The sequence below is a fragment of the Ammospiza nelsoni genome, chromosome 8 (genome assembly GCF_027579445.1).
Source record: "Ammospiza nelsoni isolate bAmmNel1 chromosome 8, bAmmNel1.pri, whole genome shotgun sequence".
In the NCBI taxonomy this organism is placed as follows: domain Eukaryota; kingdom Metazoa; phylum Chordata; class Aves; order Passeriformes; family Passerellidae; genus Ammospiza; species Ammospiza nelsoni.
In genome coordinates, this window is record NC_080640.1 from 32,289,658 (window position 1) to 32,394,975 (window position 105,318).

The following is a 105,318-nucleotide window of genomic DNA, read 5'->3' on the forward strand; positions in this document are numbered from 1 at the left end:
GTTCTGAAAATTGTAATACAATTAGAGTAATAATAATTTGCATGATTTGAATTAGGACGATATGAGACAATAGAAACAAAGAGTTACGGACATCCGGGTACCTTTTTCTGGGCAAAATAAGCCTGTAAAAGGACCCACGTTAACAGAGGATTAATCCTTAAAAGCAACAGCCTGTTGCATATTCATACACCTCATCCATGATGCATAAATTCCATTCAAACACAAGATTCTGTCCGGGCAGTGTCAGCTTCTTCCTCGGAATCCTGACAGCTCCTTCGAAGCAGGAAGAAGTTCGTCTCTCCTGATAATGGAGCAAAAAATTATTTTTCTCTGAAAGATTCAGGTGTCCTGTAGCTGCTATCTTGCTGCCAGTCCTTTCTTTAAAAAAGTATCCTACACAGCATAATTTCTATTTTAACATTTTGTTACAACCTAAAACTATATTTACCACACTACTTAAGAGAATTAATACAGCATTGCTTTCTAACACAACACATATAAGAATCATTTTAATATTTGCAAAAAGCCAATCATAAAATACACATTTTTCACAAAGGTAAAAGAGACTTTTTAATTTCTGACTCTAACATTTATAGATTTCTAAAAGTGACAGTGGATTGGAGGGTGACAGTGTCACCTCTCCAATGACACTGGACGAACTGACAGTTTATTAAATTTTTCTCTTCCATAAAATAATGCAAAATAATAAGTTATTTACATGAAGTGTGTCAGAAAGTTTGTTACAAAGGCTTAGAAAATCTTAAAAAATCAGGGTGACAGTGTTGTTTAATAGGCTTTTCCTGGAGAGAGGTGGGAGCCCCTGTCTCCCCTCCCCATGTGTTATGGGGCCTTCATGGAGGAGATGTGCTCAGTTTGGCACTTCTTTAAAGAAAAATAAATAAAATATTGTATAACTGAGCATCCAACCTGTGAGAGTTTACAGGTGTGCGTTCCCATTTGTAGGAGGTTTTCTCTTCTCCACACTGTTACCTCCCAAAAAGAAGCCTCAGGATTTGTGTCCCCTCCTCAGCACCTCCTGCAGGGTTGGCACCTTGTCCTGTTCCCTCCCTCCAGATTCTCAGTTTAGTTTCCATTTCTTCTCTACTAAATGTGAGACATTTATGTGTCACATGTCACTTCAATATAAGAACTTGTTTACTAACGCTTCCTTTACTAAATGGTCTACAACATCTCTGCTTGCAGGCCCAGGAAGGGCTGTTTTATTGGTTGAAATTTGGTTATGTCTTTCATCGTTATGGATTGTTTTCTTTAAAGAGGTTCTCTCACTGAAATACACTTTATAACTGAAGCCTGACTTTTTGATGTGGAAGCTATAAAGGTGAAAGGAGGAGCAGATTTAGTAATTTAAAGATATTTTTAATTATACTTTTTTTTGTTTGCTAATTCTACATGTTAATTAAATGTACATATCATTCAGAATGCTGTTTCTCCTCAGAGGACCCGTGGGGTTGCACTTCTGCCTGGCTGGGCAGGGGATTGCCACCACCATTTGTCACCACAGAGATTTCTCAAACCTCATAAATACCTGGCCCACTGGCCACGGGATGGTTCTGTGTGGGAGATGTGCTTGGGAATGGTTGGTGGCTCTGAGGGGTCACCTGGATTGTCCCTGCCAGCTCAGCAGAGTCTCTCAGACGTGGAAGCAGGCAGGAAAGCAGTCACAGAGTCACAGAACCATGGAATATCCCGAGCTGGAAGGGACCCACAGGGCTCAGCGGTCCAGCTCCTGGTCACCCCAACAATCCCACCCTCCTGGAGCCCTGGCAGCCTCAGGGCTGTGCCCATTCCCTGGGGAGCCTGGGCAGTGCCCAGCATCTCTAGGGGAAGAACCTTGCCCTGAAATCCAACCTAAACATCCCCTGGCCCAGCTCCAGCCTTTCCCTGGTCCTGTCCCTGTCCCAGAGAGAAGAAGCTGCAGCCCTCGGTGAGGCCTGATCTCAGCGTGTTCTGCTTCAGCTGAACAAACCAAATTACCTCAGCCAGCCCCTGTGTGACCCTCCAAACCCTTCCCCATCATCTCCTTTAAATCCTAACACCTGTTAGACTCAGAACAGTATTAAGACATTATTACACTAAAAAGAGGAACACCAAGAATTCAGACAGAATCCCTGGCAGTAATTTTGTAGAAAACTCCATGATTTAAACTTGAGCATGATGGGTAGTGCTGAAGTTTCCACTGCAATGGAAAAAGCTCCGTGCTCACCTGATGATCAGGTGGGGACTGGCAGCAAGGAAAGCAGGGGTGGTGCAAGAGAGGGCTGCAGGAGCTGGGTGAGAACCCCTGGATGTGTGACACGTTCCTGCTCTCGGGCCAAACACCCACCTCAAGTATGTGCTGGTGGCAGGTGGCCCTGGATGAGGACACAGATTAGGAGCTGTGGCACAACAGCCTTACTGGAAAGGAGCTGGGCAGGGTGGCAGGCACCACCCTGGGCACGAGCCAGCAGTGTGCTCTCCCTGCAAGGATGGAGAACCCCAGCCTGGGCCACAGGAGAGGGCAAGGGGCACCAGGCTGGTGTCAGCCCTGCCAGGGGAGGTGACATCTGGATGCTGTGTCCGGTGTGGAATGCCTGGTGAGAGGGATGTGAGGATGGTGAGCTCCACAGAGGCTGAGGAGCTGTCGGTGACCTGCAGCAGGAGGTGGATGGAGCTGAGTTTGCTGGGTCTGGCCATGCAGGGAAGTTTGAGGGGCTCTCCTTGATCCTTATATCTTGTGAAGGCTGAGCTAGAACAGAGGCCAGACAGTTAAAGAATAAAGTAGGGATTTATTAAAAGGATATCCTCCATGGATCCACCTTGGGCAGCACAAGAGCCCAGCCAGGGCTGCACACAAGGTGAACCAAAATGGGCACAAAATGGACACCTGGTCATGGGGTCTCTCACTTTGATCAGTTCTGGTCCATTTGCATATTGGAGTTAATTGTCCAATTATAACTTCACGTTATGCAGTCCCATCCTTGTTTTTCTCTCTTCATTCCACTGTTGTTTGTGCTCTTGGGCCTGAGATTTGGATCATTTGTCCTTGGTTCCCAGCTAGAGAAGGAATTGTTTTTTCTCCCTGCTCTGCGCACAGAGCTCACCATCCCTCAATGTGAAGCCTGGACTTACTCTCTAAAGCAGCACAGAATTTAAAAACTATACAAGCTAAACCTGAGGCATCAATCCCATCCAGTCTCTGCAGTGGTGGTGCTTCAGCAGGAGCTGCACATGACTCTCAAGAGGCTGGAACATCTTATAAGAGCTGTGGCAATGTCCTGCTCTCCAAGTGCTGCAGGACTGTTTTGGGTACAGCCTTCATCTTGCCCCTTCCAGTGCCTCCAGATGAGTGTGGCCAGAGCTGCTCTGCCCTTTCCCTGTAGTGCAGATTTCCAAGTTCTGTTTTCTCAGGAGGTGGAAGCCAGAGATGTCTTACTCAGCTTCAGTACCCCAAAACCAAAGTCACCCTTTGTGACGGTGTTCACAGGAGTCTTAGGATGTGGGAAGAGATGAGGATCTGACTCCATGTTTCAGAAGGCTTGATTTATTATTTTATGATATATATTACATTAACTATTCTAAAAGAATAGAAGAAAGGATTTCATCAGAAGGCTAGCTAAGAATAGAATAGGAAGGAATGAAAGCAAAGGCTTGTGGCTCAGAATCTCTGTCTGAGCCAGCTTGGCTGTGATTGGTCATTAATTAGAAATAACCAACATGGGCCAATCACAGATGCACCTGTTGCATTCCACAGCAGCAGATAATCAATGTTTACATTTTGTTCCTGAGGCCTCACAGCTTCTCAGGAGGAAAAATCCTAAGGAAAGGATTTTTCATAAAAGATGTCTGCGACAACCCTTCACCTCCAAACCTCTAAATGACAAACCCCTGCTCTAGTGTGTGTTTATAGAAGTGGGACAAACTGACAGACCTAGTTGGACACCTCTCAGGCCCGTTCCAGGCTGACAGACAGGAGACACCTTCCCCTACTGACCTTTCACCGCGATTCCCACAGCAAAACAATCTAGGAAAGAAGGGCAGGAGGCAGCCCCAGCCCTGGGAGAACTCTCCCTGTTGGCAGGACCGGGCACTCAGGTGCTCCTCATACCTTCCTGCAAGGGTGTGAGGAGCAGGGATGTTGTGGTGGGCTGGCACAGCTCCATCCCCAGCCCAAAGTGGGGCAGGTGGAGGGAACTGGGAGAGCAGAAGTGGAAAACTGGGTCGGGATAGACAAGGTATGGAGTGTTGCTATGGCAGCTGGGCAGGGGCCCATCCCTGAGCAAAGGGAGCTCCATCCCAGCCCGACCCAGAACAGATGTTTTCAGTCTGTTGCCTGGGATTTAATCTCCATCTCACATGTGGCACCTTTGTATAACAAGAAGCATCATCATTTCATTTCTACACCACAGCCACAGGAAATCAATAACCTAATTATGTCTCTTGTAACAAATAAATAAAACCACCATTGAAATGGGGTGCTGGAAACTTTCTTCAGCAACACCAATTAAGCCACTCAATGGAAATCACCTCCAAACTCTGCCTAAACAATATTTAACTGGCCTCCACAAACAAATTCTGGGAAATTGCACTTTCTAAACTGTGCTGTTACCTAATGATGAATATGCCCTGCATCCCAGGGTGTTTACACTTGCCACCCCACCCTGCAGCCAGTTCAAATAGGGCTGTCTCTATGCCCCAGCCAGGGGACAGAACCCATCCTGTGGCACTGCCACATCTCCATCTCCTCCAGGCTGGGCATCTCTCCCTGCACTGCCCATCCTCTCCAGGGGCTGACACATCCCTGTCACCTCCTGCAGGAGCTGTGCCACCTCTCAGCTGGGCTGGCTGCCTTCACTTCTGGACAGGTGAGTGTGGGGAAAGCATGGCTAGAGCCTGGACAGGGGAAAGGACAGTGGACAGGTCCCCTGGACAGGGAAAAGCATTCTAAACTTGCCTGTGAACAGCACTTACCACTCATGGCACTTCCAGCCCTCAGGACAGGGCACCTAAATCTCATTTGCTGGCTCAGTTCTAGAGGCTGCTCCAGCCCAATTTTTCTTGTGGTGTCCAGTGTTGTGGTTGTTGGAGGGAGCAATGCTGGCCAGAGCTTTCAGTGCCTGTCTGTGATGCCTCCTGCCCATAACTGCGTGCAAAGCCTGCTCCTGTGGCAGCTGCACTCTCCAGCACATTGGATGAGGGGTTTTTTAAGCTGTGTTAAATCCAGTATCACTAAGGGATGTCTAGATCTGCTGGAAGATGCAACTCTCCCCATTTTGCATACAGATTTGCACTCCAAAATGTCCTTCTCTGAATTAGATGTAATCCATTCTTGTATCACTAAGGGAATGTCTAGATCTGCTGGAAGATACAACTCTCCCCATGTTGCATATAGATTTGCACTCCAAAATGTCCTTCTCTGAACGAAATGTAACCAATTCTTGTCTTTTACACCGTGCTCAAGGAGAAGGGCAAGCAGTTAGAGATTTTCTTCTCATTATTTTATTTCTTTTTAAGGAGGGAAGGAAGTGCTGAAATTTATTCATCCTCTCTGTCCCTCCTGGGGTTTGGAGTGTTAACAGGTGATGCAGACAGCAGGGTGATGGGACAGAGCTGTCCCTTTTCTGGAAGGGAGACTGGAGCAGTGGCACTGCATGGTCACTGACAGGACATACAACACCCGACATCCTCTGTGTATTGGAATGGCTCAATTTTATTGAGGTTTGAGCAACTTCAGGGGGCTGGAATGAGCCCAAACCATTCTGTGATTCTGTGATTTTAACCCTTTGCAGTTCCCAGTGGTGCATACAGCACCACAAGGTTTGCTGCCTCACCTCTTACAGGAATTCCTGAAAGTCTGTCCCACCTCCCTGGAATTATCCCTGCTGAGATGTGCTCCCTGAGCCACCCCATGTTCATTAATGCTTTTGATGGTCACCCAGGGCACCAGGCTGAGGCTGGGTCCCACCTGGGGTGTTTCCCTGCCCTGCTCCCCCTGGCACTGAGTGTGTGGCTGTGTTGTTCCAGGCACAGCGAGGATGTGGCTGGCTCTGGCTCTGCTCTCCGTGCTCCACGGGATGGCAGCCGGGGAATGCTTGTTGAATTCCCCATATCCCAAGAATCCAGAGGCAAGGATGAACATTGTGAGTATGATGGCGTTGGAGAGGAGGTGGGAAGCGTCCAGGAAACAGCCACCATTTAAAAAATTACAATGAAATATCACATTCAGGGATTTCCTCGCAGGAGCCTTGAAAACATTATTACTTATAGGAATAAATCATATATGACTCCATTTTCCTCATGGTGGGAAAAAGGCTATTCTTTATGGATATAATTCCTTTTTATACAGTTTTACAGACCTTGTGTGGGACACCAATTGGTCAGGAGCTTTCTTGCCAATTATTGCTTTTATTGGTTATTAACAAATTGTTATTCTGTATTGACTGGTCACTCAAACTCTCAGTGTCTAAGTGCAGGGAAGTTTGTGAGTGATAGTTTTAATTTTTCTATCTAGCAGTGTAAAAATAGTTTTTACAGGTGGAATTTGTTTTTTACGTAAGAATAGCTTGTTATGTTCATTAACTGCTCACACCAGGATTGCTTTCCCATGGGCACTTGCACAATGCTGGCTTTGACCAGGCCAGCCACTGATTCCAGGAGAGCAGGCTTGATTTCATGGAGCCTTTCTCTATGATTTTTCTACATTACTGCAACAATTATTTCTCAGGGCCTCTTGCTGGTCACAGTGACCCTGAGATGTGTTAGAAAGTCTCTTTTCCCAGCCTGGCACTTGAAGAAGGAATCAGAACTCTTCAGTTCTCGGTCCAAAGGTTGTTTATTGTTTCGTATCTATAAAATATTTTCTGCTGTCCAGCTGAGGTCTGCTCAGCAAGACAGTCAGAGACACTCTGCCTACCCCTGGGGTGGTGTTATCTTTTTATACTAAAAGCTACATATACAAGGTTTGCAATTACTTCCCAATACCTATCACCTATGTTAGACTGTGAGCTTCCACTCTAAACCAATCTAAAAGTGCCACCATCACAGCAGAAGATGGAGGCCAAGAAGAAGAAGGAGAAAGGCTGGACACACCCAGATCCCTCCATCTTGCCCCCCTGAACCTCCATTCTAGAAACCCCAAAATCTGCTTTTTCACCCCGTGATAAATTCACTGTCATTCTACTTAATTTGTGTGGCTTGCAGATCTTCATCTATGGTTGGGAACTTGCTCCGTGGGTGATAATCAAAACCACACAGGCATTTTGGGCTCTGTTCCAGGGTCTCTGAGCCCCCTGCTCAGGACAGCCAGAGGGATGTCCTGGGTTCTGGCAATTATTGGCTTTCTTCTTGTTGCAGAGTGAAATGATCTCCTTCTGGGGGTACCCCAGCGAGGAGTATGACGTGGTGACAGAAGATGGCTACATCCTTCAGCTGAACAGAATTCCTCATGGCAGAGGAAATTCTGGGTGCCAAGGTAAAACTGGTGCCACACAGGACACACACACACACCTTGAGCACTCACTGGGATAGCAGGGCTTGTGCAAGAGGGTTTTCAGGGCTCCCTGTGGCTCGGCATCGGTTTTGATGGATCAGAATTTGCCAGGAAGGCTGATGCCTTGCCAGGGATGTTTCCTCACCCCTCATGGACCCCTGAGCATTGAATATCAGTCTGCAATCCCTGGTGGCACACCTGGGGCTCTCAAATGTGCTCCTGGCTCCCAAAATGTGCTCCTGCTGCCATTTGATGGATGAACAGACTGGTTTGGTTCTCCCGGGGGATCCTCTTGTCCTGTGGGGGGTTAGATCCTATTTAGATCATTCTATCTAAATGAAAATTGCATTTTTCCTGTCACATCCCCAGGCTCCTCCATGTTTGCCCGCAGAGCTGCCTGGGCAGCCCAAGTTCTGCCAACACCAAGTTCTGCCAACACCCCCAGAGATTCTGGGGATAAAGTCCAAGATAATGGTGAATTTTAAAATGAAATCTAGAGGAACACCAACACAAACCTCCACGGATTTTGGCTGTCATGGGGATAACACTTTATAAACTGTTTCAAAAGGTGACAAACATCATTAAAAATGAGGAGAGTCATGATGCTGCCTGTCTTGCAGGTGTGAGGCCCGTGGCACTCCTGCAGCATGGTCTCCTTGCAGAAGGCAGCATCTGGCTCGCCAACTTGGCCAACAACAGCCTGGGCTTCATCCTGGCAGATGCTGGCTACGATGTCTGGATAGGAAACAGCAGAGGGAACACCTGGTCCAGGAGGCACCAGGTGCTGACCACCACACAGGATGAGTTCTGGGCTTTCAGGTAAATGGGCAGGGTTTAGGGTCTCATAAACAGCTGAATTCTGTCAGGGTCACGCTGCTCCAGCTGGGGGATGAGTGAACCAGGCTGGAGTGAAGCTCATTCAATTATTCTGAGTGAAAACTCAGTAGGATGAAGAGTTTTGTGGGGCGGCCCTGTCCTCCTGCTGGTTTTGTGGTTTGCTGATGCTGCCCCTCTCAGCAGGACATCTCCTCTTCTTTCTGCAGCTTTGATGAGATGGCTAAATATGATCTCCCAGCCATGATCAGCTTCATTGAGCAGAAAACAGGACAGAAACAGCTCTATTACATTGGCCATTCCCAAGGCACCACCATAGGTGAGTGTGTCCTGCTGATGGCAGCACGAGAAGTCAACATCCCCTCTCAGATTAGTAAAATTACTCACTGAAATTAAACTATGTGCATGAGTGCCTTGAAAGACTAAAAAAGTCTAAACCTTTTTTTTTTCTACTTTTTTCCCCCCCCCACCAGGTTTTATAGCTTTTTCCACTATGCCTGAGCTGGCTCAGAAAATCAAGGTGTTCATTGCTCTTTCGCCTGTGACCACAGTGATATTTTCTCAGAGCCCATTTAGAAAACTCTCAGTCTTTTCTGACTCTGGGCTTAAGGTTGGTCTGCACTATGTCCTGCACAGCCAAAATGGTTTTTCTGGGGGGGGATTGTGAGATTATCTATGGAGTATTTCAAGTCATTTAGAAAGAGGAGAGCTCTGCGCTCTGTTTTATTATGAAGGAAAACACATCTCACTGCAGAACCTTTCAGTGCTGTCCTGAATTCACTCCCTAAAATGAATTATTCTGGTGAATAAAACTGATGCAGAGGCTGTGAATTGAGCCCTAGCATTTAACACAAGAGCATTAATGGATGTAGGAGATCATGCCCATAAGAAACAAGGAGCTGAATCATTTAATGGGGTGCGAGGGAGGTTTCACTATGGGCAACCTTAATGGGGGGATAAAATAGAGGTTGTAAAGTAGTGCTTTGGGGAAAAGCATGACCAGACTTCCTATTTGATAGCAGATTTGGGATTTTACAGGAGCTCTTTGGCACGAGGGAGTTCCTGCCCCACACTGCCCTGGGGGAGGTGGTCCTCTCCAGGTTCTGCTCCTGCTCCAAGGTCTGCAAGCACATCCTGACTTCAATTTTCGGGTTCAACTGGAAGAACACAAACATGGTACGTGGGAATGGACCTGTAGAGGGTCCTTCTGAGGGCCAAAGCCTTGGCCATGCCCTGTTCTGCAGGGCCAGGTGAAATGTGGGATGTGCTGGTGTCCTTGCAGAGCCGGTTCGATGTGTACATGGGGCACAACCCGGCGGGCTCCTCCGTGCAGAACATCATCCACTGGCTGCAGGTAAACCTCCCCAGCCACCCTCCATGCCCCACAGAATGTCCCTGGTCCCTTGTGGGCAGCCTGCTGTGCTGCTGGCTGCAAGACACACCTTGGCCAGGTCTTTGGTGGGTTTTGTTTCCACCCCTCCATAAAACACTCAGAGGGTTTTGGAGCCAGAGTGGTGGATCTGTCATGGAGCTGAGGGCCCTGCAGCCACAGCAGGCACATCCCAGGGCTCTTGTTTCAAACCAGCTCCAGCCCTGCAGCCCAAGTGCCATTAGTGGTCAGACTGGACCAGACTGCCACCATTAGTGGCATCTGGACAGCAGCCAATTAAGCTCATTACTGATAAAGCTGATTATTTCTCCTTCTTCCCTTTGTGAGCATGAGAACAGTCACCACCAGAGCCCTTTGACACTGCAGTTGTGCTCTGCTGCACTCCTTTTCTCTTCCCCAAGCTAAAAATTTGCACATTTTTGGTAGATTGTCTGTTTGCCTTCTCTGAGGTGTGTGCCACGGGCTGTGCTCAGGGCACAGCTCCTTCTCTGTGTGGGATTCCTGCTCAGGGACCCCAAAAGGACTTTGGGGGGTTTGCAGCAAGAGCACACACCCCATTTTCTGAAGTGCTGCTGCCCAGTGAGGGATGAGGCCACCTTGACCTTGTATTGCTGTTGGTCCTGTTCCAATTAGACAAGAGATGCTCAGAGGCTCCTTCCATCTCTGACCGTGCCATTTCAGGCCCACTCTCCAGCCCACAAGGAATACTTAGAGTTCTAAACCCATTTTCCAGACCATTTTCATTTCTTCCCATCCTGGTGTTATCCACAAGCATTAGAAACATAATCTCTGCCCATTTGTCCAAATTCATGACAATAATTACTTGTGCTGGGCCTAGGGCCAGGCCTGTGAGACACTGCCAGTTCAGTGATGAAAGCTAACTTTTGAGGGTAGACTTTTGAGGGTTGAGTGCACCCCCAGAGAGCTGTGACTTCACTCAGAGCACTGCACGTCTGAATTTGCTGCAGGGAGTCCACGGTGGGGCACTGAGAGCTTTTGATGGGGGGCACATGTACAACAGCCTTCACTACAGACAGGTGAGGCGCTTCCTGTGGCCTTCCCTTTCCTTGTTCTCTTCCCATCCATGCCTGCTGTGTCTCCCCTTAATGTATTCCTCCCTTCACAAACTGGAAGTCAGGATGTCTGCTTGGAACAACAGCATTTTCCATTCTCAACTCTATTTTGCAAATATATTTTAGATGGAATAAAACACTTTAAATTAGACTTTCCACTTTCCATAGGATAAGGGGAAATGGTCGCAAGTTATACTGGGCTAAATATTAGGAAAAATTTCTTCTCTGAAATAGTGGTTAAGCCTTGGAACAGGAAAAAAAAAGAAAAAGAAAAAGAAAAAACTTTTTTTATTTCTTAAACAAAATGTGTCATTCAGAAAGCAGTATGCTTCTTAACTGGATTAATTACACTGCAGGTAACGAGAGATGCTGCTGGCAAATCACCTCATGGCAAATCCTCAGGGTGTGGAGCCGACACAAACCCTCCAGAAATGTTTTAATTTCAAAAAACTTGCTTCCAAACACCTCCCTGGTGTCGCTGAAGGAAGTGCTGGGGAAGTGTCACCACAAAGAACTTTGGGAGGGACCTGTGGAGGTCAGGATGATCCAACAGCACTAAACCAGAGCAGCCAAAGTTCTGCCTTCTTATCCAAACCATCTGTAGAATCAGAACTAGAATTTCTAGCCCAGCAGAACCAATTCTCTAATTAATTTTAATTAAATTGCCTCACTAAATCATAGCATGTAAGGTTATGCTGCATCTCTACTGTAGTTCCTCTCCTTTCTAGAAGAAAGGCGTTCCAGTTTTCATTCCCCCCTCTTCCCAAAAAGTAGCAACGGTGCACAGTTTGTTGCACTCCAGCAACATCTCCTCTTCGGGAAGTCCCTCTTCACTCTCCTCTTGTGAAGCCCCTTTTCCCTCTCCTCTTTATGAAGCCCTTTTTCCATCTCCACTTTGTGAAGCCCCTTTTCCATCTATCTTCTCCTTGTGAAGCCACTTTTCCATCTAACAGCTCTTTTTGAAGCCGCTTTTCCCTCTCCTCCTTGTCAAGCCCTTTTCCATCTGGTCCTTTTGAAGCCCCTTCTCCATCTCCTCTTTTTTAAGCCCTTTTACCCTCTGCTCCTTGTGAAGCCCCTTTTCCATCCATCTCCTCTTATGAAGCCCCTTCTCCATCTTCTCCTTGTGAAGCCCCTTTTCCCTCTCCACTTTGTGAATCCCCTTTTCCCTCTCCTCCTTTTGCAGCCCCTTTTCCCTCTCCATTTTGTGAAGCCCTTTTCCATCTCCTCCTTATGACACTGCTTTTCCATCTCCTCCTTGTGAAGCCCCTTTTCCCTCTCCACTTTGTGAAGCCCCTTTTTCTTCTCCTCCTTCTGAAGCCCCTTCTCCATCTTCCCCTTGGGAAGCCACTTGTCCATCTTCCACCTATCTTCTCCTTATCAAGCCACTTTTCCATCCATCCCCTCCTTCTGAAGCCCCTTTTCCATCTCCTCTTTGTGAAGCCTCTTTTCCATCTGCTCCTTGTGAAGCCCCTTTTCCCTCTCCTTTGTGAAGCTACTTTTCCATTGATCTTATTGTTGTCAAGTCCCTTTTCCATCTATCTGCTCCTCATGAGGCCACTTTTCTTTCTCCTCTTTGTGAAGCCCCTTTTCCACCTCCACTTTGTGAAGCCCCTTTTTCATCACCATTTTGTGAAGCCCCTCTTCCATCTCCTCCTTGTGAAGCCCCTTTTCCCTCTCCTGTTTATCAAGCCCCTTTTCCACCTCCACTTTGTGAAGCCACTTTTCCACTTATCTTCTTGTTGTCAAGTCCCTTTTCCATCTATCTTCTCCTTGTGAAGCCCCTTTTCCATCTGTCTCCTCCTTTTAAAGCCCCTTTTCCATCTCCTCATTCTGAAGCCATTTTTCCATCTATCTCCTCTTTGTGAAGCCCCTTTTCCATCTCCACTTTTTGAAGCCCCTTTTCTCTTTCCTCTTTGTGAAGCCCCTTTTCCCTCTCAATTTTCTGAAGCCCCTTTTCCATCTCCTACATGTTAAGCCACATTTCCATCTCCCTCTTGTGAATCCACTCTTCCCTCTGCACTTTGTGAAGCCCCTTTTCCCTCTCCACTTTGTGAAGCCGATTTTCCCTCTCCTCCTTGTGAAGCCCCTTTTCCATCTGCTCCTTTTGAAGCCCCTTTTCCATCTCCTCATTGTGAATCCCCTTCTCCATCTCCTCCTTGTCAAATCCCTTTTCCTCTGCTCCTTGTGAAGCCCCTTTTCCATCTGCTCCTTGTGAAATCCCTTTTCCCTCTCCATTTTGTGAAGCCCCTTTTGCATCTCTTCCTTGTGAAGCTCCTTTTCCATCTCCACTTTGTGAAGCCCCTTTTCCCACTCCTCCTTGTCAAACCACTTTTTCATCTGCTCCTTTTGAAGCCCCTTCACCACCTCCTCCTTCTGAAGCCCCTTTTCCATCTGCTCTTTGTGAAGCCACTTTTCCATCTCCTCTTTTTGAATCCACTGTTCCCTCTGCTCTTTTTGAAGCCCCTTTTCCCTCCCCTCCTTCTGCAGCCCCTTTTCCCTCTCCATTTTGTGAAGCCCCTTTTCTACCTCCTCCTTATGACACTGCTTTTCCATCTCCTCCTTGTGAAGCCACTTTTCCATCTTTCTCCTCGTGAAGCCGCTTTTCCATCTATCTCCTCTTTGTGAAGCCCGTTTTCCAGCTCCTCCTTGTGAAGCTCCCTTTCCATCTGCTCCTTGTGACACCACTTTTCCCTTTGCTCTTTGTGAAGCCCCTTTTCCGTCTCCTCTTTGCGAATCCCTTTTCCCTGTGCTCCCAGACCGGGGCCCCGTTCTACGACGTGCAGGACATGGAGGTGCCCACGGCCATCTGGAACGCGGGCCGGGACTGCCTGGCCGACCCGCGGGACACGGCGCTGCTGCTGCCCCAGGTCAGGAACCTGGTGCACCACAAGCTCATCCCCCACTGGAACCACATGGACTTCGTGCTGGGCCTCGACGCCAACGAGGTTCTGTACCGCGAAATCCTGGACATCATGAAGAAGCACCCCTAAAGGTGCTGGTTCTACCTGATACATTTTTTATTTTTAGCGTTGTCTCTGCAGGATTTTGAAATTTCTTTTCAATCTTTTGAATTTTTTGAATCTTTTGAAAATTTTTTTTTAATCTCTGTTTGGACCACCTGAATACAGTTGATTAAAATGTTCAGCTTTTAACTGGAGTAGTGACAGGGTGGGGAGAGGAGCCTTCATGCCACTCCTGACTGGCACTGCATTGCCTTTTCTTATTTTCCTTCTTTTCCCTTCTTTTCCCTTCTTTTTCCCCCTTCTTTTTCCCCTTCTTTCCCCCTTTTTCCCCATTTTTCCCTTTTTTTCCTTTTTTTCCTTTTTTGTTTGGTTTGGTTTCGGAGGAGGTGTTTTTTTTGTTTGTTTGGTTTTGTTTTGTTTTGAGGTTTTGTTTTTTGGGGGTTTTTTTTGTGCCTTCATCAGTGACACAAAGCTCATTGTGGCTGTCTCAGGTCTGCCACTCTTATGCCTAAAACCATGAAGGTGGATCAGAAAGACACCCAACAGATCTGTGGTGAAAAACACCAGAATTAGGACCCCAGATTGTTTTGGGTGGGAAGGGACCTCAAAGCCCATCCACCTTCCCCTGTCCCAGGCTGCTCCAACCCCCAAAATCCAGCCTGGCCTTGGGCACTGCCAGGGATCCAGGGGCAGTCACAGCTGCTCTGGGCACCCTGTGCCAGGGCCTGCCCACCCTCACAGGGAACAATTCCTAATTCCCAATATCCCATCCAGCCCTGCCCTCTGGCACTGGGAACCCATTCCCTGTGTCCTGTCCCTCCACCCCTTGTAAATAGTTTCTTTCCATCTTTCTCCCTTCAGGTACTAGAAGGACATGTCCCTAGAAAAAAAGCAGTTCTAGTGGTTTTGAATTCAATAAAATTGTAATTAATCACATTTTTAATGTTGCTGGGTTTGGGCATTATTTTTTTTTCCTTTCCGTGACTGAGGGGTGAGAAATTAATAAATCCTGAAGAGAAATTTCCAGTCAGACAGCCCAGTGTGTGATTCTGGTGGTGAATGTGTAAAATCCAAATAAAAAGGGGCTTAAGGGTTTTCATAAAGTGCTTATCTTAGGGTTTATCTGAGAGGTTGTGGTAATAAGACTGATCAGTGATCTCAGAGGTGCTGTGATGCATTGATGGTTGTTTTATTTAGCCTGAAGGAAGGGCAGTCATTTTATAGCAATAAAAAATTTGGGTGCTTCTATCAGCCAAAATCCTGAGGCCCATCAGAAAACCTCAATAAATATGTCAATGTTGCAAGCACCAGAAGAATCAGCTTCTTTCAGGGAGGGAGAATCCAGCTGTGAGGCAAAGCAATATTTCATGGAGGAACTGCTCAAAATCATGCACTGGAGCACAGTCAGATTTTCAGTCTGTCAAGTTTTCTTTAAAATTCCCTGGAAGATATCCATCACCCTGAAAAGCAGAGTAGATCAGTCAGAGTCTTGTGGGAGGCGAGGAAGTAATTTTGGGGGAGAGCAGCCATTCCAAGTGTTGCTGTGGGTTATTTATATTATATTATATTATATTATATTATATTATATTATATTATATTATATTATATTATATTATATTATATATATATATATAAAATTATAATACATTGTATTATAGATTATATATACTATCATATAATAAAACAATATATAATTATTTATTATAATAATATATTTTATAATAGTATCTATTATAATATAATATAATATATAGTACCTATATTAATATATATTATATAATTATATATGTAGCATTATATTTATGTATATTATACAGAATGTATATAATATATTAAGATAATATATTATAATATATGATCATATTATACATATCATATTATGTACATTATATAATTATCTATTATATTCTAATATTGTATTATATATTATAAAATACATTAAATTATATTATTATATTATTATATTATATCATATAATATAATATTTTAAATATAATATATTGTATCATATATATTATTATATTATAGTTTAATATAATATATAATTTAATATAGTTAAGATATAATATCTTATAATATATAGTACATATATTAATAGATATGCACTATATTATATAATGTATATAACTAATGCATATTAATATATAATATATAAAGATAAAATATATTATATTATATATTATCATATTATATATAGTATATTATACACATCATATTAATATATATTATATTGTCATATATTATATAATACAATAAATTATAATCAATCACATAATACACAACATATAATATATAATATATCATATATATCATATACATTGAATATAATATAATATAATATAATATAATATAATATAATATAATATAATATAATATAATATAATATAATATAATATAATATAATATAATATAATATTTCTATTGTTGGTGTATTACTATATAAAATAATTCCTGGCTAAAATTTGGCAGAAGTGCAGGACAGAGCTCCCTCCCTGCTGCTGGGTGTCCCTGTGCTGTCCTTGCTGTCCCCTGCAGTGGCTTTGGGGCTTCCCAGGGTGACTCTCACCCACGACGTGTTTGTGCCCCTGCTGCTTCCCTCATTGTCCTGTCTAAGCCTTTCTCCTCTGAAGGGCAAAGCCTGCAAGCAAAATGAAAATCTAATGGCATTTACTTATGAAAAGAAGCTTGCATTCTTTACAGTTTCCTGGAGTATTACGCAGCCACAATGGTTGGAGTAAATAACTCGGGATTTATTTCTTTTTTCACCCCTTTTTTCCCTATGTCTGTAGTTTCTGCCTCATTCCAAGAAGCTTTCTGTAAAATGGTCTTTTTAGGTAATGCTCTTCACCTAATCTGTTTATTCAGTTTGCTCAAGTCCATCCATTTCCAGTAAATACTTTTCTCTCTGCTAAGAAAATTGCTCGTGAATTTTATCGGGTGATCAGATTATTGGATTTGGATATTGTTTGCTTTTCTGCCTTTAGGAGATTCTCTAAGCATCTTTCTGTAGTGCAAATTCTTGCTTAAGTTAAGCCTGTTTAAACACATCTTTTTTCTTTTTTTTTTTAAGTCTCTTGCCAGTTCTGCAGAAACAATTTGCCCAAAGCCAAAAAAAAAAAAATTTAAAATGTGGCTTCACTTGGTATTTTGCCATGGGGACAAAAGGGCTTTTCCTTGATTGCTTTGTTTTTTTCCCCTGTGCCTAAATATTTTCTTTCCCTTTCAAAACCCTGAAACAAAGCTGTGACCCAAATCCTGGCTGAAATGAAAATAAACCAGCTGCCAGCAGCGGGAGACATTTGCAGATGAGACTCGTGGCACATGGCAGCACCCAGAAGGTGCAGAAATAAACGAGTCAAGAACACCCAAATTGTGTCCTGGGGTCAGGAAGGTACAGAGGGGTGACACAGCCTTCCCTGCCCCTGCTCCCAGCTGGGACACACCAAAATTCCCAAATTCCCAGACAGGGTTTTCCTGTGTGCTGTTTTCCAGCAGTGCCTGGCATCCCGATGGTCCTATCCCAGCTGGACGGGGGGACCAGGACCTGTCCCCACCACTGCTCCTGGGACAGGTCCTGTGCCACTGCCACCACGGGCTGCCACCCTGCTCCTGCCCAGCTGCCCCGTCTGGCCCGTTGTCCCTTGCTGGGAGCACTGGGAGGGCACCAGGGACCTCAGGGGACATTGGCACTGCCCCGAGGCCATCGCCACCCTGCATGGGGAGAGGACATTCCATTGTCCCCTGACATTCCACTGTCCCCTGTCATCCCATGAGGACATTCTATGTCCCCTGACATTCCATGAGGACATTCCATTGCCCTCTGTCATTCCACTGTCCTCTGTCATTCCATTGTCCCCTGTCATCCCATGTCCTCTGTCATTCCATGAGGACATTCCATTGTCCCCTGTCATCCCATATCCCCTGTCATCCCATTGTCCCCTGTCATTCCATTGTCCCTTGTCATCCCATGTCCCCTGTCATCCCATTGTCCCTTGTCATCCCATGTCCCCTGCCATCCCATGAGGACATCCCATGTCCCCTGTCATTCCATGTCCCCTGCCATCCCATGAGGACATCCCATGTTCCCTGTCATTCCATTGTCCCCTGCCATCCCATGAGGACATCCCATGTCCCCTGTCATTCCATGTCCCCTGCCATCCCATGAGGACATCCCATGTTCCCTGTCATTCCATTGTCCCCTGCCATCCCATGAGGACATCCCATGTCCCCTCTCATTCTGTTGTCCTCTATCATCCCATGAGGACATCCCATGTCCCCTGTCATTCCGTTGTCCTCTATCATCCCATGAGGACATTCCACTGTCCCCCTGTCATTCCATGTCCCGCTGTCATTCCCTGCTGTCCTGGTGGGAAAGGCTGTGCCATGCCAGACTCCCCAGCCTGCTGAGCCAGCACGTTTGTCCCTTGGCTGGCAGGCAAACACGTCCCCAAATTAAAAGCTTAATAAACAAACAAATAAAGAACCATTTGCCACTAGGCTCGTGAGCTCCTGAGACAGTGAGCCGGGTTTGATGTGGCACCAGTGACACCCAGGCCTGCTGGCCCTTGGCTGCTGAGCTCCTCTGATTCTTTTGTGAAAGAAATTGGAAACAGTGGCCAGGGCTCCAGGTCCTCAGAGTTTTGTGGGTGGAATAACAGGAGCCTGGCGCTATTTCACCTGGAGCAGGCGCTGGAGGTGTTGTCTGAAGGCGCAGCCCGGATCGTGGGTGTGACCCACCCTCATCAGCCCCAGCATTGTGTTGCAAATCGCTGGCAGCAGCCTCCAGCCCCTGTGCCAACTCCTCACCTCTGCCAACCTGTTATTAGGCAATCCACTGACAGATTGGCTTCAATCCTTCTCCTTTCCCTCTCCAGATGCAGGTCAGGTGTTGGGATATCTCTGCAGAGCCCTGGTGGGCTCGGTGTTGTGCAGAGACCCTGGTGGGGCTGGTGCTGGTGCTGGTGGCACCACCAGATGCCTCCTTAGGAGGATGGATGCCCTGAGCCCAGCTTTGCAGCCCCACAAGCTGCTCAGCTGACGTCAGTTTGGGTTAGAGAGCAGTGCTTTATCCTTTAAACATATTTATCTCTCTATTAAAAGGCGGGGGATGCAGAGGCTGCAAATTAATCCCGCTGAGGTTTAATCTGCCCGGACCGTCAGCATTTTTATTTTCTTTGGATTGGAGGTCCTAAAACCTTCTGCTGTGGGTGTCTTCTGCCACGTGCAGGGACTTGCAGGCAGAATCCTGCACAACCCCACACACAGCTGCTGGCCAGCACATGCAACACAGAGGTGGCTCTGTCATAAATAATTTGCAGTAAACATAATAAGTGAATCCCGTGTAATAAATAGATGGGGCTGCTATAATGAGCATGTCTGTTAGAGTAGCCTCTTTGAGCTAGGTCTCATAGACTCTTGGAGGTCTACAACACACCTAAGATAGCTCAGCTACCTTTGGAGACATAAAAATCAGCAGTATAGCTTCTGTGGTAGTGTTGGGAACAAAAAGGCTTAATAAAAGGCAAAATAACAAGCAGAGAAAAACCGAGGCAGGTACCAGAGGTTCTTGCTCCTCATAAAACACCTCACAAAACCAATTAGCTTCTTTATTCACTTCTTTTTCTAGGAAATTGCCCAAACAAGACTTTTTACCTTCTGTCCAATTAGCTATCCTTAAGTTTGAGGTGAAGTCCCCTGAGCCTGTGAAGCAGCTTTTTCACTAATCAAAAAGAGAAACTTCTAAGCTTCTTTCCTTTTTGAAGAGACAAAAGACAGTTTTGTCACTGCATCAACAAAAACCACGTTCCTACACGTGCCCACCACAGCTGATGGGTGACTCTGCTGGCTGGGCAGTCATTGGGGAGGTGGGGAGATGCTGGTGCCTGTTCCTTGGAAAAACTTGAGCTGCTGTTTCACATCATCCACCTGGTCAGGTTTTCACACTGAGGTTTTTCTCCAGAGTGACAAGGTAGAAATAGCTCCGTCCTGGTCACTGGGCCACACCAAGGATGCCCTGGTGATGCAGATGAAATTTCTGGTGTCAACTCTGGCAATACTCTGCCATTCCCATCCCTGGCAAGGTGAGAGGCACCTGCAGAGGGCTCATCCATCCTGGTGCTGGGCTGCTCTGCTCCTACAAGCTGGCATTTGGGTGTTGCAGGGGTTTTCTCTGAGTAGTCCTGCTGGTAAGGTGGAACCCAGAAAGTGAGATGCTCGGCTTTGCCAGATGTCCCCCGAACCTGAAACTCAGTCATGGCACTACCAATTCCTGCCCTGTTTAATGCAGCACAAGTGTAGGGAAAAAAGATTGTAGCTTTGATTCCAGAGAGTCAGTAGCGAGTCAACCCCTCCAGGGTAAATAGAGTGGCTGAAATTCACTCCTCTAGTCATGACTTTCTTTTTAATTTCAACAGTAAGGAGCTAAACAGGACGAGCAAGAAAAGCTTGGCAAGAAGCCGTGTGATTGGAGAGGGATAGTTGGGTGGATTTGTGAGGTGAGAAAGGGCTCAGCCTTTCCTTGCACATTTCATCACCAGCAAATCACCAGGTTTCAACTCCACTCTGCACAGTGAGGAGGATCTGGTGAGGAGAATCTCCTGCTCCTGTGCCCAGCTCAGAGCCCCCTGGGCCAGATGTGCCCTCTCTCGACCAGTGGCTGTCACAAGGTCACTTCCCTCCCCTCCTGTGCCTGAACGCACAAACCATAGCACGTGCTCGATTCCTGGAGTAAAATTTCACTCCTGGATTGCTGTGAGCTGGAAAGAAAAGCTGGAAAGAAAACCCCAACACAGCAGATCTCTTGCAAGCCATGGGCTGGAGCTTGGCTGTGATGCAAGACTTTATTGCAATAATCTCTACAGACACAGGGGCGGGCAGAAATCACAGCAGTGCATTTAAAAGCCATGCAGTGTGGGACACGGGGACAGGGGAACAGGGGACATTTTTAAGCAGAGCATCCCTCACACAAACCCCGTGCCCCAAGGCACATGGGAACAGGCAGCTCCTCCATCCTGGGGCAGCACAGGGATGGATGGATGGATGGATGGATGGATGGATGGATGGATGGATGGATGGATGGACTCATGGATTCATGGATTAGATTAATGGATGGATTCATGGCTGGGTGGATTCATGGATGGATTTATGGATGGATTCATGGATGTATGGGTTCATTGATGGGTTGATGGATGCATTGATGGATGGATGGATTGATGAATGGATGGATGGATGCATTGATGGATGGATGGATGGATTGATGAATGGATGGATGGATGGATGGATGGATGGATGGATGGATGGATGGATGGATTCATGGATGGATTGATGGACGAATTCATGGAGGGACTGATGGAGGGATCGATGGATGGATTCGTGGATGGATGGATTCATGGATGAATTCATGGAGGGGTTGATTGATGGTTGGATTCATGGATGGACTGATGGATGGATTCGTGGATGGATTCATGAATGGGTTCATTGATGGATTCATGGATGGGTTAATGGATGGATTTATAGATGGGTTCATCAATGGATTGATGGATGCATTTGTGGATGGATCCATGGATGGATTGACAAATGGATCTGTGGATGGATTGATGGATGGATGGATTCATGGACGGATCCATGGATGGATCCAGGAATGGGTTCAGGGATGGATTCATGGATGGGTTCATCAATGGATTCATGGATGGGTTAATGGATGGATTCATGGACGGGTTCATCAACAGATTGATGGATGGACTGATGGATGGAACCATGGATGGATGCATAGATGGGTTCATGGATTCTCCTCCATCATGGCCACCATCCGCTGGTACATGCGCTGGGGGGCATTCAGGCCCCAGTGGTGGTCGAAGTGGTTCCAGTCGGGGAAGTGCTCGTGGTGCACAACGTGGGTGAGGCGGGACAGCAAGCGCTTGGTCTCCTTATGGGGGGTCACCCAGTCGTGCCCCCCGCTCCACACGGCCACTGGCACCAGCATGCCCTCAATCTCGTAAGAGGGAGGCCTCAGCTGGCAGGGGGAAAGCACTCCTGTTACCTGGGGCTCTGGTGGGTGGGGTGTGCTCCCCCATCCCCATCCCAGCCAGCCCCTTCACCTGGTTGTACTTCTCTATGTTTTTCAGCCCGTAGTCAAACTGCTTGAACTCGGCAGTTTTTGCAGTCTGGAAGGCAGAGGCAAAGGGTTAATCCAGGTAACATCCTGGACCAGCCTCCCCAGACAGACACACCTTTTGGGACACCTTGGTTAAAAAGCAGCAGCTTAAAAATCCCTTTTATCTCTTTGATTCCACCTCCTTTACCTGTTTCCAGAAGCATTTGAAAATACCACGTTCACAGATTAAAAGAAAGTTAAAATACTTATAAAATCAGAATCTCTACCTGTCCCCAGTGCACAAGATTTTTTACTGATGTATAGTCTGGAAAATGAGATAGGTACACGTCCAGTCGGCTCTACAGGAAAAAGAAAGTATTTTCTAAGTCAGTTGGGAAGGATGAAAATCCATCTGGGCAAAAAACCTCAAGCATTCTGTCTTATAACTGCAATATAATTGTTATACACTCTTTATTCTTCAGCAGCTTTATTCTGCTCAGAGCTAGAAGCAGCTTCCAAAGGTAAGCCACTTAATCAACGGAAATACACTTAAAATGGAAATGCAACTGATCTAGTCATTCTTTGGTTATTTTCTTCTGTAAACCTGTTGTGTGCCAGCCAAAAATGAGGCAGGAGTTTCCTTTCCTAAGAGCAAAGACCACAAGCGATTTTCTCTTACCGAAGACTCCATTGGGTTTAACACCCCCACACCACTGCAGGGAATCTCCAAATAACCACTGCCTCTCACACCTTATTTTGGAGGTTTATACTCATTGTTGTGCCTCATTAGATATCTCCAGGTGTATAGGAAAACCAGAGAGGGCTGTGACCTGGAGAGCCTGGTGCACCCACCATGTTCAAGTTGTTCCTGTCAAAGCCTCCGACCAGGAAGATGCTGTTGGCACACACTTCAGCTTCCAGTGGCCTGCTGCACTTGTGAACCAGGAACAGCTTCTCCTTCCTTGGCACCAGAACCAGCTCTCTGGTTCCAAATATCTCCTGCAGGAGCACGAGGGAATGTCAGGAATGGTGCTAGGAGCTCCAAGGCCTGCCGCAGGTGCAGGAGCAGCACACAGTGGTAATGCAGGGGACAGGAATTGCCAGAAATCCCTGGATTTTGGCAGTAACCACCCAGAAACACCTCCTGTACCTTGAGCAGCAGGTCTGGTAGGAAGGCCAGCTTTAACACAGGGCCCCGGACGTGGTGGAAGGTGTACACAGGAGCCAAGGCAAAGAAGAGTTTGATCTTCTTGGCCAGGTGTGGCAAGCTGGAAAACGCTATGAAACCTGAAAAGCAGCATGAGAGAACAACACAACCCCAGCTTACCCTAGGCCTTGTGTTTGAGGGTTTTTTTTAACAAAAAACACTCCTGGATGCCAGCACAGCCCAGGATGGATGGGGAGGATGTGGCAAACCCCTCCCATTGCAGAAGGCTGGGAAGGCAGGAGGGGACAGCAGCTCCCAGCAGAGTCCATTTTGGGATGGTGTTGAAAGTTGCAATGCAAGTTGTTTTCCATTGCCATCTGTATGGCAGATTACCTTTGTCAAGTGGGCAGTTTGCCTTATCTCTCTCTTTGAGTGACCACATTCACACCTCCCTCAGGAGGGGACACCTGCTAATAACAGACTATTGAATGTCACTGCATGGCTGATAAGAACTAGAACATCCCATTGTGAGATGCTCTGCCCAGAGGGAGGAGCCAAGCATTGCTACCCAGATATAATCCAGAGGTTTTTGAGACACCAGCACAGCTTTCTCCACTGGATTTCCCAGAGGAACAGCAGCTGTGTCTCCTTCCACTGCATCTTCAGAGGGAGAATACATCCTTCTCTACAGATTCCCCTTGCTCCAACAGAACCTCCCTGACACTGCAGGAGGGCTGCAGCCACAATTCCAATGGGACTGCCACCAACAGCCCACAGGGTGTCAGGTTGGGTTCTGACTCTGTCAGTGTTGTTCTGGTGTACTGCATTGTTTATTTTATCCTTTATTTTTTTCCTTTTCCTTATTAAAGAACTGTTATTTTCTGCTCCCATATTTTTTTTTGCCTGAGAGCCCCTTAATTTAAAATTTATAGCAATTTGGAGGGGTGGGGAGGGTTTACATTCTCCATTTCAGGGGAGGCTCCTGCCTTCCTTAGCAGACTCCTGTCTTTCCAAACCAAGACAGATGGACATTGGTATCACTCACCCAGGGAGCTGCCCTGAGCGTGGCCAATGTAGAACAGCTGCTTCTGCTCCGTTTGCATCAGGATGAAGCCCACCATGGCCGGCAGGTCGTACACGGCCATCTCGTGGAAGCTGCGCGGCAAAGGGAGAGCCTGGAGGAGATTCCCACCTCCCATTCACCCACCCCGCCAGGGTCTCAGTGCTGGCAGCCCTGCAGCCCAGCTGCCCTTGGTGGCCCTGACCTGAAGTCCCAGAACTCCTCGGAGGCCGTGGAGAGGCTGCGGTGCCGGCGGGACCAGCTGCTGCCGCGGTTGTTCCCGATCCAAACGTCATATCCCGCGTCCGCCAGGATGAAGGCCAGGCTGTTCTCAGGTAAGTTGTCCACCCAGTCACCACCATCCAGGCAAAACCCATGCACTATCAGCACGGGGGTCCTGGCTCCTGAAGGAGGAGATGGGAGGTAGTGGGCAGAAGAAGGAATGTGCTTCTTGTTGATGGAGTGACAAAATCGTCCTTTGTCCCCTCAAAAAGGAAATAAGGCCAGAAATTTCTCTCCTCAGTTAGGTGAAAAAACACCTCATAGGATCTGGGGGGCTTCAGCTCAAACTTAAGGATAGCCAATTGGACAGGAGCCAAAAGTCTCACCTGAGCAATTCACTAGAAAAAGAAGAGAGCAAAGAAACAAATCGCTTTTGTGAGGTGTTTTACCAGTAACAAGAACCTTGGGCACCTGGCTCGGTTTTTCTCTGTAAAGACTTTTGTTATTTTGTCTTTTATTAAGACCTTCTTGTTTCCAACACTGCAACAGAAGCCATCCTGATGATTTTATGCCTTCTAAGGTAGCTGAGCTATCTTGGGTGTGAAATAGATCTCCAAGAGCTTATGAGAACTAGCTCAAGGAGACTCATACTTCAGAGACACCTTTCCCACATAGAAATAAAACACCACTGTAACACCTTGGTACTGTTTCATGCAAGCTGCACATTAAAAATTCCCTTCTCCCCTTATTTCCCTGGTTATGCTGGTGCTTTTTTGTGTTTGGGGAGCTTTTGCCACCCCAGGCCCTGAGCCTGGGCCTTGGAGCAGGGTTTTGCTGCAGGGAAAGACCCACTTTGGGGGCTTTGCTGGGTCACAGCACAATGCTGAGCTCCTGAAGGCAGCCAGGAGGAAGCTCCTCATCCCTCTCCCAGCTGCCCAAGCCATGCCTGGAGGCACAGGCATTCCTTTTGTTGTCAGGAGGGCCAGGGTCACAGCTGGTGCCCCCTGGGTGAGGCTGAGCCCACCTGAGAGCCTGGTGCCCTCCTTGCCATGGGGAATCCTGTTGAGGCTCAGGAAGTAGCCATCCTCTGTCATCACCTCGTACTCCTCGCTGGGATAGCCATGGAAAAGGATCTTCTCGCTCTGCAGGGACAGGGGTGTGAGGGCAGAGGGTGACCCAGAGCCCTGGGCCTGCCTCAGCTTCCCTCACTGCTGCCGCCCACGTGGTGTCCCTGGTGTCACCTGCGCCCAAAGGAATCACAGGGAGAGCAGAGAGAGGCCAAGCTCAAGCTGAGGGCATGGGGTGAGTGCCAGCAATGAAAATATGGGAGATTATTGATGCCCCAAACCCCCCAGAGAGGCCAGGTGCAGATGCAGGGAAGGGGTGAGCCCAGCTGGTCCCAGCTGGAAGGATTTTGGGCATGCCCATGGAGAAGTGAGGTGCTCCCCCAGCACTTACAATGTTCATGAACGTCTCTGGGTTGCGGAAGAATTCATCATCTGGGATGGCATCTTCCAGCCCCTGGGCCAGGCACAGGGCCACCAGCAGCAGCCACATCTCACCCACCTGCAGCACCTGGGGGATAATAAGGCTGTGAGTGCTCCAGGAACCCTTTGGGACAGCCAAAGCCTGATTCTGCCACAGGGAGCGGGTGTCTGCAACCCCTTGTGCAGTTTGGAGCCCACCCCAAGCCCCTCTTGCTGGCCATAGTCATCTAGTGCAGCTGTAAGTGTGGGACAAGCAGCCTCCCACCACCCCCTGCCTGGGAAAAGCATCAAGGAAATCCTTGAGCTTTCAGGAAAAGCATTCAGGAGAAGAATGCTTCCCCAAGCAGGAGGGGTCATGCCAGAGCTCCATCCCTGCCTTGGATGCTTTACAGCCCCTTGCCAGGTGCTCCTGGAGTGCCCAGCCCGAGGCATTCCAGACTCAGGGCACATCCAGCAAAGCCCAGTTCCCTGCTGATCCTGCTGCAGGAGCTAAAGGTGGCTCTCTGCCTCCCAGAGTGTGTTTTCCCGGCAGCCTTACTGCATGGAAAGCTTTCCTGGGCTGCTCAGGAAAACAGCAGAGATCTGTGTGGGCCACTGTCACAGACATCTTTTATGAAAAATCCTTTCTTTAGGATTTTTCCTCCTGAGAAGCTGAGAGGCCTCAGGAACAAAATGTAAACATTGATTGTCTGCTGCTGTGGAATGCAACAGGTGCATCTGTGATTGGCCCATGTTGGCTGTTTGTAATTAATGGCCAATCACAGCCCAGCTGGCTCAGACCGAGAGTCCGAGACAGCTGCCTTTGTTATCATTCTTTTCTATTCTTAGCTTAGCTAGTCTTCTGAGATGAAACCTTTTCTTCTATTCTTTTAGAATAGTTTTAATGTAATATATATCATAAAATAATAAATCAAGCCTCCTGAAACATGGAGTCAGATCTCCATCTCTTCCCTCATCCAAAAACCCCTGTGAACACCATCACAGGCCACAGCAAAAACTCCCTCTCACTCAAACACAAAGTGCCAACTCAAGCCCACCAGCAGCACCTCAGTGCCTCCATCTCCACATGCAAGTGAGAAGGGATGTCCTGGGTTTAAATTGCTGAGATGGCTGAGGGAAGGAGAGGTTGGATATTGCTCTTTGATCCCCCAGGCAAACCACATCACTAAACCTGATCTCCCTTTGTCCTGCCCAGCTGCCCAACACCACAACTTCAGGCTGGACTCAGTGCAAATCACCTCTTTTAGGTGATATTAGTCCTGTAGCCCCTCAGCCTGAATGTGGAATGAAGATGGAAAGGAGAGCAGGAAAGCAGGAGCTGCAGCGGCCAGCTCCTCTCCCAGCTTAGTTGCCCACAGACATCAGAGCCTGGCCAATTGCTGAAATCACCACTTCAGTGAGCACTGAGGTTTATAGGAGATGGAGAAGCCAGGCCTGCTCAGGAATCAGGAACCCAGGTAGAACAATGTGATCCTCAGTGCTGTTTGCTTGTTGCTAAACCCACAGGAGTTTCACACCAATTGCATCCCCTGGCTGAGCTGGTCACTTAGGAAAGAGCTTCTTTCCCTTGGGGCTGTCCAGAGAGGTGGCAAATCCCTGCCAGATTCTGTCCCCATTCTGTCTGTGGAAACCCAGAGCACTGGGAATATTTCTCTGTCTGCTCTGGGGTGCCCTGACCCCCAGGGGAGCACTGACTTTGACCCTCATTCATGGAGAAAGTTTCCTGGACTTCAAGATAGACTGGAACCCACAAAAGTGTGAAACAGATTATAGAGAGTAAGAAATAAGAAACTGAAGAATTGGTAGGAAATTTAGGGTTTGGGATTTTTAGTGTGTTGTGGATGGAAGCAAGATGGAGGGCACAGGGTGTCATCCTGGGTTTCTTCTTCATGGTGCTTCTTCCTCCTTCTCCATGGGTTTGGGTGGCATTTTGTAATTGGGCAGAAAAGTCCCCATGGCAGCTCTTTGGGATCAGTTATTGGGTTAAAAGGGAAAATAATCCAGGGGTCAGCTCTTAATTGGACAGTTTAGTCTTAAAAGCCCTTGGAACAAGAGATTGTTGGCCATTTGGTGCCTTCTAATGAAAAGCTGCTGAACTCACAGTAGTGAGACTGTTTTACTGATAAGAAATGATAAACACCTGAGTCTGAACATGAACTACTGTCTCAAGTGCCTTCAGTCCAGACCCAGAGAAACCAACAGCTGGGACCCCCACAATTATCCATCTCCCTTAGATCTGCCCTTCACCATGTGCAAAGGAACCTTCCCCTGCTCCATGGCCAGCAGAGCCCTCACATATTTTTACTGATGTACAGTCTGGAAAATGAGATATCTACACATCCAGTCAGCTCTACAGGAAAAAGAAAGGACTTTCTAAGTGAGGTGGGAAGGATGAAAATCCATCTGGGCAAAAAACCTCAAGCATTCTGTCTTATAACTGCAATATAAATGTTACACACTCTATTATTTAGCAGCTTTGTTCTGCTGAGAGGTAGAAGCAGCTTTCAAAGGTAAGGTATTGATTTCATCAATATCTTAAAATGGAAATACAGTGACAGCAGAGACAGAAGGAACTCCTCCTGGTATCCCAAGATGTGGCAGAGAGGGAAGGACAAGTCCTTGGGCATGGGGAGCCAGGGTGGAGGAGAGCAGAGCTCATCCTCAAAGCTGCTGCTCCTCAAGCACCAGCCCTGGGTAATGCAACCCAGCCCCTTCCCCATCCCTTTCACAGAGCCAAAATGGATGGATACCCAGGAAAATGCCTAACCACCAAGTTCTCCATGCATCAAAAGCTCAGCTGGAGTGGCAATAACTAAGTTATTAGCTAGAAGTTATTAGTTATAATAAGTGGCCTCTCAACTCAGCTGGGATCCTTCCTTTCAGCAATAGCCTGGGCTAGAAGGAGAACAGGAGAACAGGAGAATGGGACAACAGGAGAGCAGGAGAACAGGAGGAGAACACCAACCTGACCCTCTGCTTCCGGCTCTCCGTGCAGTCAGTGGGGTTGGTGGCACTGAGGGAACCAGTCCTTGGCTTATAAAAACACCCAGAGAGGCTGGGACTTGTCCATCAACACCTGCCTGTCCCTGCCCAGCCACACAGCTCAGGGGTTCAGACACTGCACCCCAAAAGCCACATCCCAAAGTTTGGGATGTGTCCCCACCGCTGGGAACACACAGGTCCTGTGGTGTCCTCTCCAGCTGGGACAGCATTTTTGGCATTCCTTGGCAGAGGGGTTCCAGCTGCTTTGTCTCTGCTCTGGGGGTGCCAGGCAGGCTGCTCATCCTGGATTTCCAGGTGTAGGTAAAGGGTCAGCTCTGCATGTCAGCACCAGGGCTGGGTTGAAAAGAAAGGGACAAATCTCAGGAGAGGAGGAAGAAATGCCACTTGCCTGAGACACTGGCTGGATTTTGTCAGTGTGGATATCCCAAGAGGGGAAATCCAAAGGGTGCACAGCAAATCTCCCATGGCAGGGGGACAATCAGCCCCCCAGGAGTCCATGAGCCCCTTTAAGCAGATTTTCCAGCCCCTCCACCTCTCCTTCTGCCAGGAGAGCAGTGGTGGTGGCAAGGGACCTTTGGGGTCTCCATCTCCACCCCAGCCTCCTGCTCACCCTGGTTTGGGGTGGTTTGAGCAAAATATTTCCTCTGTCAGTTGAAAATAGACACACATCTGTTGTTGTTTTCACCAGCAGAATCATTCTTTGGGATTTTTCCTGGGTTTAAATGCTGGCATAAAGAGCAGGATGAGGCACTTTGCAAGGGCTCTATTTAATTATGGAGCTTTTGGCTGCTGTTCCCCACACCCAGCCCAGGTCCTGGAGGAAGGAGGGGGTCTGGTGACAGCTACAGAGAGGCGGCAAAATGCTGGGTGAGGAGTTCCCTGCCCTGGCTGACCCTTCAGGCAGCACCAGACCAGGCAAAGTTGGGCATTCCTTTGAGAAAAGAGAACAAAAACCCTGCTGAGAAGTGCCAGAGAGCAAAGAGGGCTTAATCTTCAAGCTGACCTAGGAAGAAAATGAGGACCCAGCAGAAATTATGAGAGAGATGAGCAGAAATGAGAATTTTCTCCCTCAGCTTCCCTGCTACTACAGCCTGGGCATTTAACATTGTTCCAGTGACCTTCTGAGGGTCCTGGAATAGTGTTATAGAATATTCCAGTGACTCTCTGAGGTCACCTGCTCCTTCCCACCACCCTGAAGGATGATGATGGGGGGTATCTCCCCAAAATCCCTCCCTAGCCCAGCTCAGGACCTTCAGACCGTGGCTCCCTGCAGTGCTCACCCTGTCCCCAGCGTCCCCTGCTGCCACCAGAGCAGGGACAGGCTGTGAGGTGCACAGAGTTTCTCCTTGTCCCCAGAATGCCCCAAAGCCAGACCCCACAAGGGTTGTGGGCAGGAATGCCCACAGGGAACAGGGGCTAGGCCAGGTCTGGGGTCCCCATATTCCCACAAGCAGCTTCTGGCCTCCAGGCTCACCTTCATCTCCCTCCTGGGCTTGCAGGAAGCCTGAAGAGCCTTTCCTGGTCCTTCAGAGGTCCTTCCTCTCCCAGAATGCCCGTTCCCCTTCGAGCCTCTCTGAACAAGCTGTGGGCTCTTGCCCCCTTATTTCCCCAGCCCCTGCCCCACCTCCTGAACCTCTCCTCTCCTCCTGGGCAGGCTGGGCCACTTTTGGGAAGGGTGACTCCACACCTGGCCCTCGGGCTGCACTCAGGACACAGGAGATGTGTTGCACATGCAAGGGCTGGGAGAGGGGATAATCCCCTCTGCTTGGCACTGGGGAGGCTGTACCCCTATGCAGAACCCAGATTTGGGCTCCCAGGGACTACTGGGACACCCCCACATGGGATAATCCCCTCTGTTTAGCACTGGGGAGGCTGCAGCCCCATGCAGAACCCAGATTTGGATTTCCAGGAACTACTGGGACACCCCCACATGGGATAATCCTCTCTGCTTAGCACTGGGGAGGCTGCAGCCCCATGCAGAACCCAGATTTGGGTTTCCAGGGACTACTGGGACACCCCCACATCGGGATGATCCCAGAGATGGTGGGTGGAGGCCAAGGCCAAGGTGCAAGGAGAGGCTGGGCTGGCTCAACCAGAGCCAGTGGCTGATTCCCCCTGCCCAAGGGGCTCCCAGAGGCACAGGGAGAGCCCCAGAGGCACAGAGAGAGGCCCAGAGGTACAGAGAGAGCCACAGAGCAGCACAGAAAGCCTGGCTGTCCTCAAAGAAACAGCCTGAAAATGTGAGCAGGGCAGCCCTGGAGCCAGGCTGGGATCCCCCAGCTCCACATGTCCACTGACAGATCCAGAAAACATCAAGGCCTTTGCTTTTCCCCTCAGCCAGGGCAGCACAAATTTTGTTGGCACAAATCCCTCTGAGCACAAATCCCACTTGTGAGCTCCTCACCAGCAGCCAGGACAGCCACAGCTGGAGCCAGGACAGGCTTTTCCTCACTAAAAGGAGCTGAGGGGACACAGGGAGCCTGGGCAGATCCATGTCCAGGCATGGCAGCAGCAATGGCACGGCCACCCCTCCTTGCTTTGCCACCCTGTGAAATACAAAGCTGTGTTTCGTGTCAGGTACATACAGACAATGTGTGTATTTGTGATTGCGATATGTGTGGAGATTGACCGTGGGACAGTTGCGAATTCTAATAATAACTGAGGAAAGTAAAGCATGGAAAAAGGCCTTTGAACCTCTCTTTTGTTTGCAATTAACCCTGCTTGATTTAGGAGCATTGGAATTAAAGCTTTAAGGATGTTGCTTTTTGCTTGCATTTAATCCATAAAGGGCTCTGCAATAATAACCTTTTGAAGTATAATTTTAGAATATTACTTGTATCCTTGAAACTATAGCTTTGGAATATATATAAAGGAAACATGCTTATCTCACACCTTAATAAAGCAGAGAAAAACAGCTTGAGAAAGGAAGATGAACTTCACCTCAAGGATTTATGGTTTCAACCAAGAGAAGCTGGACATCACTGTTATGAGATTTATAGTCTCTGCAATTAAAAGGTGGATCCACATCTGGGGAGCTGGACTCCACCAGATGGGATTTGTCTTTCTTCTTTCAGAAACTGGACTGTCACCATCTGGGGATACTCCTTTTGAGATACATCCTGAGAAAAACTAAATCACAATAGTGTATAGAATTGTGACGTAAAAATTGGGAAATAGAAACTGCTGATGAGTAAAAATTGGAATAGAAACTGCTGAGAAAGCTGATAAGTACCCCTATAAATACCTGTAACCATCAATTATCGGTGTGCAGTTGGAGGGAAAACTTCCCCCACTGTACCCAGCGCTGTATTGCTCATACTTTACCATATTAAATAATAAATTGATTGCTGCTTGAATATTGGCCTAGTCAAGCTTCTCATTCATAATAACCCTCAGCCCAGCAGCCAAGGGACAAGTGCCTGTCCTTGAAGCCCACGAGGTGTTTCCAGCCCTGAGCTGGGGTGGTTTGCACAATAGCTCCAGATGGAGGGTGGGGAGGGGTTTAGGGACAGGAGCAGTAAAAAAATCAGGTAGGGAGGGAGCTCAGCACTCAGAGTCCTGCTTGGCCCTCTGGTGACAAAGGAGGAAAGTGATGCCTCAGGTTTAGCTTTTATATTTTTCAGATTCTGAGCTGCTTTAGTGTGTGGGTCTGAGCTTCACATTAAGGGATGGTGAGCTCTGTGCACAGAGCAGGGAGACAAAACAATTCCTGCTCTAGCTGGGGACCAAGGACAAATGATCCAAATCTCAGGTCCAAGAGCACAAACAACGTGGGCTGGAGAGAGAAAAACAAGCAGGATGGCACTGGATGGGCTAAAGCTGGAATTGGACAATGAACTGCAGTTTGCAAATGAACCAGAACTTATAAAAGTGTGAGACCTTGTGACCAGTTGGGCATTTTGTGACCATTTTGGGTTCATTTTGTGCCCATTTTGGTTCATCTTGGGTGCAGCCCTGGCTGGACTCTTGTGCTGCCCAAGGTGGATTCATGGAGGAGATCCTTTTAATAAATCCCTTCTTTATTCTTTAACTCTGTCCAGCCTCTGTTCTAGGTCAGCCTTCTCAAGGCACCAAAAGCAAACCAGAGGCAGGGGTGGCCTGGGGTTTTGGAGTTGGGTGGGATTTTTTCACCAGCAGATTTTACATTCTGTTACTGACAAAGCAAGGAAGCCCAAGTTTTTTCTAAATTAAACTTAGCAGCACTGATGGCACACACAGAAAGGAACATCCCACAGAAGGAACACCAAAAACCTTTATAAATCAGCTGAAAGTGATTCCCATCCTCTCCCAGGAGAGAGCTCCATCCCCACAGAGCCCTGGGTGGCCAGGGCCAGGCCACACAACCACCTCATGCTCTGGGACATGTGGGGTTTGTTGGGTTTGGGGATTCTCATACACCAAACCTCCCCACTTTCCGCGAGGGGTTGGGCAGGAGCTCCTTCCCCTCACCAGCACTTTCACAGCACCCTCTGCTGCCCAGACTGTCCTGTTTCCTTTGTAGTGCACCGTCCCATGGACAGGGAGAGCTCCAACACTGCCAAGTCTCAACTTCTTTCTGCCAAGGTCAGGATTAAATGTGTGAGATGGTGTTTCTTGATGGGACTCAGATGTTTATTAGTTCTTATCTCTGTCACAGTCTCACAAACCCTGAGTTCTACAGCACTTCACTCTAACAAACTAAAATGGAGCTCCATCTCTCTCTCTCTACAAGGCCTTTTAAGGATAAACTGTCCAATTAAGAAATGACACCTGAATTATTTTTACTTTTAACCCAATAACCAACCACCCATGGCCCACAATGTGGAGTTTTTTATCCAGTTACACAAAACCACCCAAATCCATGGAGAAGAAAGTGAAGGAGAAGAAGGTGAAGAAGAAGGTGAAGAAGAAGGTGAAGAAGAAGGCCCAGCCTGTGCCCTAAAACCTCCATCTTGTTTATATATATTGCTGTATTCTAAACCCTTTAACTCTTAGTTTCCCACCCTGTGATATCACACATTTATGTTCAAACTGCACACCCACAATCCCAGTTCTACCATTCCATTTTGGAAGCTTCTCCATGGCCTCAGGTCAATGCAGTGTTCTCTTGGGGGTCAGGGTTTGTCTAAACCCTTAAACTCTGAATTTCCCACCATGTGATATTACACATTTCTATTCAAACTCCACACCCACAATCCCAGATTATGGCAAGACTTGAATTCTACCATTCATTCAGATAGAACTGAATTCTATTATTCCATTTTGGAAGATTTTCCATGGCCTCAGGTCAAATGCAGTGTTCTCTTGGGGGTCAGTGCCTGGCAGCACAGAAAGTCCAAAATTCTCAGTAACCAACACAATTGTCTCTCCAACACAAGACCTCAGTGCCCCCATGACCAGCCAGCAGCAAGCTGAAGAGCAAGGAAATTTAGGAAAAACCTAATTTTTTCCCCAGCACAGGGCAGAGGGTCTCAGGTGCCTCTCTGCCCACGTGTGGGGGATGCTCCTTCCCAAGGCTCCCACCATGGTCACACCAGTCCTGTCCTGGCAGCAGCACTGGTGGGAAGCAGCCCAGTGTTCACCCTCTGGCTGCTTTGCAGTAATCCCCTTCCCTCCAATGGAGGGAAATAAAATAACTGTTCAAACCTATGGAATGAGCTTGGCTCAGAACTCTTAATTTTTATCCCGATTTTAATTTTTTCTGATTTTCTCATGTCTTAGCAGGCTGTGCAGTGATTCACCCTCGGGGGCTGCCCACTGATGTGGCCCTGAACTTGATGCCAGGACCAGGAGTGTCCATATGAACCTTTCTGACGTCCTGTGCCCAAAAGAAAGGCAAACTCTGTCGGTGCTGGGAGGAAGAGGGAGTGGCTTTTTTCTCATCTAGGCATACCTGATCCTGTTCTTCCACCTTTCCTCCTCTCCCTGCAGGGGAAAAATCAGATTCTTCTCAGAGCCAGTGCTTATTTGAGGGTGAGGCAGCTGGGAGGGCTCCTGGCACTGCCTGCAGCTAGTCCTTGGTGAAGAGCAGCCATCGGAGATCCAGCTAGAGGTGGAGACATCGAGGATTTCCAAAGCCTGTCTGCATTTGAGCAAGCGTGGCTGGGCCAGACCTGGAGGTGCTGGCTGCAGGAGGGATGCAGGATCCCACACTCAGCACCAGGGCCCTGTAGCAAGGAGTGGAGAGGTGGCCACCAAGGCAGAGGTGACAAAAATGACACCCAGTGTCGCAGACATCTTTTATGAAAAATCCTTTCCTTGGGATTTTTCCTCCTGAGAAGCTGGGAGGCCTCAGGAACAAAATGTAAACATTGATTATCTGCTGCTGTGGAATGCAACAAGTGGATCTGTGATTGACCCATCTTGGATGTTTGTAATTAATGGCCAATCACAGTCAGCTGGCTCGGACAGAGCCCGAGCCACAAACTTTTGTTATCATTCCTTCCTATTCTATTCTTAGCTAGCCTTCTGATGAAATCCTTTCTTCTATTCTTTTAGTATAGTTTTAATGTAATATATATAATAAAATAATAAATTAAGCCTTCTGAAACATGGAGTCAGATCCTCGTCTCTTGCCTCATCTTGAGACCCCTGTGAACACCGTCACAACCCAGAGCTCCTGTGACCTGTCACCATCCCTGCAGGCCCCTCCTCAGGCAGCTCCTGGCCAAAGGCATCACCAGCTGGCAAGAGGGGAAGCCTGGCAAGATGTGAAATCTCCATCCACAGCTCCTTCCCTCCCTGGGGATGGATTTAGTTTCCTTTTTTTTTTTTTTTTTTTTTTTAATAGAGCACCCCTTGAAGTCACTGTTTGTCAGAGCCCAGGAAATTCCTCTGCCCAAGACCCCGTGCCTTTGATTTAGCCCTTGCAAAAAAATAATTGCCAACTTTTATATGAAGAATTACAAGCCATGAAAGTTTAAGTAGAATGACAGTAAATTTATCACAGGGTGGAAAAATAGATTTTTTGGGGGGGTTTTAGAATGGGGGTTCAGGGGGCAAGATGGAGGAATCTGGGTGTGTCCAGCCTTTCTCTTTCTTCTTCTTGGCCTCCATCTTCTGGGTGATGTTGGCACTTTTGGATTGGTTTAGAGTAGAAACTCACTGTCTAACATAGGTGATAGGTATTGGGAAGTTATTGTAAATATTGTACATGTAGTTTTTAGTAACAAATGATGACACCACCCTGAGGGTGGCCAGTGTGCCTCTGTCTGAGCAGACCCAGCTGGACAGAGAAAGAATTTTATAGATAAGAAACAATAAACAACCTTGAGAATGAGAACTGAAGAGTCCCGACTCCTTCTTTGACAGCCAGGCTGGGAAAAGAGATTTTCTAACGCATCCCATGTTGGGAGTTTAGTTCAAGCATGGCTTAAAGAAAAAGGCCATGAAGCCATGCAATTGAGAGAAAAGTAAAAGGTAGTTGCGAAGCAGTTCCAAAAGCAGTTCCCAGCCTGATTACTATAAACAATTAGACTCTCTCAGGCATCACTCTATAAACAATAAGGTTCTCAGACAGTCTTCCCATAACAAGCAAAACACCCTCTCTGGGAAAAGATGGCACCCTGGGAACAGATGTGGAAGTTTTGGGAACCTTTCATATCACAGTGGGAACGCTGGTTTTGTTTTGTGTAAACAATTATCGGTATTGTAAAACAAAAGGAGTGGTTAGAGTTTTCTCTGTTAGCCTATCGTAAACCTGGATTTTGGAATATGCATGAAGTTAATTAACACTGTTATTTAAAGTGACTGATCAATCAATAAATCGGAGTTCAATGCATTATAGGATGGTCGTCTCCCCCTCACTTCAACAATCCCAGGGTCACTGTGACCAGCGGAAATCCTGAGAACCGCTGGGACTGGGATGTTCTGCATTTTCAGGCTCATTCTGTGCCAGGAGGCAGCAGGAAGACACAAAAGGGGCTTTCCCAGTGGAGTTTGGTGGGATGAGCTGGTCCCACTCATCCCCTTGCACCAAACCAGCCCCGGCGCAGGTGAGAACCCTCAGTGCCCACCCTGGGCTCCACAGGGGCCACAGCCACGCCAGGTGACTCCACCGGCTGGAACCAACCCGTTTGTCACAGCTCTGGGTGGAAACACTGCCAGGGCAGCCCGGCAGCCCGGGGGTGAATTCCAGCTCGGCAGGAGGAGGGACCAGAGGGAGTGGCGGCTCCCAAATCTCCCGAATCGGGAGCAGAGGCAGCTCCAGCCCCATGGGAGCGGCGTGAGCAGCCAGCAGCACCTTCTGCTCGGGGCACAGCGGGGACAAGGGCTCTTCTGGACACTACGGGTAATCCCTGTGCTCGGTGCCACCCTGGGGACAGCGGGACAGGGCACCTGGACAGCCCCAGGGAATATCCTCCAAAGGAATGTCCTGCTCAGGGAAGGGGTGGGAGCGTTTGGAGAGGGGTCAGGACATCGATGCTGTTCCTATTTACCCTGCTGCACCTCTGGGATGTCACAAGGTGTGCTGGGATGAGGGACATGTCGCAAAGGGAAATTTTGGGAGTTTTCCCAAGCTGGCTGCTGGGAGGAAAGGGCCATCCATCCCAAGCAAGGCTCTGCCCTGGAATTTGCATGCCCTTCTCCTGACGCTACGTCACAAAAAATGTGCTCTGCTGGCTTTGCTAAAGGCTCGCCCTAAAAATACCAACTCCAGAGCCTGGTGGAGACCAGCGACAGGCGACAGCGTCCCCAGATCGCACCTGGCGGGCTCCGGGGGATGGTGGGGTGGGAGATGGGGTCCCTGGGGCCGGGCACGGCCGCCCCTTGGCGGATCTGAGAGCGGGAGGAGCCGCAGGGCCGTGCCCAGGTGAGCGCTGCAGGTGCGCCCATCCTCCGCTGCCACCGCTCCGGGAGGGACCGGCTGGCTTCTGTCACCTCCCGCAGCACGGGCAGCCCGCGGCAGGATCGGGGACAGCCGCGAAGGGACAGAAATCTGCTCCCAGATCTCCTCAGTTTCGCTTGGGTGGGTGCAAGATACCTGGCGCTGGCAGTCAGTGGCACTTGGTGCCATGATCTAGTTGAGGTGTCAGAACATGGGTTGGACTCGATGATCTTAAAGGTCTCTTCCAACCTAGAAATTCTGTGATTCTGTAATTTGGGAATCCCTGCTAAGTTCTTCCACAGAATTAAACTCCTCTAAGTAGCTGAGGGAACTTCTCTAGGTAGCAGAAATACTGCTGCAAATTTGTCACCTCCAATAAATTTACCCATTCCTATGTGGCAGAGATCTGCCCACAGCAGAGGGATTGGAACAAAATTATCTTTAAGGTCCTTTTCCAGCCAGAGCATTCTGTGATTCTGTTTCTGTCAGATAAAGTAGCACAGTGAGATGTTTTGTGGTAGGAACAAGCTGAAGCAGACACCAAAATCCTTCCCAGGAAGAACAGGGGTGTCCTGAGATGGCATCTCACTCAGGTCTGCAAAAACAAGCCCAGGGTGTCCCAGGGTTTCTCCCAGCCATAAGGAGAACCCAAGCAGACCACATTGTTTGATTTCTTCTTAAGAACGTGGCCCTGAAACTTAAAACTGGGTGGTTTACTCCTCATTAGGTCAGCTGTCGGTGGAACAAAATAACATATTCTTCCAACTATCCAAGAAATTATTTTAAATGGATGATTTATAATCACCTCCTCGAAATCCAGGTTTGCCCAGGCACATACAGATGTACCTGTACCTCTGTGTGTTTCTGAATATGAGAGCCTATGGAGAATGTGGGATTAAAATGGGATGGAATTTGGACTCTGGCTTTGTTCAAGATTAGCAAAACGAGCCATTTTCAGAATTGGAGGACTTCTGCTTTAGAATAATTTAACCCATGGAGGGGTGAGGTTGGTATCCTGGTGGAAGTGCAGGGCAGATCAAGAGAACTCCCCACAGCTTCTGTGCCAGCAAAGTCTCTCAAGGTTTTGACAGCATTTTGCAGAGCACCATGACGTGGCTGTTTCTCACCATTTCTTGTTTCTGTGCCTGTGCCAGTGCCAGCAAAGTCCCTCAATGTTCTGACAATGGTTTGCAGAGCACCATGATGTGGCTGTTCCTCACCATCTCTTGTTTCTGTGCTAGTGCCAGCAAAGTCCCTCAGTGTTCTGACAATGGTTTGCAGAGCACCATGATGTGGCTGTTCCTCACCATCTCTTGTTTCTGTGCTAGTGCCAGCAAAGTCTCTCAAAGTTCTGGCAATGTTTTGCAGAGCACCATGATGTGGCTGTTCCTCACCATCTCTTGTTTCGTGCTCGTCGCTGCAAAGTCAGAGGAGAACCCCGAGGTGTCCATGGATGTTGTAAGTCCCTTCTTTTGCTGCTGGGTTGAGCAAGTTACCCACATGGTCTGTGCAAGACTCACGGGCTCTGTTTGCCTTCACTGAGGGTTGACACCACGATTTTATGAGATATTTGTCTCCCCGCTCTTACATGCACAGAGATTTATGGCAGGAATTTATGGGGGGATGTCACAGACATCTTTTATGAAAAATCCCTGCTGAGAAGCAGAGAGGCCTCAGGAACAAAATGTAAACAATGGTTATCTGCTGCTGTGGAATGCAACAGGTGGATCTGTGATTGGTCCATGTTGGTTGTTTCTAATTAATGGCCAATCACAGTCAGCTGTCCAGACAGTCTGGTCAGTCACAAGCCTTTGGTATCATTCTTTTTTTATTCTTAGCCAGCCTTCTGATGAAATCTTTTCTTCTATTCTTCTATTAGTATAGTTTTAATAATAGTATAGTTTTAATTTTATATATATCTATATCATCTATATCTGTATCTATATCATCTATATCTATATCTAAAATAAAATAATAAATCAAGCCTTCTGGAACATGGAGTCACATTCTCATCTGTTCCCTCATCCTGAGACCCCTGTGAACACCATCACAGGGGGAGAGCTTTGTTCCAAGTCAGCAGGTTTGGTCAGGACAGCCCTCACAGCCCTCTCAGGCTCAGAGCTGGGCTGTCTGTGCTGCCCTGCTCTTGATTGCAACACAGAAAATTACAATTCTTCACCAGGCCTGCCAAAAACTCTGGCTGGAGTCATGACATCACCATGGGGACATTGGGAGAGACTGAGCCCAGCTTCCCCCTGGTGTCACCATCACCAGCACAGATGGCTCTGCCCAGCCAAGCCCTGCCACCCCTGAGGACAGAGACTCTCCTTAGGGACTGTCCCTTGCTCTCCTTCCCTTCCCACAGGGCGAAATTGTGCGGTACCACGGGTACCCCTACGAGGAGCACGAGGTGCTGACAGAGGACGGATATTTCCTCACCCTGCAGAGGATCCCCCACGGCAGAGGCAGCCCAGGGAGCTTCAGCCTCTCCCACAAGGCAGGGGCGCCGCCATCCAACATGTTCTGTCCCCGTAAGTGCCACAGGGAGCTCTGCCTGCCCCTGCCACCCTGAGGGCTTGGCTGGGCTGCAATAACCCACAGCCAAGGCAACCTCACCGTGGGATGGGTGCTTGTATTTGTTTTGGTTGTGGGCAAATTTGGGAGAGAACTTTTAAAGGAGCTTTTTTTGAAAAGCAGATTTAATTGTGGGGGTTTTTTTGTTTTTTGTTTTTTTTTTATTGGTCTTGGAGAAATTTTTTATTTTGGAGAAAAGTGGAAAAAACTTGTTTAAACAAAAACTTTATTAAACAATAGAACTAATACTATATTAAACAATACTCTTTTTTTTTTGCTGTTTTAAAAGAGATGACAAGCTCAGAAAGTCTCTTTTCTGGGTTGCAGTTTAGTTTACTTAGTCTCTTATTAGTCTTTTTGGTGCTGGAAATGCTGCAGCTCAGGTTTGGTCTGGGGGGTTACAGGTGTGAGCTATTGGTGGTTTTTTGGGTGTCCAGTTTAGAGTAGGTTTAAAGAAAAGGAAAAAAAAATTAGAGTAGGTTTAGAGTAGGTTTAAAGAAAAGGGAAAAAATTACACTTTAGGGAAATTTTTTGCTAACTAAACTAACTAAAATAAAGGAGAGCTTTTTGTTGTTTGTTTATTTGCAGACAACACAGTTTAGGACAAGGAATATGGAGGAGTGAGTGTAGTGTTTGAAAATAAACTGCACAGTTTGGGGGTTTTTTTCTTTATTCTTTGGAATAAGTCTTAAAGGTGCAAAACTTATTATTCAGCATAAACAGAACAGATGGTTGGGGATAAAAGCATCATATAGTCAGCCCAGGACAGTGCTCCAGGAGGAAGCTGTCCCTGTAGGAAAAAGCAGACAAATAGCCTCAGGAGCAGAAGAAATGCAGGTGCCCACCATGCTGACCTTGTTCTGAGAGGATTTGCCCCAAAAAGGAAGGAGGATGAATGGGGCAGAGAAATCTCGCCCCAGGTTTTAAAAAACAGAAGTGGAGCAGCAAAAAGCCATTAGTGAGGAAAGGAAAACAAACCAGGCAGCCAACCCAGTGCCATCTCAGTATTTTGCATCTTTCCTGTGTCCAGGAAGGAAGATTTGGGGATCTCCCTGTTCTGCACTGAAACCCCAGCTTCAGAGCAGTGGTGGGGTCATGCCCAGTTCTTGTCGTGTACATGGCAAATAAGTGAGAAAAAAACCCAGATTTCCAGTGTCTGCCCTGGCCTTCTTCCAAAACAGCTCCACAGAGAGGCTGAGGACAGAGGACAGAGGACAGTGTCCCTGCCCTGGTGTCACTTCCCAGGGCTGCTGTCAGAGCATGAATGTGAATGTGAGTCAATCATGTGAATGTTCGATTTTGCTCATGGTCACAGAAAATGATTCCTTCTCTTCCTTCCTCCAGCTCCAAAGGCTGTGGTACTCCTGCAGCATGGCCTGGTGTTGGAGGGAAGCAACTGGGTCACCAACTTGCCCAACACCAGCCTGGGCTTCATCCTGGCCGACGCTGGCTACGACGTCTGGATCGGGAACAGCCGGGGCAACAGCTGGTCACGGAAACACCAGGAGTTTGAGTTCCACCAGCAGGAATACTCAGCTTACAGGTATTTTCCATGAAACTGGAGGCTTAGCAGGTCCCTGGTACCCTCAGCAGTGCGTGCAGGCCGGAGGAGAGGTGCTCCTGGCAGTCACACCCTCTGCCATTGGGCAGAAATTGGGTTGTCAGCTCCTGCCAAAGCGCTTGCCCGCACCCAAGCAACCATGGCAAGGTCAGAAAAGGTGATTTTGTCACATGCCTGTCTCCCCTGCAGCTTCCATGAGATGGCCATGTATGACCTTCCAGCGTCCATCAACTACATCCTGCAGAGAACGGGGCAGGAGCAGTTGTACTACGTGGCTTATTCCCAAGGCACCACCACAGGTACTGAGGAGGAGAGCAGGCCTGGCAGGGTCACACCAGCTGTGCACCCCAGCCTGGGAGTGCTCCTAAAACCTTGGTCAGGGAGTGTTCCTAAAAAAGGAAGGGAAATGTCCGGGTATTTCCAAATAACAAAAAGGAAAAGAGCAGGTAATTGTTTTAACAGAAGAGTTTTGAGCACTGGCAGCCCCAAACTGGGTTCATCTCATTGCTGCCAGAGCCTGACCTGCTGGAGCCACCTCTGAGGGGCTTTAAGGTGGGCACACACACCTGGAAGCCAACATCTGCCTCGGGAACAGCAGGGCAGGGTCTGCTTCCCTCTCCCCCATGCAGGTTTCATTGCCTTCTCCTCCATTCCCGAGCTGGATCGCAAAATCAAGATGTTCTTCGCCTTGGCTCCCATCACTGTCAACTCCCACATGAAGTCCCCCCTGGTGAGGGTGTTTGACCTCCCCGAGGCGCTGATCAAGGTGTGTCCTCAGCACAGGTGGGGTGTGAGGGGGAGGAGGGACTGGGAGGCTCACCTGAGACAGGCAGGGCTCCTCCATCACCTCCATCTCCCCACTCTGGGTGTTTGTGCGTGTGCTGTGAGCCTGGAGGGCAGGCAGGTCATCCTCCTGTCCAGCCTTCATCACAGAGCTATTAACAGGGATTGGGTATGGGTCCCTTCTCCTGGGAGAAACCTCTCCTAGGAAGGTCAGGGCTCTTCCAGGGCCATGGCCTTTTCTGAAAAGCCAAAATGATGAAGCACAGCAAAGTTGTCGGCAAACTTTCAGGGGTGAGCAAAGAGGTGGGGAGCACCTGGAGGCAAAACAGAGCGTGATGCACCCCACTGATCCACCCCTCTGACTTCCACAGATCATTTTAGGCAAGACAGTGGTCTTTGATAAGGGTGAGGTGTTGAAGCAAGTGATTTCCACCATGTGCACCTACCCCATGCTGAAGACCGTGTGCTCTTTGGTGTTTTACCTGCCTGGTGGTTTCACCAACAGCTTGAATGTGGTATGTACACTGCAGCTTCCCTCTCCAGAGATCCCCTTCCTCACTGTCCCAGCCTGAGCTGTGCATCTGCTGCCTCCATGCCCTTCCACATCTTTGGCTGGTAGAAAAATTCAACCTGGAGGCACCAGGGTGGGGGGTGTGAATCATTGGTGAAATTCCTTAATATTCCAAGAAGGAAATGTGTTAGGGACAACACACAGAGCTGAGCTTTGCAAAAGGATCCTGAGCATGAGGTATGGAGCCTTAGTTTACCTTGGGAACAAGGCAGGCTCCTACCATGGGATTTGCTCATCTTGCTGCAGGGAGCTCAGTGTGGGTGAGGCTGGTGTGGCTACTGAACAGGTTTGGTTTAATTTCTGATGTGGGTTTTTTGGGGGAGCAGAGAATAAACCTCTCTGATGGTCCTGCAGAGCCGCATGGATGTGTACCTGGCCCGCTACCCTGACTCCACATCCCTAAAAAACATGTTGCACTGGCGCCAGGTAACACCTCCTGTTCTCCTCCCTCTGCTCGGGGAATGATCTGGGAATAAAACTGGGGATAATCCCCCCCTGTTCCCCCTGCAGAGCTGTGTGAGGGAGGGAGGGGAAAGCTGAAACACTGCTGCAAATAAAGTCATTTATCCCAACAAAAGAACTGGGGCTTGTAGGAGGAGGAGGTGGAACCTGGTGATAAACCAGGACAGGAGATGCCAGAGGGAAAGCTGAGGGTCAGAGAGACCACTAATGGTACAACTAATTATTGAAAATGTTCTACTCAGATCCTCCTGCTGATGGCATTGACCACAACACACAAAAATCTTGCCCAAAGTTGTCTGATTCATGTCTCTTTTGAGGCTCTTGGCTGTACACCAGGTTCTTCACTGTGGGTTTCCTGGGGCTGGGCTCTCCTCCCAAAATCCAAATGTAAAAATGGCATCCCTGAGCCTTGGTGGCAGGAGGGAGCACTGCAGTCCCCTGTCACCTCTTTTATCTGTCTTAGAGCCCCCTCCAATGTGTGGATAATGAACATAACTCTCCTTTTCCAGCTCTATCAGACTGGAGAATTCAAGCATTACGATTACGGCAGTGACAACGTGCTTCATTACAACCAGGTAAGAGAGAGCCATGCTCAGAGAAAAAATAAAATAAATATTCCAGTGGCTGAGACTGCATTTGGACAACTGAGCAGCCTGGAATAGTGGAAGGTGCCCCTGCCCACGGCAGGGGAGCTGGGACAAGATGATGTTTGAGGTCCATCCCAACCCAAACCATGCTGCGATTCCATGAATTACATGGTATTTATGGAATTTGCTTTGTATGGGGAAGCAGGTTCATAACTTTCTAATAAAAATAAGTAACTCAGTCACTCAGTGATGACTTTTTGACCCTCTGGTGGAAAGAACAGGAGCCCAAGGTGCAGTGAGGCTCCCTGGTGATAGCTCCTCTTCTATCCCTTGGGATAAGGGAGAAATTCCAAGCAGCCACCAGGACACACGTTGAATTTTTGGCCTGCCCTTTGCCTCCCTCCTGTCTTGCAGAGCACTCCTCCCTTCTATGAGCTGGAGAACATGAAAACCCCGCTGGCTGCCTGGTATGGGGGCAAGGACTGGATCTCAGCCCCTGAGGACGTGAACATCACCCTGCCCCGCATCTCCAACGTGGCCTACAAAAAGTACATCCCCGAATTTGTCCACTTTGACTTCCTCTGGGGCAAGCAGGTCTACGAGCAGGTCTACAAAGAAATGCTTGACCTGATGGAGAAGGGTGCCTAGAGCTGGAGCAGTGATTGTTGGCTTCTCCATGACTTCTGGGGCATCTTTCATCTTGGGGGGGAAATTATTTTAAAAAAGAAGAAAAACTGGGGGGAAAAGCTCAATAAACTGCTACACTTGGTCTGGATTGATATTGCTCTGTCCAGGGAGGGCAACCAGGCAATGCAATGACTGGGGAAGCACTCTGGACTGAGGTTCAGTAGGCTGAAGTTGAGCACAGCCCTCACACCCTGAGTCTCCCACGTGCCTCCCTCACCACCAGTTTAGTGGAATTTGGCTCCTGGTGGCCATTGTGGACTCTGGGCTCCTTGAGCTTGGGTTCCCAGCTGCAAACAGCTGGCCAGGAGCCCCGTGCCCTCCTGGATGCTGGTGTCCCACAGGGATGGGATGAAGCCACGTGGTGGATGGGTCCTGCTTTATTCACCTTCTGGCGGCGCTTCCACACCAGGAATCCCAACATCCCGGCACTCACTGCCTTCCTTCAGGGCAGGAAGGAGCTATGAACATCCTGCCTGGTGACAATGAAGAGTGGCCACGGGTTTGTATCCATGAGATCCTCCCACTTTACTAACAAAGGGGACATCTTCCTCAGATTCATGCTGATTTGGATAATCTCACTTATGCACAAAGGAGTTTCAGTAAGTTCCAGCAGGAAACACCATTTTACACCACTTCAAGCTACCCTAAGGCACAAACCCAGCTGCAAAGGCCACCTTTTGCTGTCTCTCAGGGAGACAGAAGAAGAGTGTGGTGGACAGCAGCAACGAGCCTAAATCTGTTTCCAGCTTCTGGGTTAAATTGTTAATGATACCTTGATCAGAGGAGGAATCGTGAATTTGCCAGTTTGTGTATCTACCATCTTAAAATACGCCTGGGAGCAAGCAGGGCAAAGGATAAGGTTCTCTTTCCACAAATATGTAATAATAATAATGATAATGATAATGATAATAATAATAAAGTGGATAGGGTCTACTGGGCTCTGTGTGGTTGTACTGTTAACTAAAGGTTAAAACTCTGGAGAAATTGGCACAGGGTGCCCAGAGCAGCTGTGGCTGCCCCTGGATCTCTGGAAGTGCCCAAGGCCAGGTTGGATGGGGCTGGGAGCCACCTGGGATAATGGAAGGGGTGGAATGAGGCAGGATTTGAGGTCTCTTCCAACCCAAACCATTCCAGGATTCTGTGGGTGTGAAGGTTTTCAGCACAGACCTCTCACCAGGTGCAGGTGCAATGCTCCTCATGCTTAGGGATCATTTCCAGATGATCCTGATGCCTCCAGCATGTCCCTGCAGGGAAGAGGTGGGTGGTGAGGAGGGCGTGGAGCCCAGCACAGCTGCTCTGCAGAGCCAAACTGAGGGGTTTTAGCAGCTGAGCTTCATCCAGGAGTCTGGAGATGGTGGCACAGGGCTGGCACTGCTCAGGTTAGCACCTGTAAAGTGTTTCACTTTCTGCCCTTAGAGCTGGAACTGACCACAGCAGAAAACAGGGCAGGGTGAGGCCATGGCAGGGTGCAGGAATGAGGCTATAGGTCAGATAGGATCTGCCTGGATTGCCAGTGATTAGCTGCCTCACTTAGGACATTTGTAATGACATCTTTTTCTCTGTGATCAGCTGCTCGAGGCAGGGCCATGCCCTGGAGCAGCACCTTACAGGGCTGCAGTGTGCTCATGCCATGGATAGCAGTGCAAATGGAAAATAAACACACTGAGAGGCTGCCAAGATGCTCCCCATGCAAACTTCTGAAAAGCTGGCAGGAAATCAGAATCACAGAATCCTTAGAGACCCCCCCAAGATCATCAAAGCCAACCACGTTCACCACTAAACCACTAAACCACACCTGCCATTTATTCAAATTCAGTTTTTTATTCAAATTCAGTTTTAAAGCACTAACTTTGCACTTCTGGAAACTCATTAAAAGTGCTGGGCTTGGTCTCTTTCTGTTCAGGTTATGAAGTTTCTGCCACTCCTGCAATTATCTGGTTCAGTGTTTGCAATGCATTATCTTCATTCTGCCCTGACAGAGCACTCTCTGAGGTTCTGGTTTGATCAGATTCTGGCACTTGCTTCCCCTCTGCTGCCAAAGGATCAATAACAAATGAAGAGGTTTGTTTTGGAAGCAAATTGATTTATGCCTGCAGAATAAATATTGTGACATCCCATCTCCTGGGATGGCCATGGCAGGATTGGAGGCCTGGCTTGTCTCAGCTCTGTCAGGCAAGTCCAACACCACCAGGCAGGTCTGTGGTGATTGCAGAGGGTATCACACAATCATGGAATCATGGGTGGTTTGGGTGGGAAGGGACCTCAAATCCCATCTCATCCCACCCCAAGGACACCTTGGTGGCTCCAAGCCCCAAAGTCCAGCCTGGCCTTGGGCACTGCCAGGGATCCAGGGGCAGCCACAGCTGCTCTGGGCACCCTGTGCCAGGGCCTGCCCACCCTGCCAGGGAACAATTCCTAATTCCCAATATCTCATCCAGCCCTGCCCGCTGGCACTGGGGAGCCATTCCCTGTGTCCTGGCACTCCATCCCTTTTAAACAATCACTCCATGTTTCCTGCAGCTCCTTCAGGCCACAGTTTGGTCACCCCAGAGCTTCTCCTCTCCAGGCTGAACACCCCATCTCTCCCAGCAGAGCTGCTCCGTCCCTCTGCTCATCCTGGTGCCTGCCCTGGATCTGCTCCAACAGATCAATGTCCCACATATCTCAGTCCATGGTGTTCCATTCACCCACAAAGCCTCCACCACCCTTTTCTCCTCCCTGTGTGGGCAAAGCAGCCTCAGCCACACGTGGGGAGGATGTTGGTCACTCAGCCTCTCATTCAATCTTCTCCCAGGTGTGCTCATGCAGAGGGTGTCACATGAGGCTGTGAGGGCTCACAGCTGTGTCACATCCCCCCCAGGACACAGCAGTGTCACCCTGCTGCTGATCCATCCTTTCCCACCTCACACAGGGCAGCAGCACTCACAGGAGTCGCGGAGGGGAGCACAGGCTCCTTCCCACATGCACAGGCTTGAAGAGAGGTGGTGCTTTTGCAAGCAGCCCAAGGATTGCTCTGGTGTCTGCTTTAAGCAACGTGCCAGCCCATGGGGTTATTTGGAAACTGATTTGTCCCAGAGTTAATCTAGGACAAGGTTTTGTGGAGTTATGACAGATGGCGTGCTGCCTTTTCACGTCTTTTTGATCATTTACAGCCTGACAACGATTTCCAGAGGCATTGCTGAGTAGATTCAGCCTTTTCATTTGGTTGAAAACACTGTGCTTTCTTATTTCAGGAACTCACAGCAATTTCCCATGCTATTTCCAGTGTAATTTTCAAATTTTCTTTTGAGCTTGTTAGATGAACCTCTGAGAGAGAGAGACTCTGGTTTTAAGATTTGCATTTTCTTGGGATGGGACTTCAAGCAGGTGGGAATATAAGGCCATGGAAAGTTAGCTGAAATCAAAATCAGATGTAATTTTCTCCAAAACTTCACAAACAAGTGTTGAAAGCTCAGCCAGATCAGCTGTTCTCCAGTATGCTGGGAAATAATCTCAGGAGCACCACGGCACCAAATTTGCAAACTGTGGGTGTTTCTTTGCTGAGAAATTTTGCTCACGTTGTCCCAGGTCTGTTCAGGCACAAACCAAACTCTTTCAGCTGTAAAATACACTTTAAAGCCAATGAAGAGAGATCAGGGAAGAAGTACAACGAGTTCAGTGTTGTTCTGGGCTCTTGTGAGCACAGGAACAGGGGAGGAATTACTGAAGAAACACCAGTGACCACATCTGCATTATTTCCCAACCCACATTTATGCTTTTGTTTATTCCATTTCATTAGAGAGAATGGAATGATTGCATGAGCAACCCAAACAAGGTGTTGTGAAAAGATCAGGTCTTTCCTCAAGCTCCACTGTGCAACTCCAGCACGGGCAAAACCCCTATAAATGTGCAAACCAGAGACAGCCCAGCCTAGCCAAAGGGACTTTAAACCAGGAAAAGCACGAGCAGATAAGGACTCACCAGATTCTTCAACCTGAGTGTTCTCCAAGGTTACTGCAAGGCAGTTTTGTGTTTATTTGGCAGGAATTGCACAAGAGCTGGCATTCATATTGCCAACAGCAGGGTGCTGCTCCCTTTCCCAAGTCAGGCTGCCAGGGCCAGGTGGTTTGTGGCTGCTTCACCCTTGGCAAGAGGCACCTGGGCACAGGAAAGGGGCAGCAGGAGGAACAGCCGGGTCTCAGCTGGAGGGAAGGTGGGCATGGACAGCAGGATTAACCCAAATCCCAGAGCTGAGGGGGTCCTGGTGGAAAGGGGCAGCAGCAGGAGGAACAGCAGGGCTCCAGCTGGAGGGAAGGTGGGCATGGACAGCCCAGGACAGGATTAACCACAATGCCAGAGCTGAGGAGGTGCTGGTGGAAAACAGCAGCAGCAAGGTCTCAGCTGGAGGGAAGATGGGCATGGAGAGCAGGATTAACCCCAATGCCAGGGCTGAGGAGGTGCCTGGTGGGAAACAGCAACAGGAGCAGCAGCAGCAGGGCCCCAGCAGCAGGGAAGGTGGGCATGGACAGCCCAGGACAGCAGGATTAACCCCAGTCCCAGGGCTGAGGGGGTCCTGGTGGAAAACAGCAGCAGGAACAGCAGCAGCAGGGCCCCAGCTGAGGGAAGGTGGGCATGGACAGCCCAGGACAGCAGGATTAACCCCAATCCCAGGGCTGAGGAGGTGCTGATTGCACCCGTGTGCCTCAGAGGAGGTGACTCAGCAGCAGCAGACCTGCACCTGAGGGACAGCACTGGGGACACAGCTGATCCCACAGGCTGCTTCCCTTCCTGTTGTGCCAGCAGCAGGTGGGGTTGCAGTCCTGTGATGCCTCAAATGAGAGCATGAGAGGCATCCAGCAGCAATGCTGCCTGATGGCTGAGAAGGGTGAGGCTAACAAGCAACACACCTCAGCAGAAGGTGTAAATTTTGATTCTTAAGGGCCTCAGAGGCCAAGAATAATACAGGGTTTGGGACTCAGGCAGAGCCCAGGACTTGATGGCTGGAAACCTTGACCTTCCATGTCACACCTGGACACACATCCCTCTGAGAATGTGGGATCCCAGAGTGGTTTGGGTTGGAAGGGACCTTAGAGATCACCTCATTCCACCCCTGCCATGGCAGGGACACCTCCCACTGTCCCAGGCTGCTCCAAGCCCCAAAGTCCAGCCTGGCCTTGGGCACTGCCAGGGATGCAGGGGCAGCCACAGCTGCTCTGGGCACCCTGTGCCAGGGCCTGCCCACCCTGCCAGGGAACAATTCCTCATTCCCAATATCCCATCCAGCCCTGCCCTCTGGCACTGGGAGCCATTCCCTGTGTCCCATCCCTCCATTCACATATCCCAACTCCCTGCACAACACCTTTTATCCAACAACATTCCAACCCCATGCAGGTGTTTTTTTCAGTTCTGATTTTCCTTTCCTTCCCTCCCTGTGCTTCCCTTTTCCAGAGGCAGCCACAGCTTCTCTGGGAAATCCATTTCACGGCCTGCCCACCCTCCCAGGGAACAATTCCTTATTCCCAATATCCCATCTGAACCCAACCTCCTTCAAGTCCTCAAAGGTTTGAGGACTTTCATTCCTCCCTTTGGCTAAGCTACACAAGAGTTCCTCAGTAAAAATCCAGCTGGTGTTTTATTTTGGCACCTTCTGCCCTTCCACCAGAGGAGGAACAACCGCAGGTGCTGAATCACACACTCACCCCAGCACTGACACACTGCTCCAATGGCCTCGTTCCACAGCCTGGGGATGCCAGAGAAGCCTCTGCTGCCTTTCCAACATCTACTACTATTAATTTATCACTGTTACTACTAGTTAGTAACTGCACTAGAGAATGAGTAGCGGGGTGAGAAGGCAGCAGGGCAGGGGGGATTCTGCCCCTCTGGAGCAGCTTCCCTCTGGATCCAGGCTGGGAGAGCTGGGAATGCTCAGCCTGGAGAAGGGAAGGGTGTGTGGAGACCTCACAGCTCCTTCCAGGGCCTGAAGGGACACAGGGGAGCTGGAGAGGGACCCTGCAACAGGAACTGGAGGGACAGGACACAGGGAATGGGTTCAGAGTGACACAGGGCAGGGCTGGATGGGATATTGGGAATTAGGAATTGTTCCCTGACAGGGTGGGCAGGCCCTGGCACAGGGTGCCCAGAGCAGCTGTGGCTGCCCCTGGATCCCTGGCAGTGCCCAAGGCCAGGCTGGACACTGGGGCTTGGAGCAGCCTGGGACAGTGGAAGGTGTCCCTGACATGGCAGAGGTGGGATGAGCTGAGCTTTAAGGTCCTCCCAACCTATCTAAGTTCCCTTCCACGATTCTCTGACTCTTTGCAGTGGGATTTTCCTGCCCACAGAGGAAGGAAGATATTTCCAAAAGCCCAGAGCAGGCAGAGCAGGCACCTCTCCCTGTGCTCCCCTCCACGACTCCTGTGAGTGCTGCTGCCCTGTGTGAGGTGGGAAAGGATGGATCAGCAGCAGGGTGACACTGCTGTGCCCTGGGGGGGATGTGACACAGCTGTGAGCCCTCACAGCCTCATGTGACACCCTCTGCATGAGCACACCTGGGAGGAGATTGGATAAGAGGCTGAGTGGCCAGCCTGCACATTAGACAGTCTGTCTCTGCTCTAAACCAATCCCAAAGTGCCAGCATCACCCAGAAGATGGAGGCTAGGAGGGAGAAAGAAGAAGGACAAGGCACACCCAAATTCCTCCATCTTGAGACCCTGAACCTCCATTCTAAAAAGCTTAAAATTCTACCTTTTCACCCTGTGACAAACTATTTTTCTCCTTAAACTCTCCTGACTTGTAATTTTTCATACAAAGCTGGTCATTTGCTCCAGCTCTGCCTTGTACCTCTGGCTGCTGGTGGGACCTCCAGCCTGGTGCTTTTCCAGAGAGTTCTATAGAGCTTTGGTGAATTGCCCTTTGCTAACACAACACTTCTGGACCCAACTGTCACTTTTCATGAGGGGTGGGATGCCCAAGTGTCTCCCATCCAGGCAGGCAGGGAGGCCTGAGCTGTCCTTGGGGAGCCTGGCATGCTGCTGAGGCTTTGGAAAGGTGGGAGTGATGCCTTCAGAATGGTGCCTTAGGTTTAAGTTTTTATATTTTTCAGATTCTGTGCTGCTTTAGTGTGTAGCTCTGAGCTTCACATTAAGGGATGGCGAGCTCTCTGCACAGAGCAGGGAGACAAAACAATTCCTGCTGTAGCTGGGGACCAAGGACAAATGATCCAAATCTCAGGCCCAAGAGCACAAACAATGGTGAATTGAAGAGAGAAAAACAAGAAGGATGAGACTCCATAACCTAAAGCTGTAATTGGATAATTAATCCCAATATGCAAACGGAGCAGAACTGATAAAAGTGACCCGGTGTCCATTTTGTGCCCATTTTGGTTCACCTTGGGTGCAGCCCTGGCTGGGCTCTTGTGCTGCTCAAGTGGATCCATGGAGGAGATCCTTTTAATAAATCCCTGCTTTATTCTTTAACTCTGTTCTAGGCCAGCCTTCTCAAGGCATCAGTTCAGACCAAGCTTTTTGCTGCCCCAGGAACTCTCCCAAATAACCCTGGGAGACAGGAAACTACCCTGAGAGTTAGGAAATGACCCTTTACCAAGAAAACCTGTTGGCTTTTATTTTGTTTGTTTGCTCTCTCTTGGCTTGTTGGCTTTTTTCTTTCCCACCCTGGCCATCAAGAGCTTAAGGTGCAACTCCATAGCTGGAATTCCTCAGCACACCAGCCCGGCTGCCTGTGCAGAACCGCAATCAAAGCCACCAGAAGCTTCCCATGAAGGGAGGTGCCCCAGGAGTGATCAGCACCCATCTGTTAATTGGAGGGCACGTGAACAGCAAGTGCCAGCGTGGCTGGGCTCTGACACAGCCTGGTCCTTTTAACTCTGGTGATGACAGAGCCACTGGCACTGCCACCAGCAGCCTGGCCAGACGCGCCAGGGCTCTGCCTGGTAACCAATTTCCCTCCTTGTCCTTCAGATCTGTGTCCTCTTGGAGCTGCCTGGTAACTTATTTCCCTCCTTGTCCTTCAGATCTGTGTCCTTTTGGAGCTGTCCCCAGCGAGGGAAAAGCATCACTCGAATTTTTTTTTAATTTTTTTTTTAAATTTTTGGTCTTATCTCACAGCTTGGTGACACCACAGGTAGGTTTGCTGGGAGTATTTCAGAGGGTAGGAAAGTCTTTGTGGTGTGGGAGCAGAAGGAGGGAGGCAGAGAGAAATTCACAGTTCATGCTGCTGGGCTGAGGTTAAGATCTAACTTTTGAGAGCCTGGCAAAACATCAGGAATCATTTGTAATGTTAATTGTGTGAATTAAAAATAGGCTTCTGCTCAGCTAAGGTGATCAAAAAGGTTTCTGGTTTTTTTTTCAGGCTACACGGATTTAACCAATAGCCTTCCTATGAGGCTCTACCAGTTTCACTCATAGGATCTGAAAAATAGAATCTGTTTACAGTGGGGTTTGGGTAGGAAAGTTAAGGAATAAACACGAAAAGTAGAGACAGAGTCATATCCCACCCACACTAAACATGTTCCTTCCACAGCATAAACTCCCCCTTTAGGTTAATTCCTTCTGTGAGACAACTGACCCAGTCTGGGATTATCCCAGCATTGGTTTAGTTATTGTTTGACATAGCTGGTTCTCTTCTTCTTGCCATTAAAAATATTAAAAAGGCTCCAGCCTAGTACCAGATCCTGTCTGTACAGTATAAAAAATTCTAAAAATTTGGGAATTCCCTCCACTTTCCCAGCCCAGAAAATGGTATGTGATCTCCAGATATGTGAGGAACCTAACACATCCCAGCCAAGCAGAAACAAACACTCACATCAATTCCAGCAACAACAACAACCAACAACAACAACAGCGGCATCCATGTTGCTGGATTTCTGTTGTCGCTCTTGCTGCTGCTCCTGTTGCTATTATTACTATCATTATCATTATTTTTTGCTGTTGTTGTCACTGTTATTATTCACACAGGCACGAGATGTGGCTGCTCATGGCAGTCCTGCTCCTCCTCCAAGCACCCACCATCTCCGAAGGCACCACCAAGCAGAAGAAGGCTCTGAACCCCGAGGCTCTCATGAACGTTGTAAGCCAGGAGAACTCTGAATTCCCTGTCTGAAGGCTTGGGCACGTTCAGCTGGAGGACAGAGAGGCTGGGAGAGGGCTGGTGTTGTTGGGCTGCATCATTAACATCATTAACCAGCTCCTCCTCCCAGCAGAATTAATGCAATTACCAGCAGGGCAGTTAGAGATGGGGATAATCCCAGACTGGATTTGATCAGATATCTCCCCAGAGGGTAGAAATTTGTGCATGGCTCCTCTCCTTCAATGACAGCAAGTCGCTCAGGGCCATATCCGGGTGAGCCCTGAGAGGCTCTGAACCTGGGTTATAAGATAAAATTGCTGCATTTAAATCTTTAAACTGCATTTAAATCTTTCCTGCCAACCTCATAACAAAGCAACCCATGGGCAGGACCACAGCTGGATTTTCCCAGTCTGTGGAGTTTCCAGCATGAATAAAGCTCAGGCAGAGCATTGGGAGCCCTGCATGGCTCCTGTGGGATTTATCCCAGTGCCCTTCCAGTCAGCCCAGCTCGGCAGGTTTATCCCTCTGCCCCAGCACCTTATCAGCCTGGCTCATCACCCGGAGCCTGATGTGACATGCGCGGCAGGAAATCGGTGCCAGCCGTCTGTAAGGCGGGGTGAGGAAATCCTTCTGGTTTCAATGGTTTCAGTGAATCCTTTTGGTTTCAATGGTTTCAGTAAATCCTTTTGGTTTCAATGGTTTCAAGCCCTGCAGCCTCCAGCTCCCCTCCCTCCCATGGCTGAGCATCTCCCCTTCCCCTGGGTAGGTCACTGGGGCAGGGTTTGGACAGAGCCACAAAAAGTCCTCAGCTCATCCAGAGACAGCCTGGGCAAAGCCATGTCCCACAATTTCAGTTTTACCACATCCCAGAACTTCATTTTTACCATGTCAGATGGTAAAAGTCAAAGCTTATCTCCTCGAGTCAGATAAGCACCTTTACCATGGAAAGTTTCCCACCTGGGTTTTTCTTCTCCCAGAGCCAAATCATCTGCCACAGAGGGTACCCCAGTGAGGAGTATGAAGTGCTGACTGATGATGGCTACTACATCCACCTGAACAGGATTCCTCATGGAAGAGAAAAGCCTAAGAACAGAGGTACAGCTTGATTTCAGTCAGAGACAGCAAAAAATAAAAGCTCTGAATGTCGGCAGGGGAATGGATCAACCTGGACAGGCCAGGGGAATAGTCATTGTTAAAGCAAAAAGACTGAATCTGTGGGATTTCTCCAATTTACACTCAAAGCTGTAGCTGAAGACATGGCCAAAATGCACATTTTGCTTGGGCAGTGCAAGGCAGAGGCTTTACTGGCCTTAATTTGGGGTGAGTGAACAGAGAGCATGTGCTCCAATGAAATGTGCTGTTTCCTCTGCACCCAGGGGCCAAGCCAGTGGTGTTTCTCCAGCACGGGATATTTGGAGAAGGCAGCCACTGGGTGGAAAACCTGGCCAACAACAGCCTTGGCTTCATCCTAGCAGACTCTGGCTACGATGTGTGGCTGGCAAACAGCCGAGGGACCAGCTGGTCCCGGAGACACCAGCACCTTTCAGCCGACCAGGTGGAATTCTGGGATTTCAGGTGGGCTGGAGATGTTACAAAAGCCTGGCAGAGGCTCTCTGCCTGTCCCCGAGCTCCAGGCACAGGTGGGGGCCTCTGAGCAGGCAAGTCAGGGCAGCTCACCCCTGGCACTGGGGAGGATGGGGCACCTGAGCAGACCTGCCTGCTGACACGGTGCCAGCTCCTCCCTGCAGCGCTGAGAGCACGGGCACTGCCACCTGTGTGGGGACACACAGAGACATCACAGAGACCTCACTGAGCTGGCCACAAGTGTCATTGCCACCTCCCCTGCTCCTAGACCTTGTTGTTGCCCCTTTTTAAGCTGCTGCTGCCTCTCCAGAGCAGAACCCCCAGGCTCATGAAGAGGCTTTTAGAAAAACCTCACACTGCAGGTGTGCCTTTCACCACCTCCCACCAACACAACAGGAGCCACTGCTGCATTCCCCGGGGGGAAAGAGCATCCCAGGGAGCAGAGCTGGTGCTGTAATCCTGGTGGGAGCTGGGAATGGCACAGGAATGCTGGCCAGGCTCTCTGCACACTCTGTTTACTGCTCACCCCAGCCGTGGGAGGGCTAAGCCCTTTCAAGGCAGGATGATGCCATGGCAGGAGGGATCCATGCCAGGAATTTCCCCCTGGAAAATCAGCCCCAGATGTGGAGCTGGGCAATGCAAGGCAGCTCAGGGGAAGCTGCTGCCCCACAAGCAGCATCCCCCTCCTGTGTTGCAGCTTCCATGAGATGGCAATGTTCGACCTGCCGGCTGCCATCGACTTTGTGCTGCAGAAAACGGGGCAGAAGCAGCTCCACTACGTTGGATACTCCCAGGGCTGCTCAATTGGTGAGTTCCAAAGGGTCACCCACCACCTTGACTCAAAAAAGTCCATTTTGGTGTTTTTGTCAGCAGAAAGCAGAGGGCTCCCCTCCTTGTGGGCTTAAAAACCACTGAAGTGCCCCATCAGCCAAGGGAATAAAAGTGGTGCCTCCCTTTGGGCATCTCTTGCACCAACATTTAGCAGGAGAAGGTGGCAACAGATCTCAGATTTCCAAGTGGAGATAATCAATTAAACAGAGCTGAGTCCAAGTGAGCCTTCAGATAAGCACCTGAGGAAAGATGGAGCAAGCCTGAGGTTGTTTTTTCTGTTTTCTCAGCGTTTATTGCGTTTTCATCCATCCCCGAACTGGCTCAGAAAGTCAAAATGTTTTTTGCCCTGGCTCCAGCAGTGTCACTGAAACACAGCAGAAGTCCATTCATGAAGATGCAGCTCCTTGTGGACAACAAGCTCCAGATGATTCCGGTAAGGGATTTACTCCACACCCTTCTGTCCCAAAACTGACTGGTTCTAGAGAAGGAGTAATGCCCAGCCACAGCCCCTGGTGCAGCAGAAAACAGTTAATTCCTGCCGGTTTATTAGCACAGGCACAATTCAGGCACACACACAGTCCTGGTTGGATTGTTGAGTGCATTTCTTCTTCCCATCTGTAGGATACACGTGATCTTTATATGGGGGCACATGGGAATAAATCACACAGGACTCTTTTTCTTCATGGTGGGAAAAGCCCCTTCTTTAGTCACATAACTCCTCTTTGTACAGTTTTACAGACCGTGTGTGTGACTCCAGTTGGTCAGGAGCTTTCTTGCCAATTACTTTTATTGGTAATAAACAAGTTGTTATTCTGTATTGAATATTGAATTCTGTCACTCAAGCCCCTGCTGTGTACGTGCAGGAAAAGTTGTTTGTGAAGAGGCAATTTTAATTTTTCTGTCTAATGGTGCAAAAACAGTTTATGCAGGTGCTGATTGTTGTTTTACCCAGTGATAGATTGCTATGCTAATGAACTGCTCACTCCAGGATTGCTTCACATGGGAACTTGCACAGTGCTAGCTTCCCTTAGAAGAAATGACAGGCCAGCCAGAGCAGGCTTGATTTTACAAGGCTTTTCTTTATAATTTCTCTACCTTGCTGCAACAGGGGCACTTGTAAGAGCCCTAGACCAACACCTGAGGAAGAGCAGCTTTGCTGTGTTGATTCCATGAAAAACAGATCCTGTGCTTGGAGGGGTGAGGGGAAAGAGGAGAGCTGTGAATATTGATTTCATTGCTGTGTGTTCGGTCAGCACCAACGAGCTGTGCACATCTGCGTGGGGCAGGGGCTTGATTCCTGGGTATTCCCTGGCTGGTGGGGCCGGGCAGCAGGGAGGGCAGGCAGGAACACCCTCAGTGTGTCCCTCTGCTCCTCAGCTGCTGCTGGGCAGGACGGACGCGTCGCTGCGCATCAGGAGGCTGTGGCGCTTCCTGCCCGAGCTCTGCAGGCACACGCTGCTGCACAGGCCCTGTGCCAACCTCCTCTTCCTCCTGGGGGGCTACAACGAGAAGAACCTCAACATGGTGCGTGTGCCATCCCCCTGGGGACAAGGGTCACTGTCCGTGGGCAGGGGAGAGGTTTGCAGGCAGTCCCGACGTGGGAAGGGATGAGAATCTTGGCTCCGTGCTTCAAGAAGGCTGATTTATTATTTTATGGTATATATAGATTAAATTTATACTAATAGAATATAATAGAAGAAAGGATTTCATCAGAAGGCTGGGGAAGGGAAGGGAAGGGAAGGGAAGGGAAGGGAAGGGAAGGGAAGGGAAGGGAAGGGAAGGGAAGGGAAGGGAAGGGAAGGGAAGGGAAGGGAAGGGAAGGGAAGGGAAGGGAAGGGAAGGGAAGGGAAGGGAAGGGAAGGGAAGGGAAGGGAAGGGAAGGGAAGGGAAGGGAAGGGAAGGGAAGGGAAGGGAAGGGAAGGGAAGGGAAGGGAAGGGAAGGGAAGGGAAGGGAAGGGAAGGGAAGGGAAGGGAAGGAAAGGAAAGGAAAGGAAAGGAAAGGAAAGGAAAGGAAAGGAAAGGAAAGGAAAGGAAAGGAAAGGAAAGGAAAGGAAAGGAAAGGAAAGGAAAGGAAAGGGGAATGGAAAAGGGAGAAGGAAAACGAAGGGAAAAGAAAGGAAAGGGGAATGGAAAAGGGAAGGGAGGAAATGGAAGAAAGGAAAAGGAAAGGAAAAGGAAAGGAGGGGAAAAGAAAGGAAAGGAAAGGGGAAAGGAAAGGGGGAAGGAAAAGGGAAGGGAGGAAATGGCAAAAAGGAAAAGGAAAGGAAAAGGAAAGCTTGTGACTCGCACAGAGTCCAAGCCAGTTGACTGTAATTGGCCATTAATTAGAAACAACCAACATGAACCAATCAAAGATGCACCTGTTGCATTCCACAGCAGCAGATAATGTTTTTCATTTCCTCTGAGGCTTCTCAGCTTCTCGGGAGAAAAATCCTGGCAAAGGTGTTTTTCAGAAAATATCATGGCTACAGCCAGGTGGGCCTTGCCAGCACCTCTGAATCACTGTGACCAGCCTGGGGTGCAGCCTCTGCTGAAGCAGCCTCTGGGTGAGCTCAGGCAGTCACTGAGGCCTTGGGCCCAGGGAAGGTGTCTCACAGAGCTCATCCCCATCACTCTCCTCCCTGTGCTGCCTCACAGCAATGGGTTTTTAATGAAAAATCATATCCAGCTCTTCAGGCAGTGTGACTCAGCAGTGGCTGCTCTGGGAAACACCTGGCAGCTGCCACTCCCTTCCCACCGGCTGGAAAGCACCCTCAGCGGGATTTGTTTCCTTGCAGACACGGCTGGATGTGTACACATCCCACTATCCAGATGGCACCTCTGTCAAAAACATCATGCACTGGGCCCAGGTAGGACCCCTGACACACACACCCACCCCTGGGATGGGCCTTTCACTGCAGGCCAGGGCAGGCACGAGAGCTCAGGGGTCCCAGGCACTGGGAAAGGAAAGGAAAGAAGTCAGAAGAGGTGCTGGGTGCAGGATGAGCTGCCCTGGTGCCTCTGGGGACCAGGGGTCTCTGCAGGACACTGTGTGTCCTGTGCTGGACCAGGCAGGACAAGGGACAGCACGGGGAGGCCACAGATGGATGTTGGACCCCTCAGGGGTGCCCAAAGCAGAACTTGGGGATACCATAAAGCCCAAGGAGAGGCTGGGGGAACTGGATGAGGAGGAAAATTGGGGAGCCAACAACATCTCCCCCTGTCCAAAGGGGGCCTGGACACCCTGGAGATGGACTCTGCAGCTTCAGCAGAGTTCAGGCCCAGCTGGAAATGGAGAACCCCACCCATGTGCCTCCCTGCAGTGCCAATTATTGGCAGTGGAGGCAGGAAAAGGACAATCAGGGTGCTGGAGGAGCTGCAGCAGCACCCTGCACACACAGCTGGTGGTGAGCAGGATTCCAGGGGGAAGAGCACCAGGGCAGTCTAGGAATCACATGGAGCACCTTGGTTTGTCAGCCTGTGGCTGGGGACAGGCATGGAGCCAGGGGTCACAAAGCCACCCTGTTAAAAAAGGTGGAATGCCATCTCCTCCTGCAATGTCCCACAGGTGAGGACACCAACACCTCTCCTTGTCCTGCCTGTCCCCAGCCAGCTGGCATGGCTGGAGATGGGCACACGGAGGGCAAGGACTTCCACAGACACTTTCTGAGCACCCTCTCATGATGGGTGCCTTGAGGGGGCCAGGAGATGTGAGACCCACGCAGGAACAGATCCATCTTCTCCCAGCAGATCCATTGTGTCACAGCATGTCCAACCTCCCACAGCAAATCCATCCTCTCACGCACAGCAGATCCATCCTCTCACAGCAGATCCATCCTTCCACAGCAGATCATTCCTCCCACAGATCCATCCCCCCACAGCAGATCCATCCTCTCCCAGCAGATCCATCCTCTCCCAGCAGATTCATCCTCTCCCAGCAGATCCAACCTTACACAGCAGATCCATCCTCCCACAGAACATACATCTTCCCACAGAACATACATCCTCTCCCAGCAGATCCATCCCCTCACTCCCAGCAGGTCCATCCTCCCACAGCAGATCCACCCACTCACAGCAGATCCATCCTCTCCCAGATCCATCCTCCCACAGCAGATCCATCCTCCCACAGCAGATCCACCCTCCCACAGCAGCTCCATCCTCCCACAGCAGATCAATCTTCTCCCAGCAGATCATTCTTCCACAGCAGATCCATCCCCCACAGCAGATCCATCCTCTCACTGATCCATCCTCCCACAGCAGATCCATCCTCTCACAGAACCATCCTCTCCCACAGATCCATCCTCTAACTCACAGCAGATCCATCCCCCACAACAGATCCATCCTCCCACAGTAGACCCATCCTCACAGCAACTCCATCCTCTCATTCTCAGCAGATCCATCCTCCCACACCAGATCCATTCTCTCACAGCAGATCCATCCTCCCACAGCAGATCCATCCTCCCACCGCAGATCCATCCTCTCCCTCACAGCAGATCCTCTCCCAGCAGATCCATCCCCCCACAGCAGCTCCATCCTCCCACAGGAGATCCCCCCTCTCTCCCCAGGTGATAAAATCCGGAGAATTCAAAGCCTTTGACTACGGCAGCGAGAACCGCGCTCGGTACCACCAGGTAGGACCCATGGCCGTGCTGGCAGCTGGAGGTGCTGGGGGCCTCTCCAGGGTGCTGCAGGGACACAGTGGCTTCCCTGAGCCCTGAGAGCCCCCCGTGTCCCCCAGGACACCCCGCCCCTGTACCCCCTGGAGGAGATGCCGGTGCCCACAGCAGTGTGGTCGGGAGGGCAGGACTGGGCAGCAGACTGGAGGGACGTGCTGCAGCTGCTGCCCCGCATCAGCCACCTCGTCACCTACACCCACATCCCCGACTGGAACCACTGGGACTTTGTCTGGGGCCTGGACGCCCCCGGGCGCCTCTACAGCAGCATGCTGAGCCTGATGGAGGCCTCCCGGTAGAGCGGCAGCTCCCGGCGGCCTGGCCCCGGTCCCTCAGCTGAGACAGCCCCAGGAGGGGCTGGGACACTGCCTGCTGTCCCCTCCTTCCTGCTGGCCTGACACGCTTGTGGTGATGGTGCTTTGGTTGTTGGGTCTCTCCTCCTTGCTTGGGAGGTCCTCAAGCTCCAGCTCTGGGGTCAGCCAAGGCACCGGAGCAGGCAGGAGCCACCAGCCCTGCTGGAAGGGCCCCAACATGATGGTGCTGAGCCAGGGACACATGGGGACCCTGCCATGACCCCAAGGTGGGCTGTGGATTAGAGCAGCCGGGCTGTGAGGAGCTGGGCCTGCGGGGGGACAGGCTGAGAGCAGCCCCCAAGCGTGGCACACAAAGGAATGCAGGGGATGCATGAGGCCAAACCCTTCTTGGCAGCAGCAACCACAGGGCTCTGGCCCCAGATTGCAGCCCAGGGGGTTCAGGTTGGATTTGGAAAATCCTTTTTCCCCAAGACAAGTCCTCAGGAAGTGGAAGGTCTCCATCTGGGCCAAGCCAGGCAGCTGCCTGTGTTATTTGGGCAGGGACCCAGTGGCCAAAGGTCCCCAGGAGTGGCTGCTTGGCTCAGCACCAAGGCACTGGGAATGATTATCCCTCATCCCTCATTCCTGCTGACCCCAGATGCCCTGGGCTGGGGTGCAGGGCTGGCATCCCCCCGGGAAGCTGCTCCAGGCTGATGTCCCCAGCCTGTCCCACCCTGCTGCTTGCTGCAAACCCGGAGGTGGGAAAAATCCCTCCTAAATAAATACTCAAAGGGGGTTTCAGGAGCCTGTGCTTTGACACCCCCAGCTCTTCCTTGCATGTGAATATTTTCTGGCAGCAGGGACACAGGGCCAGCTGATAGAGCTGGGTGGCACCGTAGGCTCTCCAAGTGTCCCAGCTGTGAGTATCCCAGTACATCCAGCACCCTACCCCACCCCTGGGCAGGGGGCAGGAAAAAAACCCCACTAGACAGCCTTGGGAGTGGAGAGCTTTATTGTATCCATGAAGGTTTAGGCATCACGGGTGGACGGGAGCGCTGGGACTGGCCCTGGGGCAGCTCTGCTGGGATGTGTGCGGCGGGACCGCGGGGCGATGGGCACCCACGGCTCCTCCACCTCGCCAGGCCGGCCGCCACCGTATGAGGTGGATGAGCGGGAGCAGAATGGGGAGCGGAGGAGGGTGGGGAGGTGCTCCCAGGGCTGCCCCTGCTCCAGGCGGGTCCCCTCTCCCAGCCCTGCCCTGCATGGGTGCGGGCAGCCGGTTCATCCCCGCACCGGGACCCCATCCATGCCTCCCTCCATCCCTTCCTTCCTCCTTCCCTCCGTGCTGGGGCTCGGGCCGCTCCAGGGGCGGTGCCGTTGGCGGCGGGCGGTGCCGGCGGCGGCGGAGGGCGGTACCGGCCGGCGCGGGCGGCCATGGAGGGCAGCGGGCCCCGGGTGGTGGCGGTGGGCGCGGGGCTGGCGGGGCTGGGGGCGGCCCAGCGGCTCCGCGGACACGGCTCCCTCCGCCTGCTGGAGGCGGCGGCCCGCGTTGGCGGCCGCGTCTGCACCCGCCCCTTCGGTACGGGCGGCGAGGCCGGGGCGGGCTGCGGGAACCGGGGGTGGGCGGCACCGGGGGGCGGGCCCGGGCCGGGGCGGGGGGCGGCGGTACCGGGATGCGGGAGCTGCCGCACCTGAGCCCCGGCCCGTGGGGCCGGTCCGGAGTGGGCCGGACACGTGGCGGGGGTGGCCGGTCCCGTGAGCACGCGGGCACCGAACGGAAGCCGCTCACGGGGGGCGGCGGGGGCCGTTCCGGGGCACCGGGGACCCGCTGCGCCCCGAGCGCTCCTGCCCGGGCACGGCTCGGCGTGACCCGCTCTCCCTCTGTCCCTCCCTCCCGGCAGCGTCGGGGCTGGCGGAGATGGGGGCACACTGGATCCACGGCCCCTCGCCGGGAAATCCCGTGTTCCGCCTGGCCTCCCAGTACGGCCTGCTGGGCCCGGAGGCCGCCCGGGAGGAGAACCAGCAGGTGGAGGGGGGCGGCCACCCCCCGCTGCCGTCCGTCACCTACGGCAGCTCGGGCAAGGTGCTGAACGCCCAGGCAGTGCGCGAAGCCCGCGACCTCTTCTACGCCCTGCTGGCCTCCACCCGCGCTTTCCAGGGCTCCAAGGAGCCGCCGTGGCCCAGCGTGGGGCAGTACGTGCGGGCGGAGATCGCCCGGACGGTGCCCACCATGGCGGGGGGCCAGGAGGATGCGCGGCGGCTGCAGCTGGCCGTGCTGGCCGCCTGCCTCAAGCTGGAGTGCTGCATCAGCGGGACGCACAGCATGGACCTGGTGGGGCTGGAGCCCTTCGGCGAGTACGTGTCGCTGCCCGGCCTGGACTGCACCTTCCCAGGGTAAGCGCGGGGCTCCGCGGCGGGACGCGAGGAGCGACCCGGGGCCGCCCCGTGCCCAGCGCTGACTCCTCCCACAGCGGCTACAGCAGCTTGGCCGAGCGCCTGCTCTCGGATCTGCCCGAGGGCGCCGTGCTGCTCAACAAGGCCGTGAGGACCATCCACTGGCAAGGCTCCTTCCGAGAGGAAGGCGACGATGGCGGCAGGGTTTTCCCCGTGCGGGTGGAGTGCGAGGATGGAGATGTCTTCCTTGCTGACCACGTCATCGTCACTGTCCCGCTGGGTGAGGACACCAACACCTTCCCTTGCCCCGCCCTTGCCCTCCGGCCAGATGGGCGAGCGGAGGGCAGGGATTGCCCAAACCCCTTCCCAGCCTCCCCTCTCCCGCTGGGAAGAGGTTGGAAAGGGGTTTGGGGAGCTCCGAGCACCTCAGACACCATTGAGAGCTGCCCCGTTACCTGCCCGAACTTGTGGCTGCAGGTTTCCTCAAGGAACGGCACCAGGAATTCTTCCAGCCCCCCCTTCCCGAGCGGAAAGCACAGGCCATTCGCAACCTGGGCTTCGGCACCAACAACAAGATCTTCCTGGAGTTCGAGCAGCCTTTCTGGGAGCCCGAGCAGCAGCTCCTGGAGGTGGTGTGGGAGGACGAGTCGCCCCTGGAGGAGCCCGACGCTGACCTGGAGGCCAACTGGTTCAAGAAGCTCATCGGATTCGTGGTGCTGCAGCCGCCAGAGCAGTAGGTGACGGGGGATTTGGGGCATCGGGGCCGCTCCCGGGTGGGCACGGGGAGGGGCAGCAGCTTTCAGCCCCGCCTTGCCGCCCCAGGCACGGGCACGTCCTGTGCGGCTTCATCGCGGGGAAGGAGTCGGAGCACATGGAGACGCTGAGCGACGCCGAGGTGCTCAGCGCCATGACCCACGTCCTGCGCACCATGACAGGTGCCCGCCCCTCCCCGCCCCGCCCGCTGCCCCGGGGGGATCTCCCGATCCTATCCCTGAGCTCCATCCGCAGGGAATCCGGACCTGCCCGCGCCCAGGAGCGTGCTCCGCTCCCGCTGGCACAGCGCTCCCTACACGCGCGGCTCCTACAGCTACGTGGCCGTGGGCAGCTCGGGGGACGACATCGATGTGCTCGCACAGCCGCTGCCCGAGGACCCCCGCGACCCCCGGGTGAGGACTGCTGCCCCAGGGGGTGCGGCGGGGACAGACGGACAGACACACGGTGGTGGGGACAGCACAGGGAGGTGGCACTGCTCACCCGAGCGGGGGTCACCAGTGCTCGGGTCACCCGCTGTGCTCCACGGGGGAGGGAGGGAGGGAGGGAGGGGGCATTCCCACAATAGTCGTGGGCAGGCGGCTCCTAAGGAAGGGGAAGTGCCCTTAGGGGGTAGTTAAAGCGGCGGTGCCCCCGCGGGGTGCCGGAGCGCGGGGGTGAGGCTGTTCCAGCGCAGCCCCAGGCCCCTGCGCTCATCCCCCGCCTCTCGCAGCCCCTGCAGCTCCTCTTCGCCGGCGAGGCCACGCACCGCACCTTCTACTCCACCACCCACGGCGCGCTGCTCTCGGGGTGGCGAGAGGCCGAGCGGCTCAACCAGCTCTTCCAGGCGCCCGTCCCCGCGCCTCAGTCCTGAGGCGGCGAAATAAACCGCGGTGCTTTGCCCTTCGCTCTCCTTTATTGAGAAACCTCCGCGCCGGCGGCTTCTTCCTCTCGGTGGCGGGGCGGGTGCGGCGGGGCTGGCTCCGCGGGGCGCTGCCGGTTCAATACCAGTTGGTGCTGGAGATGGTGTAGCGGGGATCGTCCAGCGGGTCCTGCGTCGGGCCCGGCCGCGGGGGAGCCTCCGGGGCGGGTGGGCGAGGGGGCTGAGGCTCAGGCACGGCGGTACAGGGAGTGCCGGGGGGCGCTCCGGGGCCTGCAGGGGGTACGCTGTGCCCCCCGCGGGTCCCGGCACTCCCCGTGCCGCCGGGGGGCGCGGCCGGACCCCCCTGAGGCCCCGGTGGTGGCGGTGGCGGCGGCGGCTCCGCCATGGCTGTCACTGAGGCGGTTTCCGGTCGCGGCGGAAGTGACGCGGCGCAGCCATGCGGGTGTGGGCAGCGCTGAGGGCGGCGGGGACGGCGCCGGGAGCGTTCCGGGAGCGCTTCGAGTTCGGCGGCCGCGATGTGGCCTCGTGGTTCCCGCGGCACATGGCCAAAGGTGAGCGGCGGCAGCGCGGCGGGTCGGGCTCCTCGGCCTCCCCGCCGAGCGCTCACCCCGCGCTGTGCTGTGCGCTGCAGGCCTGCGGCAGATGCGCCTGGCGCTGCGCCGCGCCGACTGCCTGGTGGAGGTGCACGACGCTCGGATATCCTGCACAGCTGCCGGACAACCCTGTCCCTTGTCCCTCCGCACCACCCCTGTCCCTCTCCGCCTCCTCTCCATCCCCTCCCGCTACTCTCTTGCGGTCACTGTCCTTAGCGCAGGCACATTCCGCTGTCGGGCCGGAACCCCGCGCTGCAGGAGGCGCTGGGCATCCGCCCTCACGTCCTGGTGCTGAACAAGGTGGATCTGGCGGATCCCCGCCGGCAGCCGGTGAGCGCCGGGGCAGGGCAGGGTGGGTGACTATGGCAGTGTCACAGGTGGGTGACAGCAGTGCCTCGTCCCGTCCCCTGCAGGAGGTTTTGGAGCAGCTCAGGCAGCAGGGATGCTCGCACGTAGTGTTCACTGACTGCCAGCGTGATGTCAATGTCAAGAAGGTAATGGGGCAGCAGCCCAGCCCTGCTCCCTGGTGAGTTCCAGGGAGAGCCCTCGGTGCTCCAGCTGGCTGCTCCCTTTCCCCCTTCCCTTTCCTTGAGTCCTCTGCTCAGCCACCATTGTGCACATGCCGCTGGCACAGTGTCACCAAGCAAGTGGCTGCTGCCAGCCAGGGCACAGAGTGACAGCCCTGTCCCTCTGCAGGTTGTCCCCATGGTTGCCAGGCTGGTGGCCGATGGCCCACGCTACCACAGGGCCGAGGTGAGGCACATGCACGGGGGCACAGAACATCCTGGGTTGGAAGGGACCCACAAAGACCATCCAGTCCAGCTCCTGGCCCCACACACACCCCAACAACCCCACCCTGGGCATCCCTGGAGCAGTGTCCAAGCTCTCCTGGAGCTCTGGCAGCCTCAGGGCCATGAGAGCCTGGGCAGTGCCCAGCACCCTCTAGGGGAAGAACCTTGCCCTGATCTCCAGTCTGGCACAGCTCCAGCCATTCCCTGGTCCTGTCCCTGTCCCAGAGAGCAGAGATGGGAGCTGCTCTGGGGAGGAGCTGCAGCCCTTGGGGAGATCTGACATCAGTGTGCTCTGCTCCTTTGGACACTCCCTGACAGCTTTACATCTCTTTTATATTGTGGTGCCCCCAAGGCAGGAGGTGAGGCTGCCCCAGTGCAGAGCAGAGGGAAGGGTCACCCCCTCTCCAGCCAAGGGATGAGGCTGCTCCCTCCTGTGCCACAAGTGCCTGGCAGGGCAAACCCTGGGATATTTCCCTGCTGCTGCAGGGGGTGGTTGGTAACCAGCTGCTCCTTGCCCGTGTCTCCCTGGCTGGCAGAGCTCCGAGCACAACATCCTGGTGATCGGCGTGCCCAACGTGGGCAAGTCCTCGCTCATCAACTCCCTGCGGAGGCTGCACCTCAAGAAGGGTATTCCTGCACGGTGCCAGGGCTCGGGGGGCAGCTGGGCACAGTGCCACCGTGTCCCTGACTGTGTCTGTGCCCCCAGGCAAAGCCACTGCGGTGGGAGGAGAGCCAGGGATCACCAAGGCAGTGCTGTCCAGGATCCAGGTACCGTCCCTGCATCCAGGAAAGCTCCAGGCTCACTGAGGGGTTGCTCAGGCCCCCTTTTCAGCAAGAGCTTAACTCAAGCTCAGTGCCTTGCTCGTTAGCCCTGTGGTGCTAATTAGCAGCCCTGCCTGCCCGTGCCAGGTGTGTGAGAAGCCCCGGATGTACCTGGTGGACACCCCCGGCGTGCTGCCCCCCCGGCTGGGGGATGTGGAGACGGGCATGAAGCTGGCACTCTGTGGTGAGGCTGGGGTCACACTGCTGCTCACACCCCCTGTGAGTGAGGGCTGGAAGGAGGGTTGGCCAGGGCTAGGCAGGGCTGAGGGAAGCTGGGGCTCGACCCTCTTTTCCAGGAGCCATCCGTGACCACCTGGTGGGGGAGGACGTCATGGCCGACTACCTGCTGTACACCCTGAACAAGCAGCAGCAGTTCAGGTGAGCCAGCAGGGAAGGGTGCCAAGAGGGTGATGGAGATGCCATGGGTGAGGGAGATGCCCTGCCCAGGGAGTTTTGGGGGTGTGAGCCATGTCCTCTGGCAGGTACGTGCAGCACTACGGGCTGGGCCAGCCCTGCGACCACATCGAGCCCCTGCTCAAGCACGTGGCCCTCAGCCAGGGCCGCACGCAGAAGGTGAAGGTGCTCACAGGCACAGGTGGGTGATCCGGGGTGCTTGGGAGTTTTGGGGATCCCAGGGCAGCGCCAGGCTGCACTGACACTCCTGTATCTGCTGCCACCTCCAGGGAATGTCAACATGATGATGCTCAACTACTCAGCTGCTGCCTACGAGTTCCTGCGGGACTTCCGAGCAGGACGCCTGGGCAGGGTGACACTGGACTGAGACCTGTCATGGACAGGCACTGCCGGCAGCCGTGGGGACTGGGGACACCCTGGTGCCCCTTGGAGCTGGGGACACCTCAGCAGGGAGCCGTGGGGTGTGACTGAAGCGGCTCTGCCAGGGCTGTCCCTGATTTTGGGCAAGATGCCGCAGGGACAGGATGCCCTGTGGTGTCGCTGTTGTGATGCTCCCATGGAGAGCCTGGGGCAGGGCTGGTGCCTCCGGCTGGCACCTGGAAGCCGCCAGGGAGCTGCTTCCTCGCCAGGGAGCTGTTTCCTCTCTGGGTTTGGCTTGCTTTGGAGCCTCCATCCCGAAATAAAAGCCTGTGTGGGCAGGGGCCGAGCTCTGGCCATCCCAGGGTCCCGCCCCTCGCCCCGCATCCAGCCACATTTGCTTTTGCCCAATTTTATTGCCGCCTCCTCGGCCTCCAGACACGGCGAGGCCACGGACAGGGGCGCGGTGCGGAGGGGTGCCCGAGCCGGCGGGGTTGGGCTCGGTGTGCAGGGGTGGTGGCGGTGGAGAGTCTTCCGCGGGGGTCCTGCCCCGCCGGCGGTGGGTGGCCGTATCCCCGGGAGCCGCTGCTCGCCCGGGGCGTGGAGCTCAGCCCCGTGGGGGGCGGCCGGTCCTCGCGGCGTCCTGGGTGCACCGGGCACAGTCAGGTCCCCCGAAATCCATCAGCGGCGGAGGAGGGCGGCCAGCGGGCAGAGCCAGGGCAGCGCCCGGCTCGGCGGGCTCCCGGCGGCCGGCGCGGCGGAGGTCCAGGCGCTGGCGGCCGCCGTCCAGTTGCCGTCGCGGTACTCGACGCCGTCTCCCGCTTGCAGCTCACCGGAGAGCCGGGCCCGGCGCAGGGCCGCCCCCGCCGCCACGCCGGCCGCCGCTCCCGCCGCCGCCGCCCCAGCCACGCGCAGGGCCGCCCCGGCCGAGCCGTACCGGGGCACGGCCGCCCTCGGCCGGCTGCGGGCCGCCCCCCGCGCCGCGCCGCGGGCAGCCCCGCGGGCACCGCCGCGCCCACCCTTGCCGGCCACCGTGTCGCAGAAAGTGGCGGCCAGCAGCACCAGCGCCCAGCACGCCGCCGCGCTCCGCCGCATCCCGCACCTGCCGCAGGGAGGGAGGGAGAGCCCCGCCGCTCAGCCGCGCCCGGCCGGGGCCGGGGACCTCGCACCGCCGCGTCCCGCTGCGCGTGTGGCGTGTGCTGCGGCCGCGCACGCGTGTGTCACGGCACACGCACCACCCCGCGTTGCATAAACGCGCTCCCCCCACCCCTGCGGATGATGCTCCTGCACACGCTCGCTCCCGCACGCCCCTGGGGATGATGCTCCCGCACACGCACGATCCCGCACGCCCCTGTGGGTGATGCTCCCGCACACGCACGATCCCGCACGCCCCTGTGGGTGATGCTCCTGCACACACTCGCACACGCTCTGCGCTCCGCAGAACCCCGCGGGTGACGCTCCGCACAGCCGTGGGGATGGCGCTCCCGCACACGCTCGCACCCACGCGTTTCCCCGGCTTCGCACACACGCCGCCGCAGGGCGCACTCACACGCCCTCCCCTCCCTCCCCAGCCGCGGGGCTCACCGGACCCGGGGATGTCGCCGGCTCGTTCCGCTCCTCTCCACTCCTCCCTGGCCGCGCTCCCGCTGCCGCGCTCCCGCCGCGCCCCCCGCACTCCTCCCCACTCCCCGCGCGGGGGGCGGCGGGGGAATCCCCCCTCCTCACCCTTTCCCCTTCCCTCCCCGTTCCCCGCCCCTAAGCCCCGCGCACGCCGCCGCCCCGGCCCGCCGAGCCCCGCGGGCAGCACGGCGGGACCCCCGCTCGGGGCGGCCCCGCGCCCCCTCTCACGGCCCGGGGGGCCCGGCCCCGCCCCTCGCCCCGCCTCGGCCAATGGGAACGGCGCCTGGCGGGGCGGGGCCGGCTGCACCAATGGGCGGCGGCGGGAGGGGCGGGGCTCGCTCCGCGCTCCGCCATGGCCGCCGCGCTGCGAGCGCTCCTGCGGCCCGCTGCCGCCGCCGCCACTGCGCTGCCCCGAGCGCGCCTCCCGCCGCCGCTCCGCGCCCCCTGCGGCGCTCGGGGCTGCAGTGACGGTGAGCACCGGGACACCGGGGGGGCACCGCGGGGGGGGTGGGCTTGGCCCAGCCCTGTGCTCGGCGCAGGGCACCGGGTCCCTGCACCGGGCACGGTCGTAGCCCCGGGCAGTGCCCATCGACCTGCTCGTGGTCCCTGGGCTGTGCACTAGGCCATGGCAGCGGACACCGCGTCCCTACTCCGTGTGCGGTCCCAGCGCCGGGCACCAAGTCTCTAGGCTGTGCACCGGGGCCACAGCACCGGGCACCGGGACCTAGCGCAAGGTACGGTCCCGGCACCGGGCCTGTGCCCAGCGAGTTGCACGTGGTTCCGCAGCTGCGCTCCAGAGCCCATCACCGGGCACCGGGGCCCTGCGCCATGTATGGGCAGCGGTGCTGCATGCCAGGGCACCGGCACTGCGGCCAGGCACCGGGCACCGGGGCCGCTGGACCGTGCACCCGGTACCAGCACTGGGTCCCAGCACAGAGTGGTCACGGGGCTTCATCTTCGCGGGCTAGGGTGGCACTGGGAGCTCCTCCGAGCCCGTCCCGCCGGCTGCCGGTGACCGCCGCCACCAAGGTCGCCTTTAAATAGCCTGGGGTGACGGTTGGCGGGGGCGGCCGGGGCCCGCCCGGTGCCCGGCAGCCGGTGGCTAACGGGGCAGTACTGCTGTGGCGGCCAGGGCCTCCATTCCGGTACCTGCTGGTGCAGAAGACGGGGGCAATGAAGAATGTGGGGCTGATCCAGCTGAACCGGCCGCAGGCGCTCAATGCGCTCTGCGACGGACTGATGGCGGAGCTGGGGCGGGCCCTGGAGGCCATGGAGTGCGACCCGAACGTGGGAGCCATCGTCCTCACCGGCAGCCAGAAAGCATTCGCAGGTAGGACCGTGGCCTCTGCTCACCCCAGAGTTTTGGAGGGGATTGGAGTCCCACTGCGCTTCCTTTTGCAGCTGGTGCAGACATCAAGGAGATGCAGAAAAAAACCTTCCAGCAGTGCTACCGCGGTGGCTTCCTGGCCGGCTGGGACAGGGTCGCCACGGTCCGCAAACCCGTCATCGCCGCCGTCAATGGCTACGCCGTGAGTGCCCCCCACACCTCCCTGCACCCCCTGTCCCCACCCTGGCACCCCCTGACCCATCTGTGCCTCCCCATGCCAGCTGGGAGGCGGCTGTGAGCTGGCCATGATGTGCGACATCATCTACGCCGGGGAGAAGGCGCAGTTTGGGCAACCCGAAATCCTGCTGGGAACCATCCCAGGTGAGCAGCAGCACCTGCCAGGGGCTTCCATCCCAGCTGGGGTGGGAGCCCTCTCTGAACCCCTCCTTTCCCTCGATGCCCCAGGTGCTGGCGGCACGCAGAGGCTGACCAGGGCAGTGGGGAAGTCGCTGGCAATGGAGATGGTGCTCACCGGGGACCAGATTTCAGCACAGGAGGCCAAGGAGGCAGGTAGAGCTGTGGGACAGCCCTGGCACTGCAGGGGTCTGGCAGAGAGCCATCCCCCCATGTGCCACTGCCCATTCTAGGTCTGGTCAGCAAGGTCTACCCTGTGGACAAGCTGCTGGACGCAGCCATTGCCTGCGCTGAGAAGATCGCCAGGAACTCCAAGCTGGTGGCTGCCATGGCAAAGGAGTCAGTCAATGCTGGTAGGGGCTGGGGGCCGACTGGGAACCCCCTGGGGGGGGCTGCAGGGCCAGGCTGAGGGGTCTCCCCAACTTCTCCCTTGCTTTCAGCCTTCGAAACGACGCTGACAGAGGGGAACAGGACAGAGAAGCGTCTCTTCTACGCCACCTTTGCCACCGTGAGTAGGGGGATGAGGGATAACAGGCATCCCTCGTGGCATGAGGGACAACAGGGTCACTGCAGCCCCCCCTGAGGCTCACTGTCACCTCACCTCTCTGCTTGTCCCAGAGTGACCGCGAGGAGGGGATGACGGCATTCGTGGAGAAGCGCAAGGCCAAGTTCACCGACAGCTGAGCCCGGCAGCTGCAGGTCCCTGGGGTGGTGCAGGTCCCCACGGCCTCCTGCAGCCCGTCCACCCCCGCCTTACCCCGCCCAGGGGACCGGGACCCGTCGGCGAGCCATGCTCGGGGTGACAGCCAGCAGTGGGGACCGCCTCGGCCTTCGCTATTAAAGGGTTTTCTAGGTGCTGCTGGGACACGGGGCATCCTTGCTGCGAGGTCCTGCCTTGGCTGGGAAATGTTGGGGTTCACTGAGGCCCCCTACGCTCCCTCACTGCTCTCCATGATGGGCTGGGCATGAGCAGCCTCGTGGAGCAAAGGGCTGGGTGTTCCCCAGCCTGTGGCACCTTCTGGGGCACAACCAATGTGCTGAGTTTGCCTCAGCCTCACCTGAACTGGGATGATGGGCTGAGTCTCCTGTCCTAGGGCATCATCCTCGCCCTGCCGGGCGCCTTGGGGTAACCCTGAGGGAGTTCCTGCACATTTGGGGGCCCCAGCAGGTTTCTGCCAGTAATGAGGAGCCCACCAGGATGTGGAGAGGGGAATGGGTTTATTGGTGAGGCTCAAGGCTCAGTAGGAAGGGACAAATTTCTCCAGGAAACCCCAGGGGCAGCTCCCACCCCTCATCTCACAGCCCAGGCACATCTCCACTCAGCCATGGTGGATGTAGTCAAGATCTTCCTCTGGGCCATTCTGCACCTTTGGGGCTGGCATCCGGAATGGCACACGGGCATTGACCTCCCTGGCATTGTCCTGGGGGTGGTACAGGTGGTCACGATCCTCCTCCGGGCCATTCTGCACCTCTGGGACCGGCATCCAGAATGGCACACGGGCCTCCCTGGCATCATCTTGGGGCTGGTACAGGTGGTCACCATCCTCTTCTGGTCTTGCCTGGCCTTGGGGTGGGCCCCTCTGAGCCCAGGCACTGCTGGAGAAGACCTTTATACCTGGTTCACCCTCCTCTGGTGTTCCCACACCCAGGATGCTGGAAGAGAGAACAAAATCAAGGAGAGGTTGCCAAATACCCCCCTGTGCCAGAAGAGTCCCACCACAGTGGAGTGCAGGGACTCTGGTTAGGTTGCCCACACCCCATGAAGCACCAGTTAGGATCTCAGGGTGCAAACTTAAATACTTGTTTCACAAAAGGAATAGAGAAACCAGCTGGGTGCTCAGAGAGTTTGCATAATTCGGGGAGGGAGATGGAGCTGGGACTCCCTTAATTTTGGGGGGCACAAAGCAACAAGGAGGGCACAAAGCAACAGTTGATTCCCTCCTGAAACACTTTCCCATTATTGGTTTTGGCAAGCCAGATGTGAGCACCCCTTACCTTTCCTCAGCCAAATCCTGCACTGTGGCCAGGTCCTTCCACCAGGAGCTGCTCAGAGCCTGTGGGAAGACAAGGGGGTCCCGAGGGGGGACACGGGTCACACGTGGGTGCCCTCAGCAGAGGGGACAGCGGGAGGGCAGGGGAGGCAGGGCTCACCTGGGTGTTGCCCGGTGCCAGCAGGAGCAGGGCCGTGCCCAGCAGGATGGTCACACTGCGGAGCCCCATGGTCCTCGGGTGGAGAAGAGAGGGATGGCAGAGAATGGTGGCACAAGCCGTGACACACCCTGTTCCCGTGGACACAGCTCCTCCCTGACCCCAGCACCCCCCGTGCCCACCGGGCTGGCACAGACCTACCTGTCCGTGGCTGCCTTTTGTCACACCTGCCTCGCACTTTGCCCGCCCCGTGGCAGCCTGCTGGCACTGGGTGGATCCAGGTGCTGCTCCCGCCCATCCCGTGTCCCTCCTGTCCCGGGTGGATCCAGGTCCCGCTGCCGCCCATCCCGTGTCCCTCCTGTCCCCGGGTGGATCCAGGTCCCGCTGCCGCCCATCCCGTGTCCCTCCTGTCCCTGAATGGATCCCAATCCCGCTGCCGCCCATCCCGTGTCCCTCCTGTCCCTGTGTGGCTCCAGGTCCCGCTGCCGCCCATCCCGTGTCCCTCCTGTCCCTGAATGGATCCAGGTCCTGCTCCCGCCCATCCCGTGTCCCTCCTGTCCCTGGTGGCTCCACATCCCGCCCATCCCGTGTCCCTCCTGTCCCTGGTGGCTCCACATCCCGCCCATCCCGTGTCCCTCCTGTCCCCGGGAGGATCCAGGTGCCGCTGCCGCCCATCCCGTGTCCCTCCTGTCCCCGGGTGGCTCCAGGTCCTGCTCTCGCCCATCCCGTGTCCCTCCTGTCCCCGGGAGGATCCAGGTGCCGCTGCCGCCCATCCCGTGTCCCTCCCGGCCCCGATTCGATCCAGGTCCCGCTGCTCATGGACACGGCACCCCGTGCACCCCTGGGCTCTCCAGGCAGCTCCGTGTCCTCCTGCCAGTGCACGATTTCTGGAGAGATGGGAAATTCAAGTTTTGGCTTGAAATAAGGATTTTTGACAGCCAGTGACCAGCTGGGAAATACTTTGTTGGACTCTGGGAAAAGCTGGTGCCTAGGAGACAATCAGAAACTTCAATTTGTCTCCCAGCAGCAAGGACAGGCTCTCAGGGAGCCTGGGAAAAAGGAATTCCAAGGTCAGAACTCCTAACACAGTGAGGAAGAGGAGGCTGGGCTGCTGCCTGACCTTTGCACCATCACATGCCAAGGCCTGTTTCCCCTTCCCAGCTATCCCAGTGTGGGGAAAGAGCCTCCTTCAGGGCTTTAGCGTTGGAAGTGATCTTTGGTCCCTGCTGGGAGATGTCCCTGGGCAGCTGTGTGGCTGCAGGCTTTGCCTGCTGGAGACAGCCCTCTGCAGAGCCCACGGAGCAGGGATTAGGGTTGGATGAGTTCTAAACAGAGCAAAGCTTTTTAAAACTCACTGGGAAATCTCCTACATCTCCGTAAACATCATTCCCTGCTCCCATTTGCAAGGATTTTTCAAAGCCCCTTTGATCTTCTATTCCTCACAGGGAGGGGGAAGGGAAAAAAATTGCAATTATAGATCCTAAGCTTCTTGGATAAACATTGTTCCAGAAACTTGTTCCAGAAACCTCTTTTTTTTTTTTTTTTTTTTCCTTATGCAAAATTATTGAGTGTCAGGATTCACCAGTGAGTTTCCAGTTTTTTTCCAGGAGGATGAGATTACAAAGGGAAAGGTGAGAAGGAAAACAACCTCCATCCCAACCTGACTTTGGCAGCATTTGCAGCAAAGGGAGGGAGGTTCATTCCATAAAATCTGACTCTGCCTGGGCTTCAAAACAGTACTTAAATTCACTATGAAGCAATTTTGTAAAAATTCCTTTTATTTATTCACCTGCTTGGAAGTCACTTTATTTCAACTCTCTGTGAAAATGCTTCTCCTGGCCCAGACAGACCTTTGAGAGCAGGTGCTGGGGTGCAGAGGAGACTTCAGTGAGGTGGAGGAAGTCAGAACTGAGGACCAATGGGTTTTTTTCCCCCATTTTCTTTTCTCAGTTATTCCAACTTCCATACAGTCACCTGGTCATCTTGTAACTTCTTGATTCCATTTTTTTTACCCCCAAGAGGGAACAAATAAAATCCTGTGCAGCCTCAGCTGCAGGACAGTTTCCTTAACACCTCACCACACGTTCTGGGTTCCTCTTCCTCAAATCCTGAGGATTCTTAACTCAGTTGGGTGATGTTTGACATCAGGAACACGTGCCCAAATGCTGGCAGAGCTTTAATTGGTTTGGCTGGTTTATTCCAGAGTGGGAACTGGAAATATCCCTGGTGGCACTGGCTCATCTTGCACAAAGCTGCTGCACTGACCTTCAGACTTTTTTCCGTGGTCCTTTAAATCCTCGGGTGGCACCTTGTCCAAAACAAATTGTGGATGGGATCCTGGAAAGGGAGACAGCCTTTATTCCACGTGAGGATCCAGCCCTCACAGGCTCACTGGGATGCTGAATGATCTGTGGGGCATTTTAAGCTCCCAGAGTGGGAAAAGCAAGGTATGGGAGAAGCAGGACATGTAAATCACCACATGATTTAAAGAATTAATGAAATACTGGTTGGATTTCCTGGGTACTCTGCACATTCCTGTCCTGGAGGCCTCTTCACAACAAGGTGTGTTACCAAATGTAACACCTGGGCAGCTGCAGTGGTTGATAATGAGAGCAGAAGCAGCAACCTGCAACACCTTGGGAAGAGATCAGCTGGGCAAACACAGCCTGCTCTTCCTTCCACCTCCTCCTTTCAAAAATGGCTTTGGAAGCACACGTGGGATTCTTGCAGTGGTTGAGAATGAGAAGCAGGAGAGCAGAAGCAGCATCCTGCAATACCTTGGGAAGAGAGGGCAGATAAACACAGCTCCCACAGCATATCCATGCCCTGCTCTTCCTTCCTTCTCTCAAAAATGCCTTTGGAAGCACACCTGGAATTCCTGCAGTGGTTGAGAATGAGGAGCAGGAGGGCAGAAGCAGCAACCTGCAATACCTTGGGAAGAGATCAGCTGGAAAGACACAGCCCTCACAGCCTGCTCTTCCTTCCACCTCCTCCTTTCAAAAACGCCTTTGGAAGCACACCTGGAATTCCTGCCTGGTTCATCCTCAGCACAGAGCAGCCCAAGCCATGCTGCAGAGGGCTGAGGAGCTGGAGTGGTTCCAGCCCCCTTGCCCTGAGGCCAGAGTACTGACCTGGATTTGTAGAACCGTTTCTCTGGCAGTGAGGGGCTGGGGCTGGCTGCAGGCTGGGAGATCTCCATGCTCTCCTCAGGCCCTGTTTCCATGGCATTCCCTTGGGATTGCTCTGCCATCTCCACGCTCACATCCATGGGCACGCTGCTGCCCTGCTCCACAGGAGAGTTTGTGTGCTTGGAGCCACTGCAGAGATCAAATTTTACATCCTGGCTCAGGAGCTGCCAGTGGGCCCAGAGCCAAGGAAATCAAAGGTAGTTCATGAGGAAACAAGTCCATCTGGGATGGATTCCTTCCCAATATCCCATCTCTCCCTGCCCTCTGGGAATGGGAAGCCATTCCCTGTTTTCCTGGCACCCCATGCCTTGTAAAGAGTCTCTCCATGTTTCCTGTAGCTCCCTGAGGCCACAGTGGGGTCACCTCAGAGCTGGACAACCCCAATTCCCTCAAGAGGAAAGTTCTGCAGTTACCTTTTCACCTTCTTGGGCCTGTCAAACCGAAAGTCAGCAGGATACAGGTGCACAGTCACCAAGTGATCCTTCCTGTCCTTGCTGCTCCTGAACTTCTCCGTGCAGCCCTCCACCAGACACTGGTACTGCAAAGCAGGGAGGAGAAAGGGAAAAAAAAAAACCACATAACTGGGAAAAAACCAACCACACACCAACCACCAGGCAAGGGCTGGGCATGGCAGCTCACCATATTTTGCTTTTCAGCCATTATCTGGAAGAGGGAGTCGTGCCACTCCAAGATGTGGATGTCCAGGAGGTTCCCAGAGGGGAAGCAGCGCTTGCAGAAGGAGCAGACATTCCTGTGCAGGGTGTTGTAGTGGTGCTCATAGCCCTCCAGCGTGTCAAACACCTGGCTGCAGCCAGAGATGTGGCAGCTGAACTCAGACACCCTGCAGGGAAATCAGGATTTCAGTTAAATTAGAGCCCTGCAGAGAAATCAGGGCTTTAAGCTAAATCAGAGCCCTGCAGGGAAATCAGGGCTTTGAGTTAAATTAGAGCCCTGCAGGGAAATCAGGGCTTTAAGTTAAATCAGAGCCCTGCAGGGAAATCAGGGCTTTAAGCTAAATTAGAGCCCTGCAGGGAAATCAGGGCTTTAAGCTAAATCAGAGCCCTGCAGAGAAATCAGGGCTTTGAGTTAAATTAGAGCCCTGCAGGGAAATCAGGGCTTTAAGCTAAATCAGAGCCCCGCAGGGAAATAATGACTTTAAACTAAATTAGAACCTTATTTTCAGCTGCAAACGTCCCCTCTAGATGCCTTTATCTTGGATTGGATCACAAAGCTCATCTGATTTCAGCCCCTTGCCATGGGAAGGGACAGCTTCCACCAGGCCCACACCTGCAGCCACAACACTTGTGGCATGTTTTTGTGACTAATATTTAATATTAAATGCCAGGTGCAATGAACAAAGATCGTGATGGCGCTGGCAGATGGAAACTTATTTGCCATTGGAAACTTATTAACCATTATGGCTCCAGGATCATCTAGATCGTGCTCCTGTTGAAGGACAAACAAGCCATTAATTAATAAATTAGCTGTCTGGGCTAAAAGTTGCAGTTGTGGATCACAGCTCAGTTATCCAGCACAGTCCTGCTAGGCCAGTGCTTTTATATGAGACATCCAAAGGTGAACCTCACACTATACTCAAAGTACTTCCTGGCTTTTAAATACGACAGCAAGACCAAGATTCTCCCCCAGGCTTGGCCTTCCCGCTTGGACAAGCTGCAGGAACCCAGAGAAGCTGTGGGGATCCCTGCAAGTGCCCAAGGCCGGGCTGGACAGGGCTCGGAGCAGCCTGGGGTAGATGAAGATGTCCGTGCCCACGGCAGGGGGGAGGAATGAGATGATTTTCCAACCCAAACCATTCCTTGATGCCATGACGGGCAGACTCCGAGCCCGCCTCACTTACTTGGGCCTCTCGGCCACCTCCTCGAGGCTGGTGAGGACGCCCTGCAGGTAGAGGTGCCTGTGCACGTCCCCATCCTGGAGAGGAGCAGAGAGCGGCGCTGTCTGTGGGGCGGGCAGGGCTCGGGGCGCAGCGCGAACCCTCCTGCCCCGCAGTAACAGCGGCCCCCTCGCGGCCCCGCCTCACCTCCAGCAGCGGGTGCTGCGGGCCGAGCTGGAGGCGGCGGGGGGTGAAGGTGAAGGGCGGCATTGGGCGAGGAGCAGGCGGGGATGGGGGAGCCTGAGGGGGCGGCGGGAGCCCCTCACGGAGGAGCAGGCGGAGGCGCGGCGGCAGCGGCAGCATGGCGGGAAGGGCGAGGCGCGCGGGGCGCATGCGCGGGGGGAGCGCTGCCAAGGTTACCGCGCCGCCCAGAGCGCATGCGCGAGGCGCGCTTCCCGGCGCCAGCGGCGGCACTTCCGGGCGGGCAGGTAGGGATGGGATGAAATTTAATTTAATTTAATTTCATTAATAGATAGTGTATGATAGGGTAGAGCAGGGTATGGAGGGTGGGATGAGGCGCAGCTGAGGTGCTGCCCGGGCCTGTAGGGTCATTCCGGCGGTGGCGATCCCCCCGCTGGCTGTTCCAGTGTGCGGCGCCCCCTCAGGCCCTCAGCCGAGCCAGCCCAGCTCCCGCAGCTCCTCCTCATTCCCTGACCCACAGACACTGCATCCAGAAATCCCTGCAGGATCACTGCCCCAGGTGGTGGGGAAGCCGAGCTTTTAAAGAGATTTAAGCTTAAACTGCGCCAGCCTGGTCTAATGTGAGTTTTGAGTGGAGAGTTGGACCAAGGCTTGCAGCTGTGAAAAATGCATGTATTTTATGATTGGCTTTTCGCAAATATTCAAATGAATATTATATGTGTTGTGTTAGAAAGTTATGCTGTGTTAATTAAGCAGTATGTTAAATATAGTTTTAGGTTATAACAAAATGTTAAAATAGAAACTATGCTATGTAGAATACTTTTTTAAAGAAAGGACTCACAGTGAGATAGCAGCCACAGGACGCCCAAATCTTTCAGAGAAGGAGAATTTATTGCCCTCTTATCAGAAGAAACGAACTTCTTCCCACCTCAAAGGCGCTGTCAGGATTCAGAGGAAGAAGCTGACATTGCCCAGACAGAATCCTGTATTTGAATGGAATTTATGCATCATATATAAAGTGTATTAATATGCAACAGGCTGTTGCTTTTAAGGGTTAATCCTCTGTTAACGTGGGTCCTTTTTCGGGCTTATTTTGCCCAGAACAAGGTACCCAGACATCCATAACTCTTTGTCTCTATTGTCTCATATTGTCCTAATTCAAATTGTCCAAATTATCATTACTCTAATTGTATTACCATTTTTATAACCATTTTATTACTATTAAACTTTTAAAATTTTAAAAACAAGTGATTGGCGTTTTTCACACAGGGATCCCTTCCAGCCTAAGTGATTCCACGATCTTGGCAAAACAAAAGTGTGTCCCTGTGCTTGATACATGGATCTGGATTGTATCTGCTTGATACAGTCTGTGTCACATGAATCTCCCTTATTTATTTCCATGGTTCCTGACTCAGGGTCTTGTTTCTGATTTACAGAATCACAGGATGTTCTGAGCTGGAAGGGACCCACAAGGATCACCAAGTGCAGCTCTGGAGTGAATGGCCCATTCCAGGACTGGCCCCACAACCTGGGTGTTTTTAGCACCAGGCTCTGACCTGCTGAGCTCATCTCAGGGTCCTGTGTCAGTATTAAAGTTATTGTTTAAGCATTCTGCAGCGTTTGAGTGGAGTCAGTAAGTGGGCAGTGGAATAGGATGATGCTAAAGTTGGGGAAAAGCTGCTTTGGGGTGATTTCAGAAGCAGCAGCAGCAGGGTCAGCCTGTCAGGACACCAAGCAGTGCTTCCAGCATTCCTTCTGAGTGAAAAACCCTCTGCTGGCCAGCCTCAACTTAAGATTCTCCCCCAGACTTAGAGTTCCTGGCTGGAGCTGTCCCAGCTGCAGCTGTGGCTGCCCCTGGATCCCTGGAATTGTCCAAGGCTGGGTTGGAGGGGACTTGGAGCAGGAAGGTGTCCCTGCCATGGCAGGGGTGGAACAGATGCTTTGAGACCTAGAATAAAGCTAAAGAATAAAGCAGGGATTTATTAACAGGATCTCCTCCATGGATCCACCTTGGGCAGCACAAGAGCCCAGCCAGGGCTGCACCCAAGGTGAAGTAAAATGGGCACAAAATGAACCAAAATGGGCACAAAATGCACGACCAGGCGCAGGGTCTGTCACTTTGATCAGTTCTGCTCCATTTGCATATTGGAGTAAATTGTCCAATTACAGCTTTAGGTCATTGCAGTCCCATCCTGCTCGTTTTTCTCTCTTCAGTCCACATTGTTTGTACACTTGGGCCTGAGATTTGGATCATTTGTCCTTGGTCCCCAGCTAGAGAAGGAATTGTTTTATTTAGCTATTCTGTGCAGAGAGCTCACCATCCCTTAGTGTGTAGCTCAGAACTGCACACTAAAGCAGCACAGACTCTGAAAAACACCAAAGCCAAAACCTGAGGCACCAGAATGAGACAGGCTTTGAGTCTCTGTCCCAAACCATACTCAAACCCTGCTTGGTTTGCTTCCTCCTCCTTCCCCAGCCAAATATCTCTACATTCCAGAAGCATCTCCCTGCTGGGGCTGTTTTCCCTGGAGGGGCCGTTTTCCCTGGTGGATCTGTTTTCCCTGGTGGATCTGTTTTCCCTGGCAGGGCTGTTTTCCCTGGTGGATCTGTTTTCCCTGGAGGGGCTGTTTCCCCTGGTAGGGCTGTTTTCCCTGGTGGATCTGTTTTCCCTGGCAGGGGCTGTTTCCCCTGGCAGGGCTGTTTTCCCTGGTGGATCTGTTTTCCCTGGCAGGGGCTGTTTCCCCTGGCAGGGCTGTTTTCCCTGGTGGATCTGTTTCCCCTGGAGGGGCTGTTTTCCCTGGTGGATCTGTTTTCCCTGCAGGGGCTGTTTCCCCTGGCAGGGCTGTTTTCCCTGGTGGATCTGTTTCCCCTGGAGGGGCTGTTTTCCCTGGTGGATCTGTTTCCCCTGGAGGGGCTGTGTCCCCTGGCAGGGCCATTTCCCCTGGCAGGGCTGTTTTCCCTGGTGGATCTGTTTTCCCTGGTGGATCTGTTTTCCCTGGCAGGGCTGTTTTCCCTGGTGGATCTGTTTTCCCTGCAGGGGCTGTTTCCCCTGGCAGGGCTGTTTTCCCTGGTGGATCTGTTGTCCCTGGCAGGGCTGTTTTCCCTGGTGGATCTGTTTTCCCTGCAGGGGCCGTTTCCCCCGGCAGGGCTGTTTTCCCTGGTGGATCTGTTTTCCCTGCAGGGACCGTTTCCCCTGGCAGGGCTGTTTTCCCTGGTGGATCTGTTTTCCCTGGAGGGGCCGTTTCCCCCGGCAGGGCTGTTTTCCCTGGTGGATCTGTTTCCCCTGGAGCAGTGTGATGACCCCTGTTCCCCGTGTCCCCAGGGCTGGTGGCAGGAGGTGGCAGCATGAGCGAGTTCCGCATCCACCACGACGTGAACGAGCTGCTGAGCCTGCTGCGCGTGCACGGCGGCGAGGGCGCCGAGGTCTACATCGAGCTGCTGCAGAAGAACCGCACGCCCTACGTCACCACCAACGTCTCTGCCCACAGTGCCAAGGTCCTGCCACCCTCTGATGGCAAAGCAGCCCGACCTCTCGGTGCCCATCCAGGGAAAATGGGAAAAGGAGGGGCTGGTTGGGTCCGGGGTGGCGGTTCTGGGCGGGAAAAGGTGGAGTGGTTGAGGGAGAGGAGGAATGTTAGGACTGGGGTGTGGGGAAGTTCAAAGAAGGAGGTTGTTTTGTGGGATTTTGGGAGGGAGTTGTTCCCTGAGAAGCTGTGGCTGGCCCTGGATCCTTGGAAGTGTCCAAGGTGAGGTTGGATAGGGCTTGGAGCCACTTGGGATAGTGGAAATTGTCCCAGCCCATGGAACAAGATCACCTTGAAGTTCCCTTCCCTTCCCTTCCCTTCCCTTCCCTTCCCTTCCCTTCCCTTCCCTTCCCTTCCCTTCCCTTCCCTTCCCTTCCCTTCCCTTCCCTTCCCTTCCCTTCCCTTCCCTTCCCTTCCCTTCCCTTCCCTTCCCATCCGGCTTGGACCCACCTGGGATAGTGGAAGGTGTCCCTGCCTGTGGAACAAGATCACCTTGAAATTCCCTTCCCACCCAAACCTTTCCTTGATTCCATGATTGTGGTATTCACATTCTCTGAACAGAGGTTCTGTTCAGAATTCATTCTCTCTCCCAGGATTTTTCCTGGGAGAAGCTCAGAGAAGAAGAGAAAACAATTCTTATTTCTATCCACTGCTCCTGTTGTTGCACATGTGGAATGTGTTATGGAGATTGTTTACCCACAGTGGTTTGTTAAATAGACACAGTGAGACTTGTTTTGATTCCTTGGTCAGGTGGGTCACAGCTGTGTCCTGGCTGTCTCAGACAGTCACAGGTTTTTCTTTAGTATCTCCTTTAGCATAGTATACTAATAATACTAATAATATACTAAAAATACTATACTATTCTTCAGTATAGTATGTCTTTAGTATGTCATTTAGTACAGTGTTAATGTAATATAGTAAAACTAAATAAAGCAATTGTTCAGCCTTCTGAAACCATGGAGTCAGAGCACATTATTCCCCTCTTATTGGGGTTGCTCTTCTACTATACATGATGAAATGGAAATTGTATAAAATGCAATTATATGACTAAAACATGACTTTTTTCTTCTGAATATCTCCCAAATACTAGAGATTAAAGCCTGGCACTCATGATCAGACTCATATACTTTTATAGCTATATAAATCATGTAGCTTTTGTGGCTATAAGACATCTTTCTGTTTTCATTTTTAAAAGCAATCCACCAGTCAAGCTCAGGTGCTATGAAGTCTCCAGCTCTGTCTGAAATTTGGCATCTTTGTAGCCTGAGCTGCTTGTTTGCTCTAATGCCATTTCATTTTAATTATAACTCCATTTAATATTAACCTGCTGTTTTACAGGTGAAAATAGCAGAGTTTTCTCGAACTCCTGAAGATTTTTTGAAGAAGTATGATGAGCTGAAGTCTAAAAACACAAGACATCTGGATTCTTTAGTTTATCTGCTGTCCAAACTCACCGAAGACAAAGAGGTTGGTTCCTCCTTTAGAACTGGGTGTTGAGGAGTAGCAGCAATGCAATGTTTGATTTATGGTAAAGCTCAGTGAAATCTGTAGAAATCAACAAATGAGCAGTTCTAGCTTTCACTGAGTTATTAAAGCCCTGCTGAGAGTTATGCTCCTCTTGATATAATCCACCAGGACATGGAAAACTGGGACAGAGAGAGTTCTGTGGTTAGATTCAGTACATGGTCACGTGTTTATTTTGTGCTGCCCTGCATTCACAAAACCTTTTCTTTGTTTCTCTATGTACAGACACTCCACTACCTGCAGCAAAATGCAAAAGAAAGGGCAGAACTGGCAGCAAATGCAGGCACCAGCAGCAGCAGCACGAATTTCTCCATCCCCTGCTCCACTTCCAAGATGTCTCTGCAGGAGCTGGAGGAGCTGCGCAAGCAGCTGGGCAGTGTCACGGCCAGCTCCAGTGCACAGCAGGTACAAAGCCCTTCCTTCCCAGGCTCTGGGCACAAAATCTGCCCTTCTGGTAGTCAGACAGTATTAAATCTTGGTGCTGTTCCTTGTAAAAGTGGCTTTTTTCTATTCCAGTCAGTTGAGGTTACATTCTTTGAGGTAATTCTAAGGTAAAATTCACAGTTAAATTCTTCTCTGTGAGGAATCTGGCACAAGCTGCCCAGAGCAGCTGTGGGTGTTTCATCCCAAGGCCAGGGCTTGGAGCAACCTGGCATCATGGAAAAGACACAAAGGAAGAGGAAAACCAGGCTTAGCAAACAGTTAAACATTTCATTAGCAGGAGGTTGTGAGGTCAGAGTGCAAAAGGGCTGATTATTACTTAAATCCCAAATTCTGTTTCCTGTCATTATAAAAAACTGCAGTCTGGTAGCTTGACCTGCCAAACAAGACAGGGAGGGAAAAAATGGTGAAAAACTGATGGGTCAAGATAAAGATATTTTGGCTGTAGAAGGCAGAGGAGCAAAAGTTTATGGAGAGTTTTTTGGACAGAGGGGAAAGAAGAAAAGATGCTCAGAGGTCCATAGTGCCTTCTCATGTCTGGTCAGCAAAATCTAACAAGGGACAAGCCTCAGATCACTTCAGGCCCTCAATGGCAAGAGAGATGGACCTTTCATGCTTTGGGTGTCAGCTTGAAGGGCTCTACATGAGTGTGATGGTGGAGGAGAACTCAAATCCTAAACAAAGGGTCCAACCCCTCACCTTGTCAGCAGTGATGAGACCAGCCTTGTCCTACATCCCCTGAAATATTGCACAGACACTGGGCCTGACTCATCCTGATCCTTCACAGACAATCTGAGTCAAGTGGGTGATTTAGATCATGAGGGGAAGATGAATTTCCAGTGATAAAACTGATCTTCTTACCAGGATTTATGTGTGAACTTGCTAAAAGAGGACAGACCTGGAAGTGTCGTTCCCTGGGATGTGCAGTTCACAGCCAGAGGGATTGAAATGCCATCACAAGCCAAGATCTGTGTTCCCTGCTGCTCCATTTGCAGTCTCTTCAGACTTAAAGAGCTGAAACTGTGTTAAAAGGCCCTGATGCTCAGGCCTGTTGGGTCAGTAAAGGCTGGGACAGGAGGACATTCCTTGGAAGTGTTGGTTCTGCTCAGCCTGTGACCAGATGTTCTGTCTGTGAGGGTCACAGATGGAGCTGGAGGTGTTTGTGGAGCTCAGAGTCCAGCCCTTCATCCCCCTCCGTGGATGTTGGCACTGCCCTTGCTCAAGATGTCAGCTGCAGGTTCCCCACCATGACAGTGGCAAGCTGCCACCCTGTGCCAGGGCTGTTGGGTGCCACCTGAGGGTTGGTTCTCAGCCCTGGGAGCTTTCTCCAGGCTGTTGTTGAAGCCTGTAGTGACAGTGACCTGAATTTTGAGTTGCAGAGAGAAGGTGATTCATGTCCCTGTGGCTTGTGCTTTGTCACCAGTGCCACAAGTGCTGTGCCATCTGCCCTGGGATTGCTTGGCACTGACAGAGAGATGATCATGCAGGGGTTGGAGTTAGTGCTTGGACCAATTTTGGTCCAGGATTCATGGAGGTGGGCGAAGTTTAGTGTTCCCTTTCAGGTGGATGTGTCCTTTATAGCCAAAATGTTGCCTTTTTTGACCTCTGCCAGTTAACAAAATTACACTAGAGCTGGTTGAACTGCAACAGAAGAGCCCTTGTTATAGAATAAACATAGAATAAACATATAGAATAAATATAGTGCCTCTTGTTACAGAATAAAATCAGAGAGTCATCAAGTCCAACCCTGGACTGAATATCACCATGTCCCCAGCTGCCATTTCTGCCCATGTTTTGAACACTTCAGAGGTGGTGACACCACCATTTCCCTGGGGAGCTTGTTCCAGTGATTAACCACTCTCTCAGAGAAGAAATTTTTCCTGCCTGCCATTTGGGAAGACCCACTGGTGGCTGCCCTTCTCCCAAGCAGAACATGTTCATACAACCAACTGAGATTTGCAGTTTAATAGGTTTAGCCATCCTTTGAATTGCTGGCACCTTGCTTGATGCTTCCTATTTCTCCACATCCAAGTCCCAGTTCTGTGAGGGGAGCAGAGGAAATCAAGGTCCTTTCAGCAGATCACCCACACATGATGTAAATAATGAAGTCAAATGAGCCTGTGCTTATCCCTTTTCTCACACACACACTCACATCTGTGCAGTTTCTGCAATGGCCCTCAGCAGCCCTGGCTTTGTGCACTTGGGGCTCCAAATGTTCACGTGGGTTGTGCATCTCACAAGCTTCCCCAGCTGATGATTGATCCTGCACTCCATTTATTTTAGTGTCAGAGCTGGGGGTGGGAGAGTCTTTCAGTCTTCAAGAGCTCACTTCCTTCACCAACTCCCACTCAGAGCAAAAAACTCCATCATTTTCCAGCTCTCTGGGGGTGGATTTGTCTGGGTTGCATTTGGCATTGAGTTCAGAGGTGCTCAGTGCCCCTGGAACAGGATGCTGCTGCTTCTGGAAGGAGTTTGGTGCTGTCTCCAAACCAGCAATCACTGCCTGCTGCTGGTGCATGTCCCCATTCTGCTTCCCTGGGTGTGCCCCAGCACCCAAGCCAGTGGGGACAGATGCAGAAAGGCATTATTTGATGTACCCACACATAAAAAGATCAAATATATGAAAAAATATGCTTTTTTTTTGCAGCAGTTGGACAAATTGACTAGGTGGCACTGAGAAATTAAACCCTCCACCATGCTACTGAAATACCAGCCACTCTCCTTTCTGTTCTCAAGTCCATCGATTGGTTTGCTGTCAAATTTTCCCTGAAATTAAACATTTCTTGGACTTCTGAAAGTCTCCTGGTTTTTTCCTTTCTTTCCCTCTCTCTCTTTCTCCAACAGCCTCTCGAGCTTACACGAAAAATCCTCCGGGATAAGCAGAACAAGAAGAATTCTGGGCAGCCCATTCCAGTATTTCCATCCTGGGTGTATGAGAGACCTGCACTCATTGGGGATTTCTTAATTGGCACCAGCCTAAGCACTGACACCACAGTACCAATAGGTATGTGGAACACAGGGGAAATTGCATTCATTTGTGGTGTTTTGTTCTCATTCAGAAATGCTGTCCAGATGTTCACACTCAGCAAAACTTGGCTCTTGGCACTTCTTTTCTTTGGGCTGTTTTCTGGGTATTTGAATATTTTGGTGGCAGGTTGGGGAAGTTGTTGGTGTTGGAAGTAACTGGGCACTTTTGGGTGGGAGGATTTTCCTGCTGGATTTGAGTAGGAATGAGCAAAGGATTCTGTTCTCCAGGAAATCAAAGTACAAGGCTGAAACAGGTGACACATTTTGTCCTTTTTTTGTCTTGTTTTTTTGTCTCCTCTTTGGGAGCAGGCACTTTGCCACTGGCCTCCCAGGAATCCATGATTGTGGAGGACTTGCTGTACGTGCTGATTGGAGTGGATGGCAGGTACATCACAGCACAGGCCCTGGTGGGCAGGCAGAACAGAGCCTTCTCACTTGATCCAAACCTGGACTTGTCCATCAAGGAGTTGGTGACCAGGATTCTTCCTGTGGCTGCCAGTTACTCTGCTGTCACCAGGTACTGAGCTGGGTTTTGTCAGGGGATCTCCTGTGAGAATAGAGAAGCTGCCATTGTGTAGGTGTTAACTTGCATGCTTAATTTAAACTAGAGGGTATAAAATGAGTGACAGTTTATTTGGGTCAGTTTTAGCTCTGCTGGGTTTTTCCTCTTTGCTACCAGTTCACTTTTTCATTCACACAGCTTTGTTCTTTCCAGTCTTAGCCTTGGTGATTTCAAATAAAATGCAGTTATGGTGTATCTGCCTATTCTGGCTTCTCTTCCCACTCTGCTATGAAATTCCCCATATTTCCTGCTTTTTGCTCCTCTCTGGGCATCCAGGACTGAGAGAACCTTTGTGTGCTGATTCCACTTTCTACACAGTGCTTTTACAACAAACAAATGGTTCTAATTCCCTTATACAAATCCCTTGTGGCTGGAGAGGAAACATCTTCCCACAGCTTTCCCTTCTAGGAAATGTGGGATGGGAAATAAAGGAGAGGGACTGGTGTGCTTCCCAGCATGGGATCTACTGGTGTGCCTGCACAGTGTCCTGAAGGCAGAACTTCCTGAAAATCACACAAATTGCATTGCCTGACAGAGTTTTCATTTTGCTTTTTACAGGTTTATAGAGGAGAAGTCCTCCTTTGAGTATGGACAGGTAAATCATGCTCTGGCTGCAGCCATGAGGACTCTAATCAAGGAATACATGATATTAATTACCCAGCTGGAGCACCTTCAGAGGCAGGGCCTGCTGTCACTGCAGAAGCTGTGGTTTTACATCCAGCCCACAATGAGGACCCTGGAGATTCTGGCTTCACTGGGTAAATTTCCAAAATGTACAGGTTGTGAGAGCTGCAGGGTAGCCAAGCAGGCAGGACATGTCCCATTTGGATTTCCTGCTTTATTAAAGAAGAAAGCCCAGGGGAATTGTACTTGTGAGGGCACTGCACTTCTTCTGGAGAAGAACACTCAGCTTCTAGGGGTGAATGAGCCTTTGGAGCTGTCAGGAGGCACCTCAGGGCCTTTTGCCTTCACAGCCCTTGCCCTTCCCATCAGCTGTATCCACCACTGCTGCCTCTCAGCTCCTTTCCAGACTCCTCTCCAGCTCTGTATGGGTACAATCCCTGGAAATTCCTAGTCCAGCCCCTTGCTTACAGCTACACAGGCAGCTCAGGGGGCCATGTCCAATCTGGAGATTTTATTTCAGGACTTTTCAGGTTGTGTCTTATATTGTTGTTTTGTTTTTGTTTTTAATTCCAGCTACCTCTGTGGATAAGGGTGAATGTATGGGAGGATCAACCCTGAGCTTGCTCCATGACAAGACTTTCAATTACACAGGGGACAGCCAGGCCCAGGAGCTGTGCCTGTATTTAACCAAGGCAGCCAGCGTGCCTTACTTTGAAATCCTGGAAAAGTGGATATATAGAGGCATCATTAATGATCCATACAGGTAAAGAACAGTAAAAAATGAAATAAAATGCAAAACTTCATGAATTCTGATCTGCTTTGTTGAGTCTGTGTTGCCTGGGGGCCTGAAACAACCCTCTTGGAAGTTTTGTGGCTTTTGTAGAGTCACTTGAAGCATTTTGATGTATTTGATAGTTTATGCAGCATTTCTCTTTCCCACATTTTCAGAATCCTAAGGTGGGGACAAAGATGAAGGTAAAATATCTGAAATTAATGCCTTTGTGCTGGTGACAAAGGCCAGTTTCCTCACCCCTGCACTGACAAACAGATAATGTTTAGCCTTGGCTTATGAACCCTGTAAAATTCTGTTTCTCATTGCAGATCATCAGAGACACTGCATAGTGCTTTCCTCTTGCTTCACAGACAGACAAATTTCAGTTCTTGATTGGATATGTCCTCATGAGACCTTATTTCTGATAGATCCCATTCCCAGTTTGCAGGTCAAAACCAGTAATCCTCATTGTGCCACTTCCTGCCCCTAAACATCTGCTTTAACTGTTCAGTGAGTTCATGGTGGAGGAGCACGAGCTGCAGAAGGAGAAGATTCAGGAGGACTATAATGACAAGTACTGGGATCAGAGATACACTGTTGTCCAGCAGCAGATCCCCTCCTTCCTGCAGAAAATGGCTGACAAAATCCTAAGCACAGGTAGGTGCTTCTGCTGTGACCCTGAGGAACCCTGAGGCAGGCTGGTCTTGTGTGAGGAGAAGGGAAATGTCACCATGCCTTGCCACTTTATGGGGTTGTCCAGCTGAATTGAGAGCAGTAGAAGAGTCAGATTTAAAAGGAACCCCAAACCCTATAAATGAAACAGCACAGGAGCCCAGCAGCAAGGGGAACTGTCTGTCTCACTGCTGTTTTGTGAGCAGGTTTTCTGGCTGGATGGAGCTGAGGTTTGACTGAGTGTTAATTTAAACATTCAACCTCTTGTCCTTGTACAAAGTGACTTCAAGAGAAGAGTTTCAGGCCACCTGCATAGATGTTTTGTCACCACTGGGAAACCAAACCATTTCTAAATCTCCTTAAATGTGATACCAGCTGCCTCTTTTAAAGTTCTGTATCATCTTTTGAAAAGTGCCTAAATCCTTTCCAACTTTCAGCACAACACAGTGTAAACATTTCTCAGCACATCTTCCTCTGAAGGGAGTGGTGTGGAAGTTTCCCTGTTGGCTGTACAGCAGGGATGAATATGGGACATTCTTTCTTTTTCATTTCAGGGAAATATTTAAATGTTGTGAGGGAATGTGGGCGAGATGTCACCTGCCCTGTGGCCAAAGAGGTCATCTACACTTTAAAGGAGAGAGCCTATGTGGAACAAATAGAAAAAGCATATAACTATGCCAGCAAAGTTCTTCTGGACTTCCTGATGGAGGAGAAAGAGCTGGTGGCTCACCTAAGGTTGGATTTATTTTACTAAATGCATGATAAATAGATTGGTTCTGCTAAGGGACATAAATTTTTGAAGTTAGCTCTGTTCTCTTGGGATATTACCAAGGTGTTCTCTCTATTTCCATTTAGAAAAGTTGACCTAAAAAATAAGATTTGGGGTTTTTTTCCCTGGAGAGGAGGAAAAAAAAGTCTAAAATGATAGAAATGTTGAGTGGGTAAGATGTTGGGGATCTCTGGTCCAACTTCTTTGGAAGGCTGTTGCCAAAACTAGGTCAGGGCTTTGTCTAGCCCAGATCAGGAGTGTGGAGCCACCCTGTGTTATGGCTGTGCTCCTGTTTTTGCTCCAAAGCCTGCAGTTATCATGTGTCATCTCTGACCAGGCACTTGGTTAATCCTCAGGCTCACCTCAGAACTGCTTCCAAGCTCTGTGCCCACCACAGGGAACACTTCTGGTGCCAGGTGAACATCAAAGTTCATGTGTGTCCTGTTACAGCAAAAGTCTGCTAGATTTTAAAAAATTAACACAGATATTTGTTGAGAGGAAGGCAGGATTCTGCTCAGAACTGGCAGCTGCCCCTTGGCTGGAGCAGATCTGGGAATTGTTCAGGACTGCAGTAGGAGCCTGCACACAGCACACCTAGGAGTTTTGGGGGTTTTTTCATTTTTCTAGGCAAAAAACAACAGCAGCAGCCCTGATCTGACTGCACAGAAGTGTCCTGACTGAGGAGGTAGGGAGGAGGAGACATCCATAAAAGCCTGGTCTCCAAACTGGTTATTTATGGCTGTGTTTGCTCTCCAGAAAGAGAAATATTTTGTGCTAAAAACCCCCAGGCTCGTTGAATTAATTGCATTTGTTCCTTTAGGTTTGATATGGCTTAACTTTAAGAAAAGTCATCAATTATCTTTTCATTTTCTTGAGCAGATCTATAAAACACTATTTCCTGATGGATCAAGGGGACTTTTTTGTTCACTTCATGGATCTGACAGAGGAGGAACTGAAGAAGCCTGTGGATGACATCATAACAACAAGGCTGGAGGCTCTTCTGGAATTAGCCCTGAGAATGAGCACAGCCAACACTGATCCCTTCAAGGATGATTTAAAGGTGAGAATGGGTGGAAGCCGAAGATAAATTGATTTTGAGCAGAAGGTCTGGGAGATCTGTGTTGTGCCTGTGAGAACCTGCTGCTTCCTAGGTTGGTGTGACAGCAGTGACTCTGACCTTGGGCACCTTGCTGCTGTTCCACAGCAGCTCTGGGTGTCCTGTGCCTTCATTTTTTCCCTGCTCTTCCCTTACAGATTGACTTGATGCCCCATGACCTCATCACACAGCTGCTGAGGGTGTTGGCCATAGAAACAAAGCAGGAGAAAGCCATCATCAGTGCAGAGCCCACAGAGCTCACCCTCAGCGGCCTGGAGGCCTTTTCCTTCGACTACATTGTGAAGTGGCCTCTGTCCCTCATCATAAACAGGTAAGGCATCAATCCACTGAGGGAAAAACAGCCTGGTACTCTCCCAAGAGGCTTTCCATGCAGGAATCAAACATTCCTCAAAGCTGGAGAGCAGAAGAAAACACACTTTCTGCTATCTCTGGTTGCAGACTCAAAGCATTCAGGCTGTTGCTACTCTAACAGGCTATTTTGCATTTAACTGAGCTGTGAGGGTCCAAATGGAATTCTGCAGGAATTTGCTTCTTGTTTCCCTGGGAAAACACTGCTGCGAGCCACAAGCAAATGGGACAAGCAGCACTGAGTGAGCAGAGTGGCAGATTCCAAATTGCTGAATGCCAGCAATTAACTCCTCCCTTAATTTCCCCTCTTCCATTGAAAAATTCCATTGACTCGGTGAGACTTTCCCAACGACGCGACGCTTTTGGGATTTTGTCTCTTCCTTCCCAACACAGTGTGTTAGCTCTGGTGGTAGCTATGGAAGTGAAAATAGGATTTTGGTAAGGTTTCCTGAACTGTATCGACTGGAGCTCTGCAGACACCTACGCCCAAGTGTCTGAGCACAGACCTGAATCCAGTCCCAGAGCTATAAATAAGCAGCCCCATCTGCTTGTGACAGTGCATTGCTGCTGGGGTAATGCTGCCTGGAGCTTGGTTACAGCTTTGCCTCCCCTTTTTTTGGAAAATCTGGCTAAATTCTAAAATCTTGGTGAATTCTTGGGTGACCATCTCAGCCTTAGCATGGTGACCACAGTGTCTGCACCTTCCCTCCCAGCCCATGTGAGTGACCCCTGCCTGGAACTGGAGGGAATTAAGGAGGCTGGTGATGAACCCACTGGCAGGAAATATGGAGGAGGGTCTCCTTGGAGAGGAATTCTTTGGGGGGGGTTGCAAATGTGGCTCTCTTGCTTTGGTTCAGTGCAGATCTGTGTGTGTCTGAAGGCGTGAGGAACATATTGTGTAAAGTCTCTTTACCTCTGAGCAGCCTCAGCCTTCACAGCTTGGTCTGTCAATCAGAGCAGGACTTCAAAATCTGCATGGGCTTCTCCTTTCTTTCCAGGAAAGCACTGACAAGGTACCAGATGCTTTTCAGACACATGTTCTACTGCAAGCACGTGGAAAGGCAGCTGTGCAATGTTTGGATCAGCAATAAGACAGCCAAGCAATTCTCCCTGCATTCAGCTAAGTGGTACAGCTTTTTATTTGTTTTTTTTTCAGTTTTGGGTCTCCTTCTTGCTAATTAGATACCTCATGACATAGCTCAGACAATACTGAGCCGAAAAAGATCCTTACAAATGTCTTACAGGCTCAGAGACATCAATTTGTAACATTTTAGGTTTCACTCAATAGCTGTTTGTAAAGTTGCTTTAATATTTAATATCAAAATTTTCGTTTTGTATGAACAAATATTTAAAGCCTATGCCAGGTTCAAAACTCTGACTCTACTAATTGAAAAATACTCAGAGCTGGTTTGCAGTGACTATAATCCCTCTCACACTGCAGCAAGGCATTTGCTAGGACAGAAATATTTAGCTCTGTGCTTGGCTGTGCAAGGCTGGTGCTAGTTCTCCGTGGCATTTGCTAGCTCTGAGCTGTGTGGGTGTGATTTCTCCCCTAGGTTTGCTGGTGCTTTCACACTGCGGCAGCGGATGCTGAATTTTGTGCAGAATATCCAGTATTACATGATGTTTGAAGTGATGGAGCCAACATGGCACATCCTGGAGAAGAACCTGAAGCTGGTGAGTGAAGTTGGAATGGAAGGCTTAACAAATGTAAGGCCTAATTTCAGTAACTGCAGCTGTCTGTTGGTTTTTTTGGAGGCATTAAAATATCTGGGAGCTGCTGTTCCTGCCACATTGCAGAGTGCTGCTGTTCTGCACCACCTTTCTGCTTGATTAGTCATACATCCCTTTCCTGTGCTGCATCCTCCTGTCTCACTCTGCTCCCTGTTATGTAAAGGCAGGTTCTGCTCAACATTCCCATCCACAGGAGAGAGAGAGCTGTGCAAAAGGAAGGTGGATGCAAAGGTCATAAGCCAGTCCAGGCATCTCCAGCTGATTCCTTGGCTGGGTTACAGTGCTCCTAAAGTAGAGCCTGTGCTTTCCCTTCCATGAAACTGCCAAGGACTGGCAGGCAGGGAATGCTTGGTTTAAAAAATACCATTATTATCATCATCATCATCATCATCATCATCATCACCATTCCCTGTGGTAGTCACCTTGTGATCAGATGCTTCTGGGTTGTGCATCTTTTTCCTCTTACACCCTGAAAAACACAAAACACTCCTCTGAGGTACCAAACCACCCAACACCCCTGCAATCAGCTCTCTTGGCAGCCCTTGTGGATCTTCAGCATCATCTGATCCTGCCTTAGCTCTTCCTGTGCCCTGAGGAGGTTTTTGGGGTCAGCTAGCCAACATTTTCATGCCCTGTTATGTTTTTTTTCCTGGAGAATTCACAGGAGGGAGCAGGTTTAGGATTGTGTCTCTGCACATTCTTGGCAGAACTTCTGAATGAGAAAGGGTTCATATGTCAAGCTCCTGGATAATCTGGGAATTGTACTTATTTCTTAATTTTGTTGCAAGTTTAGGTTTGTGAAATACATCATTCAGTTTACTGTACTTGCATGGAGGCTGTTGTTGAAGTTATCCTGTCCCTGTTTTCTCCTTTAATTTGTATTTTAGGGGGGAAAAGGATGATCCTCACTGGTCTCATGTAGTACATTTTATTTATCACACTTCTCTCTTCCTAAAGAGAGGTGCTCTCTTCCTAAAATTGTGGCTGGGATCTTCATCTGCACAACATCACTGTCTTCATCAACACAACTTCATCATCATCTTCATTAGAAAGCTGCACTTGTCCCTGTTCTGCAGTAGCTTAAAGGGATGTGGTGTGGGTTCCAAAATGCTGGGAATTCTCAGAACTTTGGGCTTGTAAACTAAAGCTTAGAATTAAAGACAGGATTTGATCTGAGATCTTGGAAAAAGGCTTCCAAACTTAGGTGCTAGAAGTGAGAATGTGGATTTATAGTTTAAAGCATGTTAAGTTAAGAAGAGGAAAGTTTAGAGTTTTAGAGTTTAAGATATAGAAAAAATAAAAGTGGTTACAGGGGTAAACAAAAAGTTTAGAATGTGGTACTGTAAGTTTGTGTGTCATAACATGATTGGCTAAGCGAGCTGTAGCATGAGTCCATATTTAAGGATTGGGTCCAAAACATAAATATCCTTGTTGGCAGTGTTTTATTGGTCAATAAATCCTTAAGAGATCTTGTAATTAGGGGTCTTGTAACTTTCTAAACCATACAATAAAGATGTGAGCCAAACTCACTCTTCAATAAACCACATCATCTGAAAACTCAGAAATCCATCTCTAACTCATTCAAAATTCCTTCCAAAATCCCCAAAGTGTGGGAGGGGTTTCCTGCACTGGTCCTGCTGGAGCAGTGTGGATGCTGAGGCAGTTTGAGTCCTGTGGTTCTTTGCTAAGCTTTGATTTGTGTTCTGAGCTTCAACACTGTGCAGAGTGAGAGGGAGTTTTAATCTCTCATTCAAAACTCTAGACTGAAACAGCCTGTTGGAGTAGCAGAGATGAACAAAAATCCTACAGAATCCTCCCAACACTGCATGTCCCAGTTCCTTATTGGGTCCTAAAGCATATTTCTGAATAGCCTGTATGTTTTAATTGAGTTTATATGAGTTTATTAACATTTAAGATTTATTGACATTAAGGTTTGTTTTTCCCTTTTGCTCTTGTTTTCACTGACTTTACTGAGGTTGTGGAGGTGGGAGTGGCCATGACAAGCAGATTTAAAAACAAAGGAAATGCAAGTTCATAAAGCAGATAACTCCATCCTTTCCAGGGAAGAGCTTGGGTGATCAAAGCAAGCATTTTGTGGGCAGTGGTGTGATAAATGAAAGGTTTAAAGCCTGTGAGGGCTGTTGAAGGCAGCAATGCAGATGCAGTCTCCATCTCTGGGTGTTTCTGGGAGCTACACCAGGAGTTGCTCACTCTGAGGGGTCCCTGGCAGAGGCAGGGTGCTGGGCTGCAGCTTTGGGGCAGAGCATGGTTTGGTTTGTCATTTTTGGGCTGTCCTGTCACAGGCATCCAACATTGACGATGTCCTGAGCCACCACACCAGCTTCCTGGACAACTGCCTGAAGGACTGCATGCTCACCAACCCAGAGCTGCTCAAGATCTTCTCCAAGCTGATGTCTGTGTGTGTCATGTTCACCAACTGCATGCAGGTGTGTACAGCCTCCCTGTGCCACAGTCCCTGTGCCACCCCACGTGGACTTGTCTCTGTTCCCTCTGTCTGCAGCTTTAGGGCTTCACAGCTGACACCTCTCCTAAATGGTTTCTGTGGCTTCTTACTGCACAAAATTCTCCTTTTTCCATGGGGAGATCAGGTTCATATGGACCAAATTCCCTCTCTTGAGGTGTAAATCATAGTGCTCTGTAGAGATCTCTCTTGAGGGTGAGGTGAGGGGTGCATTCCAGCATCAGGGAGCCCACACAGCTTTTCTAAAATTCACTTTCCAGTGGGTTGTGAGAGATCTGTGTACCAGCATTGAAAAGACAGGTGTCTGCTGAGGAAGGCAGGAGCTTCCTTGAAATGGAAAATGGAAACCTCTTCCCTATGAATTATTGTAATTTTGAAATTAAGGGGCTCCCATGCAAGATATGGAAATAGGAATAACAGTTCTTTACTAGGAAAATTAAAATACAGATGCAATAGTACAAAAAGATAAACAGAGCCAGAGCAGTCCCTGCCCCCTGTGTGTCAGGGGGTGTCCCAGCCCCATCCCATGGGGGCTCAGCCCTCCTGCAGTGCCAGCTGTGGCTCTGCTGCAGCAGGGATCCTGCACAAGGGGGAGTTTTCCTCTGCAGCTCCAGGGCTGCTGGAGATGGGCCTGGGCTCCTCTGGCCATGCAGGGCAGCAGAAAGCTGCTCCTCTGGGAATGCAGGGGGCAAAGGCTGCTGTGGGGTCCCAAAGCTCAGATTGGATCCAGGTAGGAATGCTTGGCTCCTCCCCTGGGCGGAGCATCTCCCCATGGGATGGTGGGATTGGATCAGCCATGCAGGGACACTCACTGGCCATGGACAGGAGATAATTAATAATTAATGGCCTATGAACAGAAGATAACTAATAATTAATGGCCCATGAACAGCAGAGATCTCCTGGAGGGAGGGTTGGTTGTAGAAGAGATAAACAAAACTGCCCAGTTAACAGCAGAGAACTGCCCCACCTCTGACAGATGGGGACAGAATCCACACCCCCATTTCCAACCTCAGACCTGCATGCTGAATTCAGACTCACAGTTAGCTCTCCAGGGAGTTGGGGTGGGCACGGCTGAGCCTCGTGCTGTGCCACAAAGGAAGAAATGAGCTGTAACCATGTCCCCAACGCTGTCCCCTTGCCAGAGGTTCACCCAGAGCATGAAGCTGGACAATGAGATGGAGAGGCTCACCCTGGAGCACGGCACCATGCTGGGCCCTCCCACCGAGGAGGAGCGTGCTGAGGAGGCTGCCAAGAAGAAGCTGACCAACAAGGTGGGACACTCTGGCCAGGGTGGCCATGTGCAGGTAGCCCTTCCTGGTTTCTAGACCACCTCTGGCCCCAAAACCACAACCTTTGTGGAATTGTGGGCAGTGTGGAGCTCTGCTGGAGTTCTCAAAGCCTGTTTGAAGACCCTGTCTCTCCCACTGCAGTCCCTGCACTGGTATTTGAGTTTCACTTGTGTTTTCAGCTGTGCAGAGCCACATCCAGGCTTTGAAAACGCCAGCAATTCACCATGTGAAGTGTGAGCAGGGCTCTTTGCAGTCCATGGCTTTCACACCTGGGGGATCTGTCCTGTCCATATTTCTCTGTCTGGAGGCACAGGGGGTTTGCTCTGTGGCTGGCAGATCCTGCTGTCCCTCTGGCACACACTGCATCACCATGCAGTCACAGAGCTCCAGAGGTCACAGCCTGTCATAGGCAACACACATTTTCTGCCTGCTGGCTTTTCCTCCTGCTTGAAAATGAGCAATGGCAGCATTTATCTGTGGATAACTCAGCTGGGATCTGCTCTGGGCTTCTCCCAGGCTGGGCACAGCAGGGCTGTTAGCTACCAAGGACTTGGAGAGGTTTATTTCAGAGTGAAGTTTGCTGGCAGTGCTTTTGGGTGGGTTAGGGAATGGAGGGAATCACTGTGAGCAGATCAGCACCCACATGGGGCCACTCTGCCTTTGTCTTGGCAGCTTTTAGCAGAGCATGCTGACAGCCTGCACCTCACATCTGGCTTTGAAGCCACCATCAACAAGTTTGACAGCAATTTCTCCACACATCTGCTGGACCTGCTGGACAAGCTGAGCGTGTACAGCACCAATGACTGTGAGCACAGCATGCTCAACATCATCTACAGGTGAGCCAGGCCTTCCCTGTCTGTGAATTCCCCTCCCCAGGTCCCAGGTTCAGCTCAGGAAATGCTCATTATAACTGAGAAATGTGTTTATTTAGGAGCTCTGAGCAGCCTGGGCTAGAGGAAGGTGTTCCTGTCCATGGCAGGGGGTTGGAATGAGATGGGCTTTGAGGTGCCTTCCAACTCAGACCATTCTGCTTTGCATTTCTACCCTAGGCTTTAGGAAAACCCCAAAGCATTCCTCTGAATTGTGTGAAATTTGGCCATTAATATTGTAAATGTAGTGTTAGTTTTCCTGGGGTTGTCTCACTGTGGAGACAGTGAATAAACCAATTTCCAACTACAGGGTTAGCATTCCAAGATGAGAAAATCACACAAAGGTTTTATCATTAAGTGTCTATTTTAAGTTCCCATATTGCATTTATTCCACTTCTTGGAAATCAGAATTCCTTCAGAAATACATAAAAGTCAGGTACACAGGATGGGAGGGGAGAGAAAGCAGATGGAAGTTTTGCTGCTGGGTGTTGCTTTTTCAAGAAAAAAAACCCTGGATGTTCTGTTCCCTGTCCACTTGCACTGACATCTTTTCTGGGTGGCTGATACCCCCACAACTCTGTTGAGATGTGCTACACCTGAGAGCAGAGAGAGGGAATGTCTCACAAGTGTTTTTTAAGGAGATTGTTGTCCCCTCCTGGTGCTGTTTCTGACAGCATCTGTCAGGGCTGTCAGGATTGCTGGTACTTTGCAAACCCTTGTTAGGTGAAGTATTCCCACAGGAGATTGTGCTTCCACTTGTCCTTTTCTTCTGGGAGCTTCTTGTCCAGCCCCTTGTCCAGGTTGGCACAGCCCCTGGCAGTGCCCCAGGGCTGCTTGGTGTTCTGAGCTCTCCTGCTTCCACCCCCTGTCAGGGGAGCATCCCCAGCCCCCAGAGCTGCCCCTGTGGGTGCTGCTGAGCCCATGAAGTGGGAATGTGGGTGAGGAGCCCTTCTCCACAGCCCTAAGAACTCTGGCTGGCTCCAGCTCTGAAGTAACCAGAGTCAGAGGTCTTCTCCTCATCTTGGAATTCCTCCAAAGCACTGTTTGTGTGGCTGTGGTGTTGTTCCTGTCAGGACTAACCAGGGCCCCCAAATCTCTGCAGGACCTTTTGGGAGAGGCTGCTGTGGCTTCTCAACATTTCATGTCACCCTTCATGTGCCTGGAGACCCCAGCTCATCATCATCATCATCATCATCATCATCATCATCAGGCTGTTGAGGTTCCAGGCAGGATCCATCTGTAGCAAAGGCTGGCAGGATTCAGCTCTCCCTGTTCCCTGGCTGCCATCACTGCTGGGTGTCACAGGAGCATCCAGACTGGGTTAGATTCAGGGATTGGGTCCACAGGCAGCTGAGTCACCCAGGCAGGAGCATTCAGTGCTCCTCAGTGCTCCAGCTCTCCTCCTTTATTCTTTTTTTAAACATTTTTCCCATCTCCAGTACAAGTTCTAACAGAGGGGAATGTTCATGTTCATGTTCATGACTTCCCCATCCAGGAGATCTTGATGGCAGCTCACCCCATGATCCCAGGGCACAGGGGACATGGCCAGGACACTGCTGAGGACCAAATTACCAACTCTGCCATGGTGGGAATGTCACACTGTGCCAGGACAGTGGGACAGCCTGGCTGTGTGTCCTGCCCAGGGTGCCACACCAGGAGCTGCTCCATCAGTGTCACAGCCCCTCTGGGGCTCAGCTGGGCCAGCAGGTGACTCCTGAGCTGTGAAACCTCTGCAGCTGCTGCTGCCAAGCACAGAGAGGTTGGGTTGTGCAAGCAGCACTTCCTGCTTCAGGGGAAAGGAGAAGTGATGGTGCAGATGATGCAGTGCTGCTGTCTGTGGTGTGTGCTGTGGACAGTGACCCAGCTGCACCCAGAGGCTCAGGGGAGGGTCTGGCTGCTTTGCCCTCCCTTTGTTCCCATGTCCCTGTCCTTATGCCACCAGGGCTGTCACCACTGTCATGTCCCCCCCTAGACTGAACTCTCTGGGACCACTTGAGTCTTCATCAAGACATTGGAGTTGCTGGACTTTTCCTGTCAACCCAGATGTCCCCAGTTCCTCAGTAGAAATCCTGGGTGTGAACAGCCCAAGGGACCTTTCCTGTCTGATGTCCCCAGTTCCTCAGCAGAAATCCTGGTGTGACACCTCATGGGACCTTTCCTGTCAACCCAGATGTCCCCAGTTCCTCAGCAGAAATCCTGGTGTGAACAGCCCAAGGGACCTTTCCAGTCCCTGCTCAGGGCTGGTGAAAGGGTGGGAGCCCCACAGTGAATGTCACCCAGAGGTGACATTTAGCTCCCATTCAGGTTGGAGGGATTGCTGGCTCCAGGCCTGGGCTCTATGGCAACAGGAACCTGAGAAGCAGAGTGGAGATAGTTGCCATCTGAAATAACATATTTGAGAGAGTTTATAAGGAAGAGTTTGTAAGACACACCACACTTTTCTTCTAATTTATAACCTTTTTATGGGACTGCTTTCCAACAGGGATCATCAACATGTCAGATAAATAACAAAATTCACAGTTCTGGTACTTGCTCATCATTTACTTGATCCTGGTTAGCACTTACTCATTTTGTGGTACTGAGTAACTGAGACATTTTATTTGTGGCATCAAGCAACAGGAGATGGAGATGCAGAGGGTTTCCTCCAGAGCTCACAGGTGACAGATCTCTGCTGTGCCCAAGCCCTGCTCAGTGTGTCATGGACTAGAATCAGAAAATCTCCTGAGGTGGAAGGGACCCAACAAGGATCTTGCAGACACCCCAACAATCCCACCCTGGAGCAGTGCCCAAGCTCTCCTGGAGCTCTGGCAGCCTCAGGGCTGTGCCCATTCCCTGGGGAGCCTGGGCAGTGCCAGCACCCTCTGGGGGAAGAACCTTTCCCTAAAATCCAACCTAAACCTCCCCTGGCCCAGCTCCAGCCTTTCCCTTGGGAGTGCAGGAACTCTCCAGCCACTGCAACACATCCCAGGAGTGAAAAGGTGTAGAACTACAGTGGAGAGGGCTCTGTCAGCAGGATTAGTTAAGTCCTCATTCTTAGAAATCTCATACATCAGTGTGGTTACCAGCATCCTTCCCTTACCAGTGTGGAGGAAGCTGAGCTCAGAGTAGGTCACCAGGACATGGAGTGGTGCAAACCTCTCCACAAAACAAGAAATTGGCACGTAAGCACATGCTGAGGGAGCACCACAGAGATTCTGAAGAAATGGTTATCAGGGATCACTTGAAACTAAAAACAGCTGAAAGGGAAGCCAAGCAAAATCTGCCAGTCACTGAGCTGGGCATGAAGCAGCTTTAGAAATGGAGCAGGTGCTCAAAGCAGCAAGTCCTGGCCTTGTGTTTGAAGCAAAACTTGCCCAGAGCTCTCACCTCAGTGTCAGGTTTCCCTGGTTCAACTCCTCGGGGATGAAGGCGATGTAAAGCTTTTCAGCCAGGAGAGAGCAACAGATAAATTCCATCTGTCGAGGCTCTGTTTTCTGCAGGCACCAAAAAATGTCAAGGAACAATTTGTTGCCGTTTGTGTGAGGTTGTTAAGCAACATGAAACTCAAATATTGTGCCCATTCAGTTGGTACTGGAGCAGCCTAATTTGAGAAAGGGAGAGAGTAACTTTGGTGTGATTCATGGGCTGTCACTGCCTGCCTGCTCAGTGATCCAGGGCACACGAGCTGCACAGGCTGGGGGTGCTCTGGGATGTGCCAAGGGAAGGTCACAGCAGGCTTGGGGCTGGGTGGCATCACTCTGGATGATCAGGGAGGTGGGGTTGTGGTGGTACCCCTGGTGGTGAGTGCTTTGGAGAGGCTTTTCCAAGTGTCACCTGTGGCTGAGCACCTTCTGGCCATGTGCTGGTGTTGGTGAGTTGTGGATTCATGGGGAGCATCCTGATGTTAGCCAGGGAATGGTGGGGATGGGAACCTCAGCATTTCCTGGTGCTGGGTGGATTTCCTGTGGGAGTTAGGGCTGAGCTCTGGGGTTTCAGCACTGCTGGGGAGGGCTGGGAAGGTGCAGACCCTGAGCAACCCTTGTCCACACGAGACACCTCTGTGTGGCCTGCAGAGGAGCTGTGAGCATTTGATCCTTCCCAGTGTGTTTGGGACAGATTCCTGATGCATTTCCCTGTCAAAGGCTTGGCACAGAGCAGGTGTCACCACACCCATGGCACAGCACACATCCCGTGCAGGGACAGGGCTCCCTGGTGTCACTGGGGTATTTTCTGAAAAATCTCCTGAGAGGCTGAGAAGCCTCAGAAAAGAGATTTAAACAATAATTATCTGATTGCTTGGGATGTAGTTTGGAGGTTGCTCACCAACAGGTGCATCTTTGATTGGTTCCATGTGAATTGTTTTTAATTAATGACCAATCACAGCCAGCTGTGTTGGACTCTCTGGTCAGTCACGAGTTTTTATTATCATTCTTTTCTAACCTTCTGATGCATCCTTTCTCTTTCTTTAGTATAGATTTAGTAGATAATTTTATTTTAATATAATAGAATATCATAAAATAATAAATCACCCTTCTAGTTGAGAAGGCTGTTGGGAACTTGGGAGTCAGATTCTCATCTCTCGCCTTGTCTTGGGGACCCTCAAAACAACACCGCAACAACTGGTGACAGCAATTGTTACAACACCACAGCAATTGGTGACAACAGTTGGTGACCAGAGCACCCCGTGGGTGTCCTGGGGGGTTTCCTGCTGCCACCAGCCCTGCCCAGGTGTGTTCTGTCCCTCAGGTTGGACTTCAATGGCTTCTACACGGAGCGCCTGGAGCACATGTCGGCCGAGCGCAGCCGCAAGGCGCCGCCGCTGCTGCCCCGCCTGGCCGTGCCTGCCCAGTGAGCCCAGCCCACCCTGCCACCAACCCTGCCAACCCTCACCCTCCTGACCTGTTTGTAATGTTTCAGGCTTTTTTTGCTCTTTTTTTTTTATTACTGTGTTGTACTCTGATGTGTTTGTGTGTTGTAAAATAAATTTAAAAACAATAACAACAAGAAAAAAAATCAGGGTTGTTTTGTCTGTTAACAGAACACAAATTGTTGTGGATGCTCCATCCCTGGGAGTGACCAAGGACAGGCTGGACAGGGCTTGGAGCAGGCTGGGATAATGGAAGGTCTCCCTGCCCATGCCATGGGATAACCTTTAAGTTCCTTTCCAACCCCAAGCCCGCAGCACAGCAGTTCCAGGGAATCTGAATATTGCCTGAGAGCAGGTGCATAGAGGGAAGGAAGAACATGAAACTCAAATGTCTCCCAGGAACAAGGGGTAACCAGGGCCAGGGGCACAGAGGCCTTGGGGGCAGGAGTGGGGACCTGGGGATGTGTGTGAGGGCTGTGGGCACAGGACTGAGTGCTCCTGTCCTTCCTCTCCCTCACTGCTCCTGTGCAGGGACCTCCAGAGCTCGCAGGAGGGAGAGCCAGGTTCTGTGTGCTCCATGGCCTACAGCTGCTGATGCTGCTTGCCAGAGGGAGAGAGAGCCCAGCAGAGTGGGGACCAGCAGCCAGCACTGAGTCCCACTGGAAGTCATGGAGAGTTCATTGAATCAACAGTGAATTTATGACTAATCCCAAATCCGCTCACACCCACGTGCCTCTGTCCATTTCCATTTCCTGGTTGTCCCTGGCCAGAAACACCCAGAAGTACAAACGTGCCCAGCTTATCTGCCCTGATCTCCCAGCTCCAGTGCTTCCTGTGACAGTCCAGCCACCCCAGTGCCCTGAGTGCCCCTGCAGAGCCACAGGACATGTCCCACCAAGCCATACACACAGTCCCCGGTGCCACCCGGACCGTCCTCCCACCCCAATGTCCTGTGGGCACCCTCCTCCACCTCACTGACCCAGCCCCCCGTGCCCCAGGGACTGTCCCCAGAGCCTCACAGCCAGCCATGGTTCCCCACAGAGCACTCCTGGATGCTCATGGACGGTCCCCAGTGTCCCCTCTGGTGTCCTGCAAACCTTCCCTGTCACCCTGCGCACGCCAGGGACCATCCTGATACCCTGTGAGCCCTTCCCAGTGCCCCAGGGACCCTCCCAGTGCCCCTTGGACAGTCCCCAGTGCCCCATGGACCCCCCCCCCCAATTCCCCAGTGGCCCATGGACACGCTCCAATGGCCTTTGGACCTTCTCCAGTGCTCCCTCCCCAATGTCCCCCAGCCCCTCCAAGTGTCCCTGTGTACCCTCCCCGATTCTCCACGGAGCCCCGTGATTGCCCGGGGACAGTCCCCAAGGCCTCACAGAGCCCCACAGACCACCCTCAAATTCCCCGTGGGCACTCCCCATTTCCCTACGGACACCCCCGGTGCCCGCGGATCCTCCTCGATCCCCACCGGCTGCCCCCGGTGCCGCGGCCCCTCCTCAGTTCCCCATGGACGCCCTCAATGTCCCCGGAGCCCCCTCCCCACTCCCAGCAGGCAGCTCCCCACGCCCTCCCCGGTTCCCCGTGCCCCCATCTCTCGGTGCCCCCATCTCCCTGTGCCCCATCTCCCTGTGCCCCATCTCCCTGTGCCCCATCTCCCGGTGCCCCCATCTCCCGGTGCCCCCATCTCCCTGTGCCCCATCTCCCGGTGCCCCCATCTCCCTGTGCCCCATCTCCCTGTGCCCCATCTCCCGGTGCCCCCATCTCCCGGTGCCCC

At 51.5% G+C, this 105,318-nt stretch overlaps 11 protein-coding genes across 11 annotated transcripts; 7 read left to right on the forward strand and 4 right to left on the reverse strand.

The window, feature by feature from the left end:
- Positions 1–6,032: 6,032 nt before the first annotated feature.
- LOC132076071 (lipase member K-like) lies at positions 6,033–13,773 on the forward strand. The gene is made up of 9 exons (XM_059476978.1): positions 6,033–6,137; positions 7,351–7,468; positions 8,107–8,305; positions 8,530–8,639; positions 8,794–8,930; positions 9,359–9,496; positions 9,603–9,674; positions 10,679–10,747; positions 13,540–13,773. Exons 1-9 carry the CDS (start codon positions 6,033–6,035, stop codon positions 13,771–13,773), a joined length of 1,182 nt encoding a protein of 393 aa, XP_059332961.1.
- Positions 13,774–21,523: 7,750 nt separating this feature from the next.
- Positions 21,524–25,824, reverse strand: LOC132076086 (putative lysosomal acid lipase/cholesteryl ester hydrolase). Its single transcript, XM_059477002.1, has 9 exons — positions 25,726–25,824; positions 25,292–25,409; positions 24,251–24,449; positions 24,031–24,140; positions 22,989–23,125; positions 22,691–22,837; positions 22,126–22,197; positions 21,843–21,908; positions 21,524–21,757 (listed from the first exon to the last, which is right to left on the reverse strand). The coding sequence occupies exons 1-9, from the start codon at positions 25,822–25,824 to the stop codon at positions 21,524–21,526; spliced, it is 1,182 nt and encodes a 393-aa protein (XP_059332985.1).
- Positions 25,825–36,953: 11,129 nt separating this feature from the next.
- On the forward strand, positions 36,954–45,669 carry LOC132076061 (lysosomal acid lipase/cholesteryl ester hydrolase-like). Its single transcript, XM_059476966.1, has 10 exons — positions 36,954–37,026; positions 38,932–39,021; positions 39,929–40,094; positions 41,482–41,680; positions 41,888–41,997; positions 42,328–42,464; positions 42,853–42,996; positions 43,407–43,478; positions 44,024–44,089; positions 44,516–45,669. The coding sequence occupies exons 2-10, from the start codon at positions 38,938–38,940 to the stop codon at positions 44,747–44,749; spliced, it is 1,212 nt and encodes a 403-aa protein (XP_059332949.1). The 5' UTR covers positions 36,954–37,026; positions 38,932–38,937; the 3' UTR covers positions 44,750–45,669.
- A 7,085-nt stretch (positions 45,670–52,754) lies between these two features.
- LOC132076044 (lipase member M-like) lies at positions 52,755–61,214 on the forward strand. Its single transcript, XM_059476921.1, has 10 exons — positions 52,755–52,765; positions 53,737–53,848; positions 54,826–54,943; positions 55,225–55,423; positions 56,130–56,239; positions 56,551–56,696; positions 57,641–57,787; positions 59,041–59,112; positions 60,808–60,873; positions 60,981–61,214. Exons 2-10 carry the CDS (start codon positions 53,744–53,746, stop codon positions 61,212–61,214), a joined length of 1,197 nt encoding a protein of 398 aa, XP_059332904.1. The 5' UTR covers positions 52,755–52,765; positions 53,737–53,743.
- A 1,425-nt stretch (positions 61,215–62,639) lies between these two features.
- Positions 62,640–65,368, forward strand: PAOX (polyamine oxidase). The gene is made up of 7 exons (XM_059477083.1): positions 62,640–62,787; positions 63,110–63,602; positions 63,680–63,882; positions 64,080–64,335; positions 64,425–64,537; positions 64,611–64,768; positions 65,086–65,368. The coding sequence occupies exons 1-7, from the start codon at positions 62,643–62,645 to the stop codon at positions 65,224–65,226; spliced, it is 1,509 nt and encodes a 502-aa protein (XP_059333066.1). The 5' UTR covers positions 62,640–62,642; the 3' UTR covers positions 65,227–65,368.
- Positions 65,369–65,671: 303 nt separating this feature from the next.
- On the forward strand, positions 65,672–68,608 carry MTG1 (mitochondrial ribosome associated GTPase 1). Its single transcript, XM_059477156.1, has 11 exons — positions 65,672–65,786; positions 65,867–65,931; positions 66,054–66,158; positions 66,242–66,322; positions 66,525–66,581; positions 67,156–67,246; positions 67,326–67,387; positions 67,529–67,625; positions 67,738–67,819; positions 67,924–68,036; positions 68,125–68,608. Exons 1-11 carry the CDS (start codon positions 65,672–65,674, stop codon positions 68,220–68,222), a joined length of 966 nt encoding a protein of 321 aa, XP_059333139.1. The 3' UTR covers positions 68,223–68,608.
- SPRN (shadow of prion protein) lies at positions 68,609–69,904 on the reverse strand. Its single transcript, XM_059477157.1, has 2 exons — positions 69,797–69,904; positions 68,609–69,314 (listed from the first exon to the last, which is right to left on the reverse strand). Exon 2 carries the CDS (start codon positions 69,305–69,307, stop codon positions 68,894–68,896), a length of 414 nt encoding a protein of 137 aa, XP_059333140.1. The 5' UTR covers positions 69,308–69,314; positions 69,797–69,904; the 3' UTR covers positions 68,609–68,893.
- Positions 69,905–70,161: 257 nt separating this feature from the next.
- On the forward strand, positions 70,162–72,438 carry ECHS1 (enoyl-CoA hydratase, short chain 1). Its single transcript, XM_059477136.1, has 8 exons — positions 70,162–70,302; positions 70,965–71,162; positions 71,234–71,361; positions 71,441–71,540; positions 71,625–71,729; positions 71,807–71,926; positions 72,014–72,081; positions 72,192–72,438. Exons 1-8 carry the CDS (start codon positions 70,185–70,187, stop codon positions 72,255–72,257), a joined length of 903 nt encoding a protein of 300 aa, XP_059333119.1. The 5' UTR covers positions 70,162–70,184; the 3' UTR covers positions 72,258–72,438.
- Positions 72,439–72,829: 391 nt separating this feature from the next.
- On the reverse strand, positions 72,830–74,065 carry PRAP1 (proline rich acidic protein 1). Its single transcript, XM_059477554.1, has 3 exons — positions 73,725–74,065; positions 73,569–73,627; positions 72,830–73,226 (listed from the first exon to the last, which is right to left on the reverse strand). Exons 1-3 carry the CDS (start codon positions 73,791–73,793, stop codon positions 72,893–72,895), a joined length of 462 nt encoding a protein of 153 aa, XP_059333537.1. The 5' UTR covers positions 73,794–74,065; the 3' UTR covers positions 72,830–72,892.
- A 1,192-nt stretch (positions 74,066–75,257) lies between these two features.
- ZNF511 (zinc finger protein 511) lies at positions 75,258–79,115 on the reverse strand. The gene is made up of 6 exons (XM_059477115.1): positions 78,951–79,115; positions 78,768–78,841; positions 77,549–77,750; positions 77,323–77,447; positions 76,853–77,038; positions 75,258–76,058 (listed from the first exon to the last, which is right to left on the reverse strand). The coding sequence occupies exons 1-6, from the start codon at positions 79,104–79,106 to the stop codon at positions 75,989–75,991; spliced, it is 813 nt and encodes a 270-aa protein (XP_059333098.1). The 5' UTR covers positions 79,107–79,115; the 3' UTR covers positions 75,258–75,988.
- An 81-nt stretch (positions 79,116–79,196) lies between these two features.
- Positions 79,197–103,648, forward strand: TUBGCP2 (tubulin gamma complex component 2). Its single transcript, XM_059477150.1, has 19 exons — positions 79,197–79,231; positions 80,381–80,526; positions 82,267–82,439; positions 83,807–83,935; positions 84,218–84,397; positions 87,278–87,437; positions 87,770–87,977; positions 88,581–88,780; positions 89,220–89,409; positions 89,930–90,075; positions 90,645–90,825; positions 91,739–91,919; positions 92,114–92,286; positions 93,323–93,451; positions 93,881–94,001; positions 96,362–96,505; positions 97,683–97,811; positions 98,502–98,665; positions 103,424–103,648. The coding sequence occupies exons 3-19, from the start codon at positions 82,290–82,292 to the stop codon at positions 103,527–103,529; spliced, it is 2,691 nt and encodes an 896-aa protein (XP_059333133.1). The 5' UTR covers positions 79,197–79,231; positions 80,381–80,526; positions 82,267–82,289; the 3' UTR covers positions 103,530–103,648.
- Positions 103,649–105,318: the final 1,670 nt, after the last annotated feature.

Excerpts from the sequence above, each read along its gene's own strand:
- LOC132076071 (XM_059476978.1), top strand. The coding sequence starts at position 6,033 with ATGTGGCTGGCTCTGGCTCTGCTCTCCGTGCTCCACGGGATGGCAGCC. Across the intron at positions 7,469-8,106 it reads AGGAAATTCTGGGTGCCAAG|GTGTGAGGCCCGTGGCACTC; the intron begins GTAAAACTGGTG and ends CCTGTCTTGCAG. Across the intron at positions 8,640-8,793 it reads TTCCCAAGGCACCACCATAG|GTTTTATAGCTTTTTCCACT; the intron begins GTGAGTGTGTCC and ends CCCCCCCACCAG.
- LOC132076086 (XM_059477002.1), bottom strand. The coding sequence starts at position 25,824 with ATGTGGCTGCTGCTGGTGGCCCTGTGCCTGGCCCAGGGGCTGGAAGAT. Across the intron at positions 22,838-22,988 it reads TACCAGACCTGCTGCTCAAG|GAGATATTTGGAACCAGAGA; the intron begins GTACAGGAGGTG and ends GTGCTCCTGCAG. Across the intron at positions 22,198-22,690 it reads ACAGGAACAACTTGAACATG|AGCCGACTGGACGTGTACCT; the intron begins GTGGGTGCACCA and ends TTTTTCCTGTAG.
- LOC132076061 (XM_059476966.1), top strand. The coding sequence starts at position 38,938 with ATGATGTGGCTGTTCCTCACCATCTCTTGTTTCGTGCTCGTCGCTGCA. Across the intron at positions 42,997-43,406 it reads TCACCAACAGCTTGAATGTG|AGCCGCATGGATGTGTACCT; the intron begins GTATGTACACTG and ends ATGGTCCTGCAG. Across the intron at positions 43,479-44,023 it reads ACATGTTGCACTGGCGCCAG|CTCTATCAGACTGGAGAATT; the intron begins GTAACACCTCCT and ends CTCCTTTTCCAG.
- LOC132076044 (XM_059476921.1), top strand. The coding sequence starts at position 53,744 with ATGTGGCTGCTCATGGCAGTCCTGCTCCTCCTCCAAGCACCCACCATC. Across the intron at positions 55,424-56,129 it reads GTGGAATTCTGGGATTTCAG|CTTCCATGAGATGGCAATGT; the intron begins GTGGGCTGGAGA and ends CCTGTGTTGCAG. Across the intron at positions 59,113-60,807 it reads ACATCATGCACTGGGCCCAG|GTGATAAAATCCGGAGAATT; the intron begins GTAGGACCCCTG and ends CTCTCTCCCCAG.
- PAOX (XM_059477083.1), top strand. The coding sequence starts at position 62,643 with ATGGAGGGCAGCGGGCCCCGGGTGGTGGCGGTGGGCGCGGGGCTGGCG. Across the intron at positions 62,788-63,109 it reads CGTCTGCACCCGCCCCTTCG|CGTCGGGGCTGGCGGAGATG; the intron begins GTACGGGCGGCG and ends CCCTCCCGGCAG. Across the intron at positions 64,336-64,424 it reads GTGCTGCAGCCGCCAGAGCA|GCACGGGCACGTCCTGTGCG; the intron begins GTAGGTGACGGG and ends TTGCCGCCCCAG.
- MTG1 (XM_059477156.1), top strand. The coding sequence starts at position 65,672 with ATGCGGGTGTGGGCAGCGCTGAGGGCGGCGGGGACGGCGCCGGGAGCG. Across the intron at positions 65,787-65,866 it reads CCCGCGGCACATGGCCAAAG|GCCTGCGGCAGATGCGCCTG; the intron begins GTGAGCGGCGGC and ends TGTGCGCTGCAG. Across the intron at positions 66,159-66,241 it reads CGGATCCCCGCCGGCAGCCG|GAGGTTTTGGAGCAGCTCAG; the intron begins GTGAGCGCCGGG and ends CGTCCCCTGCAG.
- SPRN (XM_059477157.1), bottom strand. The coding sequence starts at position 69,307 with ATGCGGCGGAGCGCGGCGGCGTGCTGGGCGCTGGTGCTGCTGGCCGCC.
- ECHS1 (XM_059477136.1), top strand. The coding sequence starts at position 70,185 with ATGGCCGCCGCGCTGCGAGCGCTCCTGCGGCCCGCTGCCGCCGCCGCC. Across the intron at positions 71,163-71,233 it reads CAGCCAGAAAGCATTCGCAG|CTGGTGCAGACATCAAGGAG; the intron begins GTAGGACCGTGG and ends TTCCTTTTGCAG. Across the intron at positions 71,730-71,806 it reads ACAGGAGGCCAAGGAGGCAG|GTCTGGTCAGCAAGGTCTAC; the intron begins GTAGAGCTGTGG and ends TGCCCATTCTAG.
- PRAP1 (XM_059477554.1), bottom strand. The coding sequence starts at position 73,793 with ATGGGGCTCCGCAGTGTGACCATCCTGCTGGGCACGGCCCTGCTCCTG. Across the intron at positions 73,628-73,724 it reads TGGCACCGGGCAACACCCAG|GCTCTGAGCAGCTCCTGGTG; the intron begins GTGAGCCCTGCC and ends GTCTTCCCACAG. Across the intron at positions 73,227-73,568 it reads CAGGATTTGGCTGAGGAAAG|CATCCTGGGTGTGGGAACAC; the intron begins GTAAGGGGTGCT and ends TCTCTCTTCCAG.
- ZNF511 (XM_059477115.1), bottom strand. The coding sequence starts at position 79,106 with ATGCTGCCGCTGCCGCCGCGCCTCCGCCTGCTCCTCCGTGAGGGGCTC. Across the intron at positions 78,842-78,950 it reads CGCAGCACCCGCTGCTGGAG|GATGGGGACGTGCACAGGCA; the intron begins GTGAGGCGGGGC and ends GCTCCTCTCCAG. Across the intron at positions 76,059-76,852 it reads AAACGGTTCTACAAATCCAG|GATCCCATCCACAATTTGTT; the intron begins GTCAGTACTCTG and ends CTCCCTTTCCAG.
- TUBGCP2 (XM_059477150.1), top strand. The coding sequence starts at position 82,290 with ATGAGCGAGTTCCGCATCCACCACGACGTGAACGAGCTGCTGAGCCTG. Across the intron at positions 94,002-96,361 it reads TGGAGAAGAACCTGAAGCTG|GCATCCAACATTGACGATGT; the intron begins GTGAGTGAAGTT and ends GTCCTGTCACAG. Across the intron at positions 98,666-103,423 it reads ATGCTCAACATCATCTACAG|GTTGGACTTCAATGGCTTCT; the intron begins GTGAGCCAGGCC and ends TCTGTCCCTCAG.